The sequence below is a fragment of the Salminus brasiliensis genome, chromosome 8 (assembly GCF_030463535.1).
Source record: "Salminus brasiliensis chromosome 8, fSalBra1.hap2, whole genome shotgun sequence".
Classification (NCBI taxonomy): domain Eukaryota; kingdom Metazoa; phylum Chordata; class Actinopteri; order Characiformes; family Bryconidae; genus Salminus; species Salminus brasiliensis.
The window spans coordinates 24,013,008-24,121,639 of record NC_132885.1 but is presented as its reverse complement, the minus strand read 5'-3'; the positions used below and the strand labels follow the sequence as shown (position 1 = coordinate 24,121,639).

The 108,632-nt window shown below is 41.5% G+C and overlaps 8 protein-coding genes across 21 annotated transcripts; 3 read left to right on the top strand and 5 right to left on the bottom strand.

The window, feature by feature from the left end:
• Positions 1 to 2,893: 2,893 nt before the first annotated feature.
• Positions 2,894 to 11,228, bottom strand: cdc16 (cell division cycle 16 homolog (S. cerevisiae)). Of its 3 annotated transcripts, XM_072686170.1 has the most exons (19): positions 11,070 to 11,228; positions 10,518 to 10,572; positions 10,168 to 10,265; positions 9,709 to 9,747; positions 9,390 to 9,530; positions 8,200 to 8,359; positions 7,984 to 8,078; positions 7,685 to 7,818; positions 7,166 to 7,245; positions 7,036 to 7,085; positions 6,874 to 6,947; positions 6,653 to 6,778; positions 6,360 to 6,512; positions 6,217 to 6,280; positions 5,335 to 5,367; positions 4,635 to 4,696; positions 3,620 to 3,755; positions 3,426 to 3,516; positions 2,894 to 3,334 (listed from the first exon to the last, which is right to left on the bottom strand). In XM_072686170.1, the coding sequence occupies exons 1-19, from the start codon at positions 11,115 to 11,117 to the stop codon at positions 3,105 to 3,107; spliced, it is 1,869 nt and encodes a 622-aa protein (XP_072542271.1). In that variant the 5' UTR covers positions 11,118 to 11,228; the 3' UTR covers positions 2,894 to 3,104. The 3 variants fall into 3 exon arrangements, with proteins under 3 accessions (XP_072542271.1, XP_072542272.1, XP_072542273.1); XM_072686171.1 differs by lacking the exon at positions 5,335 to 5,367; XM_072686172.1 differs by lacking the exon at positions 11,070 to 11,228 and having other exon boundaries at positions 10,244 to 10,265; positions 10,518 to 10,554.
• A 1,428-nt stretch (positions 11,229 to 12,656) lies between these two features.
• dcun1d2a (DCN1, defective in cullin neddylation 1, domain containing 2a) lies at positions 12,657 to 20,779 on the bottom strand. 3 transcript variants are annotated; one of them, XM_072686168.1, is made up of 7 exons: positions 20,711 to 20,779; positions 15,277 to 15,493; positions 14,969 to 15,137; positions 14,660 to 14,790; positions 14,482 to 14,564; positions 13,808 to 13,904; positions 12,657 to 13,598 (listed from the first exon to the last, which is right to left on the bottom strand). In XM_072686168.1, the coding sequence occupies exons 2-7, from the start codon at positions 15,449 to 15,451 to the stop codon at positions 13,519 to 13,521; spliced, it is 735 nt and encodes a 244-aa protein (XP_072542269.1). In that variant the 5' UTR covers positions 15,452 to 15,493; positions 20,711 to 20,779; the 3' UTR covers positions 12,657 to 13,518. The 3 variants fall into 3 exon arrangements, with proteins under 3 accessions (XP_072542269.1, XP_072542267.1, XP_072542268.1); XM_072686166.1 differs by lacking the exon at positions 20,711 to 20,779 and adding an exon at positions 16,580 to 16,667; XM_072686167.1 differs by lacking the exon at positions 20,711 to 20,779 and adding an exon at positions 16,407 to 16,566.
• Positions 19,235 to 45,831, top strand: tfdp1a (transcription factor Dp-1, a). Of its 9 annotated transcripts, none has more exons than XR_011980034.1 (15): positions 19,235 to 19,303; positions 21,636 to 21,720; positions 21,822 to 21,888; positions 23,673 to 23,776; positions 23,980 to 24,101; positions 24,261 to 24,426; positions 25,541 to 25,687; positions 26,431 to 26,499; positions 26,600 to 26,751; positions 27,039 to 27,205; positions 28,375 to 28,453; positions 30,093 to 31,285; positions 32,219 to 32,383; positions 32,748 to 35,060; positions 44,557 to 45,831. XR_011980034.1 is itself a non-coding variant. In XM_072686164.1 (12 exons), exons 2-12 carry the CDS (start codon positions 21,709 to 21,711, stop codon positions 30,229 to 30,231), a joined length of 1,224 nt encoding a protein of 407 aa, XP_072542265.1. In that variant the 5' UTR covers positions 19,235 to 19,303; positions 21,636 to 21,708; the 3' UTR covers positions 30,232 to 31,471. The 9 variants fall into 9 exon arrangements, 1 of the variants encoding a protein (XP_072542265.1); XR_011980035.1 differs by lacking the exon at positions 44,557 to 45,831 and adding an exon at positions 35,170 to 36,232; XR_011980031.1 differs by lacking the exon at positions 44,557 to 45,831 and having other exon boundaries at positions 32,748 to 33,076; positions 33,383 to 36,231.
• On the bottom strand, positions 32,210 to 35,063 carry mettl21cb (methyltransferase 21C, AARS1 lysine b). Its single transcript, XM_072686169.1, has 4 exons — positions 34,846 to 35,063; positions 34,640 to 34,757; positions 33,397 to 33,668; positions 32,210 to 32,329 (listed from the first exon to the last, which is right to left on the bottom strand). Exons 1-4 carry the CDS (start codon positions 34,987 to 34,989, stop codon positions 32,210 to 32,212), a joined length of 654 nt encoding a protein of 217 aa, XP_072542270.1. The 5' UTR covers positions 34,990 to 35,063.
• A 470-nt stretch (positions 45,832 to 46,301) lies between the features above and the next one.
• On the bottom strand, positions 46,302 to 49,156 carry LOC140561177 (uncharacterized). The gene is made up of 5 exons (XM_072686161.1): positions 47,768 to 49,156; positions 47,576 to 47,658; positions 46,828 to 46,965; positions 46,638 to 46,743; positions 46,302 to 46,483 (listed from the first exon to the last, which is right to left on the bottom strand). The coding sequence occupies exons 1-5, from the start codon at positions 49,119 to 49,121 to the stop codon at positions 46,416 to 46,418; spliced, it is 1,749 nt and encodes a 582-aa protein (XP_072542262.1). The 5' UTR covers positions 49,122 to 49,156; the 3' UTR covers positions 46,302 to 46,415.
• A 3,301-nt stretch (positions 49,157 to 52,457) lies between these two features.
• Positions 52,458 to 62,655, top strand: jam2b (junctional adhesion molecule 2b). Its single transcript, XM_072686165.1, has 10 exons — positions 52,458 to 52,509; positions 55,881 to 55,946; positions 56,039 to 56,149; positions 56,473 to 56,622; positions 57,572 to 57,759; positions 58,011 to 58,119; positions 60,140 to 60,256; positions 61,480 to 61,507; positions 61,622 to 61,652; positions 62,167 to 62,655. The coding sequence occupies exons 1-10, from the start codon at positions 52,458 to 52,460 to the stop codon at positions 62,203 to 62,205; spliced, it is 891 nt and encodes a 296-aa protein (XP_072542266.1). The 3' UTR covers positions 62,206 to 62,655.
• Positions 62,656 to 63,132: 477 nt separating this feature from the next.
• Positions 63,133 to 71,649, top strand: gabpa (GA binding protein transcription factor subunit alpha). The gene is made up of 10 exons (XM_072686162.1): positions 63,133 to 63,237; positions 64,654 to 64,750; positions 64,914 to 65,058; positions 65,148 to 65,232; positions 65,328 to 65,555; positions 65,948 to 66,142; positions 68,053 to 68,106; positions 69,464 to 69,592; positions 70,069 to 70,261; positions 70,881 to 71,649. Exons 2-10 carry the CDS (start codon positions 64,674 to 64,676, stop codon positions 71,140 to 71,142), a joined length of 1,368 nt encoding a protein of 455 aa, XP_072542263.1. The 5' UTR covers positions 63,133 to 63,237; positions 64,654 to 64,673; the 3' UTR covers positions 71,143 to 71,649.
• Positions 71,650 to 71,762: 113 nt separating this feature from the next.
• appb (amyloid beta (A4) precursor protein b) lies at positions 71,763 to 107,508 on the bottom strand. Of its 2 annotated transcripts, XM_072686159.1 has the most exons (17): positions 107,273 to 107,508; positions 94,379 to 94,546; positions 94,133 to 94,262; positions 92,615 to 92,727; positions 92,212 to 92,399; positions 90,100 to 90,377; positions 88,318 to 88,488; positions 83,642 to 83,775; positions 80,527 to 80,601; positions 80,084 to 80,242; positions 79,812 to 79,940; positions 79,602 to 79,701; positions 78,224 to 78,427; positions 77,897 to 77,950; positions 77,690 to 77,778; positions 74,175 to 74,321; positions 71,763 to 74,082 (listed from the first exon to the last, which is right to left on the bottom strand). In XM_072686159.1, exons 1-17 carry the CDS (start codon positions 107,330 to 107,332, stop codon positions 73,981 to 73,983), a joined length of 2,301 nt encoding a protein of 766 aa, XP_072542260.1. In that variant the 5' UTR covers positions 107,333 to 107,508; the 3' UTR covers positions 71,763 to 73,980. The 2 variants fall into 2 exon arrangements, with proteins under 2 accessions (XP_072542260.1, XP_072542261.1); XM_072686160.1 differs by lacking the exon at positions 88,318 to 88,488 and having other exon boundaries at positions 107,273 to 107,507.
• Between the last annotated feature and the right edge of the window lie 1,124 nt (positions 107,509 to 108,632).

The window sequence follows — 108,632 nt, the reverse complement described above, 5'->3', positions numbered from 1 at the left end:
TAGTTCTGGGGGACTAGTGAGAATGTCTTCTGAGCTCTGATATTAATTTTAGTTAATATTCCATAGTTAATGTCTGAAATGAGAATTTCTACAGTGACTGTATTTGAGTTACAGCTTGTAGACTTTTAGGGGCATTTTAGGCTAAAACAGCTCGCCAAAGCTATTTTAAGGTCATATGCTTATCCCTACAGCTTTTGTGGCTGAATGCAATCCAAACCAACCCTCACAGCAGTGTTCCAACATTAGTGCAACGCCTTCCCAGTAGAGGGAAATACCGCTGACTTCAGCAGGTCTGTATGGTGGTGATGTGATGGGGCAGATCTCATCACTCCGTTACTTTGAGACGTTCAGTGCTTCTCGGCTGGACTCTCGCTCTCCTCCGAGTCGCTGCTGCTGCTGCTGGTGTCGGTGCTGCCGCTAGGGGGCGGGGGTCTGAAGGGGCTGCAGGGCGGCTGGAGCCCAGAACGACCACAGCACTCACGACCAGGCACTGAAATACAGCAGGAGTGGACGGTCAGGGGGGCACGCGACAACCGGTAGAGAAAACAGGTAGCTAGACTATTACTGGACATGGTGATTGACCAGTTGGAATATAGGCTGAAAGACACCTGAGTCAAGCTGGTCAACCAGTTAAACCATCAAACTCAAACGACAACACACATTTGCTGGTCAATTTAGACAGATTGCTGCTGGACACGGTGGTGTAACAGCTGGACCAGGTTAAAAGACCACCTGGGTCAAGCTGGACCACCAGTTAATCCATCAAAATCACAAAATATTCAGCCAGGTCTGGTTTTGCAGCTTTGTCTTACCACTGAGGAAAGTTTGTTTCCCACTGGTGGTCTCCACGCACAGTCTCGGCGAGGGTCTCTCGGGGGTGGACACGGAGCTCTTCAGACTCGGTACGAAAGTGGAGCACGTGTCGAGATCTCCACACACGCGCTCGTGAGTGTAGGTCAGGTTGGATTTAGAAGGTGCGCAGCCCATCTCTCTCACAGCCTCTTCTCATCCTCCTGCTCCTCCTCACAGCTCACTGACCTGCTCTGCCACACTGAGGCCACGATGTGGGCTTGCCTCTCGCTGACCGCTCTGTAGGCTGAAGTGCCATGACGCTGGGTTTAGTGAGGAGGGGGCGTCACTGGAGGAGCGTTGGGGGATTCATCCACCAGCTGTGTTGGAGGGAGAGTGAAGGTAATGAACTGAATTAAAGCTTCAGAATTGGTAGTCAAAAGAGGCAGAAGAGTAGTCAGGTAAAGGGGCTAGTTGGGTCGTTTAATGTTATTGATGTTAAAAAAAATGATGTTTTTTTTCTACCCTATAACGTCTTTTTGTTAATATTTTTCATCATAGGACTGGATTTCTGATGCATCTGTGTGCAAACACACACACACAGTTCCTGTAGAGCAGCCCTCCCTGGAGCAGATAAACATGAACCTGTTGGCACCATGCCTATTGCCAGGCATGGGCTAGAGGGGTAAGTCATATTTTTGGGATGAATTGGGGTGGTGATCATCCAACATCCCCCCCAGAAAAAGCCTTTTCTGGACAGTAGAGGCAGGTAGGATCAACTTTTTCCCAGTACCTTTATTTTTGGAAGAAACATTGAATGAGCAGGTGTCCCAATACTTTTGTCCATATAGTGTACTTTCATTTGCATGCCACAGTATTTTAGGGACACTGGCTTTTAATAGCATCTCCATAGAAAATCTGCAATAAGAGAATGGAGCACTCTTAAGCTGAAGGTCATCAAGCCCAAAGCCAAGTGTCGACATATCTGCATTATCTGGATTGATGGAAGGGAAGAGGTTGAGTGGTAGTTGTGATCCAGGCACTGATAATCTAATATCAGTGCTTCAGTGATCTCACCTGTGCTCTTGTAGTTAAATGCTAGCAAAATCACTTTTTCTATATTAAAATATACTTTTTCTATATTATCTGTATTCATCATTCAATTCTCCAGGGGTGCAAAAGAAATTTCATCATAGATTTGGAGGTCTTTGGAGGACATGAGGTCTTCCTCAGAGCACTCATTTCTTTTAGTCTATTTCTCTCCGTTCTCTCCAGAGCATGCAGTCACCATTATAATGTGCTGGTGTCAGACATGGAGGTCTCTGCATTCTCTAGACTGATGGAGAAGGGGAGGGTTCGAGTGGTGGTTGTGATCCAGGCACTAATAATCCAATATCAGTACCTCACTGATCTCACTAAAGCTCCTGTAGTTAAACACTATCAAATCCTGTAGCAATGTTCCAGCATCTAATGTAAAGCTTTCACAGACTCAAAGTGGGGTCAGGCTTCCCATTTATTCTTTTCAGAACCATTTTTTGAAAATACAGCGTAATCCAAGTTTGCTTGGGGAACAATGCTTCTACTTGAGTGTAGCCAAACCGCTCTTTTACGTTCAATGTTAAATATGAATATGGACGGATCAATCTGTTTGTACTCTGCATTAATTTCATCCATATTTATGCAAGTTCTCAAAGCTTACAGAGAAGGACATAATTGAACCACTGGAAATCATTGGGGCAGTGTGGCCAACAGTTCAAGCAAAAGACAACCACTCCCATGTGGACACAGTGAAGAAGAACCTATGCCAGATAAGAAACTTATGGTGGTACTTTTCATACTGTGTATTAGACGTTTACACCACTGCCTCTTTCATCTTTTTTGTAGTGAGTACATCATCACAACCTCCTCCATGTTTGTTGTTGTCGGACACTTTTGACTCTGAACTGCCCTCTAGTGGATGTGTTCATCCAAGCCAATGTAAAGAACGCAGGGAAGCATGTGAGCAGTGACAGTAACACTTTTGTACGTAAAAGAGGTAAAATGAGCCTTTAGGCTGTTCTAACCACTTCTGCTAAAGGTCGAGTAAAAATACTGACAAAGGACGTATCGTTTAAATCGATTTTTCTTCATTAAAACCCTTTTGTATTCATCTTAATACATTTATTCATAATAAATTCTCCAGGGGTGCAACAGAAATTTCATCATAGATTTGGAGGAGTGCTGAATGTGAGGTCTTCCTCAGAGCACTCATTTCTTTTCTCAGTCTTTTTCAAATGTCAGTATCTATTTCTCCCCGTTCTCTCCGGAGCACGCAGTCACGTGCTGGTGTCGGACATAGAGGTCTCTAGCATCATGTCATTCTCACGCATGTCACATTCTAAGAGGAAGCGCTGGAAGGCGTCTGCAGGCGGCGTCTCTGGGGCCATAACGCTGCTCTCCTCTAGAGGCTGGGTCTGGCTGTCACTGTCTTCAGCCGATGTGCTGAGGATCTTCTTAAGAGCTGTCGAGCTGGGGATCATCTTTACTTTGTCTTTGATGTCAGTCCCTACGAAAGAAAAACAAAAGTTTCTATCAGCACAGTGATGTGCACTGGAAATCTATGAAAATCATTCACTTTTGACTTCCTCACAACCTACCTATATACGCATCAGAGTCACCAATGTACATCTCAATGCAGTGGCCGAGCATCGTAACAGAAAACGTGTCATCCCTTTTTAGACCAAGTGCCTGCAGACATAAGTGTTAGCAATGACGCTTAATGAAAATACTGAATTCTATACTCCTCAATAATAAGAAAAGGAGCATTCATTAAGGCAGCTGAATTGCTTACAGTATGAAAGTAGTCAATGGCACTTTCAAAGTCCCCCATGAGACTGTGCACATAGCCGATGGCTGAGTAGGTGGAGGCGTGCTGGGGGACTAGGACCAGGGCCTGTCGATGGTATTCCAGAGCCTGCTCATACTTTCTGCAAAGAAAAAGCCAAAACACATTACGAGTTTGGTAGGCTTTTCATTTCTCTATACCAGTGGTCCTACACATTTTGGTGGTTCCCTGCTCTAACCCGATGTCTTTAACTCAAGAATGGCTTGTTGTTAGCAGGTGTATTGGGAGCAGGGCAAACACTATATTAAGCAGTGGTTTCCACCCTTAATCCTTAATCATGTGATTGATATTACATTAAAGCCCATAAACCCAGTACATAATAGTGAAAAAAATAAACATTTAATCAACATATAATCAGCAATTACATCAAGTTAAATAGAGTGGTACCCATTAACAGTTATTAAAAAAATTGATATTAAATACCAATGAGGACGGTCTGCCGTTTTGCAGAAAGTAAGAACACCTCATTCCAAAATAAGCACTTAAATTAAAAGTGGGTGGCATTATCTTGAAGTACGAATTGCAAGTGTCTTTGAAATACAGCAAGTATGCATGCATAATTTATTGAGCACTGGAATACTGATCAAGTAGCCTATTTATGAGGCATTGAGAATAAACAGCAGGAAAAAAAAAATCAATGTGTCCAGGGCTCTCTGAAAGCTCTTCATTAAAAATCTCAATCTGAGTAATTCTTTAAACCTGCCCTTTTCAGGTTAGTTCCTAGTTAGCGCATCACTGTGCTGGGAAATAATGTGGCCCATTGAGCATAATAAGAGCACCACCTCTCAAAGGGCTCATCAAAACACAAATGAATCATCCTTAATGAAGTAATTAGGCATTAGGAACAACAGACTGAGGGATGGATGCTATCATGGATATTCAAACTTGGCTCCCAACAAAGGTTTACAGATTTGTGTAAAGAAAAAACAGAAAAAAACGCCACAGTTCCCTTCCAACTTACTTCAGTTTTCGACACACATGACCCAGATTGTTTAACAATGGCTCCCATTTGTCCACCGTTACCTGATGAAGAAGAAAAAAAAACTTGCTTTAACTTTATGACAAGAAACACTCAATACACTCATTTTCACACCTGCATTTTTTAGTCGGGTTAAATCGAACCCTGGTTCGTTTTCACCCTTGGGCCAATTAATTTGGGCAGGTGTGAACATAGTAATCACACTCGGACATGAACCAAGGCAATGCCCTAGAGACCCTAGAGAAGAGGAGGTCCCAAACAGACCCTCTCCTTGATCAGCCCCAACTATTAGGTGTACACCGAAAGCTTGAGCTAAACAGCTCCCTTAGCCAGGTGTAGAGATGTGTTGTAACGAAGTAGTACTGTATGCTGTATCTGCATTTACTTCCACCTTTACTTCACTACATATTTTGGATGAGTCAATGTTGAGTCATGCCTCAACATTGAGTAGACCAAGCGATCAAGCTGTGATCTTCATCACCTTCAAATACTCGTATGTGGACTAATGGCCTGAGATCTTTTAATGGTAGTTTTGTTTATAGAGAGTTAAGCTCAGTGTTTTAAGCTGGTCTCCTCACTTGTTTTTACATGCAAAACACTTGTATGTGGCAGGTTGCTGTCAATTCTGTTTAGCCTTTTTTTTGGCCGAGTTTGTTTAGAGTTAATTAAAGACTCCATGTACCTGTACTCTGTCTTCTACAGTCCTGTCCATGTCCTACAGCCAAAGGAATTGTGACAGTCCTTAAGTCTAAGCATTTGAAATAATATAAACAATGATATTCAAACTTTTGACTGCTTGCTGTAATAACTACAAAACGCAATACTTGTACTTTTACTTTCAGTACTTAAGTAGTACATTGTAAAATAAATTACTTGCAATACTTAAGTACACAAAATGTTAAATACTTTCGTACTTACACTTAAACATGGTGTTTAAAGAACACTTCTACTTTTACTCACTTTTTTTTTTTTTGATAGAGCACTACTTTTACTAAAGTCTGTGTCTTGTATTTTATACATGTGTAGCCAGGTTTTAACCTGGTATAGTGCCCAGATAAAAACTACAGCTATGAACAAATGTTATCTGTGCCGTTGCTCTAGGTTACATTCTCACATGGTTTGTTCTGACACACTTTGGTGCAATGGAATTTCTTCCTATGAGGGAAACAAACTGAACCAAGAAGAAAACATTTCAATTGACCTATTGATGTAAAATTGCCCTTCTTTAATGGTTCTTTAAGCAATCCCATAGGAGAATCGCTAAAGGTTTTATAAAAACAAAACGTGGTTTTGATAGGGATATGAGTGTGAAGAACCTTTACATCAAGTGAAGGTTCCATAGACCTTTAAATGGCTTTGCACACTTAGGCATCTCTGTAACAAATAGTGGTACTTTTATGCCATTGCTCAAGAAACCACCTGAAGCTTTATTTTTTTAAAATCTTTTTTATCTTTATTTTTAAGAGTGTAAAGTTAAAAAAATAAAAACCAAAATAAATGTAAAAGTGATTCCTTGAGTTTTAGCAAATATTTCCAAATGAAATTTGGATGACTGAACAATTACCTCGTTTCCAATTGCTTTGATTTTCTCCATTGCGTCTAGAAACAACTTCTCTGCTGTCTTCCAGCTGTAACAGCATAACGGGTAATTAGCAAAGAAAAAGTCAAGTTCTCATAAAACCTCTGGTAAATTTCTGGTCCACTCACTCTCCGTTCTGGAAGGCCACCACGGCTACCTCATGAATTACGAAAGGGTCCTCTGGAGCAATGCTCAGAGCCTGGCTGAAAAAGCGCTCTGCCAGCTTTGGGTTGTTCGTGAGTCCATACTCCAGGCCAATATACAGCATTGGTAAATGACATCTAATGAAGCAGTGAATATGATCAAAGACTAATAAAATAAAATAAAAAAATTAAAACCCCCACAACAACTTTTTTTAAGCTCGATTGCCATCTACAGTAAACAAATGCTAACATTTTTTAAGAATTCTAGGTTCACATACCCTTTCATTAGCTGGGCAGCGGTGAAGTAGGCTGCCATGGCCTGGTCATGCTCACTCTCCACAGCAAATGAATGGCCGTACGCTATCCAGGCAGGCCCATATGTGCGATCCAGTGTGGTTGCTTTACTACAAACCAAACACAACACAATGACAAACAGTTCACCCCTGGCTTTGGCTTGTCTTTGTGTATTTAAACAAACAATTTATAATAAAGGTTTTACCTTAGGTAACGCCGTGCATGTTCATTTTTGTGCCCTACCATAAGGTAGTAACATCCCACAGCAAACCACGACACCTAGGTAACGAGATCACACATATATTAGAACTCAATAAAAAAGTGGAAGTAAAATCAAATTAATTAAATTCAAGAGGGCTGTACTCACTGGGTTATTTGGGTATAAATCCACCAGCTTGTGTGAGAGGTAAAATAATTCTACAGAGACACAAATACCATAAAAGTTACCAACAAAATGTCTCAAGTTGAAGAGTAAAGCAAAGTCATTTATTACTTACCATTTGCTTTGCTAAGCTCCACTAGGGTTCCTATGTGCACCGGTAAACAATTAGCATGGAATGGGTCTTTCACCATTACCCTGGACAGAAAAAACATGAGAAGCACTCAATATGGGCCCCCTGAGAATGTGATTCTTTCAAGATGATGTTTTCAAGTCAACATACAGTGACCTGTTTCTAAAAGCTAACCGGCTATCTGTTTAGCTTTCTTACAGCACATCACCCTGAGAGGACACAATGAGAGGACAGTGACAGGGTTGTAAAAAGGCTTGTTGAGTACTTTTTGTCCCAACGTAAGTCACATAATTACTATTAATACATCTTAAAATACTTAGTAAATACATCCTTTGGCACATTTAAAAATGATATTTGATGGTTTCTAATGTTTGCTTTCATTTTACATAGCTTTTAAATCCTCTCCAATTCAGAAAAGGCTCTGTAAAACATCTTATTTGCCACAGTCATAAACCAACCTGCTTAGAACAGACTACAGATCCAAAGAAAACCTGAAAAACTTACATAGATGTGAGAGTGTAGCACATCTTAAAATCACAGTTGTAATAATGTCGTTCTGCAAGAGATACGACTACATCCAAGTTGTCTTGAAGACCATTGACCAACTCAGGCACGACCATCTCACTCGGCTTGTTATACTGTCAATTGCAAAAACAGCATTTCAGTCAGTAGTAGTTAATTAACACGTGTACAGCCACAATACTGAAATGTGATTTTCGCACGCAAATCTAAGCCTCTTCATCAAATAACATAATTAAATTAATAACATTATTAAATGAAAAGATAATGAGACAGACTCTCACCTTCTTTAATTTATTTTCATAAAGAAAGTGTAACAGTTCCTCTTCCTCTTCAGTACATTGTTGATTTAGGGGAAGGGAATCTAAGAAATCTCTCTCTGCAATGAAAGACAACGGCTAAAAAGATTGGCTCCAGTGGAATATCTTAAAAGCTCAATGATATTAAAAACAGGACAGTTCAGAATCCAGTCAGCTTGTATAGAAAACGTTTTCCCTCACCCTCCTGAGCAGTCAGCATGTGATGAGACGTTAAAAGGTCAAAGGCTTCAAAGCAGTAGACGTCCAGTTTTAAGGCCTCTTTGTAGCTGGATGTGGCTAGAGGTCTGTTGTCCATGGCATCATAGATTTTTCCCCGCAGGAGGCAGATAGAACTGCTGATCTGAGTGACATGGCAACCACAGGGAGTCAGAAACACTTAACCTGCTGTGGCCTTCAAGTGTAAGCCACATTACAGTGTGTGCAACCACAAACACAGGCCACCGAAGATAATAAAGATGTGAATTATGATCAGTTACAATTATAATGACCTGAACAATTTCAGGGTTTAGGGCATAACAAGAATTATTTTACTGATTTTATCTTCATTTTGATTGCACGCTGCTTGTCCATATAACTTCTAATTTCTAAAATGATGACTATTATTCAGACTGACATGAGTGCAGGGCAGTGAAAAGGTATTTTTTCTCTTTTTTCCTCACTTTACTTTAGTGTACACACAATGCAGTTTTTAAATATGTATTCCATTTCTTGCACATAAAGATGTATTCAAAATCTGTTTCACCCATGTGAAAAGGTAATTACTCCCTCAGCTACTAAATCGGCCAGTTAACCTGAATTCACAAATGGGTTCAATGTGATTAGCCACATCCAGGCATGACACACATGGATGATATACGTTTTAAATAAATCTTTATTTTCAATAAATGGAATATTAATATACAGTGATTATCTGATCCGATGCATACTGAGCAGATGAAGGTGCCACCAGAGAACAGCTGTGTGGGTAGAACTCACTCTCTATCAGCATCCTAACATGATAACCCTTAGTGACTTAATGAATCTCTGCTGCTCGGTTATCAAACTCTTTGCCGGTGTTTATCTGCCATGTACTAGCCAAACAAGAATACACACTCTTGCTAGTAGCCACTATACAATGTACCATACACGGCCACTGCTATGCAAAAACCTTGTGTCTCCGAAGTAGTAACTTTAAAGGAGAAATGGGGACAAAAAAAAAAAAAAAAAAAAACTTTCAGTGGAAGTTAATAAAAAATGACTTTAGTCCAAGTCATTTCGAGCATTTCTATTGGTCTATTGGTCCAGAATTATTTACACAGTGTACATAAGCAACTACAGAGTGCATCGATACAGACTGCATCGATTTTTAACAGCAAAAGAGAAAATCTTACTGAGGTTGGAGACATCTCCCATTCTTTGGCAGTTTCTCTGGTACCAATGTCCTCCTTTAGCCCTTTGTCTAATAACTTTTTACTTGCTGGTTCTTCCATGTCCAGAATGTCAAGGGCCTGCTGGTATTCTTTTGCAGCATACTGAAAGGAAAATGAAGATTTACAACATGAAAAACACTTAAATCCATAGTAAAAATAACTATTTGGACCCTGACGTTAATGCTTGCATGAACAAACATGCAGATGAATTAAGCCTTTGCTAGTAGAATAGCCCAAATGAAATTTCACTAAATGTGGCATATGGCTGACAAATACTCACATGGCACCTTGCAGCAAGATACTGGCAAGCTCCATACAGCTTAGGAAAAAAAAAAAGACATAACACAGATCTCAGAAACATACTCTTTCATTCCTCTCACTGTGGTGGCTCAGCGGTTAGAGCTCCGGGCTGTCGATAACAGGGTTGTGGGTTTGATTCCCGGGCTCGGCAAGCTGCCACTGTTGGGCCCTTGAGCAAGGCCCTTTACCCTCTCTGCTCCCCGGGCGCTGGAGTTGGCTGCCCACCGCTCTGGGTGTGTGTGTGTACTCACTGCCCCTAACACATGTGTGTGTGTGTGAGTGTGTTCACTACCAGATGGGTTAAATGCGGAGGACACATTTCGCTGTACACTGTACAGTGACAAATACGTGCACCTTTACCTTTACTTTACCTTTTAAAGAACGCCCTGGCTATCGGTAGTGGTGTTGTAGGAGTTTACATCCAAGTTACAGTCCTTACCTTGTCAAGTTTGCGGGACCGTAGAGCATGGGAGGCTCTGTGGTACTGAGAAGTAAGATAAAGGCACTGTGCTAACCAATAAATGTCTTGAGGGTCCTCTGAAAAAAATTAAAAATACAAAATATTACAAGGCCTTTGGTTTTATTTTGCAATCGGCATTTCTATTATTGCGTTCATCATGAACGTTTGACACAATGTAAAGGACAACTGCCAGATTCAAATTCTGTCAAAAAGTCAAAAACATTTTGGGTGACAGCAATGGAAGCTATATTAGGTCAGAGGTCAATTTGCCTTCATCATATAATGGTATAACACACAGCACAAGGAGTCTCAGGAGCTGAGATACCCACCATGAGATAAAGATGCTACTTTGTCAGCCCAGAAGAGAGCACTCTGATACTGTTGCTGCAAAACAACGAAGACAGGGAGACTCTGATGAAGTTGGGAACTTGGGACAACCTGAAGAACTTACATCCCACTACTTCTGGACAACTTTCAGCTAACTTGTGGAACTACTGGTTAGTCAGAGACCAAAAAAATATATATATAACTGCAAGTTATAAGTTCAGGACTTCTGATTAGAGCTGAAAGTAATGAATAAGCTGTCAAATCAGGCTGCAAGCTGAAGTTAGCTAGCTAGCAGTCCCGCTAACTATAGCTGGGTCCAAAGATGTGTTCATGTATAAAGAAGAATCAGTGTAATCTTGTGGTCACACTCGTCTGCAGTCTACAGCAGCTCACACCACTCGAACAGTGTGTGATAGCCAATTCCAGCTGTGCTGAGCTCGTTATCTACACCCCTCCGTTAGACACTACCAGGCTAGGCTAAGCTAGCGGCTCGTTTCCCCAACACTGCCTCTGTAACGGCCGCGCCAGCTTCGAGCCTCGCGGAGCACTGTTACCTGATCTATATAAAGCCGCACACGTTTCCGAAGTCTGTCGAGATTCATGCTGATCTTCTGGGTTTCACACACAAACCCGTGTCATGCCAGTTAAAGTGTGAGGGAGAAAATGCGCCGCTGTATCTCTCAAACCGAGACACGAACCCGCCTTCAGCATCAACTCTGTGTAACGCTACAAACTCCCCAGAAACACCGACACCACACACACGCGTTCCCATCTGCTGACGCGGGAGATTTTACATTAGGTAGCTAGCTATAATAAACAGTCCATAGACATGTCCATTATAGTATCAGAAATTCAGTTTAAAAAGTAAAAATGTGATTAGTACTAAGAAAAACACGAAATTAGTCATGTAAAGGTTTATTACTAACGTTTACTAACACGTACTATATGTTCCATTATATTATAAATAACTAATAATATAGCTGTAACACATAGCATAGCATAAGCTCAGCGTTCACTAAGTAATAATTATTAGGTTTTTCTAGTTCATAATAATGGGAGACAGTATTTTTTTCATTTGATTTCTTGAAGAATAAAAACACAACACAAATTAATACAAACATAAAAATAGTACATGTAAAAAAATGTACGGATTATATTATATTATATTATATTATATTATATCTTATGACCTGACCTGAATCTCATTAAGTGCCACAGATGCAAAGAAATAGAGGCTGCTATATTTTACATGAAGCAACACGCTGATCCAGAGCTGTGAGGCTGCAGTCCTGGAAGGCCACAGCTCTGCAAAGTCAAATCGAAGCAAAAACTACTAAAAATGTCTGCAGACATGTGGCCTACAAAAAGTTGACTGGCTAACAAATGCCCTAGACAGGCTTTCCTTTTTATAATGCAAGGTCTTACCTCTAAAATACCACATGGTGGCGCGCCTGAGCAGGAAAACGTCAGATGGAGACTCTTAACAGCTGACATTTAAGCAGAACTACAAATGGGGTGTGTTCAGCAAAAGTGGGGCATAAGGTAAAGTGTGACAAACAGGCTTTCAGTAAACAACTGTAAGCGAATAATTAAGGGGTTTCTATTATTCAGCATTTAGACATGGCCATACTTTTAACTCCCAGTACCAAAAGGTCTCTCACTGTGACTCATTGGTCTGGTCAGGTCATAACAATGGTACTGGATGGAGCCCCATCGCTCCAGAGAATGAACAGCCGAATACTGGACAGGGCTTCATGCCCTTCTCGCTGATGTTTGACATTGGGCAAATGTGATCTAGGGCTGCTTTAGAGTATACTTTTCTATGGTGATTATACAAGACACCTGTGCAATTCCACAAAACAGCAAGCACAACTTCATAATAGCTGAATTAACTGATTAGAAAGAATTTTATTTGAACTTTTTGAAATTTACTTTTGTACATTGATGGCTGGTTTCTCAAGACCAGTCAGTGGTAAATCTCCATTGTCACTGAAAGTATGTCCAAGATTAGGCTTAATGTCCACATATATCCACATAGTGGCCTAATTATGGCCAGCCATGGTCTGCTGCTTGGTGCCACATGCAAGTTAGCCTATGAGGTCTATGTTCACTGAGCTTAATGTAAAGAAGGGAAATCCAGATTTACTTGGGCAATAATTTATAATTTATTTTTTTACACAATTCTGAGAAACAGAAAAAAAGAGAAACACTGAATGGCATTGCTGTCACATCAGATATTAGCATAATACATGACCTAAAACAAAACATGATCTCGAGGCATTGAAGAAGTTCCTGTACACACTCACCTTCCCACACATTTAGAAATGCCTTTTTTGTCATGTTTTATAAAATATTGTTTATTTATAATATTTATCTCTGTACATACTGCTACAGTAGATACAGTATTTTACAACAGCAACAAGGTTTGTGCTGGTGGTGTGAGCTGCATGCTGCTCTGTCCAGGGGTCTCTGGCTTTGAAAGTGCATCTGACCTATTCATCCTCTTGAGTCCTATAGGAGGTGCATATCCAGGAAGAGAAATGTCTGAGGAAACATCGCTCCATTTGCGCTCCTAGTGTTCTATGGTTCAGTGTGAACGGAATAGTTGTGCAAGTGTGACAATGTCTGCTGTGAGGATGAGGTACTGGATTTGCGGAGATCCCCCCAGAATCCCTCAGGGTCTCTGGACAGGATTAGACTACCAGCAGCAGCAGCAGCAGCAGCAGCAGCTGACATCGTGCACGTGACTGTTCTAAAAGAAATCTTCAGTCTTCCACTTCTTCCATCCATACTTCTTCTCCTTTGTTCTGCTTTGAGGCCTGAGTCCTTTCCATCCCCTTCTCCCTTCATCAAGCCTGGTGGTTTCAAGTGTTTCTCCATTTTTTTCCTTTACTCGCGTGTGTGTGTGTGTGTGCGCGTGTGTGCAATTTTATACAAGTCTTTAAAAAAAGCTGAATTCAGTGAGGCGACAAAGACCCAAGCTGTCAAACAGCCGAGCCAGTCCTATACAGCTTTGCGCTTTGATCCAGTCACGATTGGCCGAGCAAATTCCACAAAGTCATCTATGAGGACTGGCCATGCTCCTAAAATAAAACAGAGGTCACATGATTACAATTCCACATTTTTAAAGAGGATTATTCTCAGCTTTCTTGAAATTAATTCCAAACTGTTGCTCCACAACCCAGCAAGTACACCACTCTTAATTACCTCAACATTGACGGTGCAGGCACGGAGCTATACAAGGCATGTTTTATTAAAAAAAAACACCACACACATTAAACTACACTCTCACCTTCCTCGTCGTAGTTTGACATGTCATCTGCAATCATGTTGCCAAAATCCAGAAGCAAGTTCCACGTATCTCTGGGAATTGATCGCTTATGGTGCTCCTATTGAGAGTGGAGCAAAAAGAAGAAAGAATTAAAAGATGGTCTTTGATCCTAAACACCAAAGAATTAAATTACTCGTTCCACTTTCTAGGAATTCCAATATTCTAAAGCTGTCAAAAAAAGAACAAAATTGCAAATGTATTAAAACATGCATGCTTGGACATTACACACTGCTGTGGATTTATTTGTGTGCCGACATTTTCCTTGTATCTTTATAGGCCACACAGGCTTTTCCTGGGAAGCACCCAAGTATATTTTGCACAATTTTAACAATATCCAATTCGTCCTACTTTAATGAATTCCAAAAGGGAACCATATGATACTTTAAGTAAGTCCATGAGATGCTTACTTATAAGAAAGAAGGATGTTAATTCATCCATCCGTTTCTTTATTTAAATGCCCAAATAAGTAAACACATGCTATGTGGCAGTTTTTAGATATCTACATATTCAAATAGCCTCCCCACTTCCCTGCGTGCTCCTCACAGTGGTTCCTTATTACTACACAGAACTGTTCAAAACTGTTCACTCTCTTCTATCTGAGCATTTTAAACTTCTCAGAGACTCCATAAACTCACCAATAAAAATCTGTTCCAGAGGTCAAGAAACTTGAAGCGGCCTGTGAGGACTAGGTTCCAGTAAGCTACTGCCATCTCTAAATCTAAAATCAGAAACACGCATGAAGGTAAATTCAAAAGTCATGCTCAAACTGGGATCTTGTTGGTGTGCTGTTTAGGGCCTCATCTTCACTATTACCTAAACCCTTCTGTCCAGGATTCTTTGCAAAGTTGAATGTAAACTGGTAGAAGTCCTTAAACTTTCCACTGTCTTTGAGTTCCTGTTCTAGTCGAGGAAGCATAGCCCGGAGTTTCTCTGGACTGTCACACCTGAGGGCCAGAGGGAGAGGAAGGGAGAGAGAGAGAGAGAGAGACACACACAAACACAGGTTATGTTTTTCTCATATCTCCAATTTTGCAGAATAACTGTTCTGCTCATTGTGAGCATGGGCTCAAACGATCATTTGATCATGATGATGATGATGATGATGATGATATCAGAGCATACCCAAGTTCTGTCATGCCATCGAGGAACTCTTTCCTGCTAAACTCGCATTGCGTTGCTGCTCGAAACTTCCACGCCACCACCAGAACACTAATGCTGGCCGGGTCCAGGTTGAGATCATCGCAGAACTGTTGTATTCCATCGATCCCGATCTTATTCTCATCCTGAGGATCTGGGAGACACAAAACCTTACATGCAGACAAAATCATGCACCGCCGGTCCTGCATAATTCCACTTCTGCTAGGGAGTAACCTTCAACAAGTGGTAAACACACAAGCAGCTACTGAAAGCACAGAAAGTGTAAAAGCTACCTTTGTATCTGTTGTAGAGCTGCTCCAGCTTCTTTCTGTCGATTGAGGTTTTCATGGATTCCTTGAAGTACAGATCTGGGTTCTGGAAGTAGTTGTCGGTGGCCACCTCTAGTTTCCAGTCATTCTGAGTGAGGCAGTACACAGCTGTCTTCTCCCCCGCTTGTGTGAAGGACATGAACTGCCGTACCTTGTCCTTCTGTGAAGACTTCAACTTATGCTGAATGGGCACAGAGGAGAAGAGGCCCTCGGTCACACACTCGGACAACCGGAGAAAGACGCACAGCAGGGTGTACAAACACAGACAGGCAAATATACTGAGAGGCAGAGACACACACATTCAGAGACACAGGGCAGGGCAGAAGCTGAAGATAGACAGAAGACAGTGAGGTAAGAGGGTGTTAATCAGACACTAGGGTTAGAATAAGCCAACACCTGGGCCAGGGTGGCCAGGGTGCCCAGGTCACCACAGACACGTTATAAAGTGTTTGAAGCGAGCAGTTGAGATTTGTTAGCTTCCAGCAGAAGAGACACAGACACTCACACACACACACTGAACTGCGACAGGCCACTTGCAAAACTAGCAGTTGGCCTGTAACATGAGATGACAGGGCTCTGACGAGCTCGGGGCGTCCAGTGCAAAAAACAAAAAAACAAAAACCATGTTGTGAAACGGTTATTTTCATCATGCAGAGTAAGCTTTTAGCTCAAACTATTTTTACAGCCGGGGCTGGAGGGACAGGAGAAAACAACCTGGCTGTTTTCTGCTTCACACAGACAAAAACACAGTGCACAGGCTGAATTCAGGAGGAGTGCAGCGGTGTATGATAGAGCCCGGAAAAGCTGGGTCGTGGGGTAATTCATCGACTGCGCCAGGACGACACTACACTACATCCAATTACGCACGGCTAATATTTTATCTTTAATATTATTAATAATAATAATAATAATAATAATAATACAAGTAATCGGCAGCGAAAAGTGCATGCTGCTCGACTGTTGAGGCTAAAGTCTGTCGAGTTGTGCAGCAACTGTCCGCATCTACCCCGAGGGCAGTCCGCTGGTCTACCCTCCACACCAAAAAGGGAAAGGTACGTGCGGGGCCACGGCGGACTCTAATATCAACAACTGACCTTCCTGCTCACAGCACCACAACATTTCTGCACTCAAAACACACTGGAGGTGCGACCGAGGCGGACGAAAAAGCCCGTCTGAGTGGCGCTACCACGACACGTCTCACACACGCTCGCGTCCTGCTGATGACAACGGTAAATACCACCGTTTGATAATTCCCCAGATCACCTACCATTTTATCACCCGCTGTTTGACCAAATTGATACCCAGTAGTCCCATATACGGCTGCGCGTGAGCGTCGAGGGAATGCGCTAGAGAAGCACGGAGCATGCGCACTGGCGCTCGGGCATGACGGGAAATGTAGTTTTGAAGCGGCTGGATGAAGCCGCGCCACACGGCTAAGCGCAAACGGCCATGTGCACAGTGTAGCACAGGTTTTTTTTTTTTTTTTTTCAACAAAAAGGTGTTTTGACTTTATTATAGAGTTAAATGAGCGTAAAACTCAGTTCACAATAATTAATAATTAATACGTTAACGAAACAAGCGGTGTTAACTTTATGTTTAGACGTCAATAAACTCAGGCAGCAGTTTTGTATTTGTCATGACACTTTTTGTGATGTATTACAGTGTTACTAATGTTGCTTCTGTATTATTATTATTATTATTATTATTATTATTAAGAAAAAGAAGAGTATTCTTGCTGTAAATATATTAAAAGATATCACACTGGGTCCCACAACTCAACAATTCTGCTAAAATACTTAATTAAAACATTTAATTTTGTCCACATGCCCTTAGACTTGTGCTAACTTGTCCACATAGCACCCCTGAACACAGCTCCAGGGGCCTGGGGTTTTCAGTTCCTGGATCGTGGCTCTGGTCTCTGTCTGTGAGGACTTTGGTGTGTTCTCCCTGTGTCCGTGTGGGTTTCCTCCCAAAAACACATGGTGAATGAATGGCTGTGCTAGGTGCAAGGTGTGTGTGGTATCCTGCAATGAAGTGGTGCCATGTTCAGGAGGTTCAGGAGGCCTTGCGTCCTGGGTTTACAGGTAGGCTCATGGCCTACCTCGACCCTGACTAGGACCAGTGGGTGAGTAGAACAGGAGATGGATGGATGGAAAATAATAAGCTATTGTTATATGCAACCAATTAGTACACAAAAGAAAAACACAACTGGAAAAGAGATGTGGTCCTTTTGTTGTTTAACTACATTGTCTTACTCCACGGTTCTCAAAGTGAGGTCCAGAGAACCACAGTGAGGGTATAGGTCAAGGATTTCACAAGTATTTCATCTGAGCCTATATAGACTTTGAAATTAGCGACAGTGACAGCAGATCAAAAATGTAATGTTTCTCATGATTCGAAGAAACAAGGCCAAGATATATCTGGTTACAAAGCACCCTGAGCACACCAGCTAGAGAAAAGAACTGTTCACACAAGGATAGGTGGGATAATCTCCATAAAAAGCAAATGGCGAGTCAGGACACTATTAGCAGGTGAGTGAATTCCTCTTAGGTAAAAGCTGTGTCACTAATGAAGAGCTTGTGCTCCAGTCAAATGAACATAATGATACTATTGTACTTAAAAACAGCTGGATTTAATTTATTGGACCCCAGATTTACTAGATAGGTTGTAACAACTCTGTTCAGCACCCCACATATTAAACTAACAAAAATGCCTCTTGGAGAACATACTAGATTCAGTTGGTTAGGCCTCATGAATGGCACCTATACTATTAGAGAGGATTTCTGGGAGAGTCTACAGAATACTCTCCCACTTGTATCCTGTGGGAATAATCTTTATGTTCATCATCTCCGAAGAACAGGTAGGTTTCTGATCAAGCACTTTCTTGGCCCAAGTTTGTGAGTGACCAGCATTTGGCCCATTAGCTCAGGCTCTCGTTCACTCTGTAGTAGTACAGTAGCAAAGGGTACACAAGGTTTCCCTAACTTTTAGGCCTCAGTCGTCTTACTGATTAGGCCAGTAAGAAGTTGCAGAGTCAGCGCTCCACGACACACCCCAAAATGTACATTATGTGTGTTTATCACACACACACTGTGAGAAGACTGTCAAAGTCTTGTGTCACAGTTACTGTGTGTGTGTGTCTTAAATTGTGAACTTATTTTTATTATTTTTGACTTGCATCCAATGCTTATTTGTGTGTAATATGACCAATGAGTAAATGAACATGGACACACTGATATTAGTCATTATTTAGCAGCAAAGTGAGTAAGTTTAAATATCAAATTCAGCTACATTTTGGCCATTTGATCTGGCACAGTCATGACAGCTCCTTGACAGGGATGATTAGCTCAGAGTTTTTATCTTTATTTCACAGATGGTATGTAGCATTGCGCTTTAGTGCTTTAGATAGATAGGCAGCCAAATGAATAAACAGTGTGTGATCATTCATTTAAAAGATGTTTTTGGAGTCTACACCAGGAGGGAAACACTTTTTACTATATTTTTAATGTAAAATATCAGGCATTTGTCTACATTCTCTCCAACCGCCCTTTTGTGCTCTAGGAGTCTTTACAGCTTAATTCATTCAGATTTTCTACCAGACATTTACTTGGTATGCTGGAAACGTTTAAACAACGTGGTCACCCACACAACCTCACTTCTCCCACATCACCCCCAAACCCAAGCCTTCAAACTTCTCGAGCTTTGTTGGTCTTGGTGGCAGCTGCTCGCAGCGTCCTTAAGAAATGGGAGGGTGGAGCCGGGTCAGGTTGGCCAATGAGAGGCTCACAACATTGCAAGGCACTGCACTAACCAATCATAGCGGCGCAAAGGCGTGGCCTCGGTGAAAACGACTCTGTTGCGTCACGGGGGTGTTCATCCAATCAGATTGGAGCTACCGTGGACACCGCCAAGCTCAGTTTTCGGAGGAGCTGAAGAGGGTGCAGCCTGGACTCGGCGCTGAGCTTCATTCAACCCGTGAATGCAGCCGACTGTAAGACGTTTCAGCCTGGTTATACTGTTAGGTCATTTTTAAGCGCGGTTAGGTCTAGAATCGGAGCGCTTTTATGTTTCTTGCTGAAGCGATTTGTGTTATCTTTGTGGAGCGTTAACGAGCTTAACAGCTATAGCTGTGCTGGCTAACTCAGAGCCACCCGTTAGCCGGTGCTATCAGTGTCACTCCCTGGTGCCTGGTTAGCTTAGCGGTCTGGTAACAGGGGGCTAGCTGAGCTGTCGCCCGCCTGTTAGGGGTAAACAACCCACGGGCGGCTACGTCGGCGGTTAGCTAGCCTCCCAGCCGTACAGTGTGCCAGATCACTAACACTTAGCCACCACTAGACAAGCTGCGAATAAATATCTAGCTAGTTAGCTCCCATCTAATGAGCTGTAGCTGTCAGGCTGAAGGGTAGAGCCGGTCATACGTTACTGAAAACGAAGCGCCGATCATCTCATCTCATCTCAGCTCTCTATCTGAACATTATATTATCGCCTGAATGGCTGCCCAACTAATTCCCTACTCGTCTTCTGTCATGCTCGCTAACCACCATCAGTAGCTAGCTAATAACAGGCGATCAGACCTGATCTGTCCGAGTTTTAGGCAGCCAGCAGCCTGAACTGCTTCCCCAGGAGTAGATCTAACGTTGCAAGATCCCAGATCTATCAGTCGTTGTTCATCCAGGCCTGTGACACATGAACAGGCGAACATATCAATTGCCTTAGCATGTAAAAATGGCTGACCTAGCCCAAGCACTGGCCTAAGATGATTACTTTGCTAATGCAGTCATCTAATGGCCATCTGAAAGAAACGCACACGTCCAGCTAACGTTACACACTAGTCAGTTTCGTCGCCAGTCACCTAGATAGCTAGCTAGATCTTACACTAATGGGCTGCGTCGAGGTCGGTAACGTTAGCGAGCACGACCCCAGCCTCACATTTCACAGACATGCTGCTTTCACGACTTGGCTTAAAACGCAGACCACGTCAAAACGAGAGCACGTTTTTCTCAGCTTTAGCAGCTCGTTTCGCAGAGAGAAAGGAGACTCGTCCATGTGAATAAACTCAGTGTCGATAAGCAGCTGCTGTCTTGCTTGTGCTCGCATCCATTTTGTTGATGCAAGTTAGCTGGCTAGTACAAAATAAGCTTTCCCTGACCCTCGTCGTGGGCCAGAGGCGTTTGCGATGGTCAGTCACACGACAAGGCATTTTATTACCAGCACAAACTTTTATATGAATATTATTGGAGTTTTTTGTTTCCTGTTGTGAGAGGGGCTTTCAGACCTCCTCTTCCTCTATCCTTAAAGCTAGCTAGGCTAGTGAGCTATGCCAACAAAACCCCAGGACCCAAGAAGGTATGGTATACAAGACAGTATTGACTTTAAGTTCAGTGGAAAGTTTTCATACTTCACTTTTAAAAGTCCGGTGTAGCTCCAGCCTGCTCTCAGAGCTCTGCACGGACAGATAGGCGCCTTGTTTTGAACGGATCCCGCGTTGTTTTGCCTCTAAATGACGGTTTCGCTACAAAACAACGTGTTTCAGGACCAGCTAGCTAGCACGAGCTAACTCAGTGCTAACATGCTGTGCACTGCCTGGCCCTGTTTGTTGACTTTTTAGGCTTTTCGTGCAGATTATACGAAAGACGTATAGCCCTGTTAGCTAGCAGCCCGCAGATCGGCGGCATTTTCGCAGTCTTTTAGAACTTAAGGGACTGTCTGAACGCCAGCCTGTAGAAATGAGCTACTTTCTGGGTGAAATAAGTTATCTAGCACGACAAGAATGGTCACATATGTATATCAGGGCTTGGTTTGGGTGGCTGTGCTCAGACCCTGTGATGTTTTTTGGTAAATATGAGAGAAATGTGTGGTTTAATCATCTCCAGTTTTTGGGAGAGCCTGGTGCCTGGTGCCTGGTGGATTACATGGATGGAGCGAAACCCCTCCAAAATAAGAAATGCTGTAAGCGTCCACATTTTGGTATGGGTAGCACTCAGTCACGTAGCTAGATGTAGCGGATTTGTGCCGAGTTGTGAAAGCAGACTGAGGCCTGCTGTAATGTAGCTAGCCCCCTCATTTTGAGAACAGCCCAGGTTGTCAGAGCAAACGTGCTCCTACAGTCATGCTCTTCAGACTGCAGCCAGTCTATATACCGTGCTTATAAGGTGCTTACGTGTTGATTTGGATAAACCTGGCTGTGTTTATTATAGAGGTTGTAGATGATTGTGGCTGAAATTGTCCATTCTGCACCAATTTGAAGCAAATGTTTGCCTGTAACCTCGGTTACAGCACTGACAAACCTTTGTGCCAAAAGCTCTCTTGTGTTTCTTTTGCAGGAATACTCCTTTGTGAACATTTGGCTCTGATTCTCCAGTTAGACCCAGCCTTTGCTCCTCTTCCCCAAGGATCATGGCCAAAGATGTAAGTGTTTTATTTCTGCTTTTGGTTGCACGTGAGCGCCTGTTCATTGGTATGAGCAATGAGACCGAGCATGTCCTCATTCTGTTCCTTCCTCTCCATAGGCTGATCTGATTGAGGCCAATGGGGAGCTGAAGGTTTTCATAGACCAGAATCTGAGCCCCGGCAAAGGTGGGCAGTGTTGCTAGATGTTCATGGATAAGATGATGTTCATGTTTGTGTTTGATGGGGGTGGTCTTCCAGGGCTTCGAGACCTCTCAGGTTTACATAGTTCCGAATTAATGTCTGGTGTTTAGGATAACTAGCTAATCATGTTTGCAGCAGATGTCAAATTTTCATTCATAGGCTGTTTAGACCTTGCATCGGCTTAGATTTTAGATTTTGGTGATTTGGATTATATTTGGATTTTATCTGGTACTTAAAAATCCAAGGGCAAACACTCACAGAATACATTAAGATAGGGGTTACGATCAGATCACTCCAACCACATTCGGAGGCCAGAGATGCTCTCGACCACATTCAGAGCAGTGGAAATGGAACGTCTGCAAACAGTTACAGATGGCAGCTCTGGCACTTAAATATACAATACATGATATGCATCACTCCTCCATTTTCACATATACAAAATAAGTAAGTAAAATAAGTAATGATGCCAGATATTTAAAAACTATTTTTTACAAACTCTCAGTTCAGTCATTTTAATTTCAGATGTTCTGCACTGACTGTCATTATGCTAAGGGTCTTATTCTCTTTTTTGATGAAACATACAGTTGGTCAGTGTTTTTTAAGTACTGACAATATCCTCGGTATCACAGTAACATTCAGAATGTTATTAATCTACATACAATTACATAATCAGAAATGGATATAATCATTGAGTGCTGACTAGCAGGTTTGAGGATAATCGTCCTCCACTGCAGATGATTCTTTTAATATATCACATCTTGGTATTAATTGTTGACTAACAATGTTTACAGTTAGTTCCCAGAAGCAGAACAGGAACTCTTGATGTTTTGAATAACTTTTTTTTACGCAACATCAAAACCAAATTGGCAGCAAAAATCAAATGTCATCTGTTTATGCTAACAACACATTGTTCAGAAAAGCTTAACCACAATCTGCCCGAAGTGTATCCATGCGATCCAGACATGACATACATGTTAATGCAACATAACAGCTCATGACCTGAAGAAATTTCCCAATGAACATGAGCTGAAAGCGGCTGGTTGGGTTTATTCGTTATAGGAGCAGTTTATTAACCATAGTCCTGAACTTTACCCACCCTGGAGCAGGTCTGGTGTACACAGCATGTATAGGTGATAAGGCTTGGTAAAATTATCCACTGCCTTGCTTTCTGGGACAGGGCCAGGTGCTGGGGAGAAATTGCAGTGTGCCTAGCCATTATGCACTATATGGGTTACTACAGGGTTATTGAATTCTGGTCTTAGAAGGCCATTGTCCAGCACAGTGGGGATTTTCCAGCTCAGATGTACTAGGGCTGGGCGATATGGTAAAAATACTATATCATGATATTTAAATATTTTTTTTCGTCGTACACAATATTTCTCACTACATGTAATCACAGACTAAAAACATCAGTAGTGACAGATTCTTAAAAACTACTACTCAGAAACTCTCCTGTACCAAATAGAGTGATTTTCATTCAACGTCTGCTGCTCTTCTTGTAATTACACTGTTTGTAATAAAACCTGCAGCTGATCAGTGTTTATTAAGCACCAACAGTATCCTCAATATGCTTAGAAGCATATTATCACTAACAAAATTGATCCTGATACAATAAAATATCGTCATATTGCCCAGCTCTAAGATGTACCCACTAGTTGAATGAAGTGTGTTTGAGCTGGGAAATCACTAAGCAGTACTGGACAGTCCGAGTCCAGAACTGGAGTTGAAGAACCTTGCCCTACATATTTTAACTGAATTGTACCCTTTAGGAGTTTTGTCTTTAGTGACGGTACATCCACAGTCAGTTGGAGTGGGAAAACAACTGTTGCCAAAAACGCTGGGTCCTTCCAATGTCAACATTGCACCACAGATGGTAAGTACATAACAGGGCAATGGTCTCAAATCAACACAACTGAATAATACTGGTATTTGGAGAGAGGATAAATCAGGATTACTTCTTTTCAGAATGGAGTGCTGTTTTCTATCATGAGAATAAAACCATTGATTCCTGCAAATGAACATTTCCTGTCTGCATTTTTCAGTTGTGTCTGTGTCTGACTCTTGTATTCTGTACAGGTCATTGGTACGCCTCAGAGGCCGAGTGGCTCCAACGTGCTCCTTATGAACAGCCCCCACACGCCCAGTTCTCAGTTTATCACTCAGAGCCAGCCCCCTGATGCCTCCCCATGGTCCTCAGGGTGAGCCAACACTGAAGCTTACACACACACACACACACACATACATACAAGTTTATCAGGCTGTAATTTAGTTTGACAGCGTTGAGGTCGAAGAGATCCCTCTCTGTCTGGTTTAATGATTGGTCTTTCCTAGCTGATGTGTTAATACTCTGTCCACAGGAAGAGGAGTAAGAAAGGGGATAAGAATGGGAAAGGTCTGAGGCATTTCTCTATGAAGGTTTGTGAGAAGGTACAAAGGAAGGGTGTCACCACATACAACGAAGTAGCAGATGAACTAGTGGCTGAATTCAGCTCTGGTGACAATCACATCTCCCCAAATGAAGCGGTTAGTGTGTGTGTGTGTTTGTTTATTTACTCATTCATTCATTCGAGTCATTTCACTGCTATATTGTCTTTCAAACCATTGAACAGCCTTATGCTGTATTTTATTCTCAGATTATCTGATCATTCTTTAGGAAACAATCCAGAAATCACTGTAGAACGTATAGTGTAGTGTAACACCACAGCCCTGTAGACATTCTCTCTCCCAGCCTGGGCTGGATACCACTCTGTACCAGTATTTGGTCCTTGGGTCCTTATTCACCTACCTCTGAAACATGATTCAGTTGAGTCTCTCTGGATAAGAGGTTTACAAGTAGTTTATAATTCTAGCATAATGCCATTATAATGTAATTATAGTTGTATTAATGTAATTAATTATTACATTATAACTAATATTATAGGGATGTCCCAATCCACATTTATATAAAATGTTCTAGTTTAAGCACCTTATGTAAAGTATTGGCCAATTTCGAGCTGATCTTCATGTCACAAATGCTATAAAATGTAGGCAAGGGTTAGGGGTTTTATACCTCTCTAGCCCACACCTAACATTAGGCATGGTGCCAGTAGGCTCATGTCTATCTGCTCCAGGGAGTTCTATTCTATTGGCAATACTTCTCTACAGGGACCAGACAAGCTGTGCCACCAATGCTGTGGCATCCTAAAATAGCTGAAAGCACCCCTTAAAAGGGGTGTCCTCAACAATTTGGTGTGGTGAAATCTAGTGAGTGTGAGTATAATGGTGCACACTTTGAACTATTGTGCCGTTTTCATGTTCCACTGTAAAGTAGTTCCACACTGCAGACTTTACAACGTCATGATTTTTTTTTTTTTTCTTCTATCTTCTGAGGAAGCTACTCTCTGCTGTGGGCTGTGCTTAATGTCTGTTAATAGTGCCTGGAGGACACCAGAGGGCACTCTGCTAAAATAGTAAAAACATGTCTGAACTAGATCAGGCTTAAAATAGACAATACTCAAAATTGTATGCCTACAATATTATTATGTTATAATGTGACGTTGTGTTTGTGGATGTTACTGTGGTATTGAGTCTTGTCTTGTCAGTGAGGGAAAATATATATTATATTTGAAGTGTGCTCCCTTTCTTCGGTTTTCTCCAGCATGTGTATGATCAGAAGAACATCCGGCGGCGTGTGTATGATGCCCTGAATGTACTGATGGCCATGAACATAATCTCAAAGGAGAAGAAAGAGATCAAGTGGATTGGGCTCCCCACCAACTCGGCCCAGGAGTGTCAGAACCTGGAGGTGGGTTTGGGTTTTCTTTTAGGTCTGAGCTCAGCATTTGTTTCAGTAATCGTCTGAGACCTACCCAATTCATACCTGTTTTAGGGCTTTAAAGGACCTTTATACTGGGAAACTTTAAGAGAGAAAGCTCTTCCCCCTGCATTGCTTTTCTTATTCACTGAACTTACAATAGGCCGGCAAACAAAGTGTCTGTGATGGGGTTGTAGGTTTTAATGAGTTTGCAAAGATTCTGCGGGACCAAACCATTGAAAGTTTTCTGCGTCAGTAGGAGTGTTTTATAACCAATGCGGAATTTAACAAGTAACCAGTGTAGGGCAATGGGGATAGTGCTAATGTGGTCAAATGCTCTATTTCTGGTGAAAACTTTAGCTGCTGCTTCCGAACCAGTTGGAGCTTGGTTATGAATTCATGCACTATTTGTGAGCATTTGTTGTTCCTCCCAAGGTTTCTTTCTTCAGCTCCAAGAGAGTTTTTCCTTGTCGTTGTTGCCAGTGGCTTGCTCAGTGGGGGTCTTGGGTTTTCATGTCTTCTTATGTTATTGATTTCTTGTCTTTTTACTGATTGCTGATTCTCTAAAGCTGCTTTGTGACCTACATTTCTACGCATACATTTGATTTGATGCACTAGCTGCTCAGCATCTTTTGGAGAAAGTACATTTAACAGTTTTGCAATATTTTTGTCAATGGAAGATGACAATTTTGAATATGTTGCTTTTGTGAGTGCTGCAATTTTTTGTCCTCTAGGTGGAGAGACAAAGACGTTTGGAGAGAATCAAGCAAAAACAGTCACAGCTCCAAGAACTCATTTTACAGGTAGCAAATTGAGGGTGTGCATGTTTGCTTTGAAAAGTGTGGACTATTCCTGTCTGTGATTGAATGTTAATGTGTTGTGTATTGTAATGTCTGTGTGCAGCAAATTGCCTTCAAGAACCTTGTGCAGCGTAACCGTCAGACAGAGCAGCAAACAAACAGGCCGCCAGCAGACAATTCAGTCATTCACCTGCCTTTTATCATCATAAACACCAGCAAGAAAACGGTCATCGACTGCAGCATCTCCAATGACAAGTAAAAACGCTCTTCTGTTAGTGTGTCTAGATGTATTTTCCTTCATGAGCTATGGTTCTGTAGAATGTACATATGGACTTAGCACTAAGTGACCATAAAGTGAGGTGTTTGTGATTACTGACTGTTATTACTTGAGCATGTATCTTAATTTACCTTGAGTTCCCTATATGATACTCTGGGGGTTCCTGTCTCAGTGGTGAAAGGATATGTTGCTGTTTGTTTGTTTGTTTGTTGTTTACACCTTCATTCTCACCCTCATTCTTCTCCTCTCCTGTGTTGTTGTGCAGGTTTGAGTACCTTTTTAACTTCGACAGTATGTTTGAGATCCACGATGACATCGAAGTATTGAAGCGCATGGGCATGGCGTGTGGGTTGGAGGTGGGCAAGTGCTCTGCAGAAGACCTAAAAGTTGCCAGGAGCCTGGTGCCCAAAGCACTGGAACCATATGTCACAGGTCAGACAATGTTTGTTTATTGTTTAAGACGAGGGGAGGAAAAACAGCTGGATTGCTCCCTGCTGGCATGGATATGTACAGTAGCATTCAAAGATTTGGGCACCTCTGGCCAACATTTCTAAATGGCTAAAGTAAAAGTGACCTGATGTCCAAATAGCATTAAGTTAAAGCTGACACATTTATTTTCATGTTTTAAGCAAGATTACTTTATTTCCAGGTTTTATAGTTTCAAAATAATAAAAAAGTGAAATGGCTTGAAGCAAAAGTTTGATTACCACCCTAAGTCCTTACTTACTACCACCCCCCTCTTGGTCCACTCCCCTTGTTAATACTATACTAATTCCAGTTCTTTGCAATTCTTGGATCATCTTTCTCTAGTGAGGTGTGCTATTTGTTTAATCTAATAATGTTTACCTGAGGGGACATAGCCTGGGGCTCTGGATGTAGTCCAATGTGAATTTTCAGGTGAATTTAGGATTATCATGCTTTAGAAACCACCCTCTGACTGCAACAGTTCTTAACAGTTGAAGAAATCTTTTCTCATTGCGCCTGCATCTATTTCTATTTTCGTCGTCATCGCTTCATTGGATCTTGTTTCCAGAATGCATCAGGCTTGTTTAGATTCCTTTGAAAAAATCTGACACTGAATATTGTAGTAATTTCTTCTGATGCCACTACACTGTCTGCTAAATCTTCCTGAAGGTCTTCTGCAGTCAAACGGGTTTTAGAAAAGCCTTCTAGAAATGCTTTGAGTCATTTTCTAAATGTTCTCCAAGTCCAGGCCTTAACTTGACATTCACTGTTCTTCTTAATAAACTAAGGAAACAGCTACCAGAAAACAGGATATCCCTGGAGTGTTTATAATAATCTTAATTTTAATCACATAGCCTTTCCTAATGATAATTTTGAGGAAGCCATAGCCCTGATGAGCCCATTTAATGTCTGAGATCCTGGAAAATGGTATCTACTAGTAGATTAGTAGTAGAGTTTAAATCTTTGAGTGCCCAAATGTTTGCATGGTGTTCTATTCCCTTTTTCAGTCTAAAACACACAAAACAAACAATACATTAATTTTGCTTAAAATATATTTAAAATGCTTTAATGTCTTTTGTCATGGTAGCTTGCATTTGAAATACCATACCATAACCTGCTTTTGATTTGCATTGCAGAGATGGCCCAGGGTCCGATCAGTAATGTCTACATGATGGGGGCATCATCCGCTAATGGGGGTCGCTATCATGTCGGCAGGTAAGTCTGATGTTCTGTGTATTGTAGAGTTGAGGATCAACAGAATTGGGAGAGAAGCTGGACATATGTGTTGCATCTAGAAACATTTGCTACATCTCCCCCTAATTTCTCTTACTTTTTCATTCCTAACCACAGATGAGTGTGTAGGAATTGAGGGGAGTAGGGGAGCTGGGGGAATTCAGCTAACAAGCAGTGGTTGGGAAATTGGATGGTTGACCCTACAGTGGCATTACATTTGACCTTAATTATTAACTGGTAATTGATAACTGAACTCGAATCACATGCAGTAGAAGGTGGCTTAAGGCTGTGTATGATGTTTGGGATCATTCAAAATGAGCTTTACATTGTAGGGTGTGTTTTACCCTTCAGCACTGAAGGAAAGGGCTCTGGGTGTTGATTTTGTGTTATTGATCACTATTCTTCGTGACTGTCTTAAGTGGGTGGGGTTTGGGGAGGGGGGGGGGCATTAGTTTGATCAATTTCAGCAAAAGCCTGATATAGGCATAATATAGTAGTAGAGTATAAGTATAGTAGAGTATGTCCTGCATGTTTTGTTAAACCTGTACAACTTAAGCAGAGATTTTCAGTCAATATTTCAAGTGAAAATGAAAATGCAGCCGTTTCTTAATCTCCTCCCGCTGCATAGTCAGTTGCAGTGTCGGCACCAAGCTAATATTAATGTTTATTCACTTTAGAGTCTGTAAAGTCCTTAAGGTATTGTGCCACCCAACCATTGAGAGATTTATACATCAGTTAATGGTTTTTATAATTGATGCAGAATTAAGAGTAATAAAATCATATTTTCTGGTTCTGATGGACACACTAGCTGCTGCATTCTGAACTAGTTGAAACTTGATTATTGATTTACGTATGCATCCAGCCAGAAGGGCGTTACAGTTGCCTGGCTTGGGGTTATATATGTGTACTAGCGTATCTCTGCGTCTTTTAGAGAAGGAATGCTATTTGGCAATATTGCATAGGTACAGGAAGACAAATTTGATGTTGATGGAGTGTATGGGGGTGTGTATATGTATAGGGTTAAATGACAGGACTTATTAATGGCGATAGGTGCATTTGTGACGCCAAATGGTCCCTCTGTAATGCTGGTGCAGAGTTACTTGTGTTGTGAATGCTAAAAGGCGGTGCCTAATGTAGAAGTCCCTACTGAGTCGTACAATATATGAATATGTTTATAATAATTGTATACGCCTGTGCTTGTTACTGTTAATGAACATAGCCAAATGTTAGCAGTCACACTATTTTGTTCTCTAGTCTGCTCTGTCAGAGGCAAGCCGCAACTCTATGAGCAGACAGCGACATTGTTAGTGTAAGAAAAGAGTGCAGTGTGCGTAATAATGAACAGTGCATCAAAATGGCGCCTCCTTCACGTGGCCTATAGCAGATGAACACGTGTTCCGTTGTGGGAACGTTTTGACTGTAAAGTGAACAAGGCGGTATGTTGACCGTGAAAATGGAAGGTGGAAATACAACGTAAAAGCTCATCTAAACCCTCCATCCTGGATGCAAAAAGACACAGTTGAAGAGGGACCTTCCTGACATTTGGCTATTCCAGATGTTTTTTGCTTGACCGTGTTTTAAATGTTAATATCTGTACATGTTTCTCCTCCTCTGTGTCCAGTGACAGCGGGGCAGACGGTACGATGGCCTCCAGCTCCAACGACTCGCACTACAGTGGTTCTCGGGTGGAAACCCCAGTCTCTTATATGGGGGATGACGACGACGACGAGGAATACGATGAGAACGACGACGACGACTAACTCTCGCATCCTCTTCGTTGTCTGCAATTCTTCCAGCGGCGGTCTTCAAGGGATATATCAGTCACGCAAGCCCTTTCTCTCCCCTTCTTCTAGCACACCTTCTAGTTTCTTTCTCTTTTTATCTCTGATACGGGCATTGAAGAGCATGGACTTTAAAGGGGTGAGTTGTTTTCATCCTGCTCTTTCTGCTGTATGGCTTTTCCTGTTAACTCACGACACTGCGTTTGGTGCTAGCGCAGATCTTTTGATCCTGCGGGGTCTAGTGTTCACCAGAAGGACTTTTAAGGGGAGTCACTTTGAAGTAGCAGCGCTCTGCCATACGGCCTCCGCTCGGATTAGCACAACTCATTGGAAACCCTGTCCCTCTCGTCCAGCCCTCCACCTGCTGCTGGAGAATGTGTAGTTTGAGCTCTGTGTGAAATAGTTAGGCTCATTTTTGATTTGTATTTTTATTTCCTGGAAAAGTGCTGGCTCCATTCACATTCTGAGGATTCAAGATGGCTGCCTCCTTGACTCCAAGAATCTGCACAGCCAGCTGCCATTTTGCCCCGTTGGGGCAGGTCTTTGGATCTACGGACACTTTTTTCGTATGATTGGGTGCAATTAATGGCTTTTTTTGTAGATTTTCTCCCTGTGTGTATGTGTGTGCGTGCGTGCGTGCGTGTGTGTGTGTGTGTGTTTGGCTTCCTGTTATTCTGTGGGCAGCTGTTTTAGGGAGTTCTTTTGAACAGCCACTTTTTGTTTTCTCTCTCGTTTGAGCTTTAGAGGTGAACGTCTTCTGTTGTTCCCTCTTTGCGTTTTACAACTGACTGGCATCAGGAATCTGAGAAACTTTATTACCCGCTGAAATTTATAGGAAATCGAGGTACTTTGTTTGCGTAACGTATCTGAACCTCTGAAAATTAGTTTGTAGAATCCTCCTCTCCAGGTCAGTAACACTACGGAGTATGTATGATTATTCATGTGTATCCCAGTGTGGGATACAGGTCTGTTCGGGCTCCCCTTGAAAATCTTCAAAAAGAAAAAAAGAAACTGTTGTACTGACTCCACAAAGGTAACTTTTTTTCTGTAACCTAATAATATAAGTTTGGAAATTAAAATATAATGTTTTAAAAAAAATCTCAATGTGTTTATTTGTGGCATTTTATGTAATAGTACTAATTACAATAAACCTTTTATACAGATTTATTTATTTATTTATTTACTGAGTGTTTCTGGATTCTGGTACCTGTAAAAGTGAGTGTGAGGTTTCTGAAAGGCTCCCTGCTCACAAAAGGCTGTTGCCAAAGATGTGAATACTCTGCATTCATCATGGTGTGGTTTTCCTCAATGTAGTTTGTTGGCAGCACAGAAATCTAAAATGCCACAGTGTTGAAAGGAGAGTGTCATCAGGATGGTTTAAGCATTATAAAGAGGCCCATGTTCCGTCATGCTGTAAACTCCTACAAATGATGTTTTTCTCATGAAGATACCTCTCATTGGTTGTTCTGCTGTATATCCTAAAGCTTACCCAGGTCCATCATATTGTCCTCTTTTAACCTGATCTTAGCATGCATGGCCAGCAGGTGGCAGTAGGAGTCTGAGAGTCAACCTTGACAGAAGCAGAGTTGTTGGTTCTTCATAGTTTTAATATTTTCAGACATAGCAGATAATAAAAAAAATATTTATTGGCATTTGAATCATTAGAGGCATAAACAGATGTGAATATAATGTTTACTATCCCACAGCATTGCTTATCATACAGCGTAAACGTGTGACACCAGGCATTAAGAATCTCTTGTTTGGAGGGTATACTTTATGTACCAATGTCAGGAATGTCATAATCCAGAGCTGAAGGACATTTCCTAACGGTGACACCACACACACTTTTCTATTTTCTGTATCTACTTCCAGCCCACTGTAGTGAGGAGGCGTTCTGTCTGATCTTGAACGTGATCATGTGTTTCTGGTTCTTGCTCTTGGTATCTTCTCTTCTGTCTCACTCTAGGGCCGTGGCCCGGTAGATTCTCACCTCCTCCTCTGGGATCTCTGCTAGCAGTGTGCAGTTGAAGGTTGCCTTGAAGTTGTCAATGAAATGCAGATCGGACTGGAAACGGATCTAACAGAAATCAGACCAAGGCGACCAATCAGTGAACTTGCCAACAAAGCACAGGTAGGCTGATGTGATCAACAAAGCGTTAAACCCAGAGAGATGTAGCTCAGTAATGGATTTCTGGCCTAGTTTACTTTCATGGAGATGGTATATACAGTACTGTGCAACAGTTGGAGACCAACCTTTCTTTATGCCGTTTCCAGTCAAAATGGCCATTAAGTACAAGTTATTTCTTTTTAGGAGATATTTTTGATGACTGTAGATATAAGAAGTGAAAAAACACTTAAATGAAAAACTGCAATACAAAAATGATAAAAAGATGGCAAAGGGGGGCTCTGAACAATTGTGCAAAGCCTGTGAGGGCAACAACATTTTCATATTTGAGAGAGTGAGAAGCAAAAATCAAGGTCCATTGTCGTTTCAGGTCTGCAAAACAAAGCCACAAGCGCATCCTTCTGCTTTGAGATGCCAACCTGATGCTGTGTGTCTCAAAGGATCTGGGGCTGACGATAAAGGACATTTTGCGAGTTAAACTGCTAAAGCTGTTGCTATTTTCAGTCCGGACCACAGCATCTTTGGATGGGTTTGAAATTACTTGGGTGGTCAGAAGCTGAAAAATGTCAAAGACTTTTGGAGCTTTGGAGGTGTGCAAACATCTGTGTGGATTTCTGCAAAATCAGAAAGCATGTCTCTCTAACAGAAAGGAAGCTGGAAAAGGAAGCTCTGCATGGGCACACAAAACTTTACATAAAGGTGGTTTGACTGGAAATTAGGAATGGTGATTTGCATATATGTTACACCAGCTGGAAGATAACTGGCTTACATGGTAATAGCTTACCTAAAAAAAAAATACTAATAGTTCTAATAATTAACAAAATGTAAACTGGGCCAGTTAGCGTTAAGCAGCATTGTGCAGCCAGTCCCCGTTTGCCTAGCCTTGGGTTATTCATCTGGTATTTGTGTGCTTGAACGATTCATGTAAGTTAGAAGTTGGCTAGAGGAGGTGAGCATGATTTTCTTTTTCTAACTGGAGCTCCCCACCCACTTTTTTCCCCCCAGCCTCCATGTCTGACCTTGTTGGCCCAGAGCAGGGTCGTGCCAGGCCTGCAGAAGTGCTTCATGGTGACAAGCAGCTCGTCCAGGCAGTCATGGTGGTACACGACATCTGCACAGAGGATGTAGTCGTAGTTGTAGATGGAGCTGGGGAAGTTTTGGGCAAGTGCGTCCCCCCAGGTCAGCTGGGCCACCTGCGGTGTGTACCTGCAGCGGCCTCGTGTGTTGCGTGAGAGGTTAAAGCTCAGGTTGTCCAGGATGTCTGGCAGATCTGTGGCGGTAACCCACGCCCCTAAAAGCAATGCAACATTGAGAAGCTCAAACAAGCAACTATTCCTCACTTAGAGGGTTCTTAATCTCTCTGAGCAGGATGCTCTATATGTTTTCAGTATATTCTGTATTTGCCATATCTGACCATCTCCCCGTATCTACATAAGACTAGAAAACCTCTTAAATCAAAATACATTTATATAATCGGAATTAGTGGACAAGTGATGCAGCGTTTCAGGCCCCTCCTCCTTTTGGGGTTTTTGTTTTAATCACAAATGTTTGTAATGTTGGGATGGGGGAGTTCTGCTGCAAGCAAAGATTTATGAGGGAGAATCACTTCACTTTTCCAAGCAGCACAACAGAATATTATGTCTGCTCTCAGATCCAGAATTAAATTTTTATGGGCCAGTCAGAGATAAGGTAATGTAAATTTTTTTTTAGTAAGTTCTTCTCTCTGTTAGTTGGTGAGTGCACCTGAATACACTACAATTTTCAAGATAAAATCTTGAAAGTTCACTTTTTCTTTCCGCACCTGTACCAGTTATGTCAGTCTATTGTCATGAAAAACTATGGATGCGTCCCAACTGCATATTAATTAGTAATACTAACTAGTTTTGAGCGTGGAGTATGTAATAAATGTGTCAAAATGGAGTATACTCAAATTTCTACGATGTACACTTAGATCTGGTCAATTTCTAAGTGTGGTTATGATGCAATGCACTATCTACTTATGTCTGGGGGTGGGGGAATAATCAGCAAAAAAGACGGATAATGATAAGTGAATGCTGTATGTTGGCATAGCATCGCTTCCTGTTAGTACATTACTATTTTTGTGTACTAACCTGCCAAATCTGCATAATTAAGATTAGTATGTACTCTATACTTAATAGTGTTAGTGTGTAGATTGCAGTTGGGACGCAGCCTATGCACTACAGATATGGTAAATAGTGGTTATGTATCAAAACACTGAAGTATTCCTTTAAGCCGCCTTACCCATTAAACTGGCCACAATAGACACCAACCCTGTTCCTGCTCCAATCTCCAGCACTGCCTTATCCAGCAGATTGAATTCCTCACGGTTCTTCTCTATGTAGTTGCAGAGAGCCACCGCCTGAACACATTGTAATTGATGTTCGTCATCTTAATGAGAACCAAACCTGTTTCAGTCATTTCAGTCATCTGCACGCGTCACTTCTCACCCCGGGCCAGATGAGAGCACCATATGTGTCCATTGATTCCCGGATGCTGATCTCATGCCCTGCAAAGCAGAACGTTTCCAGTCCTAATGAGTAGAATACGCTCGGCTCCCAAGCTTTTCTCCTCTCCATCGCCTCTCCGGCCATTGCTTTACTATCCAGTTCCTCTGTGGCGCAACAGAACACAGTGTGTTAGATTGCAGCCCTCTGTGTTTATGGTGAGTGAGCTCTAACAGATGCACACAAATAATCATACACATCTCGACACACTTATTACAGTAATGTAATGTAGCTAATACTTGCCCTCCTCTTTGACGTTTGGCTTAGGTTTGATGTGATCTGGATGCTTAATGGCTCTGTTCTTCAGTGCGCTTGCGAGACTTCGTTGTCCACTTCTTTCCATTGTTGCGCCCAATTCTAAAGTAACCACTGTAGCCTTTTAAAACATACCTTGTATTTTATGATCAGTCAGTATTATACTACTTTTGGTTTTCTGTAAACCTTTGTGTCTCACTGTATGGACAAAGTATTGGGATACTTGCTTATTCTTTCTGATTATTATTTATTTTATTTTTTTTCCTTGGGGTAACTGTCTGTACTGCTAGATTTTGGTGCATAGCTTTGAGGATTTAATTGCATTCAGCAAGAATGTACCACCCTACCTCAGCCCTGGAGAAAGAAAACAGTTCCACTGGTCCACAGCTCAATGCTGGGGGGCTTTGTACCCCTCTGGTCCATACCCGGCATTAGGCATGGTGCCAGTAGGTGCATGTTTAACTATTGGCAATACTCTACGGGGGCTAGACAAGCTGTGTGTCTATGTATGTGTGTGTGCGCGTGTGTTTTGTGTCAGCAGTGGTTCCAGCATAAAGTAGCTGAATGCATTAATTACAAGGGGTGTTTGCAAACATTTGGACATCTAGTGTCTGTTCAAGAATAACTAAAAATGCAAATATTTTTTGGAAATGTTGCAACATAATTAAATAATAAATTCACTAATTATGAATGATAACTTGGCCAGAGTTGTTTACAGTGGTGGTGATGGGAACCACACATCGGAAGTGCTCCTACATCAATATTTGACTGCTACACTGATGCCTCAGACAAGCTGATGGCCTGAAACGCATGTATGTTTATAAAATAATTAAAGCCACCTTTCAAAAATACTGAAGCCACAATTCAAAATGCAAATCCCTCACCTGCACTAAGAATCAGAATCAAATAGTCCTGGACTGATGTTCTATGTACTTATAACACCAGGATGTCCTCAAGGAAAGTCATTGAAAGGGTAAGGAATGGAGAAAGGTAGCTGTGGAAAAGGTTGAATACCGTAGTACTGCTTTATATAAGCCGTTAAGGAAGAATCTGCTCCTGATCCAAAACATACAAGCTCATTGGTCAAACATGGTGGAGGTAGTGTCATGGTTTGGGCTTGCATGGCTGCTTTTTTTTTGTCAAAAGTCTACATAGATTCTGTTTGCCAATTTAGAAAAAAAAAGGACCCCCCCCCCCCTAACAGGCAGTCTAATACAAAACATGCCCACAACACAACAAAGGGACCTTATTTGAGTGGAGAAAAAAGTGGAACGTTTGGCCAGACTGAGCATGCATTGCACATCCTTACAAGAAGACTAAATGGAGACCCTCCCAAAACCAAAATACTGAAATAATCTGCAGCAAAAGCCTGGGCAAGAACGAAACCGTCTGATATTGTCTAGATGTTAAAGTTAGTAAAAACAGATTAATTATCCCAGCTGTTTCAGTACTTCTGCAAGAGATTTGAGGCCCACTGGTCATTTTGCACAATAAATGAAATTCAGTTGTTTACAAACAGTGGAAACAACTACTTGTTGCTTTTGCACTGATGGAGTTGCGACCCTTGGCTCCTCTCTCCACCATTGTAAAGAAATCAGTATGTTTCTCTCAGTCTAGGTTTATCTACTGTAGACTATGTCTCATAAAACCACTCCAGATAACTTTTGTTTGCCTTTTAACTTTGACTAAAATATGCATAAATGTTGAAATTCAGTACAATCCCCCTTTAAGAAAACTCTACTCAGAATTATGCAGCGTCCAATAACTTCACTAACTCGAGTTCAACACACTCCCACTGACCTGTTCAAAGAATTGCTCTCCTTCCTCGTCTTCTCAGTTGTTGGCATCATGTGGGCATCCCAGAGTTTATAAAGCAGCACTTTCCCCTCTTCACCCACCCATGAAATCACTGCGCTATATTTAATAGAGTTTGTATATGAAAGCTAGAGAAGAGGGGAGCATGTAGCAGCTTAAAGCCACAGTGGTGTGGCTAAATAGGTGGGCAGATCCCTCTGAGCATAGCTATGTTTGGTGGGATTGAGCAGTAAAGATGTGCATTGTGTTCACAGTGGCCTGAGCTGCCGTTAAATGAGGATCGTTTTACTGTACATGCCTCTATCCGTGCACATATGGTGGGCTCATAATCTGTGTTTGTCCAGGAACAATCAGTAGCCTGCTCTTTGCTTGGTTATTTTCAGGCACGCACAGAGCCTGTGTTGAAACCAGGCTTCCATGACTACATATCCCTTTACCCCCATGCAGATAGAGGCCCACTAGACCAGTCCCCCACATAGTGCCAGCTGAACTTATGACTACTTTGGAACAGTCGCCCGGGTCCAGTATCCCCTCTAGACACAGATGGGGAAATTAAAGCTCAGAAGATTCTCCGAGTCACTCTGGATGTTTGGACACCACTACTGGGTAGAGTGACCTAACCCTTAGTTTTAATCACCTGGGTGGTGTTGGGCTGCAGGAATAACCCAAGACTGAACTAATGACCTGGCAAGCTCGAAGATGCCTTAGGCTCTAGCTATTCTATGTCTGTAAATAGGGCTAAAAATGCTGTTTGATTTCTTTGATTATTTCCTCCTTTTCTTTTTTTAAGCTACATCACGTCTCGGATGTTTCCACGACCAGCCACGCCTTGGTCCCGCAGTCCCTCTGCATCAAGGCTCGGATGTTTCCACTGTAGTACTTCATGTTTCCCCATTTCTAAGGTTAACAGGCTGGCAATGGCTCTACATTGTGGCTTGGTGCCACTTTACGTATTGGTCTGTTTGTGGTGCCAAAACATTGACTGCACAGGCTGCACAGACTCATGTACACCATGTATTGTGACACATACCTCCTGTAATCATGGTTAAATATTTTATGATCTGGCATCAGTGTGGCCCTTTAGTCAGTTCTACCCAGATGGGTTAGGTTTAATTTCCCCTCGAACATAAATGAGTCCCACACCATCTTACTGGTTTGTGGTTGCTGGGCCTCCGTTGACAAGTGCTTACCACTGTTAATCGGAAGCACCTGTAAGCCTTGCCATTTCAGATATGCACCCGTTCAGTCATCTGGCCATAATGATTTGACCCAGGTTTTCACGCCTGCTCATCTTTCCCCCTATCCAACACGTCAACCCAGACCCTGCTGTTACTAGCTGATCGTTATGTGCTTCATCATTAGTGTATAATCAGCTTTTCATTTTAAGCCTCTCTATATAAAAATAATTGGTTTGATATCAAGTTTTATCAGGGTAAGCCATTTTTTAAGTATAACCCCATTTCCCAGAAAGATGATACTAAACTAACTATAAACTATGCTAAAGTAACTAAAAATGTAATGTTATGATGTGTCAATCATATAAACCCATATTTTCTGTTTTTTTTTATTGAATTATATTGTTTTTTTAATATAAATTTTATTATAAAAAGATATACTAATTTGAAATTTGATGTGGGTAACATGCTTCATAAATGTTGGAACAAGGGTAAGAATAGACTGGGAAAAGTTGTGTATGGCTAAATAAGCTAAGGAACATTTTACAACTAATTAGGTTCACTGGCAGCAGGTCAGTAACATAAGGAGAGGGACCAAACACCTTATCAACTTATCAAGAGTTCGAAAACCAGCATCTGTGATGGTCTGGGAGTACATTAGTGCACATGGTATGGGTAACTTGGATATCTGGAAAGACACCACAGAATATACAGGTTATATTTACAGGTTGTGGACAGTGGCTTTTTATAGCAACATGGATCCATAACTAGGTGTTTGGGTGGTAAACTAGCCCACATACAGTCCAGACCTGTCACCCATTGAAAACACTACAGTGGAGACTGTGAATGGCTAAGCAGCTGCAATCCAAGTAAGAACTGGAAATCTAGAGCAATTGGTGTCCTCAGTTCCCAAACATTTACATTAGAATGTGTTATTAGAAGAAGAGGTAATGCAACACTGTGGTATACATGGCCCTGTCCTAACTACTCTTTTAAAAGAGTTCTAAAGAGAATTGAGGTGCATAGAACTGAATAAAAACATACTACAACAATGGAAAGAGTGTTTATTGATTCACTCTTGCAGTCTGGATGACATCAATTGACATAATTTGGAGTTTGACTGTAAAACATAGCTCTCTTGGCAAATATCCATGTGCACCATGTGCTTTTCTTTACTACAGTTGGGTGGTGTTTATACACCTATATGGACAAAAGTATTGGGAAACGTGCACATCAAACCATAGGCATTATTATGGAGTTTGTCCCCCTTGGCAGTTATAACAGCTTCTACAGATTTTAGTGTGTGTCCATGGGAAGTTCATTCATCCAAAAAGCATTTGCGAGCACTGAGGTTGAGCCTCAGTGGAAAGGGGCCTGGCTTGCAGTCTTCATTCTAGTTTGTCCCAAAGGTATTCGATGGGGTTGAGGTCTGATCTCTTTGTGGGCCAGGCAAGTTCTTCCGCACCATACTTACCCAACCATGCCTTTATGGACTTGACTTTGCTTTACTTTGCACAGTAATGCTGCAGCAGAAAAAAAGGCCTTCCCCAAACTGATTACACCAGGTTGAAAGCATACAGTTGTGCAAAATGTCTCAGTATGCTGAAGCATTAACATTTTACTTCACTGAAACTAAGACCTAGACCAACCCCTGAAAAACAACCCTGTTGCATTATCCCTCCTGCACCTCACTTGACACAATGCATTCGCCGAACCCACTGATGACTCGTTCATCAGTCTGCCATATAGAGAAGCCTGATTCGTCACTCCACGGAACACCCCATTTCCCCATTTCACAACTCCATTCGGTGCTTGACATTGTGTTTGGTGATGGAAACCTATGCCAATGAGCTCCAGGCACAGTTTTATTCACATGTTACTGCCATTCAGAGGCATACAGTGAAATTCAGTGAGCTCTTTAGAACCACCCATTCTTGTATGAATGTATGTTAAAGCAGACTGCTTGGTTCCCCCATCACATGCAATGCTCCAGACACTTGAAGGCCGAGGACCGACACATGCCTCCTCCAACACAGGTGTAACCAGCCATTGTCTTTTTTTTTGAACTGCCACCGATGCATCGTCCCTGGGCAATGAGCTCAGGAAGGAAAGCACGGAGTACCCAGCTCTGATTCTTCAGCTAGCAAATTCCAATGCCAGCCAGCATCACACTGAAGTGATGTGGGGAGAGAACAAAGCCAATTGTGCTCTCTCAGGCAATATTAAATAGGGGTTGAATAATTGTGGCAGTATTGGCCAAATTAAAATGCTAAGATTTCAGATGATGCATTGTCTTTGCTGTATTCAACTGATTAAGATGTAATTTAAAGCATTAAAGGTCTAGTTCTTTTTTGGAAGGTTGAATATTTTTGGTCGCAAATAAATATTTGTCAAATACAAAATTTCTCAGCTTCAACAACTGATATCTTGTCGGGCTTTTCCTGATCTTCACATCCTTGCATTCTGTTGTTATTTACATTTTACACAGCGCTCCAACCGGTGTTGTAGTTATTATTAGATACTGGATACCCTGTAATGAAATGCATTTTAGGAGAAACACTGCAGTGTGTGTGTGTGAGTGAGTAAGTGATGCAATGGTTTAGGTATGGAGCCTCTGTGGTTCATGCCAGTGATATTTGGTTCCTCTGGCTGAAAAGCGGTTTGCTGGAAGCTAGATTGGCTGGGTGCTGACACCTGAATACTGTGGCTCTGTGTCTAACCACATGCCATCATAACTTGCCATGAAGTAGGTCACTATATCGGGGGGGCACTTACCAAATGTTTAAAGCAACCAAATAATCAGTTATCCCTAACCTGCTCCTAACATGTTCCCAACCATTTAACTGAGAAGTCCGTCCAACTTATAAGATGAACAGAACATTTAGCAGTGCATTAAACTGAGCTCTGTGGAAGGTTGTTGTGATGATCCCACAAAGGCAAATGCAGTCAGTCAGGAGAGAATGTTGAGCACATGTTTGAGCTGCTTTAATCTACAGTGGGTTTGTTTTTAGGTGGAGGCTGAGAGCCTCCTCGCTTTCTGCCTCTCTGGCTATAACTGATGGGGTTCAGTGCAGCTCTTGGTTCACATATGATATTTAGCTCTATAGAGGTTCAGATAGGGGCAAAATACCTAATCGCATACACTAGTACAGTGATCACAAGTTGAGCCATGCCTACAGAACTCTCTGAGGAGTGGATTAGCTTCACTGCAGCAGACACTGCAGCAGATATCACATAATCTCCAACCACACAACACCATTAAATGATTCATGGTTGAACCAGAGCCACCTACAGGGCGAGCATAACCCTCCCCATCAACAGCCCACCCTGCACCCCTAAATAGCAGCTCTGCAGCCTCATCCGGATTTCAGCTACTGCAGAAAACCGTCCAGAGACATATGCTTCGCTCCACATTTAACAATGGTTCAAAACATGTCCAGTAAATATTTTTTTTTTTAAATCATGTGATTTCAGTGCCACTCGAGTCAAGTTAAAGAATAATGCCTAATCTTATCCAATAAAAAGACTCTAGTACTCTGTTTGGCTCATTAACTGTTCCCCACTGTGATCTTGATTGGCTAGTTGAAGTTTCAGTTTGGCTAGGGCAAATTTTAGTTCATTTCATCAGATTGGCCTAATTTATTTTTCCTTTGGTGATTTTTTTCCCCCTCCTCTACTTTGATTGGCTGGTTGAATGATCCTTCATACACTGTGGTTGATTAGTTAAATGATCCCTCTTGTATGCTGATTGGCTAGAATAATTCTCCCCTCCAGGACTAGTTTAGTTTTCCCCACCATGATCTTGATTAGCTAGTTAAAGTTTCTGTAATATGATTGGCTTGTGGAATTGTTTGTTTGATTATCGGATTGGCCTAATTTATTTTTTCTTCTGTGATCTGATTGGTTAGCACTTAATTTCCCTCCTGTACTTTAAATAGCTGGTTGAATTATCCCTCATACCTCAAATTGGTAAGTTGAATGTTTCCTCCTGTGATCTGATTGGCTGATTGTTTTTCCTTCCAGTACTATTTTAGTTTCCCCATTGTGATATTGATTGACTAGTTGAAGTTTCTTCTCTGTAATCTGATTGGCTAGTGGAATTGCTCATATGACGGATTGGCCTGATTGTTTTTTTTCTGCTGTGATCTGATTGGTGATCTGATTCAAGACACTCTCTTTTTTCCTTTCTAAACACATTCGAGCAATGTGAGACCACTTTTGGTTCCATAAAGAACCATATTTGGAATAGAAATGTAAGTAGAACCTTTGCATCCAGAGAAAGCTTTTTGGCTCTTTTAAAGGTTCTTCACACTTACACATCTCTATGACAAACATGGTTCTTTATGGAACCAAAAGTGGTTCTTCCATGGCATCACTCAAACAATCATGTGTAGCACCTTTATGTTTTAGAGTCTAGGAGTAGGTTTCATTTCTTTCTCCAGTAATGAATGGTATCTTCTTGTGCAGTGCCCTTTTAGAACAGCATGTGCAAAACTGGCGAGTACCTACAAACCAGAAAACTATTTTATAACTTGAAATACTAGTAGAAATACTACAATTTCAATGAAATAGTGAAATTAAATCAGGCTACAGTCTTTAACTCAGATATTTTTTCTATTTAGGATTTCTCTTTACTGATGATAGTATATATGTAATGCTTAAGTGACCCAATATAAATGTTTATTGGTATGAGTGTTTGATATCAGAGTCATGTGAGCACATATCTCTTTTCCTGGTTCAAAATACCACAGGAAGCTTTCTGCTTTAAATTTGCAGGTTCAAAAGTCATTGTAGGTTTGTGTTTTATGGGCATACAGTATTTCTGCATGCGATCGCACGTGAGTGAAGATGTCTTCAGTTTTAATCATGTGTGTATTTGTGCAAGTGTTCCTGTTCATACTTGTGTGTAAGAGCGAAATAGAGGTTGTTACCATGTGCCAGTTTCTGAGTTAAATAATAGGCTTATCTTTTGGCTCATCCACACTATAAATGTTGAACTGAAGTCCATAAACAGCTGCTGTAATCGAATAAAGAAACTGACTCCAACTCAAGAGACAAAGCATTTATTTGTAATTAGCCTGGTGTTGAAAGTCACCCCTCAGGACACCGAAGGAGCCATGCTCAGATGGATATCAGATTAGTTGTTACATCAGTAGCAGAAACCGTGTACAGAGCCATTCGGATAGATCTAGAACGGTCAGTTCTCTTAGTCTCTGTGAGGCCTGCAATATGTTAATAAGACACTGTTCTGTTATCTAGTAGAAGTAAAAGTGGGCTTTTTCTCCCAGACAGGGGCATCGCATGTTTTCATTAGTCTGTCTGGACTTCTGGTCTGTGTGTGCTTCATGTTTTCTTTGCAGTCTTCAAGTATGTTTGGTTTGTAAACAACTTAAGAGCCATTTATTTCAACTAAATTGGTTTCTATTTGGATTATGGGCTGCCAAATTGATTTACATATCATTTTAATTTTAATTGTTAGTGAATCATGACTGAGAAATACACTTTTTTTTTATGCTGTGATCTGATTAGTGATCTGATTCCAGACACTCTTTCTTTCCTTTCTAAACACATTTGAGCAAAGAACCATGTTCCATGTTTGGAATAGAAATGTAAGTAGAACCTTTGCATCCAGAGAAAGCTTTTTGGCTCTTTTAAAGGTTCTTCACACTTACACATCTCTATGACAAACATGGTTCTTTATGGAGTCAAAAGTGGTTCTTCTATGGCATCACTCAAAAAAATCATGTGTAGCACCTTTTTTTAGTCTAGGAGTAGGTTTCATGTCTTTCTCCAGTTGATGTACATATTATTTTAATATTATTAGTGCATCATGACTGAGAAATACAGTTTTTTTTTCTGCTGTGATCTGATTGGTGATCTGATTGTAATGTTTACCAAATCATTTAAAAAAGGCCTAAGGCTTTTAGCTTTCTTTTTGCTGGAATTGATAGAAGACAGATTGCATTACCAGCAAGATTTAGCTCACTTTTTTAAGATCCTTTGTATTTAAATGTTATATTAAAAACTAATAGCTAATTTCTGATTTGTTAATTTTAGTTATGATGTATGTCTGCACATGTCCTAGAAGATTGACATAAACAAGTGTTAAAACATCATTATGTCCAAGTGTGTGTAATGACAAAGGGGGAAAAAAGAGTGCTGATGAGTGCTGATACTCTAATGGGCCATGAAACAGTATGGCCAATCTGTAGCTTAAAAGATTCTAGTTCATTCTCTCAACACTAACACACACACACACACACATGCACAACTCCCCAGAGTTTCTTAACCTGATCCATTATTCTAGAAACAGAAATGTTGTTTTTTTTTATGGGTAATCATCATGGGAGGCTGCTGGCCTCAGAACAAAGCTGCTCACAGACCAAGCGGCTCTCTCTTTATCCCACAGATGACATCGAGAAACGGGGGGATTCCTGGAATTCCTGAACGGGTGAGCGGACGGAAAGCGGGCAGCTCGGGTGTTGAGAGAGACTAGCACAGAACCAGCGCCTGACTAAAGCCTCTGTGATGCATTGCCTAAAAGCTGCGGTAATCTCCCAGAGGCAACTGACTTCTGCCTCTGTGGAACAACACTGAAAAACCGAGATCAGGAAGATAAAGTGATGTGTCCCATCCCAAGAATAAACTGGAACAGTATTTTACTTCCAAGGACTTGTCCTCTGTCACTATCCTCTAAAGATTCTACCCTGAGGCCATACAGACTTTCCCTAATCATCTCAATGACTTGTACATTACATCCCAACTTTCCAGCTCTCAGCTCTGAAGAGACACCAGACTTAATGCCGTCCCTTGTTGGCGACCACAACACGCTCCTGAAGAACCTCTCTAATTGACTCATCCATGCTCTGCCCACATGTTTTGCATCAGTGGTCTGAGGGGCTGGACAATCGTTACACAACACTGCCAAACATTCTATTACACCTAACAGGAAGTTACTACTCCAATGCTGTTGGTGCTTGCTTACATTTACATTACATTTACAAGGCATTTAGCAGACACTCTTCTCCAGAGTGACTTCTCCAGGTGCTTCACTGTTTACTCAGAAAATACCTTTAGCTACTTTATATAAACTAGGATCCAATCGATCCCTCAAAGCTTAAATACTACTAAACACAAAAGCCAGTATGGAGACCACAGTACACTTCACCCGAGTACTCTTGGAAAAGGTGGATCTTCAGTCTGTGCTTGAAGACAGTGAGCGACTCTGGTGTTCGGACACCCAGGGGGAGTTCGTTAAACCACTTCGGTGCAAAGACTGCCCAAAGCCTGGGCGCTTGTCTTCCGTGGATCTTAAAGGTAAAGAATGGTGGGTCAAGCCGAGCCACACTTGAAGCTCGAAGGGCTCTTGGTGCGGATTGGCTTTTGACCATTGCCGTATAGACTTGTCCTTCCACAACATTCATCAGTGGTGGGTCTCTGACCACAGAACCATTGTTGACGATTTTTTAAGAGCTGTGCAGGTGACAAATGACTGTAAACATCAATCTTTAAGCAACATTTTGCATATATGACAAGAAGTTAAGGACAAGGAGTTAAGCTATTATTAAATATCCTGCATCCCTGACATTGTTTACTCGGGTGCCATTGCTTTTTATTCTGGCTTGTTGTCAATGAGAATATATTTCTTATCTTTGGTTTACAGGTTATTTAAGAAAGAATATTATCCTATGTCACGCTACTATTAAAACACATGACCTGTTTTAGTGATTCTAACAGTTCCAGTATGTTTCACCTTCATCTACATGATGCTTTTTAATGTTTATTGGTTAACTGCTTGGAAATTTTATGTTTTTCATTGGACAGTGGCGTGATGATGTGTACACATTGATAATAGCAAAATGTATGGTATTGGTATTGTACTGGTGAATATAAAGGACTCAATAGAATACAAACAGATGAAGCTAGAAAAGGCTGATGGATGAAGCTTGTTGGTTGTGCAGGTTATGCCTTGGGTTGGTGTGCCTACTCTACACTCTACTATGCTGAAGAAGACAACAGAGCATGGTACAAAACATTTGTTTTAATACATTATTTTATAAACATCACACATGTGGCAAATGTGAGAACAATACGTCAACAATAGGTAGTTATTATGTACATGTGTAATACAACAATATATTATGTATTATGATGAGCATATGTTAACACGATGTGCATCATTTCCTGACAGGACAAAATGAACCACAAACTGAAGTTACGAAACGTCCAAAAGTTTCAAACAAGAAGCTAAGTGAGCTCAGAGACTCCTTAGAAAGGATAGGAGCAGATGAAGGCCCTCAGATCCCAGCATGGCATGTCATTGAACTTTCCGTTACCTGTAAGGAAGCATGACAATGATGATGCTAATCCACGAAGCACATGTGCAACGCTGACATATGCAGGCTAATTTTAATATGTTGCAATGGGCATGGACGTTTAGACACTGTGGTTATTGTACTTGTGTAGTAAATGTTTAAATTTAGAGCTTACTCAGTAACTCCACACAGTTTTCCACTCCAGCTGTGTTATTCGGCTCCCCAGGTAACCAGTCAGCATAGTGCCACCGCGCTCCATCCAACCATATGAAGCGCCCAGTCTGAGAATACGCAACAGATAGCAGTACATACCAGTGATTTTCAAGAAGGAATTCACATTTACACATTCAAACTGATAAGCTTACATCTAGGTATCTTAGGCCTCCGATCCAGGTGCGTGTGCGACCCCCATTCCTGTCCATGAGCCCCATCATGTGGCTGTGAATGTAGCTACTCGTCACAGAAGCCAAATGTCCACTTGGAAAGTTGTCCTGGCAGAAGAACTGGTGAGAAACATTTCAGGCATTTCAGCATGAATCAGAGATGCTCAGAGATCTGTAGTTAGAAAACTACAAGACAAGTTTACCTCAAAGAGTTTAACTCAAAGATTTAAGTAGACATTATTGCAATTCACATCACATGTGGTACATGGGTGGAATGAAATTGAGATTTTAAGGTCCCAGTAACACCCAAAGAGCGATTACTGAATAAATAAAATACTACTACCAATAATAAAACATCTAGAATATAAGAAGGGTAGACATAAATAGGAAAAGTGGGAAAGCAGAGAAATTAAAAAAGTAGCAGCAATATAATCACAATAAAAAATGAGTGTTGCAGGATGACTGAATTAATAGCAGTAGCTGTAGTGTGCAAGTGTGGGTAAAATGTCTCAGGGTCCTCAAAAGTGTCAGTGCAGTTTGGCTAGGTGGAGTTTAGGAGTCTTACAGCTTCTGAAATGAAGCTGTTTCTCAGTCTGTTCGTTGTACGCTTAATGCTCCGCAGCCTCTGCAGATTCACACTGGTTCAGAGAAAGTATCAACCCAGAAAGACAGGAAATGTTCAACCAAACCAGCATTAAGACCAACAGACATAAAATCAATCCCTTAATACCTGCGCATCAGGTGCTTTCTTGGGTCCCCTGAAGAACACGTAACATTTACCATCAATGACCACACCGCTACATGTCCGCCACCCTGTGGACATATTCCAAATGAAAATCTACTTATTCCCCTAGTTTTGCACATATATAAAAACCAACTGTTCCTCACACTCTATCTTTCATTAGCTGTGTTTAACACTTACTGTAGTTGGACGAATCACTGTCAGATGGTTCTGCGTCACTGAATTCCCTCTCTTCTGCTGCATTCTTGTTCATTAAAGATCTCCCCAAATAAGACTGATCAGCCATGATCTTTTTAGACTCTGCTGAGTCTTTCACTTGGTGAAGACGATTCTGCATTAGCAGGGCCTCTTGTAAAGGTTCGTACTCTAACATTGGATCCCGAGCCGATTGATATTCGGGTTCAATGACCTCAAATTCTGGCATGGCAGGCCCTTCTGCTCCCTCAGGTTCGTCCATTAAGGCCTCTTCTTGCAAGGCATTCCCCTCATCTTCTACAAACGTCTCCTCAGGTTCTAGCTCCAACACTGGCTCCTCTACTAATTTATTGGCGTTTAACTGATGGACTTCCTGAGTTTCTAGAATAGGGTCCAGTTCTATTACTGGGGCTTCCGCTGCATTCATTAATTCTTCTTCTTGCATGAAATTTCTCACTCCTACCTCTTCAGGTTTCAGAGCCCTCACTGGCTCCTCTCCTTCCATTGAGCCCTCCACCTGCAAGACATTCCCCTCATCTTCTACAAATGTCTCTTCAGGCTCTGTCTCCATCCCTGGCTCCTCTCCTTCCATTGATGCCTTCTCCTGCAAGATATTGCCCTCATTTTCTACAAACGTCTCCTCAGGTTCTAGCTCCATCTCTGGCTCCTCTCCTTCCATTGATGTCTCTTCTTGCATGACATTCCCCTCATCTTCTACAAACGTCTCCTCAGGTTCTAGCTCCACCACTGGCTCCTCCACTAATTCATTTGGGTTCATCTGATGGACTTCCTGAGTTTCTAGAATAGGGTCCAGATCCATTACTGGGGCTTCCGCTGCGTCCAACAGCGCTTCTTCTTGCACAATATTTCTGTCTTCTGTCTCTAATGTCTCTTCAGGTTTCAGACCCATCACTGGCTCCTCCCCTTCCATTGATGCCACCTCATGCACAACATTTTCCTCATCTTCAACAAATGTCTCATCAGGCTCTGTTTCCATCACTGGCTCCTCTCCTTCCATTAATTCATCTTCCTGCAGGCCATTCTTCTCTTCTTCAACAAATGTCTCCTCTTGCTGAGGTTCTTGTTCCACCACTGGCTCCTCTAGTGATTCTTTGGGATTTCTCTCAAATTCTTGAGATTTTAGAACAGGTTCTGGCTCAATCACTGGCTCCTTATCTGCCAGAGTCTCCTCAGCCTCTTTAGACACCATCACATTTAATGGATAACTTTTTACCTGCCCTGTAGGTACCTCTGCTTGACCACTTGGTTTATCCATGACATGTTCTCCCTCCTTCAAAACTTTGTTTTCTTCTGCCTTCACTTTCCTGACAACAGGCATGTCTTCCACTACGCTTTTTGATTTAACCAGCTCGTTCTGTTGCACTGGGTTTGATTTAACTGGTTTCTCCTGCACAAGTAACTCATTTCTTACAACAGGTTTTGGATCTTCTTGCACTACATGGCCCTGCTTAGGGAGTAGGTCCCCCAGCAGCGGGTTTCTCTCCCCCTGGGGCGCATCCAAACTCTCCACTGGTACCCAGTCCTGCACTGGGATACCAACAGCCACTGCAGGAAACATACAGTCCGTTGAAATAATACAATAAAATTTGTAAGAATTCATACAGTACTCTAGTAAGTAAGTAGGAATTATCATAACTCGCAGCTTCTAAACCAGGAGCTACAAAATCACATAACTGGATAGTTCTTGATCGATTCCCAAATGGGATACCAGAGGTTTTGAACTAATATGGGGGGATCCAGGATAATAGTAGGTCAAAACCTTTGGTATCCCAACAGGCATGATAAAAAAAACTTAATATGTGGTACAAAATACCTAAATACCCTAGAACAAGGGCCCAATCCTGGTCCTAGTGATCTACCACCCTTCCCAGTTTAAGTCCAAACCTAGTCTAACACACCTGATCCAGTTAATGAAGGCCTTCAGGGGTAGGGCCGGGACAAGGTGATTTTATCTGAACTCTACATGGTTGGACCTGGTAGATCTCCAGTACCAGGCCTGAGCATTTACTGCTGAATGACTAGAAAACCCCCTGTCTGATGATGTATCTTCAAGTTACATTGCTGGGCTAGATTTCTGCAGGTGGGCAGTTTCTATCATTATTATTATTATTGTGATGAATGCAGAAGGAAGACGATCTTATCTTATTGCAACCAAATAACTGGAGTGACATTGGATCATCATCACTGTAGAGAGAACAGATCAATGATGAAATTTGTGTTTTTCACATTGCAAGAATACTAGCTTGATTGTATTCATAAGCCTATAGCTCAGTGGCTAGACCAGCAATCAGGATCGACAGCAGTTCTATGGTGTATTTGTATGATGCTTGCTGGGTATTGTTGTAAGAAAACACTGATGAACATAAAAACGATAGAAACTCATGAATTCTGACAGAGGGATGTAATGCTTGCCTACAGAATAGAGCAGTGCACAAAAATATCATATAAATATCGTGAGCAGTAAGATAAAGTTAAAAGGTAAAACACATTAACAACGAATGTCAGGGTAGCAAAATGATAGACCTTGGTGTTTTTGCTCTTGTAATGTAGTGTGGAGTATTTACTGGACAATGACGCATATAGGCTTTGTTTATCAAATGTACACTGTTAAAAGTATAGCTTTTCGAACTTTTCGAACAGTGGAGGAACCTCTTAAGGTGCTTTGAGGAACCTTCAAGAAACTTCTAAAAGTAAAAGAAACTTCTAAAAAAAACTTTTCTTGATGGTTCCTCAAAGCAGATTTAAATTGAAGAGCACCCAGAAGGTCCTCAAATGTACATTGTTTTCCCATTCGGGAGGACATTTCAGAGACCTTCTTGTGACCATACCTGAAAGGCTCACAAATAGCAAGAGATAAATCCTCATAGTTCCAGGATATTCAACATCTACAAGGGCTGTGGAGAGAGGCATACACATTATTGCAGCAATTTCTATGAGTATATTCAGAACTACTGCTCTAAATAAAGAAATACTATTTGTTTAGTATTATCAGATGAGACTGAAGCATCATACTGTAAAGGACAATTCCCTGAAAAGAAAGGTACAAATTGCTCACTTCAGTAAAATCCTCTTCTTTGTTCTCTCTCTGCATTCCTCACACAGCTTCTGTCTTTGTGTTGTGACCATTAAGATCCCTCTGGTCTTAAATAGGCGACTGGAGAAAGATATTGGCTTATGAACTTTGTCCTGTACTGCAGACATCCAGCTGATTTACAGCCCCCTATTATCTAAACAACACCTTATTACTACCACATGACTTCAGAGAACAGGCCTTCACAGTGTTCAAAGTGTGTTATATTGAATCACAGCAGCTTTAATAAAAACAAACATTATCTAATCATGAATTAGAAAATAAAACACAACGAAGGCTGGGTAGCAGTAATGCTACTCTTAACAAGTTACAACTTCATGGCAAGCCGTTTTAACCTAAAATGCTACTGAATTCCAAAATACTCAATGATCTCTGAAACAAATCTCTGTAATGCAGTTTTTACTAGTAGAATTTTATATATCAACTATAAAATGTTATGTAAAGTAATTATGTAATTTTTATGTATTTCTGACTCATATATTACACTGATTTACCATAATTTCACCCTCTATCTATCTGTATTTATATTACATTACAAAATTACATTTTTACTAGTAAAATGTCCCGTCACAAATATCTACAATTAATATTTTTGCTATTAGAAATTGTAATTCCAGATATCTCTTCTGTAATTATGACTAGGATACTAATTTCATTTATACTAGTAAATTTCCAGTTACATATGTCTACAATATTTGTTTTATTTGCTATTAGAAATTGTAATACCAGATATTCCCACTGTAATTATGACTAGGATCAAATTCTTATTTCACAGATTTAACTGTTAATCAACCTGTTAGTCCAGGCTATTGTAGGCTTATGCACATTAATGAAAACTGTGTTTCCCCCCTGTTATTTATTGCCCTATAGGTTGTACTTTGAGCTGAGTTTTAATCTGAGAGTTGATGTTAATGGCTTCCACACATGTCCGTGTTTATGAGTGCACATAGACCCACCCAGTATCTACGATCCACTTACATTTAAACAGCTTTCACAGCGCTGGTGATGAATTTTTATGATCAGCTTTGAACTAAGTAGCAGATGGTTTTATTTGGCGGGTGTGTGTGAGCCTGCGTATGACCATGTAATTATGTCTTAGTGGGGACCAGATGACCCCAGACCACCAGAATGATGCAGTACATGAACAATGAACAACTGCATACATGAGGAAGTAATTCATACAGGATCATACAAGATCCCCAAGCCTTTCTTTACTGAAGTCAAACTGAAGCATGTTGGAAATGTGTGGAACGCCTTCAGATGTTCCTCAAGACATTTTGTCACAGGGTGTGGTGGTGAGATAAAAGTTTTATTTTTTAAGCAGAACAAATGACACTGGCCAACTCTACAAACATGGCTAAACACGCTACACTCGAATATGAGCATTCAAGAAACAGGAACCTCAATCTGCAGCAGTTTAGGATGAGGACTAGCATGAAAGACAAGGGGGGAGGAGAGAGAGACGAAGACAGAAAGAGAGGGACATTCCTGCACTGGCCAGCTGCAAACCACTGTTAGTCAGAGCTCACTACGGACTGACCACCGTGCTGGACACTAGGGAGGATGAGGCGAGCACCGCTGCTTACCTTCAGTGCATTACTGACCCTGCTGCAGTGTGAGTAGCCTAAAGCTGAATCTGCCACTCTTTTAGCCACTTTTTATGGACAGTAGTTCTCTGATGTTTCGGCAAAATCTGGCCAGCTAGACCACCCACAACCCGCACCACACTTGGTGGATCTTGGTGACTAAAGGGTTAATACTTTAGAAACACTAAACCAACTAAAGGAAGTGAGAAGCTTTAGTTCTGATGAAGAGTGAAGAAATAATACTGAGCTGAAGTTTTACAGCAGTGGTTTTTAATCTAGGGGTCATTTTCTTTAAGCCACAAATCTCAGTATATGCACTGGTGAGGAACCACACTGAGAAACCTTTGGAACTTCTTTAGTTTGAAACTGTGAAGGAACCTCTTATGGTGCTTTGAGGAACCTTTTTCTTAAAAAAAAAAAGTTCTGAAGCTTCCTCAAAGAACTTTAAGAGGTTTCTCCACAGTTTCAAACTGAAGAACCTCCAAAAGTTCCTCAAGGATCTGGTACGTTTAACAGTGTACAGTGTATCGTCACTGTCACACAAAAACCTTGTATCTCTATTTTCACTTTTTGAGATTACTTGAATCTATTCCTTACATTGTATCAAAATGTCACAATAAATGGAAAATAGAAATGCTCCAATTTGTTGTTACATTGACTTCCATTTAAAGTTTTTTCCTTCTCATGTGAAGATATGAGGTTTTAGCGTGGCAGTGACGTTACAGTACGGAGGCGTTATTGAAACATGATTTTAAATCTGACAGATTTTATTAGTATTGTGATAATAGATTATAAAAATAAATCATGGTTGAGTGGTTTGACAAAATGTACACAAATAATTAGCCTATACTTATACCAGGGTTCCTCAAAGGTTCTTTAGTAAAGGCAGTAGTTCAGTATAGAATCATGATAGCTGCCTAAATAGTTAGCCTGGTTAAATGTGTTTACACTGGTGGACACACTTTTCTAGCTGGTTCTATACAGAATCCTCTACAAAAGAGATGGGAAGCTTTTTGGGAATTGTGTGGTGTTAATGTGGTTGAGAAACAGTGTGAGTGAGAAGGTGGGTCTCGGGTGGAATTCCCTGCAGGCCTCCTGCTGTTTACAAGATGCTCTGATGTAAAGTTTGAGATTGGGAAGCTGATGAAGCTCCAGTTCAGAGGAACCTCCACATCTTCCTATCAGTCTTCTCCAGCTAATCATTTCATGTTGTTGATTCCCTCTGTTTGACCCCTCCTCCCCATGCTAGTTCTACAAAAGAAGTTTTATCAGTCAGTGATTATGTAAGATTTATTGAATTCTGGCATACCATTAGGAGGGCGTGTTGTTCTGGAATTGTGAAAACTGTATTCAGAAGCATTGTGTGTAATGTAGAAGATACACTGTACACTGTTAAAAGTATACACTTCTTGAGGAGCTTCTGGAAGTTCTTCAGTTTGAAACTGTGGAGGAACTTTTTAAGGTGCTTTTATGCACCTTTGCCTTCTAAAAACCTTTTCTTGAAGGTTCCTCCATAGTTCCTCCATTCATTTAATTTACAACATATGTCCTCTTCATAACGCTCCATTTATTCTGGTCTGAAGTCTGGTCTGTTTTTGTGTTTTGATGGCACCGGGTGTAACCTTCGGAGTGGTTGCAGACATTACTGTTCAGAGGGGTTGCGATTTGTACTAAGTCCCTCTTTCCTTTAGCTAAGGTCGGTTTGGGTTACTAAGATAAAATAAGACTTCATCTGCTGCTACAAATATACACTTGGTTTTATAACCCTGTCAGAGTGTGTGGTGGTAAATATGTATGTGTACTATGTATTTTCTACTTTCTTTCTATATGTGTTACTAACAGTATCATACATATGTATTATGTACAGTTTACAAATATTACTATTAGATATAACTATGTAAATCTAACTATATATTGTGACTATAACCTCAGATCTTTATTTTTGATTACTTAATCTGGCAGTTGTTTACATTGTATTAAAATGTCATTATGAACAGACCAATAGAAATGCTTCAAAATTCCAATGAAAATTAAGAAGTCTTTTCCTTCTCCTGTAAAGTTATCATTTTGGAGAAACATGGTTTTTGTATTACAGTGAATAGATGTATATGAATTGTTTTACCATTCTAAAGAAATTCACATTCACAAAACACTGTACAAATCCAGAACATATTACATGTTCAGCCGTTATCAGTAAGTCATGTTTTCCTCTGGTTTCAAAGCAACAGAATTCGAACTTTCTGTCTTTATAAAACATATAAAAACAAATGCACCCACTCGCTCTCCAGTGTTCCCATACTCAGGGATTAGATGCTGGTAATAACTGATAATAAACCCAGTGAGACAGAAAGTATTTGTTTTCAACAGAGGTTATCAGGTCAGACTCGGTCAGTCCCCACACCAGGCTGTCTGAGACTGTCCATCAATCTCCTAAGCATTCCAATGTAGCCTTGTTCCTGGTACAGCCCAGAGGGATGTGCAGACGAGCAGCTATGGGAAAGTATGCTGGACAATGTTTTGAACAGAGGAGTGTGACAGTGATGGTATATGCTTCAACAATAAGGTTCCAATTCTGCCCTTCAGATTTTCAGAGAGGATTGTTTCCTTGTCGTGAACAATGGGAATGATACGGAACCCTGCAGCTAGAAAAACCCAGAACCCTGCAGGCGAAAACAAGCATTCAGCTAAAACACTGGGCTAACCGATATGAATTCTCGAGATAACGTTGCCACTAGAAGAAACTGCAGCTAGAAGAAGCTTTTTTTTTGTCAGTTTTCTCTCTCTCTAGTTTCTGAGAGGAACAGTCCTGGTCTTCAACGTTTCTAACCCTGACCCTGGCCTACAAAGCCAAGAATGAAACAGCCCCTCCGTACTTGACAGCAAAGGTTAAAAGCTGATCTGTACCAAGAGCCCTTCGAGCTTTAAGGATGGTTCGGCTTGACCGCCATCCTTTAAGATCTATGGCACCAAAGTGGTGGAACAAACGTCCTCTGGGTCTTCAAACACTGACTGAAGACCCACCTCTTCCAAGAGTACTTGGGCGAAGTGTATTAGGGTCTCCATACTGACTTTGTATTTAGTAGTGTCTAAGCTTAAAGGTATATTTGGGATCCTAGCCTTTATAAAGTAGCTAAGGATATTTCCTGAGTAAACAGTGAAGCACCTTTCTAAGTGGCTCTGGATAAGAGCGTCTGCTAAATGCCTTCAATGTAAATGTAACAGTATTGTTTTTTATTATTTTATTGAGTGAGTAGCAGCTGTAAGTAGCAACTGTGAGTAGCAGCTATGTCCAGGTGTTTCTTTGCATACATGAAATCAATTCAAGTCATGCATGGTGTTTCTGCAATGCAATGATTAGTTTACTAATTCCAGTGTGTTTGCCCTGCTTATCGTTGCACAGTTCCTTACAGCGTTTCAGTAACTGTGATGACCAGCAAGCCGAAAGTGGAAGTTCATGAGAACACAAGTGAGTGAGCTTGTTTTAGTGAAGGACAGAAGTAATGGTTCTGGGCCATGTGCTGCTCTTTAATGGCACCTTAACTCTCCTCTGGGAAACAGATGCGGTTCTCTCCTGTGAATTCCGCACAGAAAAAGAAATCAACCCTCGAATCGAATGGAAGAAGAAAGGAAAGGATGTCTCCTATGTTTATTTTGATGGTGAATTTACAGGTGAGTCTGTCAGGTGGAAGAGACGCTGCACATTTGTTCACCATTGCTTATTCCAGATCTTGCTAATACACTTCCTTGTTGTGAATGTATTACCAACAATCTTCTACCAACAAAAGTAAACAAGGGTTATTTAATAATGGCAGCATGACCGCTCTGTGTACCCTGCCTATTTAAAAGGCTTCTTCACTATGATGGAAAACCTGCTGTTGATGTTTCTATAAAAAAGCTTTTAGAAATAGTTCTATAAAGCACCAAAAAAGGCTCGCTTCTTTAGTAAATTGTAGTAGTTATGTTGAACTGCACTGATACAGCATTTTCATCAGGTTCATTTAAAGGCCGGGCTTCAATTGATGGGGCGACAGTGACTCTGCGTGGTGTTACCCAGAAAGACTCAGGGGTCTATCACTGCGAGGTTACTGCACGACATGACAAGATACGTCTAGGGGAGGTCTCAGTCTCTCTCAGCGTGCTTGGTAGGTTTATTCTTTTCATTATAATGAATATATATAATTATTTTCACTATAATGAATATATATATATATATATATTGCATATACTAACTTACTTCTGCTCATATATAAGCCACGTGGAATGACTTAGGAATATAACATGTCCTCCTGTATCATCAATTGTACAACAGAAAAACTGTCTGGCTGTGTATTCGTCTTCTCATGCAGAAAGCTGATATATGGCAGTATATAGATTTCCAGTATTAGAATGAATCAATAAATTAATTAATTAGTTAGATTAATATTAGAATATAAGGAATTCAACATATATTTATCACAAATTGAAACTTGGGAGATATACCAAGCTGTATGTTAACATATACCAGCATGCTGTATATCTGTAACACCTGGAGAACCTGCCAGATGAACGTTATATCAAAAAGTTGATGTTTACTGCATATATAATTTATAATAACAATAATAGTAACAGTAATACTAATAACAGGAATAAACCATCCCTGGCTCAGATGACACTAGCCAGACGTTGTGGTGTGGACTATAATAGGACTCCTCCTTAACGAAATACTCCAGTATTTTTAACCCAATCTCTTTGGCTGATGTATCTGTATAGCAGGGCTGCTCCATCCTGGTCCTGGAGATCTACCACCCTGAAGAGTTCAGATCCAACACAGCTGACTCTAATATTCAGTTGCTCCTGAAGGCCTTCATTATCTGGATCAGGTGTGTTAAATTCAGGGTGGAGTTAAACTCTGCAGGGTGGTAGATCTTCAGGACCAGGATTGAACAGTCCTGCTGTATAGTGTTCAAATCTATTACCCGAAGTAACTGCCCATCAGCTTCTACTACTTTTTTAGTATCTGGTGCACCCAGTCCTAAAAAAGGACAGTTCATCTGATCAGTTTAACACCATACAATGTCCAGAAACCTGTCCTTCTGTGTCTCCCATGCCCAGTGCCCCCCCACGCTCCATCTTGCCAGGTCCCTGAGACAGCGATGAGAGGCTCAGCAGCGGAACTGCACTGCAAAGACAAGCTGAGCGTTCCTCCTGCTACTTACAGCTGGTACAAAGACAACAAGCTCCTGAGCACGGCCCACTTGCCCGACATCAACTACAGCCTAGACCCCAAAACAGGCACCCTGGTTTGTTCCAACCCTACTGAGAGCTGTTTGATCTCTGTGATATGAATGTGCAGAAAGCAGAGCAGATAGCCTGTGAATGTATCAACACACATACACACACACAATCTCCTGCCGGTCATCTTCTGACTACACCCTGATTGATTTAGATACAAAAGCGGCGTGTTTACTTTCTGACCACTGGGCTTGTCATCAGTTATTCATCTCCATCTTTGTTTACCATGATTTCCTTCCTTCCCTCGCCTTCTGAACAGAAATTCAAGAGTGTGTCGAAGTCTGACGCAGGGCAGTACCGCTGTGAGGCTTCAAATGGAATCGGGGCACCAAAGAGCTGTGCAGGCCAACATATGAAGATCACTGAGTGTAAGTAAAACTCATATATACAGTACAGGCCTATACCAGAGCTGAGTACTACAGTTACTATTTACTTCAGTAAGATTTGAATGCATTCACACTTCGATAAGTATTCTGAAATGCAAGTGGTTTACTCTTCTACAGTGCCATAAAAATATTTACCCCCTTCTGAACTCTCTATCACGCTGAATGGGACCTAATGAAGACCTAATGTTAGACAAGCAGAACCAGGTTAGACAAGCAGAAGAGAGTAAAACATAAAAAAAACATAATTATTTTATTTATTTCAAGTTATCCAACATGAATACCACCATTTTGAATAACAACAAAATGAATAAAACGAATAAGTGGTTATTAGCAGGGAAAGATGCAGACCAAACACGTCAATAATTTGTTAGCTAAAGGTGAGAGAAACCAGTTCGATCCCCTGGACCGTCAGGAAATGGGGACAGGGTAGGTGAACCCCTTAACATTCAGGGTTGTTAAGCCCTTTAAGTGCCATTTGTGCTTTGAGACACCGCTAAAGGACAAGTTTTTATGGATGATGGATGACAAGTTTTTATTTTTTTTCCATACAGCTTTTTTGTTTACATACTTTGTTATGAAACCAAAGATTTAAACAACCAGTAAAAGCCAGTCATAAATAGTTATCATTAGTTGAGTTTCAGCAGGTTGTTAAAAGCCCACACAGTGAAGTTTAGTAGCTTTTTATACAGAGACGTGGACCTTTTTTCACTGCTGTAAAATGTAAATTTTAAACACTGATTAAAAGCTGTTTACTGGAGATAGGCCAGATCATGCTTCCCTACATGCACGTGTTTCTGCATTGAGGCAATTTTTTTTCATAGCTCTGAAACTTTGCAAATGTACAGTTACTCAACCAGTACATGCTGCTCTTTCAAGATCATTATATCTCATCAGATATCAGAAAGTACAACCTATAAACAGGGGAACGAAAACTGGTGTCGTGCATCCATAATAATAATAATAATAATAATAATAATATATATATATATTACTATAAATTACTATTACCAGGATTGTTGACTCTACACATGAGCAGATTGTCTTCTTGGATCTAAACTATGACTTGATGTAAAGTAGCTCCTGATGTCCATTTTTTTTTTAATGTTCATCCTGAGCACATTACCACATTAGGCTAATCGCCACACACACACACACACACGTGCAGGGTTGCCACCAGTTCCGTGTAAGAGCCTACAGAGTCGTTCCTCATTCAATAATGAAACACACCGTCCTTTACTGGGTCAGTGCGAGCGGATGGTTTTTGAGCGCACCGCTGTTGGATGGGGTCTAGTTTACGGAGCTTTGGCGCTTCTTACAACCACAGCCACTCACAGGGTAGCAGGAAACGGCTAAGCCAATCCTGTTAGCGATGCGGGTTAACGGGGCGGGACTAGTGGTAGGGAAGAAGACCTGTTAACCGTTTGTGTACCAAATTCAATAACTAGGCACTGACGAACAGCTGTATTTTCATTTTGATCAAAATTATTGATAGGGACAATAATTCAGACGTCACTGGACATTGGTAAGGACATGTCTCTACTGTCCCTACCCTGCGCTCGTGGGAAGATTCTCCAATGTCTACGGATAGATAATGAGGGTAGCAGGAGACACAAAATCTTAGAGATGGGTCTGTACTGCTTTCCAGATTTTTTACAATTTCTAATAATATTTTTCCCTCATTTATTCTACAATTGCCTTTGAAAAACTTTGTTCCTAAAATAAATAATTATTGTAAAAACTGAAATATTACATGTCTAAATATCCAAACCATTCAATACAAAAATATGCAATGAATGAGGTCATCAGGAAAGGGCAAGTAACTGTTCTGTATATAGAAGAGTATGCGTTGAACTCTTGGAGCTTTACCATGTTGTTTCACTATTGGCACTGCAATTTAACCCAAGACTAAATACACAATTTAATCCAGGGCACCAGCCCTTTGGGTTTAGGATACTCTACCAACCTCAGACCACCAACAGATTACTCCTTATGTGTGTTTCAGTTGAGCTGAATCTCACCTTAGTTATAGCAGTGGGAGTGGGTGCTGCCCTCCTTCTGCTCTCCTGCTGTCTGGCCATTTGCCTGTGCTGCCGACGAGGCTGTTGCCGCTGCTGCCGAAGTGAGTTCAAAAGCCACATACAGTCGTGGGTGGAAGTTTACATGCACTCATCATGGACTTAGTATTGGGCTCTCAGTGATTTCTTTGAACTGAGGCAGAACGGTTCATACAGGGTCAAAACCACACTCAGGCTATTAATTCAGTGATGCTGAAAGCTCACAGGACCAAAAAAAATGTAGGTACAAGGTATCGGTAGGTGTAGCCACAAAGTCTGGCAAAAGACCCAAACTGTCACCATCAGCTGAGAGGCAATTGTTTTAGAACAGCCCAAGAACAACCAAGGCCACACAGGCCTGCTATGAACTGGAACCTGCTGGAACGTCAGTGTAACAGTCTACAAATAAGGGAGTTTTCCTTTGCCATGGACTGAGAGGTTGCCGTCCAAGGAAGAAGCCCTGCTCCAAAATCGACACATCCAAACTTGAATAAGGTTAGCAGCTGAACCACGTGGACCAAAAAAAAAAAAAAAAAAAAAAAATCAAGTTTAATGGTCAGATGAGAAGATGAGAAGACTGAGTTGCTTGGAAAAGTAAAGGTGAGGCATTAAACAATACTGTACTTACTCTTAAGCATGGTGGTGGTAGCATCATGCTCTTGGACTGTTTTTGCACCGGTGGAACTGGTCCATTGGTCCAAGTCCATTTGGATAATGAAAAAGGAAATCGTCCGCATAACCCAAACCATCAGTGAGACGGTTGAAACTTGGGACACAACTAGGTGTTTAAACAGCACAATGACCCGAAACACACAATCAAGGGTAGCTGTTGAATGGATAAAGCAGACTAACAGCAAGCTTTTGCTATGAAGTTCTGAGATCACGCCACTTGAAAACGCATGACTGTGCAGGAAATCAACTATTTACTTGAACTTTTTACCAATTCTGGCCAAAAGAGTGGTCAAATATCCAACCAGAATTCTTGTTAATGGCTACGAAAAGCACCTGGCCAAGGTGCAAGTTAAAAAAGGAAATCATTTTGACCCTGTGTTAATTTCCAAAACACTGAATCGTGCATACCAAACCCTTTTCTATTAAAGATGTGTTGTATACTCATTCCTGCCTCAGAAACAGAACAGTTCTGACAACCACTGAAATCCCACTATATCCATGACATTCATCCATATTGAGTGTATGTATACTTCCAACCAACTCTTTTACTCTTAGCATTATGTCAGTTCATGGTGAAATATTCTAATATACTGTATTTTATTGCTCATTTTAACAGAGGAAAAGAAAAAGAGAACACAGAAAAGGTAGGAAATCTTGAATCTGTGTACCTGCCTGTATATAATAATCTCACAGATGCTGTAAAACCATTGAATTATATCTAAACAATAATATTCATAATTATTTTTACTGTCTTTCAGGCATATTACTAAACACAGAACCCCAACAGATGTAAGTGTCCAGTCTCTTCATAACCCACTCATTAAAACAGCATTAAAAAGCAGTCCTGACACTTATTTTCCTAAACCGGTTTAAGTTCAGATCTGTAACCTGCTTGAAATTCAGTCCTAGCTCTGACTGGAAGAAAAAGAAGTCAATGGCATAAACAAAAAAAATACTGGTAGAATTTTAAGGGCTGGTTTCTCAGACAAACTTCCAATTGTGCTTAACTACTGACGCTGTAAATTAGTCAGAGATTAGGCTTAATCCATATCTAAGCATTTAAATGGCTTTTAATGCTTTGTTTATTCCAGGTTAAAAAAACAGTCCTATTGGTTTATGTTTGTACTGTTTATATGGTTTTGTATGGAAATAAAATCATACCAATAATGATCTTTGAAAATTAGTGGCAGAAAAATGTTTGTTACACAACAATGGTGGTTTTGTGCTCTGAGGAAACACGGTAACCGCCACCCTTGAATTGAAGTGCATTTCATCTAGTTTTGTGACTACCTTCCCTCCACAGCCGAGGCACTATAGACACACTCAGTCTTTCATGATCTGAAGAAGCTCTCTCTCGTGGACGGCACACATGCAGTCCACAGTGGATGGAAGACGGAGCACCACATGCACTGAAAAGGGCTGAAAGAGATCATCATCATCATCATCATCATCATCTTCAAAACAACCATGAGTTCTCTGCAACAACAACAGTCAGAAAACAAATACTCACAGTGATGAGAAATATAGATGAACACAAGGCAGAAACTGTGAGCTACAGATTTTGGCCACATGAGCAGAAGACTGATACTGCAGCTCCCCCTAGTGGCTGACTGAGCAAGGCTACTCATCACTGTATCACGGTTTACCCACACACATCTTTATGAGCCTCTTGCACACTTGTAAAGCTTATATAATTGCAGACATTTTGAAATCAATTGTGCAGTTTTGTATTTTGTATCTATTTAAAGCGGCCTGATGTTTAATACTGTGTTTTTTTGTGTGTTTAGAAATGGAATAGGTAAATGGGAAAGAGGGAGGGTCATTAAAACAGCTCAAATTACACGTATTGACAGCTTTTCATTTCAATAAAAACAAACCACACCAAAAGTGCCAAGTGATTCATTTTACTCATCACATCAAGATCAAGTTTTTTCATTGTTATTCATTATTTAATAAACACGACATATAATTAACATATAACGACAATAAAATAATATAATAAGAGGAGTCACGGTTCCAGCTCGGATGATGACGGCTGTAATTACAGGCGTAGAGGGACCTAGATGGCTCCCTTCTGTGTTTCACAGTAGTTTTAAAGTCGTTTCTTCCCAAATCCGAGTGATATAAAGAGCACAAGCCGATGCTGGTGGTCACTTAGCTATCTAACTGTCCTGTTGAAACCAGCGGTGTTTTGCTGGACGCTGCCAGACCAGCGAGGCCTCCTCCACATCCCCGCCCCCAATGCAATGCTGACCGAAAACTAGCATGAACATTTAGCCTGAGAAGTTAGCGCACACTAAGCTAGCTGGCTACAGCCCTACACTTCACACACAAACTACAACCCTCAACACTCACTTAGCGTTCCGAAAGAGAGGTATGTGAACCCTTATTCTTGTTTATTTCAAGCGGGCATCCGTGTGAATAGCAGATCTTCAACAGAGCGCGGTGCTGGACTGTTTATTTGGGACTGTGCGCTGTTCCCGCTTTTCGGGGGAAGCTGCTCGGCTAGCGACCCACGGCGGAACCAACCGGCGGAGTAGCCGCGCTGCTAACACTGTACGGCCCACACACACACACACACAGGGCTACATACTTTACATTTGTTTTTTAAGCAGGCAGTTCGTTTATATCGACGCATCAAGAGCCCTTTATAGTGCCGAGCCCTTCTTCAGGTTGTCGGGACAGTTTTTTAAACAGTAGCTTTTAATATATCCGCGTTATTGATGAATAAAGTGAAGTGAAGGGTCGTATCTGGGCTCTGCCTGGGCGACCGCACAGCCAGCCCAGTAACCAGGCGTGTCTCCCTGCCTTCGTTAGCTAGCTAGCTCGTTCTGCCCGTGTGCTAACCCGATAACAAAGGCCAGGCTCTCAAATGTGCGTTTTCAGATCATAAAATGTTACTACCTGACACCCAAACTCAACTCCTCGCCACATAAAGCAGAAATTTGCCCACCGTCGTCCCGTCCGTTTCTCCAACCCGTTTTCGGAAGTCTGACAGCGCCGTGACTTTCGCCAGGATTTCCGGCTGCTTTTACATTGCCCTTCTGTTGTTTTGTTTCCGTTTCTTCCATTTCCGTTTTAAGTTTCCACAATCTAAAGTGTGATGTGTGGCGATCTTTTAAAAGTCGCAAAAGTTTTAAAAAGTCGTCGCTCGCTTCATTTTTGTATCATAGCGCGAAACCCAAAACGACTCCAATATGGCAACTGCGTTTGCTTGTATTCGCGCGTCCTCTTCCCACGACTGTCATCAGACAAACTCGCAGTCTTTTCGTCCAGCTTCTCGACAAAACAACACACGGCTTCGCTAAACAGACCTCGTCCTTGTTAGATTAATGTCCAGTATGTCTTTTCTATTTCACACATATGGTGGAAAATCGCAGTGGGCCTACGCACTGTACAAGCCTCGGAGTTGCGTGAGAGTTGCCTGCGTTCAAAGAAACCTTTCAGCGCCCCACAGTCTCCCCCTCTACCGCCATGTACCGACCACTGCACATACACTCCACACAAGTTCAGAGCCTAGATAAACACCACCTAGACCCTAAACTAGTTCCTTTCGGGTTCATTATCAATAACTAGCTCAGTTTCTTTAGGATTAATGGTCAATAACAAAAGTTATTAGCATGTATTTACAAATCCATACCAACAAACTTTGTCATTTAAACTTGCCATGGAAATGGTTGTGTTTTTAGAAGAGTTGGTTTTTCGATGACCCTAAAATGCCTCTACAATAAGAACTTTATACGTTTAAGTTGCACTTGTACATCTAACTTCAGTGTTGTTTTGGTTGCAGGTTAAGATTCTGCTGTCAGGATGTCAAAAAGTGAGACCGAGGAGATGATCGAGATCGAAATCGATGGACATGAGAAACAAGAATGCCTAGAAGAAGGGTGCGTTCTCTTTTGGTTTTCTGAAGCGTTTTCTTCACTATCTCACTCTCTTCTTGTGTAACTCTTGCCATGGGTCTCATCAATGGTCCCTGTGTTCCCCAGTCTCATCTCGCTCCTGTATGACCTCATTCTCTGCGTGTTGTGGTTTTTGTTGGGTCTGTAGGATCGAGGAGCACACCATTACAGCAGCTGAACTGATCACTCAGGACATTGATATAAACGAGCCTGTGGGCAACTTGAAGAAGTTGCTGGAACCTCGTATACAGATTCCTCTGGATGGATACGATATTTGTCTGCAGGACATCCAAGTAAGGGTTTTATGGACTTACTGTATTTCTCATTTAAGTATGTGCATGTGCTGGTTTATATCAAACTCATTTTTCTGTTCCATCTCCAGTTGCACCCTGACCACAGCCTTTTTGACCAAGGTGTGAAGACAGACGGTACAGTTCAGCTTAGTGTGCAGATTGTCACCAGACCAGGCAAGAGCTTTCTACCCTCTCATGCTGACATGAAAACATGTTACAAGCAAACCAATGAAGAAACCTAATCGTCTGCGTGTCTGGGCTGATTTTAGGTGAAGAGAAGTTGAATATCCTGGAGATAGTGAAGCCGGTAGAGACAGTGGAGGTGGTGATAGACCCGGATGCGGCCGCAGGAGAGGAGGCTCACCTGGTGGAGGACGGGCAGGTGATAGCAGTGGAACGAGCAACAATTGCAGACGAAACCTCAGAGCAGGTCACTCGATGGGCAGCTGCACTGGAGGGCTACCGCAAGGAGCAGGTCCGATTGAGCATCCCTTATGGTGAGTGCTGGAGAGAAACGATGCTGTGTTTCACTAGTGACCTTCAAATGAGTACAGAACTGTTCTCCGCATTACTGTCTTAAGTTCACGATGTTTAATAATATTAAAATACATTAAATATATTTGACTTTATGTTCAGTAACCTGTTTGAGAGGCTTGGGGCTGCAGTAAGGAGCTGCTGATGAAAAATCAGCCCTAATTCTGATTGATTCAATGAATCAGTTGAAGTCAGCATCGTGACGCACTAACGAATCTAACTTTGCTAAAAGCATGAGTAAATTGAGAGCGTGATTTGACAGTGGAAAGCATTATTAATATTAGTAACGTAAACATTGATGACATGGTTTTTACTGGCCAGTGTGTGTAACGGTTTAACTCTGTGATTGTGGCAGACCCGGTACAGTGGACAGCAGATCAGGTGATCCACTGGGCAGTATGGGTGATGAAGGAGTTCAACATCGAGGAGATGGAGGTAGGCGGCATCCACATTCCAGGTCGCCAGCTGTGTGCCTTCAGCCAGGAGGAATTCCTCCAGAGAGTGCCCAATGGAGAGATCCTGTGGAGCCATCTGGAGCTGTTGCGAAAGTGTGAGTGTCTGAAAGAGTCCTGTGTGCGTGGGTGTGTATATGTTTTTAGTAAATATATTGCAAATGAATGACATTGATGGATGTAAGAGTGTGTGTATATACTGTATATGTGTATGTTTTTTTATGTATGTATGTATGTATGTATGTATATATATACTCACAAAAAGTTGGGGATATTTAGCTTCCAGGTGAGATTTCAGGATGAACCTAAAATGCACTTTAACCTTTACAGGTGAATGCACATGTCCAGCTGTTCAGTACTTTTTGCACAGCTTGCTGTTCTCTAACAAGAAGCTTAACGGCAATATTCACAACAGGTGTTTGATCCATGAATCGACCAATACATGTCCTGGTTCAGTTAGAATTGGTAAACAATCCTCCTCATCACGCTGTTCACATTTTGACATCTTGAGACCAGGACAACACCAAAGAAGTGACCAACGGTACCTTGCCATTGCAAGGCTTCAAACCAGATGTTTTCAGACGGGAGTGGCCACTGAGCTTAGAGATACGTGGACATGCTTTGGACATATCACACACTGATGACCACTTCATTGTGAACAGTGCCCTGCGGAACCAGATGGTAATGCCACACAACTCCAGGCACATTTAAGGGTGGTGAGAGGCACCCAAGTGTCATGTCAGACTGTTTACATCAGCATGGTCTGCGTGCTAGACGACTTGCAAGGGTACCTGACCACACCACCAGGCACAGGGCATGGGCCAGGGAGCATTTACGCTGGACTAGGGACCAGCAGGCCTCAGTGCTGTTCACTGACGAAAGCTGATTCACGCTGAGCAGAAACGATGGCTGCTAATGATGTTGGAGATGTCAAGAAGAGTGTAATGCATCAAGCCACTGTTGTCACCAGACGAGCCTTTGGTGGTGGTGGTGTTAGAGTGGGGGCTGGTGTGTCTAGTCAATGCAGAACTGCCCTACGCTTGTGTGTATGGTACAGTGACAAGCCCATACTACTTAAATAACACCATTAATCCAGTCATTGTGCTTCTGCATGAACAACGCAGACCTAATTTCATCTTCATGGACGACAATGCTCCAGCTCAACAAGGTCACATCATTAGGGAACGACTGCTGGAGACTGAGGCACCTCAGATGGAGTGGCATGCACTTTCTCCAGACCTGAATCCAATAGAAAACCTATGGGATCGGCGGAGTCGCCGTGTAGAGGCTCATAACTCTGTACCCCGGAACCTCAATGACCTGAGGGCCGCCCTCCAAGAAGAGTGGGATGCCATGCCCCAGCAGACAATAAGTTGTATAAACAGCATGAGACTTGATGTCAAGCTGTAATTGATGCTCAAGGACACATGACAAGTTATTGAGACACTGCGGTATACTAGAACTGGGCAATGTGACAATATTTTATTGTATCGTGATACATTTTTATATCATTATTATTATAACATAATTGAGGATATGATCAGTGCTTGTGTAAGTAAGTGAAATTAATAACTGATCAGCTGCAAGTTTTTTTAATAAACAGTGTACATAGGCTGGTTTCATCCAATCACTGTTCTAAATAGGGGAGAATGTTTGAATGGTAGTCTTTAAAAATCACTACTGATGCATTTTGTCTGCGCTCACGTCTATCCTGATGAATATCGTAAAAAATATCTTTAAGTAACGTGATACAATATTTGTACCATATACCAAGCCCTAGTGGATTCCCACCAGTGTTGTTGGCTTTGAGGAAATCACCATTACATGCTTCTACTTAAATGCTCTACTTTCATGATATAATATCACTGTAGCGTGAACCCTTTACCTTTTTTTCATAAATTTCGAAAAGCCAAATATCCTGACCTTTTTGTGAGTAGTGTATGTATGTCTTTTCCCCCCCCCCCTCTTCTTTGTATTGATGTGCGTTGTCATTGTGATACACATGCAGATGTTCTGGCGAGTCAGGAGCAGGGACAAGAAGCCACCGTCACAATTGACCAACGTAAGTATTTAAATAATATTCAGTATTGCATCTGAGCATGATAGATCCACAAATCTTGTTTTCTTAACAGTCTTTTATATGTTCTTAATTATTTTCTGGGACGTTTTCTAGGACAAAAGTAAAAAGTAGCTTATTTAAGGTAACCTCATAAGTAAATTGACTAGAAATGACCATTGTAATTAAGTAATAATAATTAACCCTTTGAAACATGTCAAATGAGTTATTGCAATAGTTCCATCATTTTATGTGACTTTTTGCTTATTAATAAAAAAAAAACTAAAAACTTGATAAACAGCAAATAGACATCAACCTTCATGTAAAAGTTTGTACACTTGCTTTAGGTTAGGGCTGGGCGATATGGTTGAAATATTATGTCATGATATTTTAAGACATTTTCACCAATTTATCACAGTACACATGATATGCTTATTACACGTGAGATAAAATGCATCAGTACTGACAGATTTTTAAAATACCCATACTGAGTACAGTGATTTTTATTCAAAAAGTGCTGCACCTCATCCACCTAAACCAGATTAATTGCACTGTATGTATGAAACGTTAGTTGATCTGTGTTTTTTAAGCACTGTCAATTTCCTCGATATGCTTAGAAAAGCATATTGTGCATCACAATAACAAAATGTATCACAATACGATTAAAATATTGTCATATTGCCCTGCCCTACTTAAGATGAATCCATTTTTGCCGGTAACCCAATCAGTTGTTTCCATATTTGTCCAGCATTGTCTACCAAACTGCACTAGCTTTGTTTTATTAAAGAAAAACAGCATAACAGTCACATTAGATGGTGAAAAACATAAAGTGCTTTGATTTAAGGAACGTTTCATGAGCTGTGACGTCTCCATGCTCTTATAATGTGGAGTAGAGAGTTTCTTGTACAGAGCCGATGGAAACTCGGCCTGTTTCATTTTTTTCCTACTTGAAACTAATTTCACAGCTGGAAGGAGACCTGGCTACTGAGTGCTGAAATGAATGCTGCATCAGTAGCATACAATCAATTTCCACAGACTGCTGAAGCTCTGAACCTCACTAGTTTCTAATATACGTGTGTTCAGGGACACATCCCTGTCTAAATAACTGTCTGTGATAAGTTACTGTGTGCTACAGTTTCTGCATTATTCATTTAATAGTAAATGATATAACATGTTCCATGAGGCTCACAGAGATTATTGAGCTGGTGCCTTTCTTTTGTACAATGCTGTGTCACAGACTATTGGGGCGATAGCAAACCAGTACAATAAAACATACATTATCAGTATAGATTTATATTATAATGTAGGTAGCTTTAAGTTAATGTCTGCGCTGTCTTTTGTCTTCTTTCATGATGGTCTCCAGCTGTGCAGATTATCCCTGCCCCTGTGCAACAGGCCACACCCACAGCCATAAAGGTGCAGAAGCATAACAAAATGCCCAGAGCTCCTCGCATCTCAGGAGAAGAGCGCAGTTCCCCAGGCAACCGCACAGGTACACCTGTTCAACACCACAAGGAGGATATTTAGAATGGACCTGACTCACTGTATTGCTCTTAGTGAGAACTAGTAGATCCTCTGGGCTTATGTACAGTCTTATGCAAAATATTGGGCACTCAGGTTCATGCATTTTGTGGGTGAAAACAAATTGAAATGTAGTTGTTTTTCTATATATTTTAGAGCTACAATTCCATATGTATTGTTTTTAAGTAAAACATTAACATTTATAAAACATTAGCTTTTGCACAGACTGCATTAAAATATTTTTTGAAACAAAACAGTAATTATGTATCAGAATGTGCAGAAGTGTGTCTCTGTGGATGATTTAGGCGTTACATGTACTGTCCTCAAAAATTATTTTTTTTAAAAGTCCTTTATACTTCTGCTCAGGTTGATTGACATTTTCTTGAATCATCAATATCGGTACCTCTATTTATTATGATTTACAGTGGCTTGTGTCTCCTCTCTCAGGTAATAATGGACAAATCCAGCTATGGCAATTCCTGCTCGAGCTGCTGACAGATAAGGACGCCAGGGACTGCATCTCCTGGGTGGGAGAGGAAGGTGAATTCAAACTCAACCAGCCTGAGCTGGTGGCTCAGAAATGGGGCCAGCGCAAGAACAAGCCCACCATGAACTACGAGAAGCTCAGCAGAGCCCTCAGGTTAGTCTTCACGCATGTGTGTAATTAAGTAGGACCAGTGTCAGTCTCTTTATTTAACTTTTTTTTTTTTTTTTTTTTTTTTGGATGGATGGCCAATTATCCAATCCGTTTGTGTGAACTCCCTGTTACTAGCCATGCCCCAACACTAGGACGACCTTCACCGATACATGTGAAGCCTGCCACCACCTCTTTTCAAATGCCGCTGATGCAGCATCAATAGGCAGCCAGCTTGGGGGAAAGCGCGGCTTCCCAGCTAACAGACACCTGTACTCACTAACATCACACTGGGCCATCAACCCAGCCCCGAGAGAGCCAGGCCAGTTGTGCTGTCTCAGACTCTGGCTGCTGATTGCAAACAGCATGACCCGAATTCTGACCATCCTGGCAGCACCTTAGTCCACCCACCCCCTCTTCGATGGTGGTTTACGTGCAGTAACTGCATCTAGTTTATGTTATGAAATGCTGAATTAATAATGCATGGCCATGGTGGGCATTATGAAACAGGCAAATCTATAATTCATCGAAGAATCTGGTCCTCTGAGATTTCTCATCTGGCCTTTCTTATACATGCCCACACATGCTGATCCTTTCTCACATCTCCTATACCTGTCCTGCACAGATACTACTACGACGGCGACATGATCAGCAAAGTGCAGGGCAAGCGCTTCGTCTACAAGTTTGTTTGTGACCTGAGGACTCTGATTGGCTACAGCGCTGCAGAACTCAACAACCTGGTGACTGAGTGCGAGCAGAAGAAACTAGCGCGGGTGCAGCTGCATGGGATCGGCCAGCCGGTCAACACCGTCACCCTGGCGACGGCTGCCGGGCAGCCAGTCACCACAGTCACCCTGGCCGCTGCGGCACTGGAGAAGGACAGCTGAGTGGGAGAGGCTGGGTGCTCCAAGCCAGGGCAGGAGGGGGACATAGGAAAAAGGGGAGGGGCAAAGAAAGGGACTTTGGGCATGGCATACGGGCTTATGAGCAGGTGTGTATGTGTGTGTGTGTGTGTGTGTGTGTGTGCGTATGTATGTATGGGTGTGTTTTAAGAGAGTGTGACTGTATGTGCGTGTATATATACATGAATGAGTGAATGTTGAGGGACAGTATAGCAGGTCCTGTGAGAGGGAGAGATAATGAAACTATCAATGGCCATGTATGGGCTTTGAGTTTTTGTATGCTTCTTCTCTGACTGCAGGGTAGCTTTGGCTGCATTTCCATTGTATATATTCTATGTTTTTTGATAGCCACGAGGGCAGCGTATTTTGATATTTTCCATTTGTAAAGGATCCGTTCTTTCTTTCTTTTTTTATTTTGAGGTTCCAATTCCCTCAAGGTGAGGTACTTTTAGCTGTCCACCAGGGGGCAATAAAGAGAAGTTGATTTTTGAATTGCTGAATTGAATGGATGTTTCTAGAGGCAGCACACACACACACACACACACACACACACACACACACACACACACACTTTGTATTTGAAAACATCACAAAATCCACATGACTGTATGTACATTCAAAACTTTATTAATGGGATACAGTGTAGAAAGCCTTTCCCCCAGTCTAAGCCAATGACCTGGACAGATACATACAGGGAAAAATACATAGAACGGAGAGAGACTAAGAAAGGTGGGGAGCCATCTCTTTCCTTACTGCACCGTACTGACCACAGACACTTATCTCTGAGTATTCTGGCATATCCAACACCTGATTTAAGCGCTTCTGTTAATGAACGAAGGGAATGAGTGGAGCGTCTTTGCTGTGGAATTCCACACCGTTTGTGTTACATTCACTTCAATTGAAGAACCTACGTCTGCTTGACCATCTTTAACATTTACGCCTTCGCTTTAACATTCTCCTTTCACTCTGCTCTGGGAGAGAGCCTGAAAGGTAGTGTATGGGACTAGTGAGACGACTAAGCATATGCTAGGTACTGGGAACAGAAAGGCAGGACTGTGGGAAAGTGTATGTTAATGATAGAGTTTCGATATGAAGCTGCGTGGTAGATTTTCAGAGTAACTCAATCAACGTCCTATAGTGCTTGTAGCGCTCCGACACTCTTCCAGATTCAGATCTAGAAAGCAATAATCCTCCCCAGGCCTTCTAACCACCTGGAGCACTCTGCTGCTTGTTTGCACCAACCACAAAGAACCATGTGCAAGTGTGAAGGACCTCACCTGATGTGAAGGTTCTTCACACTCGCGCATCTCTAATACAAACATGGTTTCTCCAAGGCATCACTAGAACCATTTCAAGCCCCTTTATTTATTTATTAAGTGTAGAGCTGTCCTGGGAAGGATATCTTTTTTCCTGAACCTTAATTTGACATCTCTGCTACAAGGAGAGATTAAACGAGTGAAGGATAACTGGAGGAAAGAGGAGAAAAGGTGCAGAACTTCAGTCCCATTTGTGTTTGTGAATATCACAGACACATCGGAAAGTAAATGGGAAAGTGGAATTCTAACCATCGATCCAAAATGGTGGATATTTAAGCAGTAAAATTCCACTGTTTTCCTTCTCTTGGGAACGCCCGACACGGAATGAAAGTGAAACAGGGCCAGTGGGAGAGGGCCCTAGAAAAAGACGAAATACAGAGTGCATAGAATGTCAACAAAACACATGGGCTTATATTACACTTCATTATCATATTACATACAGCTTCTCAGCCCCATGCAGCTGTGTTGTAAGTGTGTGTGTGTGTGTGTGTGTGTGTGTGTGTGTGCATGTGTGTGAATGCATGTTGTGGCGTAGTCTAAAAGAGAGGAAAAAAAAAAGCACTAACTTCATTTAAAGCATGTCTTTAGTGACAACAAAGCTTCAGAACTGATCTTGGAACTCTTTTCTATGCTTTAAAATTACATGATCACGAGAAAACACTAAAAATGTACAATCCTGCTAGAATTTCTACATCAGAGAGGTGGACGCCCACACATGGACCTGAAACCTCTCCGTCGTAACTGCCATGCACTAAATAGGTACAGCTATTTTCTGCCTTATTTCAATACATTATTACACACAAAATAAAAAAAACCCCAAACATTCATTTTTCATTATCTCCTTAAGTTTTTTTTTATATATATTTATATATATTTATATATGTATTTTTGGAATTTTTAAAAAATATTTTCCTGGAAAAACAGACCTGCAAGGACAGATTGGTCCTGAAATGGAAAAAAAGCTCAATGATGAGTACATTATTCTGCTTCTAGCCATCTTTAGAGGTTGGAGTCTGTCGGACTCAAGCCCAGCACAGCTGTCGTCTGAATGCCTGGGACAAAGACATGATACAGGGGAGAAGACATCGAGGGAGGAGGAAGAAGGAAGCATGAGCAGGGCTAGAGGAGAGGGGACACGTGGGTGACCGGGAAAGGAAGAGAGATGAGTCACAGACTGAGAGAAAAGACAGACAAGAGTTTGGCCATAAGGTACTGCCAGGACCTTGACAAGACTGGGCGGTGCCCAGATGGACAGACAGACAGATGGACACACTGCTGGATGAGGGACAACGACGCATTGTTTTGTTTTCTGTGCAAAACAAAGTGAACGCTCATCTGTGACTAGATGAAATGGTCAGGTGGCAGAAGCCGCTCTCATCTCCATGGCAACAGAGCTCCCCGTTAGTGCGGATGAAGGGTGAGCTTGTGTTCTCTGTCCTGATGTAGTGTGGTGAATGAGGCGGGTGGAGGGAAGGGGGGGGGGGGGTGCGGTGAGAAGAGATGCTCTTTAGTTCTGCATCTGTTCAAAGAACTTGTAGGTGGGGTTCTCATAGCCGTTCTGCTGCATCTTACTGAGGTGACGTTCTTCAGGGGTCACTGCGGCATCGACCTGAACACAGAAAGGCCACGACATTACATCACATTACGCTTCACACGACTGCGCTGCCACAACATGCAAAACAGAAGCCTCAACGCACACACCTCTATGACTCCATGGTGGATGGAGGTGTACTGCTTCTTCCTCAGCATTATGAGGGTGATGACAATGACAGTCGCTATGACGACACCACCCACCATTAGGCCAATGATAGCTCCCTTATTGGAGCCCACGTCGTCGGCGAAAAACACCTAAACAGATGAAATGTCTGTCAATCAGTCATTCAGCCTTTTAGAGCTGGTAAATGATTCACATATTTAACTGCTTCTGTTTTATTGAAAACTGACATTTTTTCATTCCACTATAACTATGTGAGTGGAATGAATAGGCAGAGTTACTTCTATTGTCAGTAATTCTACATTATAAACATCGTTTTCCACATCTGAGATCAATACTTCTAAATTGTTCCAGTAGTTTCAGCATCTTCCAAACTGATGACTATATATTAAATACATATTCACATATACAGAGCAGTGAGAAGTGGTAAACACATCCTCTGGAGCTGATCAAACACAGAACGCATTACTTTCAGCAATTCCAAATGCACAGTTACTGTGTCATTCATTAAAAGAAAAAAAATCCATATCATCAGTATGGCCTGTGCAAAAGACTGGACCACCATAGCTACGGCTCAGATGTGTTTTGACAAGGTCTTAGACCTCGATTACCAAACCAGCCCTGAGGCCTGGAACTGTCATCTGAATTAAATGCCCAAGCGTTATAAATTCTCGGACTCTTCAACACTCATCAACTATGGCCTCCTCTAAGCAACTGTCTAAAGATCTAAAAAAACAAAAGTAATAGATGCAGAGGAAGACTATAAGAAGATAATGCACCGTTTTCAGCTAGTGAATTCTACAGTGCAGAATTTTATTAGAAATCGGACGTTCAAGAGACCTGCAGAGGGCAAGCTGAGATCTGGAAGACCAGAGAATTGCTTGTATGCTGGAAAGACAGGCAAATTAAAACCCCCATATGACTGCCAAGAACCTGCATGACATTTTAGCTGAGTCAAGATGGTGGTGTACGGTTGGCATTGGCAATACTGCACAGGTGAAGGGAAGGATGGATTCAAGAAAATAACAGCAAATCCTGAATGCAAATGACAACCCGTTGGCTGGGAATGAGAACAGGATGGCGTCCAAAACAGGATTGTGATCCAAAATATACCTCAGAAATTACTGATAAACCTTAAACAAGCTGTGTAGCAAGATGATCCAACATAGAAAATAGTTCAAGAAAACTATTAACTAAAACTACAAGAAATGAAAGACTTGTTGCTGCAAACAGAGAAACTGTGCATTCGGATTTTCTAAAAATATGAAGGTTGGTCTACACAGGCTCTTTACCACTTTTCAATAAAAAAGTCATTTGGCCAAGTGTGCCCAAAATTAAGCTTAAGACTATAATTTATAGAGCCAATGGTTCCAGCTCCCCCCCCTATCATTGTAGTCCCATTCATACAGCTGGTGGATTCTTGTTACTGTGAATGCTGTCGAGGGGAACAGCACGTTGAATCTGATGAAATCACTGTCCAGTGCAACTGTTACATTGTTATTATTGGTTTAGTCTGCAGCAGTAGTGTGTTCTGACTGTAAAAATGGTCATTTAGACATGACAGTGGCTGAAAATAGCTTTGGTTTTATTAAGACTGTCGTCACTTGAACTTGTGAACCGATTAAAGCTGGGTAACAGCATAAAGGCACAGTCAGTGAGTGGTGTGAGTGGATCTTTCATAACTTATTTCTGAAGCTTTCACTTCCGTTTTGATCTAGTGAAACTGTCATTTTGCCTTTATCATGAAATAAAGAAATAATCTGCTCATTTTACAGTGGGGAAAAAAGTATTTAGTCAGTCACCAATTGTGCAAGTTCTCCGACTTAAAAAAATGAGAGAGGCCTGTAATTGACATCATAGGTAGACCTCAACTATGAGAGACAAAATGAGAAAAAAATTCTGAAAATCACACTGTCTGATTTTTAAAGAATTTATTTGCAAATAATGGTGGAAAATAAGTATTTGGTCAAGCAAGATTTCTGGCTGCCACAGACCTGTAACTTCTTCTTTAAGAGGCTTCTCTGTCCTCCACTCATTACCTGTATTAATGGCACCTGTTTGAACTCGTTAACAGTATAAAAGACACCTGCCCACAACCTCAAACAGTCACACTCCAAACTCCACTATGGTGAAGACCAAAGAGCTGTCGAAGGACACCAGAAACAAAATTGTAGACCTGCACCAGGCTGGAAAGACTGAATCTGCAATAGGCAGCAGCTTGGTGTGAAGAAATCTACTGTGGGAGCAATAATCAGAAAATGGGAGACCTACAAGACCACTGCTAATCTCCCTCGATCAGGGGCTCCATGCAAGATCTCAGCCCGTGGGGTCAAAATGATCACAAGAAGGGTGAGCAAAAATCCCAGAACCACACTGGGGGACCTAGTGAATGCCCTGCAGAAAGCTGGGACCAACGTTACAAAGGCTACCGTCAGTAACACACTACGCCGCCAGGGACTCAGATCTTGCAGTGCCAGACGTGTTCCCCTGCTTAAGCCAGTACATATCCGGGCGCGTCTGAAGTTTGCTAGAGAGCATTTGGATGTTCCAGAAGAGTATTGGGAGAATGTCTTATGGTCAGATGAAACCAAAGTAGAACAGTTTGGTACAAACACAACTCGTTGTGTTTGGAGGAGAGTGAAGCAGTGATGCTGAGTTGCATCCAAAGAACACCAGACCAACTGTGAAGCATGGGGGTGGCAACATCATGCTTTGGGGCTGTTTCTCTGCAAAGGGACTAGGATGATTGGTCCGTGTACATGAAAGAATGAATGGGGCCATGTATTGTGAGATTTTGAGTGCAAACCTCCTTCCATCAGCAAGGGCATTGAAGATGAAATGTGGCTGGGTCTTTCAGCATGACAATGATCCCAAGCACACTGCCAGGGCAACAAAGGAGTGGCTTCGTAAGAAGCATTTCAAGGTCCTGGAGTGGCCTAGCCAGTCTCCAGATCTCAACCTCATAGAAAACCTTTGGAGGGAGTTGAAAGTCCGTGTTGCCCGCCAACAGCCCCAAAACATTGCTGCTCTAGAGGAGATCTGCATGGAGGAATGGGCCAACATACCAGCAACGGTGTGTGCCAACCTTACAGAAAACGTTTGACCTCTGTTATTGCCAACAAAGGAAATATAACAAAGTATTGAGATGAACTTTTGTTATTGACCAAATACTTATTTTCCACCATTATTTGCAAATAAATTCTTTAAAAATCAGACAATGTGATTTTCTGATTTTTTTTTTTCTCATTTTCTCTCATAGTTGATGATCTACCTATGATGTCAATTACAGGCCTCTCTCATCTTTTTAAGAGGGAGAACTTGCACAATTGGTGACTGACTAAATACTTTTTTTCCCCCACTGTATGTGAAAGTATCTTAATATACTATTTTTACAACATTACTATATTCAGAAATACTACATTTATTGACTAACTTTGTTTTCACTTGCCAAGATATTATCTGTGCATTTACTATGAAAAGTCTGGAAGGTGTGTGTTTGTACCAGTTTCTGGTGTACTTCATATCCAGCACTGTGCCTCTCCTCAGTGTCCATTCTCACCTCTGGCATCTCTTCTGGTTTCAGCCCAGACACTATCAACACACAAACAAACACACACTGATGAGGAATTTAAGAGCAAGAGAAAGAGGTATGGCTTTTAGAGGAACATTAAATCAATAAATCAAATGGCGTTAAAAAATAGGTCCTCACCAGGTCGTGTGGGCAGTCCCCTGTCTGGAGCTGGACGAGCATCTACAGGTTCAACTGAGAGTACCAAAATAAACACACAATAAGCTCATTATACTACATGTTTCTACACAAACCTGAGCTTGTATCCAGTTGGTTCATCCTCTGCTGTGTCTGGTCTAGTGATTTACTAGAAGCTGCAGAGACACTGTGTGTAACCATAATGATGTGGCTGGCTGCTATGGAGGCTGTTTTGCTGGCTCTCTGTGTGGGTGTAATGTGAAGCGTTGTAATTCTTGCTGTGGTTATGTAGCTGGCTTCACTGTGGCTAGGCTGCTGTATGATGGGTACCGTGGTTGTCAGTGTTGGCCTGATTGAAGCTTTCTGGGTGGATGAAGCCCAGGCCGTCCTCCTCCGGAGGCAGTGCGTCGAGAGGGGTGGTGCTGTCCGGCAGGTCTGGCATTAGGGCATCATTACCGTAACTCACTCTCATATCTGTCTGCAGGGAGGACAGCTGCTGTGTGGCCTCTGCCTGGACTCGCTGCATCAGCACCACTAGAGGGTGGAAAAAAGAAACGAGAGAGAGATCGAAAGACCTAGCATCAGAATATGCAGAATACAATTATCCTATCTGTGTGAGACTCGGTTAAGGCAACTGAAATTGAACTAATCTGTTTTTTTTTGCCACATAAAGAAAATAATCAACCAAGTAAATCAGTTAGATAAGCATTGCCTAGAATCCTTGCAAAGAACTGATGCCCACAAAGCAAAAGAATGCTATTAGAAGATAGCAAAGCATTTTCATGTAGCCATTTCCTTAATTCACAAAGTAAAGACAGTTAACAGGAACAGTGAAGGTCAAGTTGAGGTCTGGAAGACCAAGAGGACTGAGGCAACTGCTCATAGGATGGCTAGAAAGACTAATCAACCCTAATTTGATTGTAGAAGACCTTCAGGAAGATTTATCAGACCCTCGAGTGGCGGTGCACTGTTCTACTGTGTAGCGACACCTGCACAAATATGACCTTCATGGAAGGATCATCAGAAGAAAACCCTTCCTGCATCCTTACCACCACAAAATTCAGCCTCATCTGTTGCCAAAAGAAGCCTGATGCATTTTGCAAACAAGGCCTAAGGGCTGATTACGTTCAAATTCACAAATAAGGATGCAGAAGTTCATGAAAACAATGCCTCTTCCAACTGTTTGGTTTTGTGTTACAGCCAGTGACATGGGAGCATTTCAATAGTAGTAAGAAAACTAGATTCAATTACATTTACACACATAACCTCCACCATACACCATCTGTAAAAAAAAAAAAAAAAAAAAAGCTGGGAAAAACGATAAGAGGATGACTTCTACAGCAGGATAGTGATCCTAAGTAAATCTTTAAGCCCACAAAGAACTATTTAAAAAGGGCAAACTGTTTTGTCCATGGCTTTAATAGTCTATCGACCTAAACATAATAGAAAATCTGTGGACAGACTTCATAAAAAGCAGCGCCTACAAGGTGGCCCAAGAGTCTTACAAATTGAGAAAAAGGGGAAATCCCCAAACTCTGGGTACTACAAGCTGGCTACAAAAGTGTTTACAAGCTGTGATACTTGCCAAATAGGGTGTTACTAAGTACTGACTATGCAGGATGCCACCATACACTGTAAGTCTCACAGATAATACCAGCCTTGTTCCTAAAAGAGTGAACAGAAAGATGAAACTAACTATGGCACTCACCAACTTGGTCTTGGATTTCATTGGCCACTCGGGGGACCTTGTAGAGGTAGCCTAGACTTTCATTCAGGCGCTCCTCAATCACCCGCAGGTGGGTCAGCATCTGTGGGCGGTTTAAAGTGTGTTAATCATACTCAAATAAGCATTCTCTAATACAATGCTGTCCTTAGCCTCTTCTGGCCTTGCTGTGTAACAGAAGACTGATGTGGATACCTGGGGCCGGATCTGAGCAGCTTTCTTGGGGTCCACCATGCGCACATGCTCAAAGTGTTTGAGGGTGTGTTGCCTGTCCTTCTGTTCAGCACGCACATACTTCTTGAACAGGCTGAGCACCTGACGAGGCTGCAGGACAGGAAGAGAGACAATTTACTGACAACCGAGTGGGTGAGAGAACTAACTAGCGCGTATGAATTAGAAGGCACTAATTCAGACTGCATTGACTTGATGTTTTCATGCATCCTTATGTGTTTTTGTTGCATTTGTACCCGGGGCTGGTCAGCCTGCAGGGCGGTTAAGTAGCTGTCCAGTGCCAGGCGGCGGCGGTCATTAAGAAGAGCCTCCACCCGAGCCATGTGAGTCTCCACCAGCTGCTGCCTCTCACTGGCGGCCTCCTGTTCCAGTGCTTCTACTTTCTCCTGGAAATGCTGCTCACACACACAAGCCACAGAGCTCACATTAACACCTAATGCCTTTATATTGATCAACCAGACCAGCCAGCACCAGCTGCATTAATATTAAGCGAAAGTGCTAAACCTCAGATAAACCTGTCCCACGGTCCGGATTAACTGCCTTTACATAAAAAACATCTCAGCCGCAACACCAGCAGTAAACCCTCTGTGGTCCCATTAACAAGACGCTGAATGAAGTAAGCATTCATAAATAAATCAGTCAATAAGAAGTGCAACATTAATATTGCAGGCGTGGTTACCTGAATAACAGCCTTTTTATCAGCACGAGGAAGGCTCTTGGCCTGCCTCTCTGCCTCCTCCCATTCTCTCATCACCTAAAACATTAAGAGAAAAAGAGGACTTCTTTATTTTGATACCAGAAACATTATCTTTGATTACAGCAATCTTTAGTAACAGATGGCTGGAGTTCAACACAAGTATGAGATTCCCAGCTATTGCTACCAATTTCTACCTTATATCAGGTATTAAATCAGCGAGTTTGCTGTTACTCGAGTAGGGGTGTAACCCATACAATTGTAACTATGCACAATAGTAGGTTCACAATTTCATATTTCTAAAATAGTTCATGTTCATGTGCTGCATAATGTACTCTTGAGACTAGAGCAGGAGGAAAGAGGGGTGTTGTGTTACCAATGCAGTTACATTAGCATCATAATTAATAGAACAAATTACTCTAAATCAAACAAAATCATCCCTGAGTTTAAATGTTCTGATGTATCACTGATGTTTTAGCATCTGTACATCTAACAAAAGGTCCATAGACCTGTTAAAGGTTACAGGTTAAATATGTAGGTGTATTGCTCATGAAGTTGGGCAAAAACAATTTTGTCACATGAGAGCTAACACTGCTGCACACTGAACTGGCATCATAAGATTAAGAACCACTGGGAACCAGTGAGCTCTCAAGTGGCACAGCCATCCAAGCATTGACCCTAGCCTTGGGAGATCAACAATTCAATCCCTGCTGATTCCCAGAGAGCGTCCCCCCTAGGGCATAACTGATGCTGGCCAGTGTGTGTGCGTCTGTTAGCTGATAAACTGGTAGCTTTTGTTCCACTCCAAGTCAGAATCAGCTGTCCAATGTTGTTGCATTAGCAGCAGTTCATGTGGTCGTCTGGCTTAATGTGTCTCAAAGGAAGCATATGCTATCCTTCGCCCTTCCAGTCCTGGTAAGATCATGTGATAGGGTAGGTCATACAGTGCATCCGGAAAGTATTCACAGCGCTTCACTTTTTCCACATTTTGTTAGGTTACAGCCTTATTCCAAATTGTATTAAATTAATCTCTTTCCTCAAAATTCTACACAAAATACCCCATTATGACCATGTGAAAAAAGTTTTCTTGAGAGTTCTGAAAATTTATTAAAAATAAAAAACTAAGAAATCACATTTACGTAAGTATTCACAGCCTTCGCCATGAAGCTCAAAATTGAGCTCAGGTGCATCCTGTTTCCACTGATCATCCTTGAGATGTTTCTACAGCTTAAATGGAGTCCCCCTGTGGTAAATCCAGTTGATTGGACATGATTTGGAAAGGCACACACCTGTCTATATAAGGTCCCACAGTTGACTGCATGTCAGAGCGCAAACACCAAGCATGAAGTCAAAGGAATTGTCTGTAGACCTCCGAGACAAAATAGTCTCGAGGCACAAATCTGGGGAAGGATACAGAAAAATTTCTGCTGCTTTGAAGGTCCCAATGAGCACAGTGGCCTCCATCATCCGTAAATGGAAGAAGTTTGGAACCACCAGGACTCTTCCTAGAGCTGGCCGGCCATCTAAATTGAGCGATCGGGGGAGAAGGGCCTTGGTCAGGGAGGTGACCAAGAACCCGATGGTCACTCTGTCAGAGCTCCAGCGTTCCTCCGTGGAGAGAGGAGAACCTTGCAGAAGGACAACCATCTCTGCAGCAATCCACCAATCAGGCCTGTATGGCAGAGTGGCCAGGCGAAAGCCACTCCTTAGTAAAAGGCACAAGGCAGCCTGTCTGGAATTTGCCAAAAGGCACCTGAAGGACTCTCAGACCATGAGAAACAAAATTCTCTGGTCTGATGAGACAAAGATTGAACTCTTTGGTGTGAATGCCAGGCGTCATGTTTGGAGGAAACCAGGCACTGCTCATCACGAGGCCAATACCATCCCTACAGTCAAGCATGGTGGTGGCAGCATCATGCTATGGGGATGTTTTTCAGCAGCAGGAACTGCCAGACTAGTCAGGATAGAGGGAAAGATGAATGCAGCAATGTACAGAGACATCCTGGATGAAAACCTACTCCATAGCGCTCTTGACCTCAGACTGGGGCGACGGTTCATTTTTCAGCAGGACAACGATCCGAAGCACACAGCCAAGATCTCAAAGGAGTGGCTTCAGGACCACTCTGTGAATGTCCTGGAGTGGCCCAGCCAGAGCCCAGACTTGAATCCGATTGAACATCTCTGGAGAGATCTGAAAATGGCTGTGCACAGACGTCTCCCATCCAACCTGATGGAGCTTCAGAGGTACTGCAAAGAAGAATGGGCAAAACTGCCTAAAGAGAGGTGTGCCAAGCTTGTGGCATCATATTCAAAAAGACTTGAGGCTGTAGTTGCTGCCAAGGGTGGTTCTACAAAGTATTAAGCAAAGGCTGTGAATACTTATGTAAATATGATTTCTTTGTTTTTTAATTTTAATAAATTTTCAAAACTCTCAAGAAAACTTTTTTCACATGGTCATAATGGGGTATTTTGTGTAGAATTTTGAGGAAAGAGATTAATTTAATACAATTTGGAATAAGGCTGTAACCTAACAAAATGTGGAAAAAGTGAAGCGCTGTGAATACTTTCCGGATGCACTGTACCTTGTAGGTGAGAACTGTAAATGACTAAAACTGGGGGAGTTGCAGAGACAGCAGAATAGCATAGACAGTAGTAGAGTACGGTTTGAGCAGCTAGTGTTGTTATAGAATAGTGTTGGAGCAGTGTTGGAAGCAGTGTTGTAAGCACTTTTTAATCATTTGAAGGTGTAGGTATGTTGGTTTGCTGGTAGCATTATTTAGATTTTGACTCTTTGACTACATATTTCAGAGAATCCAGCGGCATTTGAGGGGAAAATTTCCACAAGACAAAACTTTTGATTACCAATTTTTGTCAACAGCATTAATCTCTGTTATAGAGAAATCCATCTTAGATTAAAAATTCCTGATATGGGCATGATGATGGCTACAGAATAACATCCAGATTTTAGAGCTCTAAACACCTTATTTGTATGTGGTAAGATCATCAAAATGAGCCTCTGAGGAACCATGAACATGTCCACAGAACCTGTTAATAAAAATATTCATAGAATCAGTTGGATTTAAACCGGGAAAGTGCTCACCTCGGACATCCTCTCCCTGTGTTTAGCCTCCAGACGTTCTTTGGCCTTCTGGAAGTGAGCGTGTTCATTAACGTCTCCTGGTGCCTCCAGGTAGCGGCCCACAGCGTCGGGAGGACTGGGGGCCATGGTAGGCACTACAGGGAGGTGACAGCGTGGAGAGGAAAAGCCCCAGAACACAGTGTTACCATCTTTATCCTCAGAGAGGACACACACAGACAATTCAATACAAATAAGCAGGAACTGCGAAAGGACAAAAGAGCTCAGGTTAGTACGTCATCACAAAAATCTAGTGGTTGTTCAGGAAAAGTTTCGGCAGATGAAAAGACAGTTGTGTAAAGCAGCAGACTTCATGACTGTTAGCAAAAGAAAGCGAGGTGACGAAAAGACAGCAACATTTTGACTTCAGGTTTGTCCTACTTTAGGTACTCCCGAGGTGCAGATCAGTCATACAGTGGTGGTGAAGAATAGGAAGAGTATGGCACTGAGCAGTAGGCCAGGGCAAAACCGATTTTACACAGAATATCAAAATAATACCATTCAGAAACAGAAAAAGTCAAATTCTCATGTTTGACTCTTTCTTTTCATAGTAGCTGGTTACATTTAAATGGTAAATGTTAAAGGTTTACATTTCTAATATAGTTTAACCATTGTGAGGCAGAATTGCTCATATTCTTATATATATAGGATAACTGTCTTGTTGCATAGCCCAACTACGCTACATCTTCAGCTTATGGACAAATGACATGACAGTCTCTTGAAAATACACTCGGGTCTGTAACCAGCTATGTAAAAGGAAGAGGACACTTATCTTTTCACACAGAGGGATTAGGTGTTGAATATCTTTTCTTAAAAATTACTAGGGTTGGAATCTCTAGGCACCTCTTGATTCCATTCGATGCAGAGAGCTGTGATACGATCATAAAACAATCATCAATGCATCCTGATACATCTTTTTTCTGTACAGGATTTTTACTTTTACTTGGTACGTTTAAGGCTAAGTATTTGTAATGAATTTATTTACTTCCAATATCTTTTTATTATTATTAATAAAACAAATGGAAGTGATGTGGCAAGTCAATGGAAATGTTCATTCTGGTGATCAACACTGAAAACAACGGGTCGACAACCAAATCCAAATCAGGGATCTGGTTGAGCAAGCGATTTCAAAGCATCCACCTCAATCAGAAAGGGCAAAGCAAATTACAAATTATATTGCAACTTTTACTGACAAGGATTTCCATCCGTAAAGAAGCCAAAGTGTTTATCTGTCTTACATCTCTATTATGTGTAAGCTATAGACTATCTGGCACTGCACTTCTACACTTCGAGTTCCACTTTTTGTGTTCAGTCAACATTACGTTATCAATTAACATTTAGAAAAAATTGAATTCTTGAATTCAGAATCGTCCACGTCCGCATCGCATTTTCCCAACTCTTAATAAATACATTAAAAGTCTATTACATTGTCTCTTTTATGGATTGTTAGGTTTTGGTATATTGGTATAAGATATATTGTCACTCAGTGTTCAAAAATGTTCAAATGCAGGGATTCAGAAGTGGGCAAACTAGGGCTGGGTGATATGGTAAAAACATTATCAATCGATATTAGACATTTTTCATAATACATAATATTTATCACAATACATGTAATCACAAACTAAACACTTTAGTAGCGACCTGATCCTCTCCCATACTGAATACAGTGTTTTTATTCACCATCTGCTGCTCTTCATCTAATTAAACCGGTGCAATATCCTAACACTAACAAAGAAAAGCTTAGAAAAGCATATTGTGTATCACGATAACTACATTTATGACGATGCAATAAAATATCGTCATATTGCCCAGCTGAAGGGCAAACCCATTTTTTCATGGCTCTGTTAGGGCAGCAATGGTAAAACTTGAAAACAATTGAGCCGAATCAATGCAAAAACGCTCGACATCACTGGTCAAGACCGTTGACACTGCAAAGATCACGTCATCAAATCGCCCGAGCCTACAGTGGACTGTGCCCTGTGGTGAATCAGCTTGTGTGTGATGGGAGTGACAGCGGGAGACAGCTGCTGCGCTCGGAGTGACTGAAGGAACAGCTTAGCGTCAGTCTCTCACAGCTTTGTGCTTAACCATGCAAAAACCACTGAGCTGCGGGTCACTGCCACAGACCAGTCAGACCGGCTTTCCATCCCCTGCAGCGGCAAACCAAGTGAGAAAAACATGGCATTTGAGCACAGACTCAGTGCAGACAGCTAACAGAAGGTTACACAGGACACAGACTCAGTTATCACACACACGCAGAATTAGACAACAGCAGGACAGGAAGACTGGACAGAGTTAGTCTGAAAGTACTTGTGTGAAGTGCTTACTCACACTGTCTGAAACACCAGGGCCTGACTGATATATCATCTAGGCAGTATTGAGGTTCCACTAATTCAACTGGCATCAGCAGAAATCTTGCTGATACTGTGTGCTTAAATGTTATCTAGAAAAACGCTGTTCAAGAACGATATGGTGTTTTGAAGACTACTCGAGAGACACTGTCAGATGCTACGCTACAGTGTTCATCATTTGAATCATTTTCCACATTTTGGTAGAAGTTACATTCTAACATCTCAATAAATGTTTTAAAAAGAATGAGAATTTATGAATTGTTGTAATAATCTTAATCCAATATTTCTGTCATGCTCTCTACCTCAATTTTGGTATAAGGTTATTTATGATGTTCGACAGCTTTCTCCGCTGTTTCAGGATCATCTACAGATCTGTCAATCGTTCTGTATTTTGTAGAAACCAACGAAGCTGAAGAGTAATAGCATCGTATAACAATTACTTTAATCATACTCTGCTGGGGGCGTGTACAGGTACTCTTGAACTCCGTCAACCAAAATCAGAAGTACGGAATCTACTATTCAGATATCCATCCATTTCAGCGCTGAAGGATTTGACTGTGGTATGTAATGGGTTTGCTCCAGCTTTTTTCCAGCTGACTCAGCGATTTTCATGCCAGATCTCTTCTGTTCCGAGAGACGGAAAAGCACATTCAGTACGCATGGCAGCTCACAGAGACGGGAAAGAGCTGCGTGAAGGGTTGCCAAGGACCAATCGCTATTTTGTTGTTTGCTCCTCCTTTTGTAAATGAGCACATACTCATTCGGTTTATCCTAAGGACTGCAGGATAGAAGTGAAGCAACAAGATGTAAAGAACTGATAACGGCCTGAGCCTCGGCAGCATGTAAATACGACGTGATGATGTATCCGATATGCCAATTTAAGTACTGCCCTAATTAAGTGAAATTTAGCTAAATTGTTTAAGTAGGCATTTGTTTCTTTCTTCTGGAAGAAAAGCGGCCATCACTGGTTTGCTCATATTTGGGTTAAGTATGTATATTAAACTGAACGATAGGTGATGTTGCCAAAGAAGCAAGAAGAACCTGATTGAGATTAATCTAACTGATGTTAACGGGGCATTAGCTAACTATTCGAGAAGATGTTAGCTGGATATTAACTGCTCTAGCTGACGTTAGCTGGATGTTTACTGCTCTAGCTGATGTTCACTGGATATTAACTGCTCTAACTGATGTTCGCTGGATGTTTACTGCTCTAGCTGATGTTCACTGGATGTTTACTGCTCTAGCTGATGTTCGCTGGATGTTTACTGCTCTAGCTGATGTTCGCTGGATGTTTACTGCTCTAGCTCACCATAGCTGGATATTAACTGCTCTAACTGACGTTCGCTGGATGTTTACTGCTCTAGCTGACCTTTGCTGGATATAACCTGCTCTAGCTGACGTTAGCTGGATGTTAACTGCTCTAGCTGATGTTCGCTGGATGTTTACTGCTCTAGCTGACGTTCGCTGGATATTACCTGCTCTAGCTGACCTTAGCTGGATGTTAACTGCTCTAGCTGACCTTAGCTGGACGTTAACTGCTCTAGCTGACCTTAGCTGGACGCTAACTGCTCTAGCTGACCGCACCTGGATATTAACTGCTCTAGCTGACCTAAGCTGGATATTAACTACTCTAGCTGACCTAAGCTGGATATTAACTACTCTAGCTGACCTAAGCTGGATGTTTACTGCTCTAGTTGACGTTAGCTGGATATGATGATGATCTGATGATTATCTGTTTGTTAGCTGTTTGAAGTACTAAACTGACAAAATTAGTCAGGACTGAACATTACAAGCATTCAAATTATGGTGCATCTGAAATGATGGTATAAAATTGATAAAACCTTTAAAAATTGATAAAAACCTTTAATATCATTAATATTAATGGTTGGAAATTTTATCTCCTTAAAATCTGTATCAGTAGCAAAATGTTCAGTCAGGCCCTACACAAGTTATTTAGCAAGGATGCTCTCTTACACACACACACACACACACACACACACACACACACACACACATATATACTTCAAAATAGGTCACATTTTTCAATCCACAGAGAAAAAGATCATTTGGGCAACATTCCAGCTGGAGTGAGTGTTAAGAGTTACAGTGTCTTCAAACGGCCACCTCGCAGAGACCTGTAATCCATGCACACTAATGCAGCCAGCCATCTGCTGAGGGCTTGACAGTGCAGCAGAGACGGTGAGCGAGAGAGACAGAGATACAGCGTGGGTTAACAGAGACATCCTCTGTTTTCTACAAGGCGTAGGTGGTCTCGTTCTATGAACTTACACACACTGCTGCTGCACACAGCCATGCAGTATTCCTCCGACTCAAAGTTATTGCGGTTGCCCCCGCAACCCCCGAAGGTGAAGGGGGCACAACGGCCCGTCTCCGCCACAAAGTACCAGCGGGACAGTGTGGCCCGACATGGGCCCCTCCGAGCTGGGGCCCAGCACACGGCTGACGGGAAGAGACATTCGGCATACATAAATCACACACTTGCATAGAAATTCACAAACACTCAGCATTCAAAAGCATAATCCTACAGGTGCAAAAACCGTTGTAGTAAATGGAGGCATATAGCCACTTATTAGCAGCACACACACTAACTGCCTTACTAAATACTTGCACACTTGCCTCAAAGTGTGTCGACAAGGCTGCCAACTTTTGGTAATGTGCTCATGCTTTAGCTATATGCTCCTGCACAGATGTACTATTACCTGTTAAAAAAATACACTGGTGCTCAATCTGATGAAGTAATTTTGATTCGGTTTATCTTTTTTTAGTTCTGTATCGTCAATGACGTCAAGTCATTTCTCAAACTAATTAGAATTGGAGCAGTGCCTCCTTAACCACAGCCTCATCCCTCACAAATCTGGCTGAATACCAGTGAGCAAGCGAGCTAGCATTTTAAAAAATCATAACTTTTTATATATTAAACATTTCACAGTTTCAAATATCAACTTCTGCTGGAAAATAAAAGCTTTAAAGCTTTTGTTGCCATAGGGTTGTTTACGCTGCCTTGACTAAACCACTGTCAAACATCATGTGATCTGTTTGAGGCAGAAGACAGTGCTTTTCTAGTTTTTTTTTTAAATCAGATTTTTCACCCATTTTATCCCCAATCTGGACAGCCAATTCCCCAACCCGTACATACTCTCTTCCCCATCGCACCAGGGAGGCCGGACAAACACAACCCCCCCTCGGGTGCGCAGTCAAGCCTATGCAACATCACTGGGCAACCAATGCGCCTAGAGGGAAGTGCCGCATACCCGGCATCCACAAACCACTTTGCAGACGCCAGTGATGGCCTGCACCACAGTCAAGCGACGTGGGGGGACAGCATCATCTACCCACCCTGGAAAGAGCAAGGCCAATTGTGCTCTCTCTGGGCCTTGGCTGCTGATGGCTAGCAGCATGACGGGGATTCGAACCAGAAATCCTCTGATCATAGTGACAGTGCCTTAGTCCGCTGGACCACTCACCACGCACGGACTGATAAATGAATAAATATTAAGGTTCATTTTGATATGTGCAATTGATTTGACATCATATGCAATCTATAATAGACTTGCTTTTGCGTCACTAAAAATGGACACATAATGTAGGCTATAACATAGCTGTTACTACTTTTTTTTTTTTTTTTTACTTTGTCTAATATACACGGGGGGAAATATGGATAAAGGCTGTTTTCAGTGATCAGAGGCTAAATCCAAGACTGTGTTATTCTCTTGGGAGGTCATGAGATCAAGACTCCAGCTTAGGCGCAGCAATCCACAGACACACACACAACTAATATTCACTGCTCACAATGTTTTTGCTCACCATTATGCGCACGCACAATAACCCTCTCGAACACAATAACTTTGTTTAAGGTTATTTGAACAGCTGCTTGTTCTCTCCCCTAGAACATACATAAACAAAAAAGTCTGGAAAATAAAAAGACTGGCTCAAACAAAAACTGCACATCCATACCAAATATGCCCTCATTCAACTAAGACTGTCTAACCTGTTCTCCATATGCAAGTCTTGTGTGTTTGTGTGTGTGTAAATAATAAAAAAAAATCTTACCTCGCACAACCTCTTCTATAGACTCAGTAGTTGTCGTAGTGGTAGTCGTCATAGCAACATTCGAGGCTTGTTCACTGGTGTCGCGTTCATTTGTGGCATCTTCATCCTCGTCATCCTCCTCATTAGCATCTTCCACACCATCACCATCCTCATCGTTATCCCAAGCCTCTTCATCATCATCATCATCATCATCATCATCTACGTCTTCGTCATCCTCTGTGGTGGCAAGCTCCTGCTCCTGCTCCTGCTCCTGCTCCTGAGGTTCTGAAGGGGCTTGCCTGGGCAGGCAGAAAGAAAAGCGGCTTCACACAGTGACTGAGATTCCTCAGGGTAATATAATAAAATCTGTGAATCTCAAAACCTGTGTTTTCAGAGCTTTAGTGTGACCCTAATCTAACACACCCGAACAAGTTAATCCCTGCTGCAAAAAAACAGCAACTGGGAGTTAAGGGGCTAACAAGTCTAAGACCATGTTTAAATCTGTTATAATGTATAAATGATACAAGCATTTAAGCATTATAAATGCTTGTATCAGTAACACTTTAGTAACACTTTGAATCAGTAACACTTTAGATATAGAAAGTCTTTTAAGCCTACTTAACACCTACACAAGGTCTACCACAAGGTCTGCTATTATTTCATTATCTGATGAAAAAAAAAAACATAAACATTTTTAATGGCTTTGGACTGATGTTCTTATCCAGTGACCTACATTGAATCATCTTACACAGGTAGATGAATGTAGTACCAGGTATCTTGTCCAAGCACTTTTATTTTTTGTGTAATGTGGTGCCTGGTCTTGCCTGGCAAGGAAAATCAAACCCTAGTCAGCCATAAGTCAATAAGATAATATTGCTACACTGCACTATACCAACCACTCCATCCTTATTAGAGATGGAAGGATTGATCAGCTATCTAGGTAACTTGTGTGAGGACACCATTTAACTACTAGATGGACATCTAGACTTCATGCACAGTTGCAGAGACCCATTAAAGCTAGTGCTGAATTTTGCTCTGATCGAAAGCATGTTGTCTGTCTGGCTTTATTTTACTGTATCTCAAATTTAGTCAATGTCCTCCAAATATACTGCTGAGCCAAACATCCCCGAAAAGTCCAGTCTGGACCTTTTCTGGCCTATGGATCAGCAATATGTCTAATGGAGGAGTAATGAGGTATTCGCTGAAACAAACACCCTGCCTACAGTAAAGCATGCCGGTGGCTCAGTGATGCTCTGGGCTGCTTTGCTTCCTCAGGCACTGGTAGCCAGCAGTGTGTCAAAGGGACAGATTCATTCAATCAAGAATCAGGAAATCCCAGGAGAAAACATCATGCCTCTATGAGGAAGCTGAAGCTTGGGTGTCATTAGGCCTTCCAACAGGACAATTAAAGTCCGCCAAGGTTTGGTTTCAGAAAAAGCCCTGGAAGATTCTGGAGTGGTGGTCACAGTTCCCTCGAACTTCCCTTGAATCCCATAGAAAAACTTTGGTGGGATTTGAAGAAGGCGATTGCAGCAGCAAACCCAAGAACATTAGTAAACTGGAGGCCGTTGGCCATGAGGAATGGGCTAAGATTTAGAGCTAAATAGTTTTCTTAACGTGATACACATTATGCTTTTTAAGCATATCGAGGATAGGATTAGTGCTTAAGTAACACTGATCAGCTGCATGTTTCATTACGAATTGTGTAATTAGTCTGGTTTACCTGGATAAAGTGCAGCAAATTTCAATAAAACTAGCTGTACTAAATATGGGAGAGTGTCTGGATGGTAGTTTTTAAAAATCCATCACTATTGATGCATTTTGTCTGTGATCACATCTATTCTGATGAATATTGTGCATCGTGAAAATATCTTTAAATATCGTGATACAATTTTTTACCATATCGCCCAGCCCTACTAAGATTCCTCAAGAACGCTGCCAAAAGCTGGTGTCTGGTTATGCATCACAATTTGCAGAAGGCCATAACAGCAAAAATGAACACTTGTAATATCAATGGTGTTAAGCTATTATAATTGTTCTTGTTTGCTGAAAGTTTGCTAACAAGCCTAATTTGCAATGGGGGTTAAATCACTTCCATTGCAAATGTATGTGTCTGCATGTGAATGCATGTACCTGTCACTGTACTCAGTCTCAGCACCTCCCCACCACACATCCGAGTTAGCCTCCTCCTGCTCCTCGGCATCAGAGTCCCTCTGCTCCTCCACTGGGCAGCACACGAACTCCACACCGCGGAAACGATCAATACCGCACGGCAACAGCATCCCAAAGTCATGAAGATTCATGGACTGATCGCCACAGGACTGCAGAGAGGGAAGGAGAAAGCAGAGAGCAGGGGAGGGAGGGTGGAGGTAAGTTGCTGAGTCATCATTATAAGAACTACAAGCAGAAAGTCTTTATGCACTAGATATGGTGCACTTGATGACTTATGAAAGAGGCAGGCTTGTGTTTTACTGATAATGTGCACAGCTATATGTGTACTTTAAAGAACTGAAAAAGAAGTGTTGTAGACTCAGACCTCTTTGGCCACAGTGTGCCAGTGTAGGTGGCTCTCACACATATCCATCCTCTCCTGGTGCAGGAACTTACACTTATCGGGAACGAGAAGGGCATCGCTCACAAACTCCCCAACTGAAAAGCACAATGTAAAATGATACAGTTTTCTGATAAAACTGACATTTACTCAAATACTTTCAGTACATACAGTGGCATGCAAACATTTTAGCACCCCGATCATTATTTCTGTTACTGTGAATAGTACCAGTCATCTGTAAAAGGCATTCAATTAAAGATACAACACTCTGGACATTAAAGTAACTGATGTCTTTAATGTCCAGAGTGATGTAGTTAAAAGGAACGGTGAAGGTCAGGTTGAGGTCTGGAAGGTTTCCAAAAACATGCTTGTAGGATTGCTAAAAAGGCATACTAAACCCCAGTTTGATTGCAAAAGACCCCTCAGGAAGATCCTAAGAAGACCCCTAAGAAAAAGACTGTCTGCGTCCACAAAAAAGGGAGACAGAGGTTTTAAGCCAAACCATCTTGATGCAATTTGGAGCAAGTTCTGTGGACCACAGCTAGACAGTGCTAGCTGACTACAAGTCCAAACATGGCAGAAGCAAAGTCTCAATTTGCCTTTCTGTTATTCCCAACACCATCTCAGATACGAGATATTATGTTCAACACTTGTGCCTGAAGCTCAGAAGTTAGTCAGCAGCAGCCGAACTGAGCTGTCTGAGACTCGGTGGAGCTGTAGCAGAGCTAGCTCAACAAAGACTGGCTTAGCGAGGGAGATACAGATCCAAAACCATGGAGAAAAAAAGTTAACTTCAGCTTTCTGTACTTTTAACTGAGGCTTTGTCATTCTAAGCGTTTATAAGAGGGGATTCAGGCAGTCAGACCTTAAATTGTTTCTTCAGTGAGACAGCGAGACTGTTATCCTGATAACTGAGATAATGCTAACCAGCTTCTCTCTCCCGATTCAGAGCAGATGAACATTTGCAGTTGTTGTCAGACTGACGATTTAACTTACTGAATTAACGAAAACTGAACTTAGTCACTTATTAAAGGACAAATATAAAAGTGTGCTTGTCCACTTAGGTTTTCACCCTGTGAGCAAACACTGAACTAAACAGTTTTAAAATAAGGCAGGTTGAGGTGGTACAGAAGCCACGTAAAACCAACCCCTGTAAGTCTGAACACAGCAAAAGACCTGCAGAATTACAGCCTTTTTTTTTTAACCTTGACCTCAGATTCAATAACTGTACTGAACTGGAAAATGTACGCATCATTAAACCTAATGTAAAAGACATGCAACGGCATATGTGAAAACACTAACATCCTGGGAACATTGTGTCATACGTGCCTTGGCTTCCCAGGCAGCGGACAGATGGTACACACAGACAATAAAAGCACATGCGGACATCCACCCTAAAGACATTACTTTAATGTCCCAGATATCCAGGTTAATACCCAAAGAGCGGCAGGGTGCTCTGACGAGAGCATTGTGCAAATGGACAGTCCTAGTCTAAGCCCTTACCCAGGCAGCGGTAGGGCACCACAATGTGCACTTGGCTGCGGCACTGACGGCGGCCTTTCTTGCACCAGTTCTGGATGCTGACGGGCTGGTTGGCTTCCACTACGTTGGTGATCTGCAGGTCAGGGTAAACCTACAGGAACAGGAAGCAGATGAACAGCATGTACAGTTTTACCTATTTACCATATACATGCTCAATATCATATCTGTTGACAGTATTTATCTCTCTCATTAACCCTTTCTCTATACCTCTTGGCAGTACTGCAGAATTCCCTCCTTGGTTCCGATGCAGCTCTTGGTGCCAGAAGGATCAGGCTCCCACTTTCCACTCTGGACGCTGATGTGCATGTTGAGCTTTCCGCAGAACATTGCCACCTGAGGCTCCGCCAGCAAGCCCACCGAATCATCTGATGGCACCTATCACCATCACACACAGACACGTAAAACATCAGCCCCTGAAATGTTTCTCATAGTTTTCATGAAATGAAATGTGAGAGAAGAAAAAATTAGCTTCTTCAATGGTTCCTTGGTGAAGGCAATGGGTCTATATTAGGGGTGTAGCTGTACGTGTATACTGCCACAGTACGGGGGTCACGGTTCGGTGCATGCAACTACACGGAGAATTCATGATTACGCACTTTTCGGGTACATACAGTACAGAGTGTGTGCCACCCGGAAACCTGAAGCTGTAGACCGATGGATTTGCATGGTATTGTGGGAACTGTTGTTGGTTTAGGAGTATTGCTACCGTAACTGTAGTCTTGTTTGCCCCCCCCCAACCTCTTCCTTCTTTCTGCCTCTCGTCTCTGTCACGATATGTGTCCAGCGCATGTGGCGAGAAATTCTCCGTCCACAATTAATTGTGTCGTAAGCACTTTTTGAATTAAATAATTTGTGTAATTAAATATTTCTATGACAGCAATTAAAATTTTCTTTTACTTTTGTCTCTGTAATCTTGTAATTAAGGAGCGTATAGATTGGGGAGCTATTTGTCACATACATACTGGTTGTGCACGGACAACATAATGTTGCATATTAAAACTAGGGCTGCAACTATCAAATACTTTTGGAATCGAGTATTCTGTCGAGTAATCAGATAAATCATACTTTGTGTTTTTAAACAACTATATCAATAGCATGTGTTTAAATATGAAATACCTCTTAAAACGAGCAAGCAACTGGCTGTTATTCCTCACAAAGGTTTTTATTTAAACTCTTTTACTAGATCAGAGCTTAAAACCTCTGGTTATTGGCTCCAGAACTAAGACCATTTAATCAACCTTTCCGTGGAATGTTTTGATGTACATGGAAAAAAAACCTATGAAATACAACTTAGCAGAGACATTTAAAATAGATGGACGTTGATGACATACATTAAACAAAGAAACATTTTTTGTAATCGAATCATTCTTCGTTTTTTGTTTTGAATCGTTTTGTAACTCGAATAATCGTTTCAGCCCTACATGTAACTTTCCCACGGCCAGCGTGCTTCATCTGCGCAAGTTCAACTTTCCCACAAATCCTCACGCATTTTCTCTACTCTACTCCCTGATAAAAATAAATGGGGGCAAAATTTCAGGTGGCGAATTTGCACGCAGCTGATGCGTACCACCACTGTTGCTGCTGAACGTAGAGAGACTTTCCTGTGTGTGTATGTGTGTGTGTATGCAGAAACACACTGAAGGTGCTAACATTCACGCTGTACTGCTTAATTAACACACTACAGGCTGTATTAACTACCTCAGGGCGACTATATGGCACTAGATGGAACAAACTGTAACTTGCAAACATGGTTCTGTATTACACCAAAAAGGGCTCCACAATTCACTGAAAGAACCCTTTCTTCCTTCACAAAAGTGCAAAACATCACTGCACAGGTCACATCTACCATTTGTAGACCATCAACAGTACTAAGGAGTACAATTTGAAGCACAAAAGATCATTGTACGGTCATCACTTCTATTCCTGCTCCCAACTGTGAACGTAAACCTATGCAAGGTTTTGGGAGAGGTTTCTGATAATCTGGGTAATATTTTGGTTTCTACTAGGGATGCACCAATACCACAACATTTAGCAGATGCTCTTTTCCAGAACAACTTACAAAGGTGCTTCACTGTTTACTCGAGAATCTCAGCTAGTTTGAATAGACTAAAAATTCAAAGATACCTCTAATCTAAACACAAGTCAATATGGAGACCATAGTCCTCATAGTACTTTTCCCTTTTCAATACCGATACCTATACTGAGTACCGATATCGATGCCAACTCTGACTCAACTGCTCTATAGATGGCTGTAAATCCTGATATTTATAGTGTCCCACATTTTATAGGATGAACTTTTTGATATTTTATCCTAAATAAGATATAATGAGCTTAAAAGAAGAGCATTTACTGGTTAAGTAACTGTACGTTTGAAAAGTTTAAAACTGGCAATATGCAGAACCACGTAGGGAAGCATAATCTTGCTAAGCTCGACCAAACAGCTTTTAATCAGTGTTTAAATTCACATTTCATAACAGTGGAAAAAATGCCAGGTTAGGAACAAACAGTGCTGATGCAGCAATTCCACATTCAGGTCCACATAAAAAAGTAGTAAACTTTGTGTGTGTGTGGCCTTTAAATAAGCTGCTGAAACTCAACCTCTGGTTTCAGAACCAAAAAAACTCAAGGACACAAAACAAGTACTATAAATGTAAAAGATCCATTAAACGTCTGTTTAATGGTGATAACTATTTATGACTGGCTTTTTAAATGTTTGGTTTCATAACAAACTACATAAACAGAAATGCTCTATGCTTAATGGTATTGGTGTTCTCTAATGCCGATACAGATACTGTGTCTAAGTACCAGTATCTGCGCCGATACCGATACGCTATCAGCCCAACACTAGTTGCTACTCATCCCAATCAATAAACTAAAAATAAAGTGTTTTGACTTTTGAATGACACTCACCAACTAATACCTAAATAACAACTAATACCTAATAACAAAATAAACGAACCACCATTCGCATTTTCTTTCAGAGCCATTAGGAATGACCACATCATTAAGTCTGCAAAGCAAAATAGAACATAAGGTTTGTTTACTCCCCATTGCTGAAAACCTGGACAAATAAAGACACTGCTAAACCCAAACCAGATAGCAAGTAGGAAAAAAAATAGAAAAAAAGACTAGGTAAATGTAGGTGGTGTGGATGTGTAGGTAAATGTTTTATTCAGGTATAAAAGTAAAGTGCAAAAAACATTTAGTTAGTAAACAGCAAATATTTAGAGACTTTGACTGTCACCATTAGATACATAGATGGACAAACAGGATGGAATTGAATCATTATTTGAATCATCTGAGCTTCAAAATGCTAAAAAGAGTATTGTAATATCACCCACCACATCAACTAGACACCTTAAATAATGTAATCAAACATCTCTTTATTACCACCAGCTACCTCCAAAACTGGCTATGAATTATTTTGTTGGTTTGTTATAGCATTTTCTTGAGCAATTACATTACAGTGGGTTGTTTTTATTGATTTATTAATTAATTAATTTATATAAATATAAATAATGACTTTATTTAAGTCTGTACTAAACCTGTACAATCCATGCAGGCAGTTTATTCTACATTACCAAATTAGCACATTTCTAATCCCTATTGGTTTTGTAACATCATCAGGATGAGGTACAGATGAACTGCTGCACACACTGAGCACACTCAACTGCAAAAGGAAAGAGAATAGCTATTTCTACAGCTGGTTACTCATCGCACTAAATTACACACGCTTCCTCTCGGCGGCTCCGGTGTACGTGAGTAAACAATAACGGATCAAGAGATCCTCTTGTTCGTCCAGTGAATTCCATCTCCACAGCTGTGAAAACACCCCATCAAGACCAGTTCATATCAGTTATCAAATGCACAGTGTACGTCAGCTTAACCGTGCAGCTACAGATACAGTAACAGATGCCTTTTACAGCATATCAAAGCCAAACTGAACAGGGGAACAGGAACGGTCGCCTTTAAACGGTCCTCTCTGAAAGATTTGCACACAGACTGTAATCTGTTTGTAAGGCTGGAAAGCTAGTTACGCAATGCCTAATGTAAAACATTACTGCCCTTTTTAGATGTGTTTGGAAAGCTTAATGCAGCCCTAATCTGAAAATGCTGTCGGAATGCAGAAAAACAGTGAAAGGGTGCAGATATGGTGAGAGGGGGATACAGGATAAATAAAAAAATAAGAACCACAACAGCTGGCTTTGTAGAATAGATGCTAAATATTCAAAAGCGTCAGCCTTATGAAATATTACGCCAGGTTTGTAGTTTCAAACGTGTGCGCTTTAGGACAGCTCACAGTAAAGTAAAAAAACAAGTGAATTATTAAGAAAGTAAAGAGTACATGACAAAAATCCCAATGAGAAACAAACCCTTATTGTGTCCAGCTGTAGGAGTACTGTAGGTGCTAATGCAAACACTAGGGAATTTTAAAATACAGTGTTGTGAAAAAGATTAAGACACCATATGCAAACTTTTGTCCTATATTCGAACATGTAATCTTCATATTAACAATACTGACAGAAACCAAAAAACCAAAAAGTGTAAAATGTAATTAAAAGAAATGCAATTTTACACACCCACATTTATTACTAAAATTCAAAATCAGGTACAGCACAGTTGCAGAGGATTACAACATTGATAGAGATGTTTTTGGAGAAGCCTGTCTTAAGCCTATGGCCCTCCAGCGGGCCAAAAGTTTTATTACAAACTTTAATTATCAGAGAATAGCCCCACCAGTTTGTACAGAAGCCCCATGTAGTTACTGAGCAATACACCTTAGTGTGTAATAAGGCTTGGAGTGTTAAGGGGTTAAATGATGAATGCCTTCTCTGCCTTCTCAGAACTAAGGTTACACATCGAGTCTGGGAAGGGATTTAAACAGATCTCAGAATCAGGGCTGCCCAGTATATTATTTCAGCATTACCACTGCAATGTGCGCATGTACAATAGAGGGTATGCACTGACGCCACGTTTAGTCGGACTGAGTGCTGCTGTACTTTTGGTCGTGATTAAATGTGGCCTGCACTGTTTGCTGCTTTGCCTGGTTAGCAGTGTTTGCTTGCTCTGCTGATACCCACTGTACAAAAGGTGATGTACTCTCCAGTTAGTTGTGTTAAAAGTCTTAACATCGGGCGCAGTAAGAAAAAAAACACCTGGCTGCCGAATACAGTACATGGAGGGGAGTACAACACTGGCTTTAAAGGGGTTCTGCATCCATGGTTCCATCTAGCGGTTTAACAAGGAACCGCAGCGTTTCGATCCTCAACTCTGATCGGCCCAGTTAAAAAAATACATATTTTGGCTGAAAATCGGCTGATAGCGATACATAGCCAATGGATTATTCCATCTCTAATATCATGACATGTTGGATCATTGACTTCTAATTAAATCAGGATAATTCTTGTGTGTGTGTATATATATATATATATATATATATATATATATATATATATATATATATATATATTGCAGATTTATTTCTTCAAGTATTGTGCAGAACAACTCGAAATCAGCTATTCTACTGACAGCAGAAACATTTACAAGCAAGTTCAGCCAAAGAAGTCTCCAACAGTCCTTATATATGTCCTATTTGGAACACATTCAAAATGTGCCAATTTTTTCTTCAGAAGAAAATAAATAATTCTATTAATTCCATATAAAAGGACATGTCTTGAGTTATGTTACCTCCATATCTCAACATTGTTAAAGTGAAGTTCAAATGTCCATTTATTTAAGTTTTAGTGGGATGTCCACATTTTTTAGCAGCTAAAGAAAGTTTTCAACAAATAGTTTGGAAACTGAACGATGTGGGATTTAAGTACCGTTCTATAGCAAGTTGGGTGGAACTAGCTAAATTGGGTGGGTGCATTTTTAAATCATGACTAAACTAAGTCAAAGACGGGAAAAAGGAATGAATAGAACATGATTGTGGGCCCAGAAGTGAGCATATAAATAAGTTAGCATTGTCTAAATTTGTACTTCAAATTCAGCGTGAGAAGCAGCCAATGCAGCTAAAAAAGAAGGAGAGTCTATGGAGACGCAAAAGAGGGGAAAGAGAGGAGGAGCAGCGCAAAAAACAAAAGCAGCGTATGAGAACATCGCCTACGGCTGCATGCCAAGTTTGGTTCATTCCAGTGAGAACATTCTAGAGGTGAGAGAAAAATAACAAGCCGAAAAGCAGATATAGTGCGTTGACTGTCATACACTGATCAGCCATAACATTAAAACCATCTGCCTAATGTTCTGTAGGTCCCCCTTGCTGAAGCACAGACTCCATTAGACATAGCCAGCATTAACCTGTTCAGCAATTTGTGCTACAGTAGCTCTTCTGTAAGATCGGACTAGATGGACTATCCTTTGCATCCCACCCTCCTCAGTGAGCCTTGAGCACCCAGGGCCCCATGGTCGCTGATTCACCGGTTGTCCTTCCTTCAACTAGTTTTGGTAGACACTGACCACTGCATGCCACGAACACCCTACAATACCTGTAGTTTTGGCGATGCTCTGACTCAGTTGTCTCAGCCGTCACAGTTTGGTCCTTGTCAAAGTGGCTCAGGTTCTTTAGCTTGCCCATTTTTCCTGCTTCCAAGTCAACAACTTCAAGAACTTACTGTTCACTTACTGCCTAATATGTATATCTCTCTCTTGACAGGTGGCATTGTAACCAGAAACTCACTGTCATTCACTTTGTGTCAGTGTTTTTATTGTTATGGCAGATCAGTGTATAACGGGAGAGTGCACACGACTGGTAGACAGAGAGAGAGATAATGACCTCTGTCTTGTGTTTCTATGGCCTAGCCTTGACCCTGTCACAATAAATTCCCCTACTGCTTCAGTACCAACCGTCCCCCCACCACCACCACCACCTCACACACACACATGCACACTGTTCCATTGAACAAAAGGGATTAAGGGGCTGTTGTTTTTCCACCTTTTTGTTCTGGGTAACAAACAAAAGAAGTGCTGCTGTTGCCTGTCTGGTACATGCCCTGCCCATGAAGCCACACAGACAATACAAATTACAGAGAAATCAACGGCCCAGTGAGCCACTGCCTGTAGAGTTGTGCTGAAGTACCATGGCTTTCTCCACAATGCCAAGTAACAAAGCCCGGCAACAGAAGACGACGTCCCTTGTTACACGGCTGACGTAAACCAAACCCTGCTATTACGTCTGCCACTCGGCCCAGCTTTCCAGGAGTTACACAGTCACCAGACGTGCAATGATGTGCAACTGCATTCACTTACGTTGTCTTAGGATAGATGTTTGCTCACTGATACTGATCGAGAAATTGCTTAAGTATAATTTGTGCAACGAAGTCTGACTTAAACAGAGTATTATTAGTATTATTAATATTATTTAGGGATGTCCAGATCAGGGTTTTTACCCCCGATCTGATCCTCTTAATGCTGACTATAGGCTGATACCGATTTTTGTGTTTCAGTAAATAATACAGCACCACAATTTAGAGAAGCTGTGCTAATCTACGCTAGTAAACAGCAGTAAAATCACTATTTCTAGTCCCAGTTTCTGTAATCAGACTAATTCCAATCTAATCTACTTTGTTTGGAGCAACTTTTAAACCATTTTAAACTTTAATATCTTTACAGTCTAGTCTGACTGACCTACCAAGTCAAGTCAAGTCAAGTGGGTTTTATTGTCATTTTAACTACATACAGAGTACACAGTGAAACGAAACAACGTTCCTCCAGGACCATGGTGCAACATAGACACAGTGCATACAGAACACATGTGCAACACAATACAAGTGCGGACAGACAACACAACACAGTACAGACAGAGAATAATAAATAATTGCCGGTAGTGTGCAAATTCTGCAGTGTGTAATAAATATTGAGTCCAGTGAGGTAGTAAGGTTATTAGTGCAAATGCTTGTGCAAAAAATGCTTCCCATTTTATCTGGGGTAAATGGTTGGAGAGAGAGAGAGAGAGAGAGAGAGAGAGAGAGTGTGCATGTAACAGAAAAGACATCAGTTCAGAAGTTGAGTTGAGTTGAGAAGTCTGATGGCTTTGGGGAAGAAGCTATTGCAGAGTCTGGTCGTGTTGGACCGGATGCTGCGGTACCTTCTTCCTGATGGCAGGAGGGAGAACAGTCTGTGTGAAGGGTGGGTGGAGTCATCCACAATGCTGGTTGCTTTGCGGATGCAGCGGGCAGTGTAAATGTCCATGACGGAGGGGAGAGAGACTCTGATGATCCTCAGCTGTGCGTTGGAGGGTCTTGCGACATTCATACCAGCCCATTCAGCTCCCAGTTCCTTTACAGCTCTGCAGTCAGATCACTTAGCGTGTGTATATGTGTGTGTGTGTGTGTGCATTAGCATTAGCATTAGCCTCCTCCTTGGTTATGAATGCACCGTTCAGACCTGGTTTAGAACCAAAGAAAGGAGCCTGGTTTTCTCGGAGTGAAGACGGGCTGAATGTTAGATCTTCCCAAATGGAGCTAATGGGATCAAATATCTGTGTCGTTGCAGAACTGGCAGCACGGACAAAAATGGCAGAAAGCAGACCACCTAACACCCTTTACCTGCTGCTCTCGCACTTACAGCGAGGCTCTGAGCTTAACCTAACATAAAGTTTTCATCTTCCCCAAACTTGCTGTTCCACCTTAAATAATGCAGCAGTGACGCTCTGCTGTTAAAATGGACTCAATGGAACTGCGGCAGTATTTAAGGTGGAATGCTCTAGTAGGCAGAACACTAACTACCAGTTACCACTGAGTGAAGACTATCCTAACCTTGCTGAGAGAGCAAGGCCATCTGTGCTCTCTAGGACCAATGGCCCTGGATAGCTGTGGCATCACCAGCGATGACAGGGTCAAAGCCTAAGACTAAGGCACCATTTGGAGCCTAAAGCGTCTTTAATACGTGTTTAGGACCTCATTAAGGCAAACATATGCTAATGCCACTGCACAACAATACACACAAGCTTCCAGCTTCGTGCTTGAACATCTTTGCGCTACAGCCCTACCTCAGCTCTGGCACCAAAGTACGCCTTTGCCAGGGGCTGTATGAACATTGATCAATGTGGTGGGCGGTCCAGCGTTGAGGCCCATGCACAGCGCCTCATCCAAACTAGGTATGAACCAGCCTTCATACAACATAGTCCGAAGTCTGGATGGATCCAAACACTTCCTTGGTTTGTGCTAAAAACATGACACTGTTTTGACACATGCAAGCGTCTTATCATCTCTTTATGACCTCTGAGTCTGTAATTATAAAGCAGTTTCCAGGTTGAACCATTGTAAAATATTTCATATGCACACACATATGAATAACCACAGTAATTATATTACGTATTAATGCACCCAGTTTACATTTAAGGCATTTAGCAGAAACTCTTATCCAGAGCGACTTACAAAATTTATATAAATCATAATCCAATTGTGATTGAGTTGTGATGGGTTGCCCCACATGGTACTGTGGGAACATCACAGTAGAGTCGAGCCTCTGGTGGCAGATTGCTCTAGAAAACCACAGGACGGATAAAACAAGACACGCATAAATCCACAAGCTGGGCTACACCTGAGTGCAACTTGTTCAGAGCACAAAGTTTTTGGTGACTATATTAATATAACATTTGAATTGATGTGCAACTGTGACACATTTGAATCATTTTTTAGTGTAATTACTTTTCATAAAGTGAGCTAAGACTTATCCGTCTCACAGTAGTGCATCTGATTGAATTACACTGCAGCTTTATTCACAATCCATAAAGCACTCACCCAGAGTCAAATTCTGTTACACATACAGTGCAAGACTTGCTAGGGAGTCGGAAAGGCAGAAGGTCTTGATTGGCTCCGGCAACACTTTCAGAGACCACTGCAAAATCTAAAGATCTATTTACAGTTAAACAGAGAGGGCCTTTTTTCAAGATATAGACTCACTATGGCAGCTGCATTTGCTATTGCTCTGGAAAAGGTCATTTGCTTATATATGAAGGTAAGAAGCAATAAAAAAAGGTGACAGAACAAACTTAAGGTTATGTTTGGCACTAATGAATCTACCTTACATACCTTACACAAAAAAGGTACAATCTAGGCTTTTGTGAGAAATTGTTTCCACGTCATGTAACTCAACTAAAGCGGAAACTTTGTTACTTTATTTATTGCATATGTGGATAAAACAGCAGCTGAGAATCTTTTTACAACTCTACAAATGTTTATTCTGTAATACTACATAAACCAAATGACTTGTGTGTTTTGATGCGATACTTATATAGATACATGTAAAGGTATACAGATCACTGGACATGAGCCCCAAAACGGTTAATTATTCAAATTATTCATTCATTATTCATTATTTTTAAAGGGTTACAAATTTACATTTCTCCAGATTTTATCCCTTTTTTGTATTTTTCTCATTGTCTTTTTTTTATGGAAAAAAGAACGTTAGTAAGTAAACGTAAGTAAACCAAAGTACCAAAATGTTATGTGGCACAAGTAAAATGCATGTATAAGTAAAAAAAAAACCCAAAATGCTACTAAGAGACAAATCAGCTTTTAAATACCAACACCAGTATGTAGATTAAATAAATAAATCTTATTTTAAAAAAAAAATCAAATTGGACTGTGTTATGGTAAAGAGAATTTGGTCACTAAAATTGCAATTTTAAAAAGCAGGTTTTCATTTTTTCCTGGTTGAGTTCTAGTGTTTTAACCCAATATATAACTCAAACATTCACGTTCATCTCATGTTGGTTTCACATCTCTTCTTAGATTTACTTTATCACCTATTCTATTATATAGTTTTTTTTTTTTTACTTTTATTTTATCCTTTTCCCCCTTCCAAACTCGCTTAGGATGACAACTACATTCTCCAAGTTTAGCTTTGAAGCTTTATTTGTGTGTATATGTAAGCTGTATGTGAGTGTATATGTGGGTGTATAGAGTAAGTGAGCTGTATATGTGGCTATATGTGTGTATATGTGGGTTTAAACATTGACCTGTATACGTGGCTATATGTGTGTATATGTGGGTTTAAACATTGACCTGTATACGTGGCTATATGTGTGTATATGTGGGTTTAAACATTGACCTGTATACGTGGCTATATGTGTGTATATGTAAGCTTTGTGTGTATGTGGGTTTATGTGTGTATATGTAAGCTGTGTGCATATGTGGGTTTACACATTGAGCTGTACATGTGGCTATATGTGTGTATATGTAAGCTTTGTGTGTATGTGGGTTTATGTGTGTATATGTAAGCTGTGTGTATATGTGGGTTTATACAGTAAGTGAGCTGTACATGTCACTATATGTGTGTGTACATGTGGCTATATGTGTGTGTACATGTGAGCTGTATGTGTGAGCTTTGCATGTGACCTGTATGTGTGTGTATATACTGTATGTGTATATATGGTCTTGCATAAGTGATCTGTATATATGTAAGAAATATATTCAATATGTGTACAACGGTCAGCCATAACATTAGAAGAACTGATATTAATTATCCTTAACCACAGCGGCATCTGTCCAGGGGTGGATATATTGGTCAAAGTGTGTGGATATACACACTCTGACAGGGGCCAAACTGTGATGGCTAGACCACCAGGTCTACAAACATCTCCAAAACATCAGACAATTTTTTTTTTCTTCTAGTATGCAGTGGTCAGTACCTACCACAAGTGGTGCCAGCAACAGGGTCATGGGCACCCAAGGCTTATGGATACGATCCATAGAGGCCCCACCTTACAACTTGCAGGACTTGAAGGATCTCTTGCTAACGTCTTGGTGCCAGATACCACAGGATCCCTTCAGAGGTCTTGAGGAATCTAGGCCTTGAATGGTCCGATCTGCTGATCAGCGACACCTCTGTGTTAGGCAGGTGGTACTAATGTTCTGGCTATATATGTATAGATAGATAGATGTGTGTGTAACGAGTATTGTGAGCTGTATTGGTGTATTTGTGGTGTTACATGAGACGTGTGCGTATATGCATGTGTGTATGTGAGTGTGTGTGTGAGTGTGTGTGAGCTTTGCGTCCTTGAGGGCACAGCCTACATGATCTGAGCATCCCTCAGAAAAACAGCGCTAAATCAGGACACGGCTGTATCTCACCGTTGGGGTTGAATTTCATCATTCGCAGTACTATGCAGCTATGCAGCTGTGTGTGTGAGAGAGAGGGAGAGTGTGTGTGTGTGTGTGTGTCGGTGTGTGTCAGCAGCAGGCTCCTTTCTCGTTGGGTTAACGTTAACGGCAATGTTAAACGAAACGCAGCCGCAGCTCGCCGCCGCCATCTTGCTTCTGTCAGGCAGCATCTTCTCCTCTTCCATACAAAACCCATCAGCGCGCGCACACACACACACACACACACACACACACAACACCACACCACCACCACGACACACAGCCCTTCTCCCTTCATAACACCCTCACCAGCCCGCTTCGACAGTGATACCGCTGGAGCTGCTGAAGATGGCTGAAGAGTCTGGCTGTTGTGTTGGTTCAAGAAACCTCGACGGTTTTTGAGCTTTTCGTGTCACCGCTGTCAACATATCTCACACTGAATATGGCCATGGTGTGTGTGTGTGTGTGTGTGTGTTGTGTTGACGTAGCCGTTGTCCTCTTTTTCCCAAATAATCAGCGCATCTCTGCAACCGAGGAGAATCGGCAGCTCAGCACTTTCACCATTCCCAGATTAAACGGCTCCAGGCTTTGACGGTTGGACCGGTCTACAGGGGAAAGGATGGCGTACAGTAAAATAAGCACCACCAAGCAGCCAAACGACGATGGATGGAGATCTTGCGCTGCATTTCTTAATCCTCCACACACCAGTCTATGTCAGACGAGATGTCTATTTGCATGAAAAAGGCAAAGCGGCATCTCTGCCCCCACCCACCCACCGATCATCTCCACCCACCGATCATCTCCACCACCGATCAGACGCGTGAAAATCACGGCTCATCGCGACCGTTACACAACAGGGGACAGCCGCCCAGGCTGCGACCGCAACCACAGCACACACAACACCAACCAGACTGTGGTCAGAAACGCTGTCTGTCTGTATGCCTGTCTGCCTCACACAGGCCAGATCTGCTCTCCAGTACAGGGAGAGCGTCTCTCCATTACAGCCGTCTCTTACCTCGACAGCAAGCGCCGAGGTCGCCACTAGGATCAGCAGGAACGCCGCACGCTCGCCCATCCTGGACTCCCCTAAGGCTGCACGTCCAATGCGCACTCTGTCAGGCTGGATCAGGCTCGCTACTGAGGGTCTCCGCTCCCCCTGTGCACCACAGCTTTATGAGAATGTGCGAGATGAAGCTGGCCGTCCAGCTGCCCCAGCACCAGTCACCTGACCAGCCGTGAGGAATGAGAGAGCGAGCGAGAGGAGGAGGAGGTGGGGCCGGGGAAAACAGGCAGCAGGAGGAGGAGGAGGAGGAGGAGGAGGGTTGGGGGAAGGGGAGATATGGTATCTCAGGTATCAGACCACATCCAGTTTTACTGAATCTGTGTGGGGTTAACACGTTCAGATCCACAGAGATGGTAGATAACGTTAGACTAGAGTCTATACACACAGACACAGAAAAATACAGCATTAAATATATAAATACATATATATCGATTATCGCAATTTATTCTGAAAATATTAAAAGGAGATTTGATAAGTGAAGAGCATAACATAAATAAATGGCCATTGGAAATGTTTTTTTTTTTTTTAAACCATAAAACCCCTTAATATGAACGGAACACTCCCACATCCTTCCTTAAAACACATTAAAATAAATAATGAAGTATTTGTATTATTATTATTGCTGTTGTTGTTGTTATTTTAAGGATGTAAGGATTTTATCACATCCCTAGCCTCGTATTCTAGGTCTCCTCCAGGGATGAGCAGGTCTTACCTCATGCCATCTTAAAAATATCTTAAATCCTGTGCAGGAGCAGTGCATTAAGAGCTGGTATATTAAAAAACAAGAGCAATAGGATGATATTTAATACATAAAATAGAGAAAACACAAAATTAACGACAGTCATCCTGTAGTTTGGTTCATCTGCTAGTGGCAAGAGGCCAGAGACCTCTGGTGGTCGAGAGACGCACTGCACTGCCGTTCTTTTCCAAAGCTGGATCTGGTCCACAGGACTGCTCTGCTGACAGTAAAAATGTATTTATGAGAACATTGATCAGCCAACCTGTTTTGGAATTTAAGGTCATAAATAATTAGATCTAGCTTAAAGTTTACACACTGATCAGTTTATTAGGAAGCCCTGAACATCTAGGGACATCAGTACACCTACTCATTCCTGCAATGAGTGCAAAATCAGGCAATCGTGAGGCAGCAGTGAGTGCAATGCCTATGAAAGCATGCCAGCAGTTTCAGGGGCTGTTCAAAACAACCATCAGAGTGGAGAGAAAATGCGATCTCAGTGGTTTTGAGAGTGGTGTGATTGTTGTTGAGTGGTAGTTCTCCAGTGGATATATATTCCACTGCCCTGCTTGAAAC

Bases quoted from the DNA above. Each gene is read 5' to 3' on its own strand.
- cdc16 (XM_072686170.1), bottom strand. From the start codon at position 11,117: ATGAATCTCGACAGACTTCGGAAACGTGTGCGGCTTTATATAGATCAG. The intron at 9,531-9,708 runs GTGAGTATTTGT...TTTTCCTTTCAG, and splicing joins ATCTTGCTGCAAGGTGCCAT to TATGCTGCAAAAGAATACCA. The intron at 5,368-6,216 runs GTAATTGTTCAG...CTTTGGCTGTAG, and splicing joins TCAAAGCAATTGGAAACGAG to GACATGGACAGGACTGTAGA.
- dcun1d2a (XM_072686166.1), bottom strand. The intron at 13,905-14,481 runs GTGAGTTTATGG...CACTCTCAATAG, and splicing joins TCTGGAACAGATTTTTATTG to GAGCACCATAAGCGATCAAT. The intron at 13,599-13,807 runs GTGAGAGTGTAG...GTTTTATTTTAG, and splicing joins GTCAAACTACGACGAGGAAG to GAGCATGGCCAGTCCTCATA.
- tfdp1a (XM_072686164.1), top strand. The intron at 26,500-26,599 runs GTAGCAAATTGA...GTCTGTGTGCAG, and splicing joins TCCAAGAACTCATTTTACAG to CAAATTGCCTTCAAGAACCT. The intron at 28,454-30,092 runs GTAAGTCTGATG...CTCTGTGTCCAG, and splicing joins GGTCGCTATCATGTCGGCAG to TGACAGCGGGGCAGACGGTA.
- mettl21cb (XM_072686169.1), bottom strand. From the start codon at position 34,989: ATGGCCGGAGAGGCGATGGAGAGGAGAAAAGCTTGGGAGCCGAGCGTA. The intron at 34,758-34,845 runs GTGAGAAGTGAC...CAATGTGTTCAG, and splicing joins GTGCTCTCATCTGGCCCGGG to GCGGTGGCTCTCTGCAACTA. The intron at 33,669-34,639 runs GTAAGGCGGCTT...CATTGCTTTTAG, and splicing joins TATTGTGGCCAGTTTAATGG to GGGCGTGGGTTACCGCCACA.
- LOC140561177 (XM_072686161.1), bottom strand. From the start codon at position 49,121: ATGCCTGTTGTCAGGAAAGTGAAGGCAGAAGAAAACAAAGTTTTGAAG. The intron at 46,744-46,827 runs GTAAGCTTATCA...GCGTATTCTCAG, and splicing joins GAGGCCTAAGATACCTAGAT to ACTGGGCGCTTCATATGGTT. The intron at 46,484-46,637 runs GTAAGCTCTAAA...GCTTCCTTACAG, and splicing joins AAACTGTGTGGAGTTACTGA to GTAACGGAAAGTTCAATGAC.
- jam2b (XM_072686165.1), top strand. From the start codon at position 52,458: ATGAGGCGAGCACCGCTGCTTACCTTCAGTGCATTACTGACCCTGCTG. The intron at 57,760-58,010 runs GTTTGTTCCAAC...CCTTCTGAACAG, and splicing joins ACCCCAAAACAGGCACCCTG to AAATTCAAGAGTGTGTCGAA. The intron at 58,120-60,139 runs GTAAGTAAAACT...TGTGTGTTTCAG, and splicing joins ACATATGAAGATCACTGAGT to TTGAGCTGAATCTCACCTTA.
- gabpa (XM_072686162.1), top strand. From the start codon at position 64,674: ATGTCAAAAAGTGAGACCGAGGAGATGATCGAGATCGAAATCGATGGA. The intron at 66,143-68,052 runs GTGAGTGTCTGA...ATACACATGCAG, and splicing joins TCTGGAGCTGTTGCGAAAGT to ATGTTCTGGCGAGTCAGGAG. The intron at 68,107-69,463 runs GTAAGTATTTAA...GATGGTCTCCAG, and splicing joins CACCGTCACAATTGACCAAC to CTGTGCAGATTATCCCTGCC.
- appb (XM_072686159.1), bottom strand. From the start codon at position 107,332: ATGGGCGAGCGTGCGGCGTTCCTGCTGATCCTAGTGGCGACCTCGGCG. The intron at 94,263-94,378 runs GTATAGAGAAAG...CTGTTCCTGTAG, and splicing joins TTCTGCAGTACTGCCAAGAG to GTTTACCCTGACCTGCAGAT. The intron at 79,941-80,083 runs GTACAAATGCAA...CCTGTCCTGCAG, and splicing joins TGCAGGCTGACCAGCCCCGG to CCTCGTCAGGTGCTCAGCCT.